The sequence below is a fragment of the Aotus nancymaae genome, unplaced genomic scaffold (genome assembly GCF_030222135.1).
Source record: "Aotus nancymaae isolate 86718 unplaced genomic scaffold, 86718_ANA_hifiasm-v0.15.2.pri h1tg000040l, whole genome shotgun sequence".
Taxonomy (NCBI): domain Eukaryota; kingdom Metazoa; phylum Chordata; class Mammalia; order Primates; family Aotidae; genus Aotus; species Aotus nancymaae.
The window spans coordinates 60414486-60536381 of record NW_026988454.1 but is presented as its reverse complement, the minus strand read 5'-3'; the positions used below and the strand labels follow the sequence as shown (position 1 = coordinate 60536381).

The following is a 121896-nucleotide window of genomic DNA, read 5'->3' as shown; positions in this document are numbered from 1 at the left end:
CATATTTTCATTTTGCATGGATATATACATAGGTATGAGATTGCCAGGTGCTATGGTGTGAATGTGTCCTCCAAAAGTTCATGTTGGAAACTTGGTCCTCAACACAGCAGTGTTGAGAGGTGAGACCTTTGGGAAATGAGTAAGTCATGAGAAGTCTGCCCTCATGAACAGATTAGCCCACTCATAGATTAGTGGATTAATGGGTTATCAAGGTAATGAGTTAGTTATCATAAAAGCCTATTTGGCCCTCTTACCATGTGATGCCCTGTCCCGCCTCAGCACTCTGTGGAGAGTCCTCACTGGCAAAAAGGCCCTCACCAGATGTGATCCCTCAGTCTTGGACTTCCCAGCCTCTAGAATTATAAGAAATACATTTCTTTGTAAATTATCCAGTGTGTGATATTCGGTTATAGCAACAGAAACAGACTGAATCATAGGTAACTGAATTTAACTTTTTGAGGAACTGCCAGACTCTTCCGAGGTGGCTGCACCGTTTTACATTCCCGCCAGCAATGCATGGGGTTTCAGTTTCTTTATGTCCTTGCCAACAATTTTTGTTGTCTCTTTTTGATTCTTGCCATCTCAGTGAGTGCGAAGTGTGTTTCACTGTGGTTTTGATTTGCATTTCTCTAATGATATTAAGTATATTTTCATGTGCTTACTAATCATTTATATATATTCTTTGGAGGAGAAATTTCTATTCAAATCCTTTGCTCATTTTAAATTGAGTTATCCATTTTTTTTACTGTTGAGTTTAAAAGGCTTTTTAAAGAAGCACATATTTAAGATACAAGTCCCTTATCAGGTATATGATTTATAATTGTTTTCTCCCATTCCATGAGTTGCCTTTTCACTTCCTTAAGGCTTTTCTTAGGAGCAGTAAAGTGTTCCTTTTTGTATTATTATGATATTTTTGCCACACACTGTCAGGCGAAAAGTTTTTCAGTTTCATGAAGTCCAATTTTTCTGTTTTTGCTTTTGTGACTTTTGCCTTTGATGTCATATATCAAATCTATCTGTAATAATTGTTAGCAAATGATATGAGGAAGGGATCTAACTTTTATTAAAAATACCACATAACCCAGTACCTGTTCACACCATTAATCTAGTCTAAATGCTTCTATGTACTCCGGTCTGATTTGGGGCCATTGTTGATGCTTTGTTGGTTTTTCTTAAGGTAACCCCAAAGTAGCCTAATAATAACATTCAAAAGAAACAGTGATACCTACAGTTTTGCTATTGCCCTACCTTTGTATAAACAAGTATCTTGTAGTCTAAAGCATGTATTCAATGTCTGCTAAATGAAATTAAATTGAAAAGCAGTTTTAGGGAGGAGAAATGTGAATAATCATATAATAGCCAACACTGTGATCCAGTCTTGTTCACAATGTTTCCATTTCTGTTGAAATCATCTCTGTTCTGAGCCAAAACTGCTCTTTCAACACATTTTCAATACAATCATGGTAATTATTAGTTTTGTTTGTCAAATATTTTCAGTTCTCTCCAGTTTCAGAGCCTCTTGTGGTTAGGTGGGATCTTGTTAAATTATTGTTCTTGTTAATTAAAGTTGCAGCCAACGCAGCATAAGTGGAAGTGTCATGTGTCTGGGCTAGAGTTTGCTAGGTTGATATCCTCTAGGGTTTTCTTCTCCCTCCAGCAATGGTGGCTGCTCTATCAGCCCAAATCCCTGAGTGACAAAGTGTCAGAGAGCTCTGTCAACCTAATGGATGGGTAGCACAAGAAACAAATAAAACTTTTTTCCCTTTTGTTGTTTTAAGCTGCTGAATTTTGGGGTGGAATGTTAGTGAAGCATAACATGGCCCATCCTGACCAATCCACCAGTCACTGTCCTTCTGACTTCTCTTAATTCACTGGTCTGCTTTTGAAACCAACCCAATAGTACCATAGTTTTTTGTTTGTTTGTTTAAATAATCATAGAAACTGACCCTTTGGGTCTTAAAGTTTGAAACTTATATTGTTTTATCTGAGTCCCTTTTTCAGGAGCCACTTTTGGGCCTCTCAAAAAACAGTATCAAAAAACTGAAACTCTCCAGATAACCATATCCAGTCAATGAGATGCCAGACCCCTCAGGACCCCTCATGCATTGTGACTGCTTCCTTGCTCCTCCCTAGTTCCTGTTTTCTTATACCTTGTTACATTTCTTCCCTGCTATGTAAACCTCTAGTTAGAGCTGGTCAGGGAGATGTATTTAGAACTAAGCTCCCATTTCCTTGGCTGCAGCACCCAATTAAAGCCTTCTTTCTTGGCAGTCTTCATTGTCTCAGTCATTGGCTTTCTGTGTGGCAAGCAGCAGGACCAACCCCCTGGTGCCTCAGTAATGCTTTCCTGAATGAGAGGTAAAGGGTTTCAGGTAGAACATGAAGACACTGGACCTGGAAATGATTTCAGAGTTGCAGCCTTAGTCACTCTTCTCATATGCATGACAACCTCAACTACATTTTGGGAACGCCCACCATCCATATATATATATAGATAGATATTGTGTGCTCCAGAAGTGCCTCAGTGTCCAAAAAAGTGAAATGCCTGGGAAAGTAACATTTCCAGAAAAGGTAAAAGAAACATATACTTAGTTAAGTTGAATAGGTAACAATTTACAGAGAAAAAGACAGTCAGTGTTATGGGGCAAAACCTTCAACACAGTCCAGAAAGATCACTATAAAGAAATGTGAGATTGGGCCGGGCGCGGTGGCTCAAGCCTGTAATCCCAGCACTTTGGGAGGCCGAGGCGGGTGAATCACGAGGTCGAGAGATCGAGACCATCCTGGTCAACATTGTGAAACCCCGTCTCTATTAATCAAAAAAAAAATTAGCTGGGCACGGTGGCGCGTGCCTGTAATCCCAGCTACTCAGGAGGCTGAGGCAGGAGAATTGCCTGAACCCAGGAGGCGGAGGTTGCGGTGAGCCGAGATCGCGCCATTGCACTCCAGCCTGGGTAACAAGAGCGAGACTCCGTCTCAAAAAAAAAAAAAAAAAAAAAAAAAGAAATGTGAGATTAAGTCACCAAATCTGAAAGCTATTTACCATTTTCAATCCATTCCTTGGTCTTTTATGGGTTTATTTCATGGACATTCACAAAACCCTTGACATTCAGGTTGTGTCCATTTTCCATATACACTGAACTTTGAGGCCTCTGCAAATTGGTATAAACTTTATAAAAAATTAATATTGTGTATGTAAAATTTGACAAGTTGCTGTCTTTAAAAAAAAAAAAAATGTCCCACTCTGTCACCCAGACTGGAGAGTGCAGTGGTACAATCTCAGCTCACTGCAACCTCTGCCTACTGGGCTCAAGTGATCCTCCCTGCTCAGCCTCCCAAATAACTGGGACTGGGTACATGCCCCTTTGCCTGGCTAATTTTTTTTTTTTTTTTCGTGGAGAGGGTGTTTGTCTTCTCAAATTCCTCAAATTTCTCAGGTGATCTGCCTGCCTCAGCCTCCCAAGTAGCTGCGATTACAGGCACATGCCAGTTGGCCTGGCTAATTTTTTTTTTTTTTTTTTTTTTTTTTTGGTGGAGATGGGTGTGTGTTTGTTTTTTCAAATTCCTGGACTCAGGTGATCTGCCTGCCTCAGCCTCCCAAGTTGCTGGGATTACAGGTGTGAGCCACGGCACCTGGTCAAGTAGAACTTTTATAATACTAAGGCTTAATAATCATGACTCAGATGTCATTACAGAAAGAGAAATAATCAGCATCCTATAACAAAGAATTGCAATGTACTTTGGGTTTGTTTTTTGTTTTTGTTTTAGCTAGATGATTAACTAAGGCTACTATAAAATTGACTTTAAAATCAGTCTACAAGCTAAATTGCACTGCAACCATTACAGACAGGTGACTTAAACATTAGTTGAAACTATTGCTTTTATTTTTATCATGTGCTATTTTTATGAAAACTCTCACAGTGGCCAAAGACAAATGTAGTTTCAAAATATCCCTGATCAGATCATTATGTTGCATAAATGTTCGATCAAATGCCTATACCATATCTAAAGAGTAAACATTTTGAATCAAAAAGAAAAATACTAAAATATTTACATATAGATCACTTGCTATCTGCTTTGTCTGAAATCCACATCTTCTCTTCCACCTTTCATCACACACACACACAAACACTTAAAGCATTCTTATGTCATTATGTCATTGCCACCCCCCAAGAAAAACCTTTGAATATCTCTATCATGGGTTTTATCATACTGTATTACACTTCTCTATGAGATAGTTTTTTTTTTTTTTTTTGAGATAGAGTTTCACTCTTGTTGCCCAGGCTGGAGTGCAATGGCGCGATCTTGGCTCACCACAACCTCCGCCTCCTGGTTCAAGTGATTCTCCTACCTCAGGCTCCTGAGTAGCTGGGATTACAGGCATGTGCCACCACACTGGCTAATTTTTTGTATTTTTGGTAGAGACTGGGTTTCTCCATGTTGGTCAGGCTGGTCTCAAACTCCCGACCTCAGGTGATCGGCCAGCCTTAGCCTCCCAAAGTGCTGGGATTACAGGCGTGAGCCACCGCGCCTGGCCTCTGTGAGATAGTTATATCCACTACATTACAAATTCTTGTGAAATATATCTTAACTATTTTGTATCTTCTAAGACCTAACATTTAGAAGACAGTAAATATTTGTTGAATGAGCTACTTGGTATCATGAAGTTGTCAACGCACCACTGCTTCCGTAAAACTAAAAGACAAACATAAATAGAACTTACATTAATTGGAAGGATACCGGTAAAATAATCACCTCTGATTATACAATTGCATACCTGGAAAACTTAAGAGAATCCAATAAAAAGATACTACAAATAATAGAAGACTTGAGTGAGGTGACTAGGTACAAAATTAGTGTTCAGAAGTCAGTAGCCTTTTCTATACAAACAGATCTGTTGGAACTGCACTGTGCAACACAGTAGCCTATAGCCTCATGTAGCAATTTAAATTAACTTAAAATTTCATTCATTAGTGACACTAGCCACATATCAAATCCTCAATAGTCACCTGAAATTTGGGGAGAAATAGACAATCTGGAACTATTTTCCATAGACCACATTGAAAAAATAAATAACAAAAGTCAGGAAAAGTTTGGAAACAGAATAATCATGGGAAACAGCCCTATCAGATTTAAAACACGTTATAAGGCCATATAACTACAATGTCTGCATTTACAAATATAAATAAACCATAGAAATTAACACATACACAAATTTTGCTTATAAAGGAGGCCTTTTAGGCCAGGCACAGTGGTTCACACCTCTAATCCCAGAACTTTGGGAGGCCAAGGTGGGTGGATCACCTGACGTCAGGAGTTCAAGACCAGCCTGGCCAACATGGTGAAATTCCATCTCTACTAAAAATACAAAAATTAGCCAGGTGTGGTGGCCCCTGCCTATAGTCCCAGCTACTCAGGAGGCTGAGGCAGGAGAATCCCTTGAACCTGGGAGGTGGAGGTTGCAGTGAGTCAAGATCAGGCCACTGTATCCAGCCTGGGTGACAGAACGAGACTCCATCTCAACAATAAATAAATAAATTTGTATCCCTATTTCACTTCTTATTCCAAAATAAATTCCAGCATAGCAAAGATTTAAACATAAGATAAAACTATATTACAGTATTGCTTCATATAGCAAAACATTAGAAGAACCTAAATGTCCTTTAATGGTTAAATACAGTATGGTACATCCATTCCATTTAAGATCATTTTGCCATTGGGAAAGAAAATTTGTGGCTTTATTATTGTAGAAGAGTATATGTAGTAAGCTGTCATGTGTGTAGAATCTACATAAAGGCTTGTCCATGTAGGGAACACAGGAAATTGGTTTCCTCTGGAGGGGAAAATTAAGTAGCTATGGGATGGGTGGAAGGAGACTTGGTTTTTACTGATGACTGTTTTGCAGCATTGAATTTGTGCTATATATACATACATGAGTTAATGTTTTAAAGTAAATCACATAATTTATTATAAAAACCAAGGCCTGACATGTATAAAACTATTGTATCTCCCTTACTTTAGTATCACCTGCCCCAAATTTATTTCAGTTCTTTACATAAGAGCTGCAAAAAGTCTATGGGCAGCAATTTCAAGCTTCAGTGCAGTAAACTCTTGTCTAGAAAGTTAGAATTTAACAATCTACTTAATAAGTGTTTAGCCAGTAATAGGGACCTAATATTAATGCACTCAGTAAGTACTTGCTCAGATGTAATTTTATATTATTTAAAGAAGACTTAACAGCAAACAAAAATGAGTACTTTGTTTTATAGTAAAAGTGGGCCGGGTGCGATGGCTTATGTATTTTTTTTTTTTTTTTTTTTGAGATGGAGTTTCGCTATTGTTACCCAGGCTGGAGTGCAATGGCGCAATCTCGGCTCACCGCAATGTCCGCCTCCTGGGTTCAGGCAATTCTCCTGCCTCAGCCTCCTGAGTAGCTGGGATTACAGGCACGCACCACCATGCCCAGCTAATTTTTTGTATTTTTAGTAGAGACGGAGTTTCACCATGTTGACCAGGATGGTCTCGATCTCTTGACCTCGTAATCCACCCGCCTCAGCCTCCCAAAGTGCTGGGATTACAGGCGTGAACCACCGCACCCGGCTGGCTTATGTCTTTAATCCCAGCACTTTGGGAGGCCAAGGCAGGCGGGTCACCTGAGATCAGGAGATGGAGACCAGCCTGGCTAAAATGTTGAAACCCTGTTTCTACTAAAGATACAAAAAAATTAGCTGGGCGTGGTAGCATGAGCCTATAATCTCAGCTACTATGGAGGCTGAGACAGGAGAATCGCTTGAACCCAGGAAGTAGAGGTTGCAGTGAGCCAAGATCGCGCCATTGCACTCCAGCTTGGGCAACAAAAGCAAAACTCCATCTCAAAAAAAAAAAAAAAAAAAGTGAAGGGCCACAGTGTTCTCTAGTCATTCTGTCATTCTATAATGTAAACATATAAATGGACTAATGGTGGAGTGCCGAATAAGCTCAGAGAATTCTAATTAGAAGAGTGCTTCATAGACTGGAGCAAAGCTCTTCTCCAGCGCCTTCCCCAGCTCTCTAGTATGTACAGCACTGTATGCAACTGCCACTGTTAAGATGCTGCTAAGCACTGTTCACAACAGCAAAGATATGGAGTCAACCTGTGTCCAGTAGTGGACGAATGGATAAAGGAAATGTATATGTACACAATGGAATATTATTCAGCCATGAAAAGTGAATAAAATCGTATTTACAGCAACATGGATGAACAGGAGGTCATTATGTTAAGTAAAATAGCCAGGCACAGAAAGGCAAATATCACATGTTCTCACTCAGATTTGGGAGCTAAAAAAGTTGATCTTACAAAGGTAGAGAGTAGTAGAATAATAGATAAAGAGACCGGGAAGGGTGTGCAGGTGGGAGGGGGATGAAGAGAAGTAGGTTAATGGGTAAAAACATACAGTTAGATAAAAGATATAAGATCTGATGTTCAACAGCTGAGTAGAGTGACTATAGTAAGTAACAATATATTGTGTATTTCAAAGTAACTAAAAGAGAGGACTTGAATGGTTCCCAACACATAGAAATGATAAATACTCAAAATGATGATACCTCAATATCCTGACTTGATCATTACATATTCTATGCCTGTAACAAACTGTCACATGTAGCCCATAAATATGTAAAATACTAGTTATCAAATTTTTAAAAAGAGCTTGCTAAGCCTTGGGAGTCTCCTCCACCTCTCCAAACATTTCTATTTTGCTTTACAGTTTCTAAACTTAAACCCAGCATAACTTAAATCTCACTTGCCAGTAGGAATGGAATTGTCTAATTCCACGATTAGCTGTTTGACAGCTCAGACAGTTGAAATCTTTTTATAAGGTACAGAGAGTTTTATTGGGCATTGATATGATGTTCTTGAAACTTGAAGAAATTATTCTAGAACAAGCTTATTGTCTGTGAAAGACTACCATAGGAAGGCCAGGTGTGGTGGCTCATGCCTGTTATCCCAGCATTTTGGGAGGCTGAGGCACGTGGATCACCTGAGGTCAGGAGTTCAAGACCAGCCTGGCCAACATGGTGAAACCCCATCTCTATAAAAAATATATATATATTAAAAAAAAAGGACTACCATAGAAAATCCTTGGGTAGAAAAAATATCTGCTATGGAACACAACTTAATATTTAAGCAATTTCTTTTTATCAGCAGTTGTTTTAAAATTCAAGACAACCAACTGAAACATAAATAATATCAGTATTATTTTATTGATAATTAAATTTGTTGTCCAGTATGTCAACAGATTTCATAATAAAACCCAGCCCCTCTGAGCCCCAGTTTCCTCATCCATCAAATAGAGATAATAACATCTGCTCCATTGACACTGGAGAATTACTGTGCAAACTGAAGACATGAAAGCAATTTGAAAGATGCCAAACAATTTTATCTTATTTTATTTTTTTGAAACAAGGTCTCACTCTATCACCTAGGCTAGAGTGCAATGGCACAATCACAGATCACTGCAGCCTCAACCTCCTGGGCTCCAGCAATCCTCCTGCCTCAACCTCCTGAGTAGCTGGGACTAGAGGCTACTACAGGCGACCACCCAGCTAATTAAAATTTTTTTTTTTTGTAAAGATGGAGTCTGGTTATGTTGCCCAAGCTGGTCCCAAACTCCTGGACTCATGTGATCTTCCCCACTTAGCCTCTCAAAGTGCTGGGATTGCAGGTGTGAGTCACTGTGACCCGCCTACAATTTTAAATAGACCATTATCATTCCTTTTTTTAAAAGGGGCAACTAGTCCCTTCCAAATACATCCAATTTGCCCAATTCATTCTGTCTTCACTGACACTAGGGTTACAGTGTTGAGCACTGAATTGGTAGTTTAATTTCCTGTCAAGGAAAATGAAAATGTAACCTCTAGATGCAAAATACCAAACCCCTTCCCTGCCTTTCCTTCCCTCCCACAGGAATTGATCCCTAGAATCCTCCCTAGTCAGCCTCCTGCCTGCCAGTCCGTCTCAGAGTCTGCATGCTGAGCAACCCAATCTGTGATTATTTGGTACCAGAAATGGTCTGAGGAAGCAATGCTAAGATGAGATTTTGGAGCTGGATCATGTGCCATCTGGCTGGCACTGAGAACCCCATTGCCAGTTGTAGGGGGAGCACAGACAGCACAAGGCAACAGTGCAATTGTTAAAACTTCAACAGGCATGGTGGCTCATGCCTGTAATCCTAGCACTTTGGGAGGCCGAGGCAGGTGGATCACCCTAGGTCAGGAGTTCGAGACCAGCCTGGCCAACATGGCAAAACCCCATCTCTACTAAAAATATAAAAATAGCAAATTAGGCAGGCAGGATGGCACATGCCTGTAATCCTAACTACTTGGGAGGCTGAGGCAGAAGAATAGCTTGAACCCTGGAGATGGAGGTTGCAGTGAGCTAAGATCATGCCACTGCACTCTAGCCTGGGCAACACAGAGAGACTCCCTCAAAAAAAAAAAAAAAAAATTTCATTGGTGATGGCAAATGTACCAGACATTTGAGCAGCATAGAGGAAACAGTCACCAAAAGGACAGTAAAGGTGGCTCTCACTATGCTCAACCAGTGCTTTGGAAAAAGAAAATGAAAGACTAAGAGTGATTAATCAACTTTCAAAAGCTAAGAGTGGCAGCCAAATGGCTTCCTTGGTAGCATATAATGAATCTCTTTTTTCCTGCCGCAGGGGTGCAGAGAAAGCTGAGGACCAGGCTCAGAACTTCTCCTGAGGGTAGCTTTAAAGAAAGTTAATCTCTCAACCTAGGCAGGTTGGCTCTGCCAAGGTCAGGGCTCTGGCTGTCACAAAATAGGAGCCTGACAGTAGGACAGGGGCATCTGGGTAAAGGTACCTACAGAACTGAGGTCCATCCCTCCCCTTCCATGGGCTACTAATCCCCTCTTCTGGAAGACAATGAAGATGCTACTTCCCTACATACAACATGTGCCCCCCCCACCCAGATCCATCCCAACCTCCTATCCTGGCCACTAGGCCAATCCCTAGGTCTAAGTCACCACATAACTCAGTTGGGGAGGAAAGGGACTAGACACAAAAGAAATGGGAGGACCTGGCAGTAAGTACTGGCAGGAGCCAGGGCGGAATATGTGGGACAGGATGTCCGAGGGTGCTGGATCAAGGCAGGCAAACGTTACTTTGAATAAGAAAGTGTTGGCCGGGCATAGTGGCTCATGCCTGTGATCCCAGCACATTGGGAGGCCAAGGCGGGTGAGTCACTTGAGGTCAAGAGTTCAAGACCAGCCTGACCAACATAGTGAAACCCTGTCTCTACTAAAAATACAAAAATTAGCCGGATGTGGGAGTACGTGCCTATAATTTTAGCTACTGGGGAGGCTGAGGCACAAGAATTGCTTGAACCCAGGAGGTGGAGGTTGTGGAGAGCCAAGATCATGACACTGGACTGCAGCCTGGGTGACAAAGCAAGACTCTGTCTCAAACAAACAAACAAACCAAATTGCTGTATTTTAGCTGGGTGCAGTGCCTATAAGCCTAGCACTTTGGGAGGCCGAGGAGGGTGGATCACAAGGTCAGGAGTTAGAGACCAGCCTGACCAATATGGGGAAACCCCATCTCTACTAAAAATACAAAAATTAGTCGAGGGTGGTGGCGGGCACCTGTAGTCTTAGCTACTTGGGAGGCTGAGGCAGGAGAATTGCTTGTTCCTGGGAGGCAGAGGTTGTAGTGAGTTGAGATCGCACCATGGCACTCCAGCCTGGGTGACAAAGCGAGACTCTATCAGAAAGAAAAGAAACAAAAGAAAAGAGAAAGGGGGAACGTAAGGTAAGGTAAGGGTTTATTGAGAGCACTATTGTGGAATACAGGATTCAACACTCTGGCAAGGCCCCAGGAGATGGTGCAAACATGCTGTTAGGATGGCTCCAGGAAGCCAGGGAAAAGCAATGGTCCATGCTAAGTGCGACTGAAATGCCATAATTGCCTTGGCAGATGGATCACAAGGCTCAGAGCGGTGGGCATGCTAGAACAGAATAGATTTGCCATGTAAGGCATGGATGACTATGCTCCTTAGGAGAGTCCAGAGTCTACACGGTTTGCCAAGGGAATAAGGAACGTGCTGGGGAGAAGGAAGAGGGCACCAACATCTCTAAGGATTGAGTGGCAGCTCTTCTCTGTAGGCCAGGGATGGAGTTCTGTTTTACAGGACTGGGCTCACTGTGTAGCAATCAGGATGACAGGACAGTTTCCACTCCCCCTGCACACACCCTCCATAGAGGTCAGGTGGATGCAATTATTGTAATGACTGGCAGGGTGGAGTGGCAGCCAAGGGGCCTGACCTGCAGCGATATGGAGATAGTTAATGAATATAATGCTCTTAGGGAAAAACACATGAGGAGACAAAGGGTACAACGCAATCTGTACAAACAAAAGAAATCAAGGATGGAGGGTCAAGACAGTCAGTCGTTCCAATGAAAAGTCAGGATGTCTTGCCCAGTTTTCAGAACTGAGCCAGTTTTGGGTCCCAGAACCCATCAATTGAAAGAGAGGCTGGGGCCAGGTGCAGTGGCTCACACCTGTAATCCCAATACTTTGGGAGGCCAAGGTGAGTGGATCATCTGAGGTCAGGAATTCGAGACCAGCCTGGCTAACCCAGTGAAACCCTGTCTCTACTAAAAATACAAAAAATTAACCGAGCATGGTGGCACACCTATAATCCCAGCTACTAGGGAGGCTGAGCCAGGAGAATTGCTTGAACCAGGGAGGCAGAGGTTGCAGTGAGCTGAGATCACACCTGCACTCCAGCCTGAGTGACAGAGTGAGACTCTGTCTCAAACAAAACAAAAGAAAGAGAGGCTGGGTTCTCAGGAAGACACAAGTATTTGCAATAATGATTTCTCGATTCTTCCTCAGAGAGGTGAATGGCCATTTAATTGGGTAACTTCACGCTGGAGAAAGGGGAATATCCAAACATTCTGAGGACTGCTGGACACAAACTACAGGTCGCCAGTAATATCCAGAGACCTGAACCACCATCATGGGACCCTGTTAGAGCAGGTGCCAGGGCCAGCTTTGTGGATGTATGACGTGTGCAGCCACACAGGACTTCACATTTAGAAGGTTCTATGTGTGGTTTAATTATTGGTTTAATGCTCTACTGTTACCCTCTTGAAATTCTTAATGATTTTTTTTAACAAAAGGGACTGTATTTTCAGTTTATGCTGGGCCCCTTGTTAAAATATATATATGCAGTTAGTCATGGTGGGAAATACAGGAGAGGCCTGGTAATAAATTGAGTTATGGCTCAGGTGCGGCTTACAGTGAATTCACTGGGTCTGCACACCATCCATAGTCATTTCCTAGTCTCTGAATGTATGCTTGGAACAGACATTCCTGGCAATTAACACAACCCCACGCTGCTTCTTTGGCCAGTGCGGTAAGAGCTGTCAGGGTGAATATGGCCAACTGGAAAGTTCTGAGACTGGCACCCTCTTACACGTACACACACACACATACAAAATAGTAAATCAAAAACAATACTGCATCACACAGTATCTGGCAGAAATCAGTGCCACCCTTAAAAACTGAAAGAATACAGGGATGGTGAACCCCATCATATCTCCATTTAATTCAGTAGTCTATCCCCTGCAAAAAAGCAAACAAAAACAATTTAAAGGGTAACTGTGGACTAAGAAGTAACCTCGATAGCAGCTGCTGTGCCAGATGTGATATCTTTGCTAGACCCCATTTAAATTTTACCAACCGTCCAAACAATGCCTCTTTTTCTTTTAAGGTCTAGGAATCCTATATGAAAACACGCATTGCATTTACGTGTCAGTCCAGAACACTTCTGCAACCTTTCACCCTCTCTCATATCTTTTTTTTTTTTTTTTTTTTTTGAGGTGGAGTTTTGCTCTTGTTGCCCAGGCTGGAGTGCAATTGTGCAATCTCGGCTCACTGCAGCCTCTGCCTCCCAGGTTCAAGCAATTCTCCTACCTCAGCCTCCTGAGTAGGTGAGATTACAGACATGTACCACCAAACCTGGCTAATTTTTTTGTATTTTTAGTAGAGACAGGGTTTCTCCATGTTGGTCAGGCTGGTCTCGAACTCCCAACCTCAGGTGATCCGTCCGCCTCAGCCTCCCAAAGGCTGGGATTACAGGCATGAGCCACCATGCCTGGCACCTCTCTCGTATTTTAAGAGTATATGTCTTTCATTTTGTAGGATGATCATCCACTTGAGTGTGTCCAATGTTTCCCCATGGCCAGACTAGAGCCACAGATTCTTGGAAGAAATACAACAGTGATGCTGTGCTCTTTCTTAGCCCACCACATCAGGAATATAAGGCCAACCCATCCCACCACTGGTGATATTTACCTTGATCACTTGTGTGTGGTGTCCGCCAGTTTTCTTGACTGTAAAGTCACCAGTCCTCCCTTTGCATTTGGTTATTTTGTACAGAAATATTCTGAGATTACACCAATACCTGTTCCTCACCAAACTTCCACCCACCAGTCTTAGCATCCATTGAGGACCTCATCTGTATCAGCTATCACAGACTGGGCTGCCAGTTGGTGATTATCTATTTCCATTATTCCTTCTACAATTATTAGCTGACATTCTACTGAAAGGAAGAAATTTCCCTTTCTCTTATTTGTTTATATCATCAGGGACTCATGGATTTCTATTGTAATCAAGGTTTACAATTCTATACTCTTATTTATTTTTACGTTCAAATTGTCCTCAGTTTGGCCAAGGGACACCCTTCAAGCTGGCTTCTACGTTCTGTGTCATGGCCTCATCATTCTTTTGCACGTTTACATTTTCTGACGCAAGAGGATACTTCTGTGCCCCCAGCCCAGGGTAGAATGGTATTTGGAAAGCAAGATCTGAAAAGGGAAGCTTCACTGAAAACGCTTTTGAACTTATCTGCTTCCCTATTTCTGTTTTCTCTAAGTTCCTTCTTGTTTCTTTTTTTCTCTTCCATGCTGGAGGCTTTCTTCAAATGTTTGGCCGCCATTCTCAGCTGTCTATTTGCATGTGAGTGAGGCATTGAAAAGCCTATAATTAGAAGATATGTGTGGAGAAGAGGGGAAGAGGTCATTGACTGGTAGATTTTATTTTAGGGTTTTAGGGTGATCTGGCCAGGCCAATTCACTAGATTTTTTTTTTTTTTTTTTTAAATGAAATTTTGCTCTTGTTGCCCAGGCTAGAGTGCAATGGCATGATCTCAGCTCACTGCAACCTCTGCCTTCCAGGTTCAAGCGATTCTCCTGCCTCAGCCTCCTGAGTAGCTGGGATTATAGGCATGTGCCACCACACCCAGGTAATTTTGTATTTTTAATAGAGATGGGGTTTCTCCCTGTTGGTTAGGCTGGTCTTGAACTCCTGACCTCAGGTGGTCTGTCCACCTTGGCCACCCAAAATGCTGGGATTATAGGCGTGAGCCACCACATTCGGGCTTTTTTTCTTTTTATGGGTTGGTCAGTTTTTATCAGAAGAATATTCTAGTCTCCTCTCTAAAAAATAGGTACCTAGATGCCAGTGTTCCTAAAGCTGAGTTAAGCAAAGAGCTAGGATCCCACACCTGTTCAGTAGATTTCTATATAATATCCACATTCAGTATGGAACTTTCACCCTCAGCTGTGCCTGATGCCTTCAACCCTGGAGTCCCCAAGATTCAGTCTCTTTAAAGAATGAATCTTTAAAGCAAAGGAGATACAGAGTGTTCAACCTACCTCTTGTACAGATTTTTAACCAGTGCTGTTTTCTGCCTGGTGCCTCTAGCTCCTGAGCTTTTTATTTTGGGAGGTCGGTGGTGGGGGGAATGGGGCATCCTTTGGTCAGAGCAAGCCTGGTTCTGGTCTTTTCCTGCAGATACATTTTGATTTTTCTTATTTCCCAAATCAGTTGTTCTCAGCCAGCAGCAATTTTACCCTCAGGAACATTTGGCAATAACTGGAGGTATTTGTGGTTGTCACAGCTAGGGAGGGGTGCTACTGGCATCTAGTGGGTAGAGACCAGGGATGCTGCTGTAGATGCCATCTAGAGTGAAACATTACATGGCCCCAAATATCAATAGTACCAAGGTTGAGAAACCTCGCCCTAAGTCATTTAGTCCAAACACTTCCAGCTTCTAGTTTTTAATGCTACCTCGTTTTTCACTTTTGTTCTCTTTGTGTATGTGACTTTTAAAATCACATTGCCTTTTTAAATTATCTGATGTCATTTAGGAGTTATTTCCAGAGGGAGTGATAGTAAACATAATTGTCTAATTGGCACATTTAACCAGAACTCACATGGTGGCATGTGAATTCATATTTGCAAAAGTATTTCAATTCCTGTCTCAAACACTGGCCTAGATAAATGTTCAGTGTTACGAAGAACATGTTAACCAAGGAGTGAAACAGAATGCATGCACAGTCCGCTAGAAATGGCTTTGTGTCTTATGTAACATTTCCTACAATTGTTCTGAAGGTAAGCAGTTAATTATTTCTAATAAAAAATGTAGAAATAAAAGCTGCAGGCAACAACAGTGGCACATTTGCAGTTAAAAATAATGTTTAATTTTCACAGGGGCAGACCAGAATTTCTGTGAAGGACCTTTGGCAATCCTCCTGCATCTCCATACATTATATTTTCTTAAAAAATGTAATTTAAATTAATTTGTTTGAGACAGAGTCTCACTCTGTCACCCACACTGGAGTGCAGTGGCACGATCTCAGCTCACTGTAGCCTCAACCTCCAGGGATCAAGTGATCCTCCCACCTCAGCCCCCCACCACCCCAAGTAGCTTGGGACTACAGGCACATACCACCACACCTGGCTAATTTTTGTATTTTTGTAGAGATGGGGTTTCATCATGCTGCCCAGGCCAGTCAGGAACCATACATTACGTTTAAACTTTCCATGCATGCCTAAGAGTCATTAGCATTTCCCACTGGTTGCTCTGGTCAGCGGAGTTGGCTTGAGCTGAGACTAGATAACATAGGACTTGCTGCATTTACACAAATCTTAAGACAGGAGCCCACCAGGTCATCAGTAAAGAGGTTTGTAAATAACTAAGTGTAAGAATACAGAATGGGAACTCTTTAGTTGGTACTTAGAGACTCCATTCCCTCCACACCATGAACCCATCATTCTCTGAAAGCTCCATGCGCCAACAGTGAGCAGGCATCGGGGATATTAAGTGTTTTGGTCTTTTATTCTAGCATCTCATTTAAAAGTGTAACACTTGCGTGAAGTCCTTGACAAATTAATAAACCCACTTATTTATTTAAATAAACTCAAAACTGTTTTTAAAAAGTCTAATTAGAAATTGCTCTGGACTAGAAAACAGCTTTAAAATGATGTCTTTTTTTTTTTTGAGACACAGTTTTGTTCTTGTTGCCCAGGCTGGAGTGCAATGGTATGATTTTAGCTCACTGCAACCTCCACCTCCCGGGTTCAAGCGATTCTCCTGCCTCAGCCTCCCAAGTAGCTGGGATTACAGGCATGCACCATCACACCCGGGTAACTTTGTATTTTTAGTAGAGACAGGGTTTCTCCATGTTGGTCAGGCTGGTCTCGAACTCCTGACCTCAGGTAATCTGCCTGCCTCCACCTCCCAAAGTACTGGGATTATAGGCGTGAGCCACCGTGCCCAGCTAAATGATGTAGTTTTATCATTGCTACTTTTCCAGTGGACTTGGGAAATTAATATATTCCCTATGAAGGAAAAGAAATCAAATTAAGTAAAAGAATCAATCACTGTGGTAACAAGAATGACTTTTGCAAACCTCTGCAAAATGAGCTCAGTGAGTTTTTGTGAAATCAAATGTATGAAATATCAGTTAAAATAAGCTTTGAGAAGCAGTTTTTAAGTTTATTCTCTAAGTTTTTTTCCTTATTTTAACTCAAACTTTTTCTTATTTTTGGTCAATAAGGGTTTTTATAGTTAAGCAAAATTATCCTTTTTAAAAGCTAAGTCTTTGGTTGAAAATCATACACATACTCTCCCAATATCTCTGGATGTGCCCTTTTCCATGAAAAATATCTATGGTTCTCAAAAACCTGTTTGCTGCAGGTCAAAAACATAATAATAATATCTATATTTTTAAAAACGATAAATTTACATATTCAATATTAAAGAATGGCTTCAATTGTGTAAATAATTCCATTTGCTATTATTTGAAGAGAGAAATATTTACATAGTCTAAAAGAGAAATGTATGCCTCCATTCATGATGGTGTTTACTATAGATAAAATCCTTCTGAAACTAAATTATTTCAGCAGTCCTTGACGTAAAAGTAAAGGCAAAAGCATACAATATCATTTCTTTCTGATGTCATTTCCCATTCTCATGAAGAAAGCAAGTAAACACAATTGCATTTCAAATAAAGTATCTTGGTTGGCTAAGGTTCAATCAGGTTTTAAACGATCAGGAACTTTCTTCCTTCTGAGAGATTAGAAGACCCACCTGTTTGCCCTGGAAGTGAAACACAGAGGTCCGTAACCCTAACCATACAGAAGGTAAGTCCCCCAGAGCTACACTAAGGTCATCACGTCCAGTCACTCTCATCTAAGACATTGGTAAATACATTTTAATCCATGGCATTGATGAACAAACTCATTGAACAAAGGTGATATTTCTATCCTGTCAAGTGCTAGTAGAGTAAATGAAAGACTAAAATAACAAATTGAAAATGCTCCTATCTTTGAAAAAAACCTTTTTATTGTTAAGAATATCAATCTCATTGTTAAAAAATTAGAAAATGCAAGTAAAAGAAGAAACCTGTAATCCCACCATCCAGAGGAAACATGGTTGATCTGCTTCTATAGTATATATTCTTCTGGACTACTGAATAATCATATGCACCTTGAAAAAAATTATCTAATATAGAAAGAAATCTTTTGAACAAATAGCATTATATCCAGTCCTTTTAAAATAATCTGGACTTTTAATTCCAGAGGTTCTGACATGATCTCTCTCGTTTGAAAAGCAAAGCCTGTCATCTGGTTCCTGCAGGTCAATAAAGGGTTTTTGCTGGAGTTTATCTTGGCAGGGGACCACGGGCTTTGGTGGCAATTCCTGACCTGGCAAGTTGGCAGCATCACATGACAACTTGCTCCAGCCTCTCCTTTGTAATGAATTTGGCTTTTACTGCTACACAAGACGCCCTTTGAGACAAAAACCTACAAATGTTATGCATTCCTAGACTTGGAGAGAAACTATAGCTACCAAGCCCATTCCTTGTCCTACATTCAAATGAAAATACTGTAATGTGACCTCCCATGGGTTTTCCTCTGACATAAACCTACAGAACTTCTGAAAAGATGACTAATAATTAATTATTTCCTTGCCCCCTCCCATCCCTTGTCAAATGACTCTGAAATCTAATTTATTTTCCTTCTGACAAACAGAAAAAGGAAGTTCAAGATCAGGAGTTCAAGACCAACTTGGACAACATAGTGAGACCCTGCCTCTATTTGTTTTTAATTTTTAAAAACAAGGTAATTAGGTTAAATGAGGTCTTTGGATGGGGCCCTAATCAAATCTGACTGATATCCTTGTAAGAAGAGGGAGAGGCACCAGGGGTGCACACCCAAAGAGAGATGACTGCATGAAGCAGCAGCAGGAAAGCAGCCACGTGCAAGCCAAGGAAAGAAACCTGAGGGGAATCTAACTCTGCTGGCACCTTAATCTTGGACAACCACCCTCCAGGACTGCAAGAAAATACATTTCTGGGCCCGGCGTGGTGGCTCACACCTGTAATCCCAGCACTTTGGGAGGCCAAGGCTGGTGGATCACTTGAGTCCAGGAGTTCAAGACCATCCTGGCCAACATGGTGAAACCCTGTCTCTACTAAAAATATAAAAATTAGCCAGGCGTGGTGGTACGCACCTGTAGTCCTAGCTACTTGGGAGGCTGAGGCAGGAGAATTGCTTAAACCTGGGAGGTGGAGGTTGCAGTGAGCCGAGATCATACCACTGAACTCCAGCCTGGTGACAGAGCAAGACTCCATTGAAAGAAAGGGAAGGGAGGGAAGGAAGGAAGGGAAAAAGAAAGAAAGAAAAAAAAAACCTTTCTATTGTTTAAGACACCCAATCTTTGGTACTTTGTTCTGGCAGCCTGAGCAGATTAATACACAAGGCAAAAAAAAAAAAAAAAAAAAAAAAAAAAAAAAAAAAAACACATAAAATGTTTCCCTGAAGAACTAACTAGACTTTCCCCTTGATAAGTCTCCTCAGTCCAGCAACCTTACAAGGTGTGTGTGTGTGCACACACACACACACACACACACACACACACACAAATGTATCTAAAGAAGTTCAGTAACTACCAAATGATTAAACTTAGAGCTTGACTATTTGCAATCAACGCTGTCTTCCAAAAGGTTACATCTTAAAGGCGCTTGTCTGGTAATGTGCATATTCTTCCTTCTGGCTCTCCAATCATGCTCTCTTGAGTCATTTCACAGCTCCCTAATTGGTTTTATACTTTTCAAGTGCCAGTTTTCTGGTAAAAGCTGTTTACAGCCTCACCACTTTTGGCAGAGGAGATGGAGGGAGGGAGGGGGACTGTTGACAGAAGCTGTTTCTAAGAAACTCATCTCTTGTTTCCCATTGATACGGTCTGTGATGGAAGAAGAGTCCTAAGGGACAAACTTAGGGAACAAAATATAAAATACCAAGCAGGGGAGTGAGTTCTTGCAGGGTGATATTCACGCATCATTCAACAGCCGTGGATGGAACTTCTACTCTTGCCAGGGCGGTAATACGACCTCCCAGTGATAAACCTATGGGATTTCTAAAAAGATTATTAATAATTTAGTAATTGTTTCTTTGTCCCCCTCCTACCCTTTGTCAAATGACTCCAAAATCTAGTTTCTTTTCCTTCTGATGAACAGAAAAAGGAAAGCTAATCTTGAAGCTCCCTGCGCCATCCTCAAGCCTGTTTACAGCTCATTCCTGTTTCCACAGTCCTAGGAACTGGCAGAAAGAGTGGGTGCAGGGGATGTAGCCATGAGGAGTTAGCCATGAATGAGTTAATAGTCTAGTTAAGTGTGATGTTTTACTTAATGAACCCTAATGCTGCTTTAAAACAAAACTGTATACATTAAAAAAAAAAACAACTCACATTCTGAAGGCACCCATAGAGATGTTTGGTGATTAGAATGAGGAAAGGAGGAGAGGGAATGGAATCTCGGGAGAGCTAAGAGGCAGGAGTGGAGGGGGGCAGTGGCTCCTTTAGAAGCAGAGTCAATGGCAGACAGGGAGGCAAGGGCTAAGGAAGAGGAAGGCGTGGCCGCCTCTCGGCTGTAACTGCAGGCCAGGTCTCAGCTCAGCACAAATGCTGGGCTCCTGGTATGTCTTCCTCTGGTAAAGACTTTTTCTGACAATGAGATGTGAGTTTTGACCATGTCTTCTTGGTTAATCAACATGTAGCTGTGATGTCGTTTCTGTGGCGGACACGCCTTGCTGGTATCAGGCTCCGCCAGCCCTCTAGGGAAGAGAGGAGACTTTTGGAGGGAGGCCTAAGCTCTCTATTTCTCGGGCAAAAAAGAGAAGCGCTCCTGCATACATCGCAAGCCCCAGATGAGCAATCACACTGAATACCACTCCCCTACCCATCACCTACCTCAGATCTTCCCCTATAGCCCCACATACACCCACACCATGGGGCAGAGAGCAGCTCCCCAAACAGTACCCTGGATCAATCAAGCCCAGAGCTGTTTCCTTGGGAAGTTTTCCAGATCTATACCTATAAAAGATAATCAGCCCATAGAAAACTAATGGTTTTACTGCTTCAGGAAACAGAGAAATGGAAAAATAGATAGGAAAAGTACTATACTAGACAGTAAAAGAAAAAAAAATGACCACGGGAATGAACTTCCTGTTAGAGGCCTGGCCCAGAGTCTTTGTAACTGTCGGTATCTGCTGCTGAGCCTTCCAATTAAAAAAACCTGGGAAAACTCCCAATTTAAATTCATCTCTTGGTCAACAGATGAATTTAACCTAGAATTGAAGGAAGACATTATTCAAATTCCCAAAAAACAATGGCTTCCAGGGACACTTTGGGGGGATTCTGTTACTCCCTAGTTTGAACCTTTGAATCTTACAGTCTAGGGGATATGATAGAACTGTCTTAGATTCAAATAAACCCTCATATTCTGTTTCTGCCCCTCAAAACAACAGCCAGGCCAGTCTCTTCTCACAGTTCTCACACTCATCTTGGTTGATCCTGGTGTGTTTGCTTTGATTTTCACATGTACCATCTCCTGCAGCTAAGCTTCTGTGTTAAACCCCTGTCATCGTCTCTTTCATGGGGGGCCGAGTTGAGCCACACCTCCTGAGACTCATGCTCTTGGACAGTCTTCTCCTCTTGAAGCTGGGCTGGCCCTGTGACTGTTTTGAGCAATGCATATAATGTGGTGAAAATGATTTCTGGGACTTCTGAGTCCAGGCACCAAGATTTGGAAGCTTCTACTCTTGTATTTTGGGGAAGCTGGCCACATTGTAAGAAGTCTGACTATCCGGAGACTGTCGTGATGATAGAAAGCCCAAGCTAGCCAGGTGGAGAGATCACTCAGAAAGAGAGAAGCCTGGCCAGCTGTTAACCGGATATGCCATCATGTAAGTAAAAAGGCCATCTTGGATGGTCCAGCCAGTAGATGCCATGTACAGCAGAGATGAGGCATTCCTGCCAAGTCCCGCCCAATTGCAGAATTGTGAGTAAATAAATAATTGCTATTGTTTGAAGCCACTATGTTTTGGGATGGGTTGTTACATAGCCATTGAAAACCAAAACGTCTCTCTCTACCAAGTCATTTTCATCACTTCCTTCAAGACAGAGGCCAAGTCACCTACGTTGGAAATGTACCTGACAAATTCAATACAGCTCATCTGATTTTCGAATTTGATAGAGTTTGGATTATGCAGTTCTATGCCTGCTTTTGGTCAGTTTCATACATTTACCTATCCCTAAAATTAATAATGACAATGGCTAATGCTGAGCATCAGGGATCAGGCACTATGGTTGGGAATAATATTATTCCTACTTTACAGATGAGGAAACTGAGGCACTGAGCAGTTAAGCAGCTTATCCAAAGGTGGTCTGTATAAGTACCCTTCCACATGTGCTTGTCCCTCTATTGCTTCAGTGATATGCACTCTGAACTTGAAGTGCTAAAAAGGAAGCTGATGTGGAGACAGCAGCATGGCATCTGCTTTGCAGGCAAGAAGATAAAGGAAGAAGGAAAGAGATTAAGAGATGCAGAAATTGTAGTCTGGCCAGGTGCAGTGGCTCACGTCTGTAATCTCAGCACTTTGGGAGCCCGAAGTGGGTGGATCACAAAGTCAGGAGTTAGAGACCAGCCTGACCAACATGGTGAAACCCTATCTCTACTAAAAATACACATATTAGCCGGGTGTGTTGGCATGCGCCTTTAATCCCAGCTACTCAGAAGGCCGAGTTAGGTATGGATCTGGGCTAGGTGCAATGCTGGGCTCCTGACATGGCTTCCTCTGGTAAAGACGTTTTGTGACAATGAGATGTGAGGTTGGACCATGTCCTCTTGGTTAATTAACATGTAGCTGTGATGCCTTTTCTGTGGCAGGCACTGCCCTCTAGGGAAGAGAGGTGACTTTCAGAGGCAGGCCTAAGCTCTCTATTTCTTGGGCAGGTGAATCGCTTGAATCCGGGAGGCAGAGGTTATAGTGAGCTGAGATTACGCCACTGCACTCCAGCCTGTGTGACAGAGCGAAACTCCATCAGAAAGAAAAGAAGAAAGAAAGAGAGAGAGAAAGAAGCAAAGGCAGGAAGGCAGGAAGGCAGAAAGGCAAGAAAGAAAGAAAGGAAAGAAAGAAGGAAAGAAAGAAAAATTGTAGTGCATCAGTGATGAGTACTGGAGCAGTAAGGTTATATAGGCTTGGGGGAATCGACTGGGCTGATTTTGTCATTTGTGGGTTTGGGATGAGATTTACATGAAGAGTGGCTCTACTTTGATGGTGATGCATGTGAGATGACCTGCTGCTTTTTATTTAGTTTTGTAACAAGTTTCATTTGTACTAACTTGGACGGGTTTCTCTCCATTGTCATGAAAAGATCACCTCGGAAAGATCCTATCTAGATGACCAGAGGAGATGGTCATAAAATAAGGCATTATAAAATACGTTTACTAGATATGCAGCTTTCTACTCAGTGAAACATAGATTTCCTGACAGATTTTATGTTAGGAGAGAAATGAAAGACTATGCCAGGAAACATGAGGTTCTTAGGAAGTAATTTGGTTATAAACATATTTCCTTAATAGGATACAATTTGATTGTAACTCTCATTACCTTTTAACAAGAACAGTAAGACACTGGTTGTTTAGTCAATGATTCGTGAAGCTTTCGCAAATGTTCACAGCCCATTGGGGTGCACAGAGCAGATGCCATTATCCATCCTCATTTTACTGATGGGACTGAACTAAAGGGCTTGGAGACTGCCGAGGTCACACGCGCAGTAAGTCAGAAGCCAGTGGATCTTTGAGTTCCTGGATCAGTGCTCTCTCTACCACTGAGCGTTATTCCATGCTGTCTTTTTCACTCATGTGGATGTCAAGGAGATTTCTTTCTGACCTACAGATCTTCAGGTTCCATTAAAGCCTCTCTCTAGGGCTAAGTGTTTTGAAGATAGATGTCGTTATTATATCATGGTCAGTTGGGGAGCTCTTTAAAATATAATGCTGACCATGAAAATATAATGCTCATCATAAAGTCATTTGATTGCAAATGTTTCCCTCTATGACCAAAAGTTTCAGTGCTCTGAGGGGCATTCTAACTTTGAAACATTTTATGGGACCCACTTCTACCAACTTTATGAAGATTACTGGAACCTCCATTCTTACAACAAAGGTGCCATATAATCAAACTTTTTGACCTTCCTAACTGTGGCATAGCATTCAAATGCGAAAACAGGGGAATCTTTATTCACTTCCTGCGGATATTATGAAACATTATTTTGTAAGCCACAGCTACCTTCTGCTCATAAAGTGGCAGTGTCAGTGTGTATTTTGTATACTGCCACCATCCCCGCCCCAAACCAAGAAGGCTGTTTAATTTTTGTATTATTTTGAAATGTTTCAACTTCATAAGCCTAATCCTGTGGTCTTTCATTAGTCCTACAAAGTTGGTTGCAGCCCCAAAAGAAAGAAGGCATCAGTTTAAGGGAAAAACTAGTATCATCCTTGCTTCCAAGTTAAACTATAAGCTAAATTCCTCCCATGGTTAGCCTGGCCTGTGCCCACGAAAGAGCAAGGATAGTGAGCCTGTGAAGCTACAAAATGCACCTGGCCGGGCGCTGTGGCTCACGCCCGTAATCCCAGCACTTTGGGAGGCTAAGGCAGGTGGATCACGAGGTCAGGAGATCGAGACCATCCTGGCCAACATGGTGAAACCCCGTCTCTACTAAAAATACAAAAAATTAGCTGTGCGTGGTGGCGCACGCCTGTAGTCCCGGCTACTCGAGAGGCTGAAGCAGAAGAATTGCTTGAACCAGGGAGGCAGAGATTGCAGTGAGTCGAGATCGCACCACTGCACTCCAGCCTGGATTACAGAGCGAGACTCCGTCTCAAAAAAAAAAAAAAAAAAAAAAGATGGAGCCATGCTAGATTTTGCTTATGGTCATAATCTTTGCAAAGGCGGTTCAACTCCATTTACGACTGTTTTTTGGTTTTTGGTTTTTGGTTTTTTTCCATAAAGGAAAGTATTACTCCTGGACCTAAGAGGCTAAAGGGACTGTACTAGGCAGTTGCTTCTTTTTTTTTTTTTTTTTTGAGACGGAGTTTCACTCTTGTTACCCAGGCTGGAGTGCAGTGGTGCAATCATGGTTCACTGCAACCTCCGCCTCCTGGGTTCAAGCAATTCTCCTGCCTCAGCCTCCCAAGTAGCTGGGATTACAGGCGCGCACCAGCATGCCCAGCTAATTTTTGTATTTTTAGTAGAGACGGGGTTTCACCATGTTGATCAGGATGGTCTTGATCTCTTGACCTCGTCAAGAGGCCGCCTCGGCCTCCCAAAGTGCTGGGATTATAGACGTGAGCCACCGCTCCCGGCCAGGCAGTTGTTTTTAACCTCTGCACGGTTGGCATTTGGGGCCAGATAACTGTGTTGCAGGGACTGTCCTGTGTGGTGTGTGGGATGTTAAGCATCTCTGGTCCTACCCACTAGATGCCAGTAGCACTCCCCACGCCTACCACATACACACACACACACACACACACACACACACACATACACACACGTATGAAAATGTCCCCTGGGGAGCAAATCACTCCAGGTTGAAATCTGCTGTGTTTGCTACATGGAGCAAAAGGCCTGCAGGGAACTTTCCTGTGCAATCTCCGTCTCTTGCAGGCCTTTCATGGAACTCTCTGCCAATGACCGATTCTTGGTTTACTTGCAGTAATTCTATTCATGTGGAGTTCCAAAATAAAATGTATTGAGCACTCACCTCATGACAGACTTTTTAGTGAGGGCTTTCCACACATTATTTCATTTAATCCTGACAAGATCCTGAGTACTATTGTGAATGATCCCCCATTTTACTTTTTATTTATTTATTTTTGAGACAGACTCTCACTCTGTTGCCCAGGCTGGAGTGCAATGGCACAATCTCAGCTCACTGCAGCCTCCGCTTCCTAGGTCCAAGTGATTCTCTTGCCTCAGCCTCCCGAGTAGCTGGGATTACAGGTGTGTGCCACCACGCCCGGCTAATTTTTGTATTTTTAGTGGAGATGGGGTTTCACCATATTGGCCAGGCTGGTCTTGAACTCCTGACCTCAAGTGATCCACCTGCCTCAGCCTCCCAAAATGCTGGGATTACAAGCGTGAGCCACCACGCTTGTCCAGCCTCCCATTTTAAAAGGTGGAAACTGGGGTTTGGCAAGGTGAGGTGACTTGCCCTTGATCACCTAGAGAGTTGTTGGCAGAGCTAAGAATGCAGATGTGGTGTCCAGAGCCATCCCTTTGACCACAGAACTCTACTGTCCCTTTTCTGCAGACAGTGAAATGGTTAAGTTAGGATCCACAACATGTGGCAAAACCAAAACAGACTTAGTAGGTTTAATGGTTTCTAAAAACTCTTTTTAAGTCTGTGTTAAGTCTGTCTCCTTTCATTGCAATGTTTTTATAAACAACAGGGGAGCAATAATCATTTGAGCAGTTAAATGGATTTAGGATGGGGAAATCTATATTTTTTTAGACTTGAAATTACATAGAATCATTTGCCATTCTCACTGGACTGTGGTCCTCTAGCCCCTGCAGCCACCCACCCCTCTTCTCTCCCACTGTTCCTCAAGCCCCATTACCTGCACTTACAGTTTTCTTTTAATTTTTCAAACAAGATTGCATTTTACATTTCAGATATTACTCCAAAGAACAATATTGAGGAATTTCACAGACAAAATACTAAGAAAGAAATCGAGTGAATCAAGCAGAGAAGAAAGAGAGTGGAAAAATATTTTCTAGACCCCTTGAAATAAAGTTTGAAAAACCACAGTGCTTTGCAAAATATCACATTCAATTGCTAGCTTAAAAAAAATATATCACTGGAAGTGCCATTGGGACAGCAGAGGGTGAGGAGGAAAATCTGGCTGGTCTTGTAAACCACACCCCAGGGTTTGGGCCAGGGTTGTTAGGCCCAGGCCTCTCTGTTATGGTAGGAAGGTATGAAGAGAATCTTTTCTTCTTCTTCTTTTAACCATTAATCTTTCTCAATGCAGCAGAAGACCATGGGGGGGCCTGCATCTGGGGGTCTGCTTTTCTTCCAAAGCTGAGCCAGGGTCAGTATCAAGGAGCTGACATTAAGATACTAATTGTGAAGCAAAGTAAAGAGCATTTTTAGGTAAGCCTACCTGCTCTGTGATTGCCTGTGATGGGGTTCAGGACACACTGGCTCCCAAATATGGCACCTTGGCATAGGACCCAATGTCCAATGCCATTGGGTCTCTCTCACCTTCTCCTCACCCTTCTTCCTTGAATGTTGATGAAGATATGAAATAAGGTTTGCCAAATTCCCTACTCTATTTATGACCTCCCTTGAAGCAGCTCATAAAACCTTCATTCTGGAGATGCCCTCCCCACCCCAGACAAAACAAGCATCCTTATTTCTGAAGACACAGGGACACAAAGAAGAATCTGATCAAATAGTCCTTACTAAGTTTTCCCCACTTTATTACCATTAGATCATGCCCTCTGTCCATTCAGACTTCTCCACGACCATCACTTCAATGACTTACACACAAAAAATACACAGGTTTAGCTCTTTGAGTCTTCATTTCTAAGGGCTATTGTGCCACAGAAAATTTTAATGCTTTTCTCTTGTTAATCTGTCTTTTGTTATAAATGCCTCAGCCATTAACCTAAGATGGAAAAGAAAAATATTTCTTTTTTCCTACTCCTAAGAGCCACCCAATGTGTTGCAGACCAGAGCCAAAGCAATCCTGTTATCTGGGGGTTCATCTGTGATCTTGATTAGAACTAACATAGGGAATAGATAGATGTGAACTGCTTACAGAATAAGGTTAGAATAGGAAATCACATTTAAAATTTGAAAGCAAGATGATAACAATGGCTCTAACCACAGTTCTCCCTATTCTTTTGCAAAACCAGGGTTCTAGTCCAGATCTTGTATTGCTTGAAGAAGGTCCTAGGTATTACCTCTCCTGAAATAAAGACATGGTCCCAAGGCTCCTCCATTCCACCTTTGTTCTCTTACCTCATAAAATAGAGAGCATGGAATGATTTGAGGAAAAGCATTTAAGAATTTTTTTTTTTTTTGAGACAAGGTCTTGCTCTGTTGCCCAGATTGGAGTGCAGTGGTGTGTTTTCAGCTCACGTCAGCCTGAAGCTCCTGGGCTCAAGCAGTCCTCCCACCTCCGCCTCTCGAGTAGCTGGGACTGCAGGCATGTACCACCATGCCTGGCCAATTTTTAAAATTTTTTGTAGAGACAAAGTCTCCCTATGTTTCCCAGGCTGGTTTCGAACTTCTAGGCTCAAGTAATCCTCCCACCTCAGCCTCCCGAAGTGCTAGGATTACAGGCATGAGTCACCGTGCCTGGCTGGGCATAAGAATGTCAATATGCTTAGGTTTAGATAGAGTTTAGTGTTTTTCAAACCACAGATTCCAATCCTTTAAAGATTAATAAAATCAGTTTGGTAGGTTGCAAACAGCACTTTCAAAACAAAACAAATAAACACACACACACACTAGAATCTGATGGTAGGTCTTGTCTTGTCTAAAGCTTCGTAGCGTGAGGCATATCCAGAAAAGGTCAACCCTGAGTCCTATCTGGAGGGGCATCCTCTCCAGGTCACCGTTTGTCACAGTCAGTTTTAGGGGCTTGAGGAAATTTAATTTCCATTTCAGAAACTCACTACTGTAGTTGTGATCAAAGCTTTTCCTACCAAAAGCTTATCCTAACAAAATCTGCTTGTAAACAATCACACTTAGACCGCAGCCTTCTTTCCCAACACAAGTGCAGATGAAATAAAGTTTAGAGTAGAGCAATTTTTTTCTAATGTGCATTCTCTGATAAAAGCCTGATACAGTCAAAAGACCGATTTAACTTGGTTTAACCTGTTATGTCCTAAACATATTTGACCTTGGAGCTCTTTATTAATGAACTTCTCTTAATTCCACTCCCCTACCCTGAGCCCTTAGTCTGGTATCTACTCCCTTTTGGGCTGACTGCAGGTGCCTGCCTCTTAGCTTTGTGACTATTGTCACACAACATACAGTCTTCACTCAGCAGCCCACAGTAGGTCGTCACTGATTTCTTGATGGAGTAGAAAGTAAGGTTTGCCAAATTATCTACTCTAAAATTGAGGACTTCAACCACTGGAGGCCCGATCACCGCTATCACTCTTTAGCTTTTATTTTAAGAGTTAAGTTTCCACTCTAAGTTGATTTCTACAACTGCTGTTTATGGAATTAAGTTGAATTGAATCTAGTGGTGGTCAGCTGCTCACTGTGGGTGAAGTCTGTTGGTTGCTTTTTACAGCATTTTATATTTCTTCTCCTCTTGCTTCCTGTGGGTGCTGTGCTGCGAAGCGTGACAGAGCACCTGCCTGTGTGTGCACAGCGCCGTGAATTCAACTTTTCAGCCGCTTGGTTTTTTTTTTCTTGTTTAAATAAGAGATAAGCCACGTTGGCCAAGCCATGTGGACTCTCCATGGAGTTCACTAACGAACCGAATTTATATGTCATTGTAAAATCGTCAACACTCCAGTCTGTTAGAAACAGGTGCCAAGAGAGGAAATGTTTAATATTTTCCATGTGGCACGGGCTCTGTCAGACGGTGTTTCCAACCAGAGTCTGTTTACACAGTTAAATCATGGGGTCAGATTCTTCCTTTTGCCTCAGGAGCCTGGTGGCTGGCTCGCAGCCAGCTTCTACACAATCCCCTCTCTGACCCTGCATCTTCAATGCCGCCATGCTGCTGAGCCAGCTGCTACTTCTGGGTGAACACCTAGTTCTAGCTCCTTCCAGAATAGGCTGGTTTGGCTACTTGGAAGCTACTTTTTCAATGAGGCCTTCTTTGTCATTTCAGAAATGAACCCTGCTCTCCAGCACCTGGGCTGGACAGGCTTCTCCAGGTTGCTAACTGCAGCGGCTGTTTTCTGTCCCCAGTACGAGCCAGGGTGACATACTTACCCAGAGCCACCCTCGGCAGGACACTCAGGGAGAAGTGCCCCCAGGGCTAAAGTAAGTGGTGCCATGGCCCAGACTTCCTCTCAGCCCATCCTGCTCTTTCTTTATCCCCTACTTCTCATCCTCTGTTTTAATTTCTACTTATTAATATTTTCTTCCCACATATTTAAACAGCTCCTACCAAGGAAATCATGCCATATTTGTTTCTTTTTTCACTGATGATTTCTAATCATCATGTTACCAAATTCTGCATATCCCTGCCAAGTAAGGCTTGGCTCTCTAAAGGTTTAGTTTGTTCATTCTACCAATAAGTATTGCCTCTAACTGCGTACTCAATAGTTCTAGATTCTAGGTACCAGACACAATCCTTACCCTTGTGCTTATGTGCTAATGAGGAAGAGGGATAATAAACAAGCAAACATGTAGAACGTTAGTGATAAATGCTCAGGAGAGAGAATAAGGCAGTGAAGGTGGGTTGGGGACAGGAGTGGGGCTGAGATTCTAGATGGGGCGGCCAGGGAAGGGGAAGAACTCTCTGACAAAATGGTATCTGCAAGACCCTTAAAGGATAGTAGGAGAGAGATATATAGGGGAAGCATGTTCCAGGTGATGGATTTCAGGACATATTTTCCCAAAGGCTGAACCTTGGAATTAAAGAAAACAGAAGCAGAAAGGTCACTCTCACCTTCCCCCTTCTCACCTGAAGCAGGTCAAATTAAACCTAGGAAGGATTTTTCTGACTTTCCCCTGAAGCAGGTCATAAGACCCTCATTCAAGAGGTACTCTTTCTATACCCAGAGGAAAGGCACATCCTTATCTCTGAAGACCCAGGGATACAGAGAAAACTTTGAGCAAAGAACCCGTGCTAAGTTTCCCCATTTATTCTTTTCCCTGTCCCAGGATGATATTATCTTGCTGTGTTCTGTGAATCAAACAGAGCATGATGCTCCAGGAACCAGGGCTACCTCCAGTAACCTTTCCAGCACTGAGAGGCCAAGTGGCCTAACTTTTCCATAGGAAATGGTACAGTTGACTTACAAAACAATCCTACTGGTGGTTCATTGGAATGACTCGAGGAAGGGTGGGCTGGGGACAGAATGGGAAGGAGGGGTCTCTGGAAATCTAATTTTATTGTTCCTTAATTCAGACCCTTCTGGTAACTACTGTTAGCCTAAGCTGGAGTTCTCAAAATTACCCCAATATGAAATTACCTTGGGTTCTGTTTAAAATGTAGATTTTTAGGACTCTAAAGCAAGTGTTTCTAATGCAAGTGGTCCTTCACATTTTCGGAAATTTAGGAAAGATATGACCTAAATTTTTTAACTTCACAGAAAAAGGTTCTTCATCATGCAGGGGCTGCTATCTCTGTAGAACAATCTGTTACCAGTCTCCTTTTGCCATTTAGAATAATATTTGTTCTTATATTTTTGGTGGTCTTATATATATATTATTTTATTTTACTTTAACTTCTGGCATATATGTGCAGAATGTGCAAATTTGTTACACAGATATACACATGCATGGTGGTTTGCTGCACCTATCAACCCCTCATCTAGGTTTTAAGCCCCACATGCATTAGGCATTTGTCCTAATGCTCTCCCTCATCTTGCTCCCCAACCGCCAACAGGCCCCAGTGTGTGTGGTTCCCCTCTCTGTGTCCATGTGTTCTCTTTGCTCAACTCCCACTTATGAGTGAACACATGGAATGTTTGGCTTTCTGCTCCTGTGTTAGTTTGCTGAGGATGATGGCTTCCAGCTTCATCCATGTCCCTGCAAAGGACATGATCTTATTCTTTTTTATGGCTGCTTAGTATTCCATGTTGTATATGTGCCATATTTTCTTTATCCAGTCTATTATTGATGGGCATTTGTGTTGGTTCCATTTCTTTGCTATTATAAATAGTGCTGCAGTAAACATGCATGTGCATGTGTCTTTATAGTAGAATGATTATATTCCTTTGGATATATACCCAGTAATAGGATTGCTGGGTCAAATGGTATTTCTGGTTCTAAATCCTTGAGGAATCGCCAACTGTCTTCCACAATGGTTGAATTAATTTACATTCCCACAAACAGTGTACAAGTGTTCCTATTTCTTCACAGCCTTGCCAGCATCTGTTGTTCCCTGACTTTTTAATAATCACCATTCTGACTGGCGTGAGATGGTACCTCATTTAGTTTTGATTTGCATTTCTCTAATGACCAGTGATGATGGCTTTTTTTCATGTTTCTTGGCCACACAAGTGTCTTCTTCTGAGAAGTGTCTGCTCATATCCTTTGCCCACTTTTTGATGGGGTTGTCTTTTTTCTTGTAAATTTGTTAAGTTCTTGTAGATTATGGATATTAGACCTTTGTCAGATGAGTAGATTGCAAAAATTTTCTCCCATTCTGTAAGTTGCCTGTTCACTCTGTTTGCAGATGACATGATTCCATATTTAGAAAACCCCATTGTCTCAGCCCAAATACTCCTTAAGCTGATAAGCAACTTCAGCAAAGTTGGAGGATACCAAATCAGTGTGCAAAAATCACAAGCATTCCTATACACAAACAAGAGACAAGCAGAGAGCCAAATCATGAATGAACTACCATTTGCAATTGCTACAAAGAGAATAAAATACCTAGGAATACAGTTTACAATGGACGTGAAGGACCTCTTCGAGGAGAACTACAAACCACTGCTCAAGGAAATAAGAGAGGACACAGATGGAAAAACATTCCATACTCATGGATAGGAAGAATCTATCATGAAAATGGCCATGGTGCCCAAAGTAATTTATAGATTCAATGCTATTCCCATCAAACTAATATTGACTTTCTTCACAGAATTAGAAAAAACTACTTTAAATTTCATAGGGAACCAAAAAACACTCCATATAGCCAAGACAGTCCTGAGCCAAAAAAACAAAGCTAGAAGCATCACGCTACCTGACTTCAAACTATACTACAAGGGTATAGTACCAAAGCGTGGTACTGGTACCGAAACAGACATATATACCAATGGAACAGAATAGAGACCTCAGAAATAACACCACACATCTACTACCATCTGATCTTCGACAAACCTGACATATATATACACACACACACACACACACACAATTAGAGACTATAGCCATTAATAGTGGTGCTATTATATATGTATTTATATAGGTATTATTTATATATAGTCATTAATAGTGGTATTATTTTATATATATAGTCTCTAAGAAATTTTATTAGTAAAGTCTGCTAAACTTCATTTAAGATGACTGGGCATGATGGCTCACACCTGTAATCCCAGCACTTTGGGAGGCCAAAGCAGTGGATCACAAGGTCAGGAGTTCAAGACCAGCCTGGCCAAGACAGTGAAACCCCATCTCTATTGAAAATACAAAAATTAGCCAGGCACAGTGGCAGGCACGTGTAATCCCAGCTACTCAGGAGGCTGAGGCAGGAGAATCACTTGAACCTGGAGGGCAGAGGTTGCAGTGAGCCAAGATCATGCCACTCTCTAGCCTGGGCAACAGAATGAGACTACATCTCAAAAAAATATTTAAAATGTTTTCAGCATCAATTTGATCATTTCTTACAATTTATTTATTTAGAGACAGGGTCTCACTCTGTCCTCAGGCTGGAGTGCAGTGGTGCGATCATAGCTCACTGCAGCCTCAAACTCCTGGGCTCAAGCAATTCCTTTGCCTTAGTCTTCCGAGTAGTTGAGATTACAGGCATGAGCCACTGATGTGTGTGTGTGTGTGTGTGTGTTTATAGATAGATAGATAGATGATTTATACAGAGAAACATTACCATTCTCATTCCTCATCCTCTGTGTTGGCTTGATCTTTCACTGTTTTATCAGTGATCTACAATTTCACAATGATGTGCTTTAGTGTTAGATATTTTTTGTCCTTGGTGCTTGGCTCTGGGTAGACTCTCACTCTGTTCTGGGAAATTTCCTTGAAAATTTTATTTCCTCTGTTCTCCCTTTCTGGAACTCCTTGTCATTCAAATATTGGACTTCCTCAACTGATTTGATTTTTGGATTTTATCTTTTCTATTTCTCTTCTCTCTGTTTTGGAGACTTCATCTTCCAACTAGGGTTACCAGATAAAACACAGGATACCCAGGCAAATTTGAATTCAGATGAACTAAGTCATGCACGGGACACACTTATACAAAAAAGTTATTTATATAAAATTCAAATTAAATAGGGAGTCCTAACTTTTATTTGCTAAATTTGACATCTTTTTTTTTTCTTTGAGATGGAGTCTCGCTCTGTCACCTAGGCTGGAGTGCAGTGGTGAGATCTCGGCTTGAACCCTCTGCCTCCTGGGTTCAAGGGATTTTACCGCCTCAGTCTCCCGAGTAGCTGGGATTATAGGTGTCTGGCACTACACCCAGCTAATTTTTGTATTTTTAATAGAGACGGGGTTTCACCATGTTGGCTAGGCTGGTCTCAATCTCCTGACCTCAAGTGATCCGCCCTTCTAGGCCTCCCAGTGCTGGATTTACAGGCATGAACCACCAATTTGACAACACTTCTAACTTTACTATTGAATTGTTCCTTTCTGTGCTCCCTTTTTAAATCTCCAAGATCTCTCAATTATTCTCTAAGTGTTCCTTTATAATAGCCTCTTTTGTTTCTTGAATACAATACCTTCACCTTTCTCTCTAGAGAGATTGAGGGCTTTTAAGAAGCTTCCTTCTGTCTGGGAGTGGTGGCTTATGTCTTTAATACCAGTACTTTGGAGACCAAGGCAGGTGAATAGCTTGAGCCCAGGAGTTTGAGGATCAGCCTGAGCAACACAGCATAATAAATAAATAAAAGCGTCCTTCTGCTGCCACTTTTGCTTTTTTCCTTTTTTTCCATCTCTGCCTTTCATGTTAGATTTCCTCACATGCCTGGTGGTCCTTAGTTGTCTTAAGAGTGATGCACTAAATGACTATTTGGGAGTTGTTGAGAGATGTAGGTGGAAACTGTTGATTGATGGGGCTCTCTGTACCACTCTCTGTTTCACCAGGGGCTTCTGTCAATATCTTTAGGTCTTCTCTCCTTGGCTGGTCAGGTTCCCAAAGAGAAAACCTTTAATTTCCCTACTGGAAGGGATAAACATGACTGTTAGCATTCTGGGAGGTAAAGTCTGGAGGAAGACTAGGGCCAAGGGGTCTCACTTTTCTGTAACTAATCTCCTAATCTCCATTTTCAGCATGGTATCCCTGCCTCAGTGTGTCTGGTGTCCCCGAGTTCAGAATCCCTCTGGCTCAACCTCTTCAGAGAGTCTTGCATCAAGAGGTAGTAGAGGGCCCCTCATCCTGTGGAAGGTGAGGGAGGTGACCTGGGAGACTACTCCTTATGTAGGTTTTACATTAATTTCCCTGTTTTTTCCACTCCTATTTGTAAGGTTTGAATGAAGCAACTAAGGTTCGAATGAGGCAACTGAAGCCAGTTATTGAGATAAAGAAATTTAATTGGCTCCTGGGTGAGGTTCTGCGGTCCAACACAAGGGGCCGGAGAAGTCGCACCGACTTCCCGGAGTGTGGGGTTTTTATGGCATAGGGGTTGAGCAACGGCAAGGCACTCTGATTGGCCGTAAGAGGACTGGAAGGGAACGGGGCAGGCCGTCGTTGGCTATTGGGTGGCTGGGTGAGTCCTCCCAAGTAGCTGGGACTACAGGTGTGTGCCCCCACACCCGGCTAACTTTTTGTATTTTTAGTAGAGACAGAGTTTCACTATGTTAGCCAGGATGGTCTCGATCTCCTGACTTCGTGTAGCTCTCCCGTTTTAAAAATATATTTCTTGGCTGGGCACAGTGGCTCACACCTGTAATCCTAGCACTTTGGGAGGCCGAGCTGGGCGGATCATGAGGTAATTGATCGAGACCATCCTGGTCAACATAGTGAAACCTTGTCTCTACTGAAAATACAAAAATTAGCAGGGTGGGGTGGCACGCTCCTGTAGTCCCAACTACTTGGGAGGCTACGGCAGGATAATTGCTTGAACTCGGGAGGTGGAGGTTACAGTGAGCCGAGATTGCCCCACTGCACTCCAGCCTGGGCAACAAAAAGGAAACTCAATCTAAAAAAAAAAAAAAAAAAAAAAAAACAAAAAAAAAACAGAATTGATTTTTTCTTTCTTTTGAAGCGGAGTTTTGCTCTGTCACCCAGGCTGGAGGGCAATGGTGCGATCTCAGCTCGCCGCAACCTTCCCCTCCCGGGTTCAGGCGATTCTCCTGCCTCAGCCTCCCGAGTAGCTGAGATTACGGGCGCCTGCCACCATGCCCAGCTAATTTTTGTATATTTAATAGAGACCGAGTTTCACCATGTTGACCAAGCTGGTCTTAAACTTCTGACCTCAGGTGATCCACCCACCTCAGCCTCCCAAAGGGTTGGTATTACAGGCGTGAGCCACTGTGCCCGGCCAGATTTTTTTTATTTGTTTCATGAACACGACAAAAATGATATTCTCTATTTGAGGGTTATTATGTCTACATATAGCCATTAAATCAATATTATTGGTCACATTAATCAATTCCTTTCTGTCCTCAATTATTGTTTATCTATTAGACCTGTTCACTCACGGGAGGATATCTGCAGTTTCTCACCATCATTGTGCAGTTTTGTTGGGTTGTTGTGCATTTCCGATTGTTTTTGCTTTAGGTTTGGCTTCAATATTGTTTGGCACCTAAAGGTTTTGACTGTTATATTTAATGATAATGTTTCTTATATTATCATTACATCATAACCCCTTGTAGTGCTTTTCCTCTGAAATTCCACTATGCATCACATTACTACTTCTTTTTGTTTGCATCTGCCCGTTCTTTGATTTTCAGCCTTTTTTATTACTATATTTTAGTTGTGTTTCTTACATAAATAGGTTTTGCTTTTTTAATCCAATGGAAGAATTTGTCTTTTAAAGAAAGAATTTAGTCTTCACATTTGGTGTGTGACTGATAATAGTACTTGATTTTATTTCTTCCAACTTCCTTTTTTTTTTTTTTTCCTCTGTCACCCAGGCTGGAGTGCAGTAGCATGATCTCGGCTTGACTACAACCTCTGTTTCCTGGGTTCAAACAATTCTCCTGCCTCAGCCTCCCGAGTAGCTGGGATTACAGGCACCTGCCACCATGCCCTGCTAAGTTTTGTATTTTTAGTAGAGATGGGGTTTCACCACATTGGCCAAGCTGGTCCTGAACTCCCTATCTAAAGTGATCCACCTGCCTTGGCCTCCCCTGGGATTACAGGCATGAGCCACCGCACCCAGCCCAAATTACTTTTTCTGTTATTTATTTTTAGTGTTTTTTTTCTTTTTTCTTTCCCTTGTATTTGCTTGCTTGAACAAATCATTCCTTCCTGGTTGTATTCCGACACATACTTCTCTACCAGCATTTGAAAATAAGACACTATTATCCTCACCAATACTCATCTTTTGCCCCACTGAGATGCTTCCGCTTCCTATGGATCCCTTCACTCCAACAAGATCAGAGGTTTAGAATCATTTTACTTTCTCTCTCCTCGCCTCCTTAGCCCCTTAGAATCTTATTTTTCCCTCTCCTTGCACCCAGCGACAGTTGCTATTTTCTCATTTAAGCTCCTATCCCCACCCCTCCCCCACCAGATACTCCTCTCCAAGCTTTAATTTGCTGAGAGTGTGTTCTGCTTCTCTGATTCTCCTCTCTCTGGCTGCTGGCCCTTTCTTAATGGGTTATTATTGTCTGTGGGCTCATAAGTCTCAGGGTGTGGTGGTTTATGTGTTCTAAGTGACAGGAGCCCCACAGGTGGCAGAAGGTCCCTACAGACTGAATTGTAGAAGCTGCCAGCACCGTGCTAGTCACCTGCAGGAAACCCCCCAATCTCCTCACAATGCCCCAGCTTCCAGGTAAAGGACTCAGTCTCCCACTCAGCTCCTCCACGGCCCCTTCAGCTAGGAAAACCCAGCACAGTCACACTAAGCTTGTGTTGACATTAGCCCTGACAGCCCCACTGCACTCAGGATGGGGTGCCTTTCCTTCTTCACCTTTGACATTATTCTCTAGGTACTTGCTCAGCCCACTGGAAGAAGGAAGCTTACAATTCTCTCTGCTTGGAACCCACCAAAGCCTGAGGCCTCACTGGCACCCAGTCACCCACAGGAGTTAGCAGCTGTTTGAGTCCAGAGAGGAAGAACTTTTGGAGTGGGGATGGGAAAGACAGAAATTGCATCCAAATGATCACATTTCCAGAATCGTCTTTTGGCCTCGTAAATTATTTCCATAGCCATTGATCAAGCAAGAGCCTGAATTAAAAGAGTAGGGCTGGAGTGAGTAGCTACAGTCCTGATGCAACACCAGCTTGAACATAAGCTCATTCCACTCCCAAGTTTCAGGATGGCCTATCTGGGAGACAAATGCCAACGACTGTGGTCCTACACATTTTTAGCATCACTGCATGCAGAGATAAGAGAGAGTTACTGCACTTTCACTATGAAAAAAAGCAATCAAAATGGCCTGGAGTAAAAATGTCAGTCCTTCCTAACCCTGCTTTATCTGATGAGATATCCACCTGCAGTGAGGAATCACTGCCAGTTTCCTCCCAGAAGGTGTAAAGATCAGGCTGGTTCTGGGAAGGAAGATTGAGTGGGCATATTATTAACCTAAATGGAATTAGGTTTCTGTTTCAATAAAGATTCCCATTAAGACTGAAAGCAATACAGCTACAGCAGTGCGGCAATAACCCCTCATGGCCTGTAGGAAGATGTGCTTGAATTACACCTAGCTGTGCACCCCATTATCACTTTGCAAAAGGTAGTAACTTGGGGTGGACCTCTGTGATCACTGTGTCCTTCAGCTGATGCCACAAAGGAATCTTAGCTTGGACGCAATCAATACTCCGAACATACATTACTCATGTATCAGCACACGACAAGAGCGTGACAGTGATTCATCAACTAATTATGACATGCTCTTTTCATCCCGTAGTATGTGACTTATTGAATGTTCTTGTATTTTTATGTTTAGTTGCAATGGAAAGGGTATGACAACTAGATTTTATTCAAACTCTATCCATCAAGAAGGGCAAATCCGTGTTTTTTTTGAGACGGATTTTTGCTCTTCTGGCCCAGGCTGGAGTACAGTGATGCGATCTCAGCTCACTGTAACCTCTGCCTCCCAGGTACAAGCGATTCTCCTGCCTAGCCTCCTGAGTAGCTGGGATCACAGGCACCTGCCACCACGCCCGACTAATTTTGTTTGTATTTTTAGTAGAGATGGGGTTTCACCATGTTGGGCAGGCTGGTCTCAAACTCCTGACTTCAGGTGATCCGCCCGCCTCGGCCTCCCAAAGTGCTGGGATTACAGGTATTAGCCACCACGCCCGGCCAAATTAGTGTTTTTATATCCCTTGAGGAGGCGTTGCCAGGGCCTGCCACACGGGCAAGCAGGTATTTTAGAGTCTTTTTCCTGTTTACCTATTTCAAGTCTAATGAAAATGTCAATTCTCCTCTTTTAAAAGACTTAGAAAAGAGGTCACATGCTGGCAGCCTGTGAGCTGCTGTGCCCTCAGTTGTTTTGTATGAGCAGCAGGTTTTTTTCATTGTGTGTTTGTTTTTTTAAAATGAATTCATGATCAGTCTTTAAAACTCAGAAAATCTAACAGAAAAGTCTGGACTTCTAGTTTTTCTTGGAAAAAAAGATTGTCTGGCTAACCTGGGTCCAAATTCCCTTATGCTGACACGTGGCAGGACTGAGCAGCCACTGTTCTGGTCTCCTGCTGGCCCCAGGCCTGGCACTTTTTTACTTTACACCCAGCAGCTTCTTTCCCTTTTATCACCTGGCTAGCTGCTGACTTGAGAGTACAATCGGGTAGATATAGTCACCAGAAGTCCACAGTTTCAGTCCCCACTGCACTGGGAAACGCTGGGCATCTACCATCACAATTTTAAGCCCTTCTTGCGCATCAGGGAATTGGGACCAGGGTGGTGAAGTGACTTGCCCGAGGGCATCAGCCCAGTGTTCTTTCCAATGCACCTGTGATGAGTAACCTAAATCCAGACAAAAGTGGTTCTGTTGCTCAGAGGAAAGGTAGGGCATCGGGAGCTGAAGGGGCAGGAAGGAGGGTGTGGTGCAGGGTGGCTGTCTCACTTACCAGATGTGTCTAAAAAGACAATCTCCATTCTCTTCCTGTTTCCTCTATAAATGAAGACTGTTCACCACTCCTCTTCCTAGTTCCTCCACACCTGCTACTTTGGATTCAGATGAGAAGTTCCAAGAATCCCTCAGAGTGCACAGCCTCACTCTGGTTTGCAGAAACTGTCAAGTTCAGCCAGATCAGAATACAAAAGGAAGTGACGAATCCTGGATCCCAACCCACTTTGTTGGGAAGTCTTCCTGCTAAATTTAGAGAAAACCGAAAGCCCTGGGGGCTTCCTCTTGATTTGAATCTGCTCAACATGGGAGCCCCGTGCCCTGCCCCTGCCCGAGGCAGATAGAAACAGCAACTCTGCAGAATTAATGGATGTGGGAATCACCTGGGAACCTCTTGTTAAACTGTAAATTATGATTCAGAGGGTCTGGGGAGGGACCTGAGACTCTGCATTCCTTTTCTTTTTTTCTTCTGAGCCAGAGTCTCAGTCTGTCGCCCAGGCTAGAGTGCAGTGGCACACTCTTGACTCACTGTGACTCTGCCTCCCAGGTTCAAGCAATTCTCCTGCCTCAGCCTTCTGAGTAGCTGGGATTACAGATGCATGCTACCATGCCCAGCTAATTTTTTGTATTTAGTAGAGAGAGGATTTCACCATGTTGGCCATGCTGGTCTCAAACTCCTGATTTCAGGTGATCCACCTGCCTCGGCCTCCCAAAGTGCTAGATTACAGGCGTGAGCCACCGTGCCCGGCCCAGACTCTGCATTTCTAACAAGCTCTCCAGTGATGCCCACACTGCTGGTCTAACATCTCACTACACTCTAGTCGTGAGGGGCTGGAGAATATCCCATAACTCCACCATCTCTGCCATTTCTTGCTCTTTTTTCTGGGGCCCTTGCCCATTTTCTCCACTGTATCTTTCTTTTTTCCTATTCTTTTTCTCTTTTCATCCTTTTCTTCTTTCCAGCCAATTCATTATTCCTACCAGATATCCCTGCTAATCCCCAACCCTCCTTCACTCAAAGATAAAGAAACTCCTGCCCTTTCTTCCTCCAGACACTCATCTCCCTCCCTCCTCTCCTCAGCTTTGTAGTGCCAGGAAAACAAAGATCACCATTTACTGACAATTTTGTGTGAAGCACCATCCCAAGTGCATTACCCACATTACTTAATTCTCACAACAACCCTGCAAAGTACATATATTTCTGCCATTTTAGACATGAGAAAATTAAGACTTGGGGTAAAGACATCTTGTCTTCAACTAGGAAGTAGTATTCTGAGATTAGAATTTAGATCTGTCAGAGGCCAAGTCTACATCCTTTATACAGGTTCATGCTCATATAAGGCGAACGATCTAGAAGGCAGCTGGTAGGAGTGGCTTCAGCAAAAAGAAATGGAATACCACAAGCTTCACCCCATTTAGGCATTCTGAACACTTCACTCCACTTTTGCTAAGTAGATGCCTTATGAGACCGCTTGACATACCAATAATGACAGCTGTTTCAGGAATGCCCAGATTAGCTAGGATAGTTGGGACCTAAATAGCACAGTAGTAATATTAAAGCCCAAAGTTGCTAATATGCCCAATTTTCAATGTAACCTTTTGTTATAATTAAGACCCATAACTGTACACACAGAGTCTGATACTAAAAAAGAAATTCCTTCCATTGACCAATCATCCAAGCACATGAAGTCTGCTAAAGGATGACACCAAGTCTCCCATCGGTCCACACAGGATCCATCTTGGATGGAAAGCCAGTTCCTTTCTCTCTCTCTAGTTTCTCTTCCTTGATTTCACTTCTAGGATCCCCTCAGTCTCTTACTATCTTTTGCTTGGTCCTCAAGTCCTACCAAGAATCCTGGCTTCCCACCTGGGAGCATGTACCTGTTCTTCAAACCTTTGTGTGTTTCTGATTCCTCAGACCACAATCATCTACAAGATAGACAAACTGTTCTCTTGCTTACTCTGGCCCTTTCCCTCCCTTGAGTTTTATTAGATGCACCAAAACAAAACAAAACAAAAAACTCCTTTTAAATTCTCTTAAAGATACTGCAAGATGTGAAGGGAGGAGAAAAGGCAGGGGGTGGGTATGAGGAAAATTCCATCTTGATGTACAAAAATTTTAAAAGTCTATATATACTCAAAGGAGAAGTGAAAAGTCAGACTTTTACATGTGGAAGAGACAGGAAAACTGGGGACAATATGGTGTGGGGGAAGGAGCTCTGGTCCTGGAGTCATCAGATGTGGGTTCTAAATTCATCTCTGCTACCAACCAGCAGTGTAACCTTGGAGAAGCTGTATATTTTTCTCAGTACCAGTTTCTTCATCTTTAAAATGAGGAGATTGGATTGAACAATTACTAAGATTCCTTTGATCTCTACTCTGCAATGTCTTCCCTAGCACCTAAAATAAAATAAACCAGAAATTAATGAAATCGTGAAAATAATATTGCATCCAACCAGAAACTAGATACTTGGTTGAGTCAATGCATGAAAACAAGAAGGTAAAGAAACCACGATTAATAATGATAAATGAATAATAATGATAAGAATAAAAATTTAAAAATTAAAGACAAAAAAGAATAAGCCTATAGTTTTACTTTTTAAGAAGATGTTAAATTCTCCACCAAAGTGGCCACTCATTATCCATAGTTATCAGTTACTTGTAAAATAGGTTGTTGGGACAATGCATATTCTATTCAGAAGTATATTGTCACTTAAAAACATTGTTTCCAGTAAAAGCATTGAATTACAAAATTATCCTGGCTGGACGCAGTGTCTCAGGGCTGTAATCCTAGCACTTTGGGAGGCTGAGGCAGGTAGATCACAAGGTCAGGAATTCGAGACCAGCCTGGCCAACATGGTGAAACCCCCATCTCTACTAAAGATACGAAAAATTAGCCAGGCATGGTGGCACACTCCTGTAATCCAGTAACTCGGGAGGCTGAGGCAGAATTGCTTGAACTCGGGAGGTGGAGGTTACGATAAGCCGAGACTGCACCATTGCACTCCAACCTGGGTGTCAGGGCAAGATTCCATCTCAAAAAAATCAACATTTTTGTTCTAAACTATGGCAGGTAGATCAGATATAAAATTAGTTCAACATGAATAATTTCCTTCATGGCAGGTTATGGAATTTAACGTACGTGATATTTTCCTTCTTTGAAGTTAACATGTAATTACGTTTGCTTTATGCCGATTTATCTGCTCCTTAATGTTTCAAACTGAAAAAAGGAAAACAAAGCCTGCCTGTAGCTGCCTCTTCCTTCATACTCATACCAGGCCAAAAGACAGAATGGCTAGAGGCATGGCCTCCAAGTGTGTGCTTGGGGGAGGCCTACCAACCCTAAAAGCGTAAGGGCAAAAATGTATCTGTGTTTTGGAGCTCTCTGGCTCAGTAAAACTTTATAGGTCAGTCTGCATGTACACTACCTCCTCAGTCTTATAAGTGAAGATGCCCTCCTGCATCTGACCCTTAGAAACCTGACCTCTCCTGATTGGTCATCATTTATTTTCCAGGAATCACCCTTCATCAGCCCAAATCTTTCCTGCAGAAGGATGCCCCAGCCTTTCTATTCAGGGGGCACCTTGGCCAGGAGAAACATTTTTTGTAATGATGCTCTTCTCATTCTCTTCTTTCTGTAACCCCATCCTGGCTTCAGGTACCGATGGCCGCTATGCCAAAATCACAGGTGAAAATCATATTTTAATTATTTGGCCTAGATTCTCTCCAGGCCTGATTGCATCTACCATTGAGAGGATTCTCCTTTATTAAATAAGATTACCTTAGAAAATCCAAGTTCCACCATTTGGGTCCATCGTATTCCCAGATGAGGGAAGCCACAGGCATCAAGAATTCGAGAATGTTAGAATCCTTAAGTAGATCTAAAGACAAATTTGAAGGAAAATCTGATGTCTTGCCACCCTCCACTAACCACTAGGGCTTATTTGTTTTTTACTCTTCATCGAGAACAATAAAAATAAAATATAGGGCCGGGCGCGATGGCTCATGCCTGTAATCCCAGCACTTGGGAATCCAAGGTGGGTGGATCACTGGAGGACAGGAGTTCAAGTCCAGCTTGCCCAACATGGTGAAACCCCATCTCTACTAAAAATACAAAAATTAGCTGGGTGTGGTGGCATGCACCTGTAGTTCCAGCTACTTGGGAGGCTGAGGTACAAGAATTGCTTGAACCCGGGAAGCAGAGGTTGCAGTGAGCAGAGATTGCATCACTGCACTCCAGCCTGGGTGACAGAGCAAGACTCTGTCTCAAAACAGAAAATTTTTAAAAAATATATATACACATATATATGTGTATATATATGTACATGTACATATGTATAAATTTTTACCTATTATTTTGGCATAGAGGCCATCGGTACCTGATGTGTGTATGTGTGTGTCTGTGTGTGTATAGCTGAAGATATGGGTTTGCTGAGAAATACTAAGTGTATGATAAAATATATCATTTACTGAGAACAATGGCAAGGAAAACCTAGCCGCCCCCCCCCCCCCGCCACACACACACAAGTGGAAAACTACTTGGGGCATTCTAAAGTAGCAAGACAGTATATGTATATCACACGCCGGTGAAAACAATTCTTTAAGCAGGGGCTATGTGACCCTGCCTCCGTGGCTTCCTCGTGGAGAACACTTTCTGGTTTGTCTTTGATTGGTGGTAAGCAAGCACCAGCTGCCTGCCTAGTTTATCTTGGTTCTATGAGAAAACACAGGACACCTGCTGTTAATAATAATCACCTGTTCAGAGAGACTACGTGGGTCAGCATCTGCTCGAGGCCCTCAGTCCAGAATGCTGTCAGCCCCTGAGGCTCTCAGCTCGGAAGGCTGCTGGCCCCCAATAGTCCCACTTTGCTGGGTGTCTGCTTCTTAATGCCTTCATCGCCGCCTGGGTGGGGGTCTCTACAGCTGAGCTGGTCTCGGTACGGGTTGCAAATTGACCTGAGCCAATTTATTGCTTGAACCTGGGAGGTGAAAGTAGCAATGAGCCGAGATCTCGCCATTGTACTCCAGCCTGGGTGATAGAGCAAAGCTCTGTCTAAAATACATAAATATAAATATGTGTGTGTGTGTGTGTGTGTGTGTGTGTGTGTGTATCTCCCTACTCTCAGGTGGTTCATTAGGATGACAGCTAGTCTTGAGCTATTTCCTGACAAACTTACAAAGCTTTATTAGCAAGCAGGCCCCCAAATCATCATAAAATCCTTCTTGTAATCTTGGATAAGTCCCCACACTTGGATACTAACAAGCTCCTTGAACGAGAAGGAAACAGACAGCTTGCTATTCTGACAGCAGCTCAGTCAGGCTTCTGGGAGAATCAGGCAGCAGAGCCCCTCATCTGTGAGAAGGAGACAAGGCCAGATGGACCTCTGGACCTGAGGCAAATACTGCAAGTGTGAGGCTCATGGACCTGCTGCAAAGGCATACTGTTCCTGGGCAAGGATGGCAGGACCTAGTATAATCTATTCAACCTCATAGCTAGAAGACTATTAGTTCAGCCAATTAAAACTGGTGAAACACACCCTCTGGTGTAACTATCTGTAACAATATTTCTAAAGCTTACATAACCACTTCTAGATCATGGTTTCCTGATTATGTTCTTTCAAATGCTATCCATGCCACCAAGAATAATATTAAAGTTAATTTACACATAGGTATATCACAGTGTTTATACAGAATTATTTTTATTTTTATGTTTTGAGATGGAGTCTCACTCTGTTGCCCAGATTGGAGTTCAGTGGTGCCATCTCAGCTCACTACAGCCTCCACTTCCCAGATTCAAGTGATTCTCCTGCCTCAGCCTCCCAAGTAACTGGGATCATAGGCACCTGCAACCATGCCTGGCTAATTTTTTGTATTTTTAGTAGAGATGGGGTTTTACCATGTTGGCTGGGCTGGTCTCGAGCTCCTGACCTCAGGTGATCCACCTGCCTCGGCCTCCCAAAGTGCTGGGATTACAGGCATGAGGCAGTGCTCCCAATCCAGAATTATTTTAAATTAGCAGAGATAATTTTCTGACATGTCCTGCCTATAAATTTGACATTTTTTTATAACATGGTAACTATAGTTAATAACAAAGTATTGTATTCTTACAAACCACTAAGAGTAGATTTTAAGTATTCTCACCACAAAAAAAAGTATGTGAGGTAATGCATATGCTAATTAGCTTAATTTAGCCATTGTACAACGTATACATATTTCAAAACATGTTATATATGATAAATATATACAGTTTTGTCAATTAAATATTAATTTTTTAAAACTGACATTGTAAACCCCTCTATTACTCCAATCTATCATATTGCTGGAGAAATTGGGAAATATGCAAATAAAATAATACATTTTTTTTTTTTAGTTTTCCTCCCATGTCAATGTCCAGCCATTACAGAAAATGTATCTGAATAGAGTGCAGAGAAAGGAAAGCACATGAAAACAAGGTGGCAAAAGAAATGACCTGGGGCTGGGCGTGGTGGCTCACGCCTGTAATCCCAGCACTTTGGGAGGCCAACTTGAGCAGATCACTTGAGGCCAGGAGTTCGAGACCAGCCTGGCCAATATAGTGAAACCCCATTTCTACTAAAAAATACAAAAATGAGCCAGCATGGTGGCACATGCCTGTAGTTTCAGCTACTAGGGAGGCTGAGGTGGGAGGATCACTTAAGCCTGGGAGATGGAGGTTGCTGTGAGCTAAGATGGCACTACTGCACTCCAGCCTGGGTGACAGAGCAAGACTCCATCTCAAAAAAGGAAAAAAAAAATGACCTGGGAACCTAGGAAGTTGTTTTAGCTTACTTAAATTATTTTAGCAGAGCAGAATATACTAAAAAGCACAGCGAGGGATGGGACAAGGAAAGGGATGGAAGAAGATGTGGGTGGAGAACATTCTTCTCTACATGCATTCTCTCTGCAAAAGTCGCCTAAGCGCCTTCACAGAGGAGAGATTTACTTTCTGGGCTTTGTAGGTTAGACACTGGCTTCATTAAGAGTGGCTCTTGGAGCCACTGCTCAGGTAAAGAACACAATGAAAGGGGCCATTGAGCAGAGCTAGATCCATCCCTCCCCCTGTTCATCAAAGGAACAAACTGAGTTATTTACCAGAGTCATTTACTTTGCAGACAACTTAGACCATTGTTCCCTGGGGCAGGATGATGACTCACTTGATTAATTACCGTCCAGTCCGCCACTGCCCCACTCCTACTTTATCAGTTAAAATAACTCATGTCTTGCCACCTTCTACTCACTGTTGACATTTGCTTTGGATGATATATTAATAGATTAAAAGAGCAGCATCATTTTATTTAGTAAAACGTTCAGGAACACATTCAGTCCTATTTCCTATTATTTCTTTATTTTTTTAAAAGATGGGGTTTCACCATGATGGCCAGGCTGGTCTTGAACTCCTGACCTCAGGTGATCCACCCACCTCGGCCTCCCAAAGTGCTAGGATTACAGGCGTGAGCCACCGTGATTTCCTATTCTTTTACTTAATTCTCAGTTGATGGTGCTGAGCTTTCACCTATGCATAGAACGTAGAAGATTGGGAAGAGCATTGGGCAAGAAAAAAGGATACCTAGATTTTTGTCCCAGTTCTACCACTCACTAAATGTGTGATGACAGCCTGGTCCTTTCCTGGAAGTGAGACCAGACCAGGTGGCCTCTAAGGTCTCTTCTGGGATGCAGCATCCATCCATTCCTTCAACAGTTACTCATTTAGCATCCCCTGCATCTAAAGTATTGCTCTAGACTGTATCTGGAAAATGCAGTCGTGAATAAAGGAGATGAAGTCCTTAACCTCAGGGAACCCACATTCTAGGAAAGGAAGAAAAACAATAAATCAGAAAATAAATACAGGCCAGGCATGGTGGCTCACACCTGTAATCCCAGCACTTCAGGAGGCCGAGGCGAGAGGCCAAAGTTTGAGACCAGACTGGGCAACATAGCAAGACCCCATCTCTACAAAAAAGAAAAAGAAAATAAATACATAATATGTCACATTATGTGATAACTGCTATGGAGGAAGATAAAGTGAAGTAAGGGGAATAGGATCTGGTGCTGTGTCGGACGGGAAGGGAAGACGTTGCCAATAAGGGGGCATTCAATCAGAGACCAGGAGGAGCTGAAGGAGCGAACCATGTGTTCATGGGGTGAGGAGTATTCTAGCAGAGGGAACGGCAAGTGCAGAGCCCCTGAGGTGGGAATGCGCTCTGCATGGTCGAGGAACAGCAAGGCAGTGGTTGTGGCTGGAGCTGAGTGAAGAGGGGAGAAGGGCCGGGACCGGCTAGAGGGCTTGGGGCTGGGCACATGTGAGGCTTGCAGGTGTGGAAGATCTTTGGCTTGAATGCTGAAGAACTTAGGAAACCACTGGAGGATTTTTGACCTGAGAACTGCCACGTTCTGACTTTTATTGAAACAGAATCTCTCTGGCTACTGACTATAGGGATTAAAGTATAGAAACAGGCCAGAGACAAAGGTGATTCAGAACAGGATGGCAGTTTATAGAGCGGGTAAAAAGTGATCAGTTTCTATTTCTGGACCTATCTTGAAAACAGAACCAACAGAGTTATGAGACAAAAAGGGGAGTCAAAGCCAACTCCAGGATTTTTACAACTGGAAGAGTGATGGATTTTTCTATTTGTTACTGAGGTGGGAAGAGTGGATTAAGTCTAGCTTGGGACGTGCCAAAAACAAGATGCTTACTAGCTATCCAAGAGGAGGTGTTTCATAGCCCATTGCATATATGAGTCTGAAATTCAAGAGGGGTTTGGAATACAGACATACAGCAGGCCCTGACGGTGTCTTGCCAGTCTCTATTTGGCACACCTGGCAGTCGCCTTCCGCTTGACAGATTGCTTCCATACCTGCTGTTGCAGACAGATGGTTAAGGAAGCCTCCATGATTCCTGCCTCTGGGTGTTCTCATTTTTGAGTGATGCTTTCCTCATAAGTGTGGGACCTGTGATGCAAATGGAAGAAAGGTGGTAAGACATATGTGATTATGTATACATGATTACATGATGACATTCCATAGGAGTGTAGCGCCCATCATGCTAGCCTTTCTTTCTGTTGCTGACTATGCAGAAGCAAGTGGCCATGTTGCGCGGTCCTAAATGGCAAAGAACTGTGGGTGTCCTCTGGGAGCTCAGGGCGATCTCTGGCCACCAACCAACCAACAAATGAAGCTCTCGTCCCATAACTACAAGGAACTGGATGCTGCCAACAATTGTGTGAGTGGAGAAGCAGATCCTGGAGACTTTCCCTGGTCATAGGACAACTCCTGGCTTGTACCCGGAGCACGGCAGAAGTGCGAGGGAGTTCATGTCCCCAGAAGCAACTTTTTACCAATGAGTAATAGGAGTTGGTGGACATATAACCCAGTTTCTTCTATTCTTATTGGGACAAATCTGAGGTGTGCAGTAAAGGCCCAGGACAAATAGCTCAAAGAAACAGAAAGGAGAGAGTCAGAAATAGATGCATACTTGATTATGACAAAGGTGGCACTGAAGCATAGTAGGAAAACAGTGATCACTTCAACCAATGATGTTAATAAGATAGTCACACGGGAAAAAGCAAAACTTGACCTGTACCTCACTGCATATACAAAAATCAATTGCAGGTGGAGTGTAGATCTAAATTTGAAAGGTAAAATAATAAAGATTCTAGACAATTACATAAGAGAATAATGTATTATTTTAAAAAATTTATAAATTGATATATATATCTTATATTGATATATATATCTTATATATCAATATAAGATATATATGATATATATTATGTATATATAAGATATATGATATATACATATATATATATATATGGAATATATACTACCCTGTCACCCAGGCTGGAATACATGATCAGAGCTTACTGCAGCTTTGAATTCCTGGGCTCAAGTGATCCTTCTGCCTTACCCTCCTGAGTAGTTAGGACTACAGGCACATACCACTAAGCTCAGCTAATTAAACAATTTTTTTTTTTTTTTTGTAGAAATTAGCATCTCAGTATGTTGCCCAGGCTGGTCTTGAACTCCAGGCCTTAAGCAATCCTCCCACCTTGGCCTCCCAAAATACTGGGATTACAGGCATGAGCCACTAAGCCAGGCCATAAGAGAATACGTTTATGTCCCTGGGGGCAGGCAAAGATTTCTTAATCAGGAATTGTAAAGCACTAACTATAAAGCATACACTATGATACAGCAGTTTCACTCTGAGATATATGCCTAAGAGAAATGAGTCCATTTGATCAAAAGACACGTACAAAAATGTTTTAGCAGGTTAATTTGTAATAGTTAAAAAATAGAGGCTGGGCGTGGTGGCTCACACCCGTAATCCTAGCACTTTGGGAGGCCGAGGTGGATCTCCTGAGGTCAGGAGTTCAGTTCCAGCCTGGTTAACATGGTGAAACACTGTCTCTACAAAAAAAATTAGCCAGGCACAATGGTGGGTACCTGTAATCCCAACTAATCAGGAGACTGGGGCAAAAGAATCACTTGAACCCAAGAGGCAGAGGTTGCGGTGAGCCGAGATTGTGCCATTGCACTCCAGCCTGGGCAACAAAGCGAGACTCAGTCTCACAAATAACCAAATAAGAAATAAGAAATAAAAAATAGGCTGGGCTCACTCCTGTAATCCCAGCACTTTGGGAGGCCGAGGCGGGAGAATCATTTGAACTTGGGAGGCAGAGGTTGCAGTGAGCCAAGATAGCGCCATTGCACTCCAGCCTGGGTAACAAGAGCAAAATTCCATCTCCCCACAAAAAAAAAAAAATAGAAACAGCTCACATACCCATCAGTAGTAGAATGGATAGGCAAAGCGTGTCCAGTCACACAACGGAACATTATTTGGCCCAGAAAATGAACAAACAGCTGCCTTACACAATACTGATGACTCTCACCAGTCCCATGTTGAGCAAAAGAAGCCCTTGGGGGAAGGGATGCAGAATGGAACATGGAGAACTTCAGCTTTATCTAAGGTGGTGCCCTCATTTTGTAGAAAACTTATGAAACAAAAATGAAAATGGCTAACATTTATTAAGCCTGGGTAATGAGAACACAGGGGCTTGTAGCATTCGTCTTTGCACTTTTGGAGGTATTTGAAAAATATGCAGCCTCCTCCAAAGGCAGAAACAAGCTAAAGCATGATACATGAGCAGAAGTAACATGGATGTCCTCAAGAAAGCCCAATTATTTTCTCTACTTAAGCCCCTACATTTTTGTTTGTTTATTTGAGACAGAGTCTCACTCTGCTGCCCAGGCTGAAGTGTAGTGGCACAATCTCGGCTCACTGCAACCTCTGCTTCCTGGGTTCAAGAGATTCTCCTGCCTCAGCTTCCTGAGTAGCTGGGATTACAGGCACGCACCACCATGCCCAGCTGATTTTTGTATTTTTAGTAGAGGCAGGGTTTCACCTTGTTGGTCAGAGTGGTCTCGAACTCCTGACCTCATGATCCACCTGCCTCAGCCTACCAAAGTGCTGGGATTACAGGTGTGAGTCACCGCGCCTGGCTAAAGCTCCTAAGTTTTATACCACACAGTTAAATATCCAATTACTATTTTGCTCCATTGATATCTTAATTCTGACTGCCATAACAAAATAGTATAGATTGGGTGGCTTGAACAACGTAAACTTCTTTCTCACAGTTTTGGAGGCTGGGAAGTTCAAGGCCAAAGTGCCAGTAAGGCAGGTTTTATTCTGAGGCCTCTTTTCTTGGCTTGTTGGCAGCCGCCTTCTCACTGTGTGTTCACGTGACCTCTTCTTTGTGTGCTTACACGTGGAGAGAGCAAGACTTGCTCTGATTTCTCTTCCTTTTTTTGTTTTTTTTTTTTTCTTTTGAGATGGAGTTTTGCTCTTGTTGCCCAGGCTGGGGTGCAATGGCGTGATCTCAGCTCACTGCAACCTCGGCCTCCCAGGTTCAAGAGATTCTCCTGCCTCAGCATCCCAAGTAGCTGGGATTATAGGCATCCTCCACCTTGTCCAGCTAATTTTTTCGTATTTTTAGTAGAGATGGGGTTTCGCCATGTTGGCCAGGCTGGTCTTGAACTCCTGACCTCAGGTGATCCACCTGTCTCGGCCTCCCAAAGTGCTGAGATTACAGGCATGAGCCACTGTACCTGGCCTGATTTCTCTTCTTACAAGGGCCCTAATCCCCTGTGAGGACCCATTCTCATGACCTCATCAAAGGCCCCATCTCCAAATACTATCACACTTAATATTATCACACATGACCTTACCTCCCAAAGGCCCCATCTCCAAATACTATCACACTGGGGGTCAAGGCTTTAATATGTGAATTTGCTAGGGGGACACAGTCGATCCATAACAATTGGCTAATTGCTTCATGCATATTATTCTTGCTACCTAAACTACACTGTAAATTCAGATCACAGACTGAGTAACATGACTCCAGCATTTCCCCTGGTGCTTGAGTAATTTATAGATTAATTGTCAGAAGTAAATTTGGTAATCTCAGACAAGACATGTAACACTCCCTGCCACATTTTGCCCATTTGTGTAAATTCTTTCCTGTGTACTTTTATATGCATTCCTTATTTCCCTAAGGTTTTGCTATAATAGGCCTCAATAAATATTTATTGAGCAAATAAATGAATTTTAGGGGAGATCCATATACAGAATCACATATTTTCCCCATCTGGCAGATGCAAGAAATTTTAAGCTGCATCTTTTCTCTTGGCTGGTCAACCTGGCAAAATGCCAATATCTCCACAGATGTAACACTTTAAAGTGTTATTGGCCATACACACTTTAGTGTGAATAAAGAAACTGAAGCCAATACCTGATAGAAGCAGTTCTGAGCTCTAGAAGTCTAAGGGAGGACAATTGTGAGGGACCAGAGGGTAGGCTTGAAGGCACCAAAGAATAATAATAGCTCCTTTGCAATTTTGCCTAAAGCTCCAGAATATTAGTAAGCAAAATAATAAGAGTCAGATTTACTCTTGCTGTTTGTATTATTTCATGGTACTGATCTGAAAAACAGTCCGTTATCACTAAAGCTCTTTTTACCTCCTTACTCTTAGTTCCCTCATAACATTTATCCTGTGCCTATGTGATGTACTGTAAAAGTGCCTGGCCCCATTCCCCTCTGTATTCAGCCTTTTGAGGGCCAGGGCCAGGAGCCTCCAGGCAGAAAGGAGGTAGAGCCAGAGAGCCCCTGAGGTTGCAAGATGAACCTCTGCTGAATCCCTAGAGAAGCTTGCACTGGAGGTGGTGGTAATAACACAGGCATCTGTCAGGCCCTTGCCATCTCCACCGGCAGCAATCCCTGGCAGCAGCACAGGCCTAACCGTGGGGCCCTGGGTTGCGCACTATCTGGATAATGCAGGACTGCCAAGGGCCTGGAGAAGTAAGGGCCTCTCTTAATGCAAGTGGCTTCAGTAATGTGGACAAGAAGCATGAAATCACAGGATCCCCATGACTGGTATATAGTTGAGAAACTCACTTATAAAAAAGATGCCCCCCAAAGGACATGAACAGACACATTAGTTACTAAAGAAGGCATACATGCTGCCATCAAGCATATGAAAAAATGCTCAACATCACTGTCATTAGAGAAAAACAAATCAACACCACAATGAGATACCATCTCACCCCTGTTGGAATGTCAGGTTTTTATTAAAAAGTCAAAGAATAACAGATGCTGGCAAGGTTGAGGAGAAAAGCAAACGTTTATACACTGTTGGTGGAAGTGCAAATTAGTTCAGCCATTGTGGAAAGCAGTGTGGTGATTCCTCAAAGAGCTAAAAACAAAACTACCATTCAATCTAGCAATCCCATTCATTACTGGGTATATACCCAAAGGAATAGAAATCATTCTGCCATAAAGACATATGCACACAAATGTTTGCTGTAGCACTATTTATAATAGCTAAGACATAGAATCAACCTAAATGCCTATCAATGACAGATTGGATAAAGAAAATGTGGTACGTATGCACACACCATGGAATACTATGCAGCTATAAAGAAGGAGATCAGGTCTTTTGCAGGAACATGGATGGAGCTGGAGGCCATTATCCTTAGTAAACTGATGTAGAAACAGAAAACCAAATACCACATGTTCTCACTTACACGTGGGAGCTAAATGATGAGAACACATGGACACATAGAGAGGAACAACACACACTGGGGCATATTTGAGGGTGGAGCCTGGAGGGAGGGAGAGGATCAGAAAAAGTAACTTTGATACTAAGCTCAATACCTGGGTGATGAACCAACCAGTACAGCAAACCCTCGTGACACAAGTTTACCTACGAAACAAGCCTGCACGTGTATCCTCAAACCTAAAATAAAAAAGTTTAAGAAATTAAAAACAAACAAGATGCCCCCAAGGACGTGGATTCTGTGGCTCCCCCTCACACTTTAAAGGATTCAGGAATTATAAATATCAGTTACCTTCTCTGTTAATCAAGAGATTATTCATATTCTGATCTTAAATTATTTAACCTGAATCTAATCGTGAGGAATGAGGAAACAATCAGGCAAATCAAAATTGAAGGATGTTCTACAAACCAACCAGCCTGGCCACCCCAGCTAGTCACGGTCAGGGGATGGGACCATGATAATTCTCTTAGAAGATGGAAATTATCTTGAGCTGTGGTCAGGTCACCTTCCCCTTAGCTGGGGAAAGCTGGGCCCCTAAATAAAATTGAGGCCCTGTTTGGCAGGGAGAAGGGGCTGCCACCAGTACAGTCAGCAACAGAAGGGCTGGGTCTAAGTCTGAATGGTGACATATTTGGGCAGGTGGAAAAGGAGGGAGGAAGTTAGGGGAAGCTTTGTAAACAAGAATCCAAGGTGGCACGCAAGAATAGAAATTTATTCTACTGGGTTTGCATTCTTTACGTCATGAAGGACAAGGTCTAACAGAGTGTAAAAATAGAAACAAGTACACGTAGAGCTTGCAGGCTTGGTGGCTCATGCCTGCAATCCCAGCACTTTGGGAAGCCAAGGTAGGAGGATTGCTTGAAAGTTCAAGACCAGCCTGGGCAACAAAGTGAGAGTCCATCTCTACACAAAATCAAAAAGTTAGCTGGATGTGGTGGTCTATGCCAATGGACCTGTAGTCCCAGCTACACAAAAGGCTGAGGCAGAAGGATCACTTGAGTCCAGGAGTTCGAGACCAGCCTGTGCAACACAGTGAGGCCCCATCTCAGAAAAATGAAGGAAGGAAGGGAGGAAGGAAGGAAGGAAGGAAGGAAAAGGCAGGAAGGAAAAAAAAGTATAGTGCTTGGTGTCCAGTGAAACTAGTGAGATGATGGGCTGGACTAGAACTTATGACAGAAGTCACAGGCATGGAGGATAAATGGAAGAGACAGCTTGGAAAGCCTTGATGAGCAAGGAGAGTTCTTCTAACCAAATCCAAGGATATAGGACAGCCACCGTGGGTCCCTTGGCAGTAGCGCAGTGAGTAGAGACCATTATTTTAAGAAATGCCAGTCTGAATTGAGCCAGCAATTTAAATATTTTTAAAAGTTCAAATACTGTTTTAATTTAATTCCTTTTCTCTGCCAGCCCAGGGCACAGAACCCGGAGATGTAGCCATTTCTCTTTAAAAGTATTACTGCCAAGTGAAGCAGGCCTGCCAGAGACTGCGACCTGTAATGTAGAAGAAACTAGCACATGCATTCTAGATTGTTCCAGTGGAATGTAGCGTCTACTTGAATTTTGCTAGAGCAACGCCAAGTTTTTTCTCTTTCAGTGAGTTTGAGTTCCTATGGGCTAGAGAAATCGTTTTTCAACTCCTAAGCATAATACCATCACCATGGAACCAGCGGGAGTTAAGCTTCACCTCTCCCGTTCCTCTCTTTTAAAACTGTTTTGCCACAATTTACCTCCCACGGGACACTTTGCCCTGTGAGCCACCCAGAGATGCTAAGCCCAAGTCCAAGTAGCGCTGCCCTGTGCCCTTTCTCAGGACTGCAGGCCATGAGCCACCCACCTCTCAGCCTTGCCCATGACTCATTAGCCACCAGGACTTAGTTTAGGGCTAAATTCAGCTCCTATTGCAACCCTCGGGCTGCCAGGGCAGAAACAAAGTTTGAAGGATGTTGTGTCCAAACAATTTGCTCCGCAGAGCAGATTAATTTCATCCTGGCAAAATCCATGCACTTAATAATTATCTAGACTGGGGGAAAAGTACCAGTAAATCAATTGCCACACAAAATACAATTTAAAGAATAGAGCACAAAGAGAAGAAATCTGGGAGTGTTCTCCCAGCTATTCCAAACCAGATTCACTTACAAAGACCTTCCATTCTGTGTCTTCGCCCTAACTTGGCTTGTAGGCTCCAGAACCCTATTTGCACCTTCACCTTCAAAGCCTCTTTTTTTGCCCATCAGCACGGGGGTACCAACCCCTTGTGAGTCAGCCCCCTGCTGACACTCCCCTACCCACACCTACCCCATACAGCAAACACACACAGGAAATCTCTTGCAAGTCCCCAAAGGCCCCATGCTCTCCTGGGCCTCTGTGCCTTTGTACATGCTGCTGCTCCCTCTGCCTGGTGCCTTCCTGCCTGGCTCACTGAATCATCCTTCAGAACGCAGTTCAGGGAGCATGTCTGTATGACATCCCTGACCATCATGCTGGCTGAACTGCTTGTCTATGCCTTGCCATAGTCCACCCCCTCCACCCCGCTGCCAAACCGTGGCTCTGTCTGATGAGTGTGTTGATCTGCTCTAGCTTCACACTAGATTTAGTGGGGCTCTGTCTGGGTCTTTTCATCCTTGTACCCCTAGCTCAGGCCTTTGTTGTCTATTCCAGGACTTCTTCCCTTACTTTATAGGGAAGCCCAGTGTTTCCAGCTTTCACTGCCCCTCATTAGCAATAGTTTGGAGACCCCCCTCCCAGAAAACTAGTGGGGGCAGGTGAACTCAGCACACGACCTGGGGGCACATCCTGAACCCTCAGCCCATAGCTTGGAGCAAGTCCCAGCACATCCAGAAGATTCTGTGGAGCTTCTTTTTTCAAACACTCTTCTTAGTAGATAGGCATGTCTAAAAATAAGTAAACAAACTGGGAAGTATTGCAAAATATTCTATCTCAACAAGCATAACTGAATGATCTTGCCTTGGCAGAGGCGTGAGGACCTCCTAACCCCATCTCTGTGGGTCTGTTGGCATGTTTACACCCAGCAGCCCTTAGCCTTAGTGCTGGGAGATTATTTGAGCCAGTTTGGGGATCCGGGTACCCACATGCCAAGCAATTCTCCAGCAGACACCAGCTGGGTGTCCTCTAATTCAGTTGAATTCTGACGTTGTCTACCTGGTGATAGCACAGATCCCACTGATTAAGGGCTCGGTCCCACAAGTTTGCCCCTACCCCCAACTTCAGATGCCCATCACAAGCCCCAGGTTGTGACTTGTGCTCCTGACCACCAGCTATAAATTGGGGTTCCCACAATGCCCTTCTTGGGTTTGATTTATTTGCCAGAGTGGTAAACAGAATTCAGGGAAATACTTATGTTTATACATTTTTTATAAAGGATATCACGAAGGATACAGACGAACAGCCAGACGGAGGAGACGAACAGGGTGAGGTATATGGGAAGGGGCACACAGTTCCCATGCCCTTTCCGAGCATGCCCTCCAGGTACCGTCAGACATGTTTTGTGGTCCAAAAGCTCATCCAAGCCCTGTCCTTTTTTTTTTCCCCCATGGGGGAGTCATTATATAGACATAACTGATTAAATTATTGGCCATCAGTGATCACCTGAACCTTCAGTCGCTCTCTCCAAACTGGACATAGGGGGCTGGAGCTGAAAATCCCAATCCCCTAATCATGCCTTGGCCTTTTGGTGACCAGCTTCCATCCCAAAGCTATCTAGGAGCTCCCAGTCACCAGTCATCTTATTTGCATACAAAAAGACATTTATCTCTTTGGAGATTCTAAAGGTTTTAGGAGCCAGGTGTCAGGAACCAGTGGCAGAGACCAAATATATATTATTTATTATATGACAATATCACAATAGGGTTCCCCAAATTACATAAACTTCAAGCCCCACAAATCCTGGATTGACCCCTGCTTCTACATACCCCTTTAATGGACCTGTGTGAGAATGTCTAATGGACCTATGCCCCTGAGTAGACACTTAATTTGATTACCTAGTGTCCCAACCTGTGCCCTCACCAGCAGCAGGAAAATCTTATTCCCATACCTCTGCTAGCATTGGCATTCTCCAGATTTCTAAACACAGTCTTAAGTGAGGGTAAATTGTCTGAGTATGTCACCCATTTTTCTTTTGGGATACTATCAGGAGTTCTTCGTATATTCTAGATATGCATCCTTTGTCATTTTTAGACCTCATAATCTCTTCCCAATCTGTCATCATCTCCTCAGTTCACCTGTGACGTCACTTGTTCACAGAAATCCTTAATTTTGACGTAATCCAATCTATCGATTTGCCTTGTGGCTTGTACTTTAAAGTCTTGTTTAAGGAGTTCTTTACCCCTTCCAGGTTGTAATCCTTTTCTCCTGTTAACTTTATGATCTTATCTTTCATATTTAGGTCTCTCATCTGTTAGAAATCTCCTTTGTATGTGGGGTTAGAATGAGGATCCAACTTTAATTTTCTCTATCCTTTATTTCTCTGCCTATTTTTCCATCACCGTCTACTAAACAATCCATCCACCCCCTAATTAAACTGTGGAGCCAACTCGACATTGTATGAAATTCACAGGTAAACGCAGAGCTACCTGTGAACTATCTATTCTGCTCCACTTCCATGTTCAAAACAACTTTGTAGGATGTCTTGCTATCTGGTGGCCAATTTTCCCTCTTTATTATACCATTTGATTTAGCTCCCTGTGTAACTTATTTTTTCCTATACATTTATTTATTTTTAAAATATGAAATGCTTCACAAAATTTGCATGTCATTTTTGCACAGAGGCCATGCTAATCTTCTCCATATTTTTCCAATTTTAGTATAGGTGTACCACAGTGAGAACCCCTATGCATTTTAGATTAAGTACATCAAGTATCTATAAAAAAAATTACAGCTAGGATTTTAACTGTGATTGCACTGGATTTGTAAGTTAATTTGGGGATATTTGACATCTTTATAATTTAAGTCATGTAATCTAAGACCTGGCATGTCTGAGGAGAGAGAATTGCAAGACAAGATTAAAACAGGTATTAATGAATGTCTTGGAGAGGGTCCCAAATCCTGTCCTCATCATTGGCCTTGCTTGAGTTTGGGAGGGTGGGCAATAAAAACCCATTTTAGTCAAAGACGAACTGAGTGCAGAGGGAACTATGGTTTGCTTCCCTGGGTGTGAGCCAGAGGCTCTGAAAGTATGTAAGAGAAGCCCCCACCTGGCAAGGACCGAGTGAGAGACCAAGGAAGTCAGTGTCTCAGAAGCCCCCCCAATACCCAGCAGGAGGAAAAGAAAGTACCCAAGCATGCCCAAGCGTGCCCAAGCGTGCCCAAGCAGCCAAGCACCACAGGCTTGCAGAGCCAAAGGAACCTGAGAATGTGTGGGCCTGGTGACGTGAGGCCATGGTGAATTTGGACACAAGTGGTAGATGCCAGGGCATGACTAAGAGGACAAGGCGTGCCAAGTTTCGGCTGAGTCAATGCCAATGGAAGGCAGAGAATAGTGTGAGCCAGAAACTCCCTCTCACCAGCACCTGGGTGCTGCAGTGCCCTCTCTCTCTGCATAGGAACTGCGACAGCCTTCAGGGAGAAGATGTCCTGGGAGGAGGGGAAAGATCCAGAAATTGACTATTGAGTCACAGAGTCTGAGTTTTAAAGCAAAAGTTATCTCGAATTGATAGGTTCAGTTTTAAGGAAATAAAGTCCCATTTTATTTTTACCCCTGAGATACTGAACTATGGTGGTTATATAAATTTCATATCCACTATACAACTTTTAGTTGCTGCAGACTGGATTTCAGTAGTAGAATAAAATCTATTGAGGAGGCACTTAGAGAATTAAATAAATATGACATAACTACAATGAGGCAGGAAGAAATTGAGGTATAGGCCGGGCGCAGTGACTCACACCTGTAATCCCAGAACTTTGGGAGGCCGAGGCAGGTGGATCACTTGAGGTCAGGAGTTCAAGACCAGCCTGGCCAACATGGTGGAACCCCATCTCGACTAAAAATACAAACATTAGCAGGGCATGGTGGCAGGCGCCTGTAATCCCAGCTACTAGGGAGGCTAAGGCAGGAGAATGGCTTGAACCCGGGAGGTAGAGGTTGCGGTGAGCTGAGATTGTGCCACTGCACTCCAGCCAAGGCAACAGAGTGGGACTCTGTCTCAAAAAATAAATAAATTAAAAAAAGAAAAAGAAATTGAGGCCTAAAGAAACCAAAAGTTTTGCTTTTCGTGAAAGTGAATTAATGGCAGACAAATGTAGATGATTTTATTATTTCCAGGCCTCACTGGTTCTAAACTTGAACAAATACTTTGAGGGGATTGTGAAATAATCCTCCTGAGGCCACAGCCCTACTCACAGAGCTCTTCTAGGTCACAGAAGCTGACCTGAAGAAAGGGGAGTACTTCAGTGCGGCTACCTCTCTCCAAAGTAACGTCATCGCCATGTAAGAAGTGTCCAGTGCACAGCGGCTGGTTGGGTTTCCTGCTGTTGCCTGGTGACACCCTGTTTCATACAGAATGTGCAGTCCCTTGGGAGGTCAGTCATCCTGCAGCTGATCTGAGAAGGCCCCTGGTCCAGTGGGAAGAGATGGATGTAGCTTTTATTTTAAGAGAGAGGGTCTTGCTATGTTGCCCAGGCTGGTTTTATACTCCTGGACCTCCCAAAGCCTTGGGATTACAGGCGTGAGCCACAATACCTAGCCTTCTGTGGCTTTTAAATATCCCTTATTTGTGGATTAAAATGTTCTCTAAAGAAAGGTGGATTCTGCTTCTAAGATGCACTCCATTTTAGTTCTGGCATTGGAGAGTTCAGAGTTTTTATGTATACAACCCTCCCCATACCTCTAGCATGAATAGACAGTAAGTACCCTCTCTCCTACCCCTCACCAGTTCTAGGGAGCCCAGCGGAGTGGAGGCAGGCCACTTCTCCTCTGAGGACAGCCTCCTCCACACCGTGCAGTCTTTGGGCATCAGCTGCTGCCCCTGCTGTACCAGCTAAGGGGACCCTGTCTTGCCATGGTCTCTGGTTACAGAGTCCAGGCAGATCTCTCCTTCCAACTCATCCTTCTCTGAATCTGCTGGCCAGCCATCAGCCGCTTCTCTCCTTTGAAATGGAGGCTCAGGAACTTTGACTCTTTGTCCTTATCATCTGTAGGGGCCTGTCACAGAGCTGGCTCCAGGGCCTTCTGTCCAGGCCCCTCAGCCACCGGCCACCGTTGCTCTGCTGCTTTGGTACCCTGGGGCACATGAAGCTTCACTAGGGCTCACAGTCACTCCAGCACTCACCGTGGGAAGGGAGTCCCCCCATGTTGATCTGAGGCATCTATTCTACAGCCAGTTCCCCCAGCACTCAGCTAGGGTAGGAAGCAGGGACCCCAAACCTGCATCCATGTTCCCATCCTCTGATTTGATACAGCTCACAAGGCAAGAATGGTTTTTACATTTTTAAATGGCAGAAAAGAAGAACAATAGTTTGGGACACATGAAAATTATATAAAATTCAAATTTCTGCATCCGTAGAATTATTGGAACATAATCATATTCATTCCTTCACATACTGTCTATGGCTGTTTTTGTGCGACCATAGTACAATGGAATATTTGCAATGGAGACTGTGAGGCCCACAAAACCTGAAATATTTACCATCCGGCCCTTTGCAGTGAAGGTTTGGTGACCAACCCCTGGCCTAGGCTGACCTCTCTCTCTCCTGATAGCTGTGTGTAGTCAAAGCTACTAGTGCTCCCAGAAGGGTGGGGGAAAAGCAGATGAGGCAGCTTCTGCCACCAGCCCAGCAGCTGCCAGAGCTGGGGCCGTGGTTTTTATCATTGTTCTTAGGACCAGTACGTAGTCCTCCAATGGTAAATAATTTTCAGTAACTCCAAGTTCAAAAGTTCTCTTCATAACCAAATTGATTTTTAATATATCTTTGGAAGAAAAGGTGACTACTTCCTTGTAATAAATTAACTTTTTAAACAATGTTTTAAAAGAATGAATTGATAAATAACCTCCAAGCAGGAAGATGATCTCAAACCAGTTCTGGTTAATTTTTAGATCAATCAGACAATTAGAACCACAAACTCAGGTATTAAAAACACTGAGGACAATTCATATAGGAAAATAATTTTGAGCGTGTATGTGTGTGTTGATCAGTTCAACAAACTAGATTGAGAATAGGAGCAGAGAGTTTATCCTCTTGAGGGAGATTTTGAATCTGATGATAGGTTTGTATTGTTTAAAATTAGCAGTCCATCTCTAAACTCATGGAGTAGGAAAAGGCTTGGGGGGATGCTAGGAATGTAGCCATCTTTTTTTCAACTTTGAGAAAGCCAAACCGAAGACATTGCAACATAACAGAAAGTGTATGAACTTGTCTGTTCCTTTGGGCTTTCAAAAATTCATTTCTTCAACATTCATTTACTGAGAACTCATCACTTACTTTTATGATGTATTATATTAGGGGCAAAAAGCTACAAAGATATATGTCACCATCTCTGCACACAGAGAGAATCCAGTAAAGTGGGAGGGTTTTCTCGGAGCAGAAGGAGCAGACTCAGCTAGGTTAGCTCAGGAGGGAGATGTTTTGTAAGAATAAATGTGGAACAGTAATGGAGTTGGTCTTCCACAGAAGGCAGAAAGAAGCATTGGAAGGCACAGGCCTCACAGCCCTGGGACTGGGGAGCTGCTCTGGCTTCAGGAGACTCCAGGGCTCTGTGGCAGGAGTTGGGGGGCTGTGCCCACTGGCCTTGCTCAGTCTCCTCTGAGCTGCTTCCTTCCCTTGGCCTGAAACTCTTCTCTCCACCCTCACTACGCTTGCCCATAGTTTCAATATTTTGTAACCAGGGCTTCTTACAACCTCTTGTAGCTCCAATTCTCATATTTTTGTTTCAAAGCATCCTACCAAGTCTTTTTTTTTTTCTTGACCTTTCTTTGTTTAAATTTCCAAGGAAGAAATGATGTTTACCAAGCTTTTATGTGTGCGTCAGGTCATGAGAAAAGTTGCGGGCCAACTTACTGATTGGCTGTCTTTTTGTTAGGTGTCAACCCTGAACCAATCTGCTCTAGGGACAGGGTCATACAGGGCAAAGTAGACTCACTTAGAGCTGCTCCTTTGGGTTGTTTCTAGCAGGGTTAGTGGGAATGACAAATAATGTGAATAATTTGTTTACCATGGAAAGAAATACATATAAAATTAGCTTTATGCTATGATAATACTATGAGCCAAATTCACTGGGCCAGCATGGCTGCACAGATGGTAGGGAAAGAAGAGAAACCATAACCAGGTATGATTAGGGCTGGGGGAATCTCTTGTCAACAGGGCTTGCTCTTCTTCCATGGGTAGCCAGGAGGGCAACACCCAGGAGAGTTAGTAGCTTCAGGCTGAGTATTGTATCCAAGGGGTTTCCTGGCAGTCAGCCATCAGGAAGGCATTTTAAGAATTAAAGAAAGAGGAGAGAAACACGAAGGGTGGCTCGACAGTTAACAGATTTATTTTGAACCTAGGAGAGACTTCTGACCAAGTTAGGTCAGAGCCATACTCTTTAATAGACTAAGAGTGTTTAAGGATTCAGGGTGGGAGAGTTGATCAGAGGCTTGGACTGCTTCTATGTCTCTTTGTTGTGCTTATCTGGGAGGGAGAGTGGTGTGTCTGTTCCCATACATCTTCCTGCAGCTGCAGGCATGTCTCCCGAGTCTGCTTTGAGCTCCCCTGTTTTAGTGCACCTGAAGGGAAAGGAATGTGCTTATTAAGGCCCACTGTTTTACTGGGGTGAAGTTTGGCAGCTACCCAAGAGACTTTCCCCCCACCTCCCTCTGTGCCCAAGCTGTCTTATCTGTGTTTTACTGTCTGCTCTTTCTGGCTGCTTGTAGTTAGAAGAGAAGTGATTTCCTTGAAATGCATAAGGCTAGAAAGGGAGCTGGAACTTAAAGTGGCTGTGTTTTTCCGAGATGACAGTGCTCCTGTCACGCATAGTTCAGGGTGGTAGTTTCTCCAAGAGCCAGTGATTGATTGTACTGAGGGCAGGTTCCAGTCTGACAAGGAAGAGCAACCAAAGTTAGGCAGGATCTTCAAGTTGTCTGAAGTTTGGAGAAAACCACTAATCCCAGTGCGAAACTGGAGGGCTAAGCAGACACCAGAAATAGAGGCTCAGTCTTATAGAACGTGTGTGGTGTGTGGGTGTGTGTATGTGGGGGGATGTGTGTGCATGTGTGAATAGGGGAAAACGCTGACACAACTCTGAGGACACATATCAGTCACAACAACACAAAAGATTCCTAGTGGAATAACCAGAGACCTCACCTGCAACATGGCTAAGAGGCTAGAGAAGACAGAAACTCAGAGGAGAGAGTAAGGATTCAGGGCGGTCATCACAGATGACTCTTCAGCTGACCTTGACATATGTATTTATCAGAAACAAAGGGAGGGAGGTGAGGAACCTCAGTCAGTGGAACCAAAATGTTCTGGGCTCATCTGATATCTTCTCCCTTGGGCCTGAAATCACCTACATAGCCAAGGAGGTTGTAAGAGAACCCAGATGGTAAATTACTCCCAGTTACAGCCCACAGACTGAGGTCCACATGCAGAAGCCAGCTAGTAGACTGAATCTCCCTGAGTGTTGGTAAGAACATGTGAAGAAAAGAACCCTGCAGGGTTAAGTCACCCTCTTCTCCATTTTCAAGGAGCAGGGTGTCATGGGCCTTTTTAATCACTCTTCAAAGGTCTGAGCTGCTTCTGTTGCTTCCTTTAGTTCACCATGAAAAAATGTATTTAGGTGGTCACCCCAAGTACTTTAACTGTCTTTATCTGGAGTCAACCGCAGAATATTGGCTAACAAAATAAGTGATAAAAATGGCTTCTCATTGGTAAAATTAGCGGTCAGTTAATTAACATGAAGGAAGTGAGAAATGGGCTTTTACTACTGAACCTAACGGTCTTCAAGACAAGTGAACTGGGGAAAGCGTTAGGGACAATCTCTACTCTTACATAAGCTGGGTGTAAGATTTTGGCCAGCCCTTCACTCGTCATCTTTCTAAATGGCATTAGAAATGTGATTCTGACCTTGTCCTGTGTTCAGCTATGAATTCAGACAATTCGGTTACCTGGTGCAATTAAAATCTGGTCTTTAGAATACTGTCCTGTCACTCTTAAGAGACCCTTTCATATAGAGTATGGACAGAGCACCGAAAAGGTCAGAGGGCTGGAAATTTGCCAAGCTTACAAAACCAGCTGCATGAACTATTTAGGATCTTCTTACTAATAAATATGTATGTGCGCCAGCATTTGGGCTGAGATCCGCTTTTATTATAACATGATAGGAAGTAGGGTTATGAGGAGATGAGGCTAATCAGATCTCACTACTTCTTGGCCAGGCATAGGCAACCTTAATGATGCAGAAAAGGGATTTCTATAGAGGCCAGGCAGCATGATTCATTTGTCCACTTGGCAAGTGTTTCTCCCATAACTTCTGTGTGCCAGGCTTGTGCTGCTATGCACCACACTGAGGGCACGGTGTTGCATAGGGCAGACATGCGCCCCTCCCTCAAGCAGCTTACAGACCAGGAGACAAGTGATCAAGCAAGTAATAACAACCAGTGGTGAGTAATATGGTTGGGAAAGGCAGAGAAGCAGGGACACAGAGCAGACAGAATATCTGTGGGTGGGAGGCTGACACAGTGCCTCTTTTCTGCTAAAAAAATTCAAGTGCTAGAACCTATCTCATACACCACTGGACAAATGCCTAAAGGCCACTGGTGGGCCTGACCCTATTACAGAATTTATAGCTCAAGGACATTTTGTGGTCCTATGGTCATCCTCTTCCCATCAGCTTGGAGTCACGTGGACACCTGGTCCCCTCCTATTTTTATCCCAGAGGGCACTGAGTTTCAAATACACACATTGCAGTTGGCAGATTTTATCCCCAGAGGCCAAAGCACGAAGAGGCTCCGTGACTTGCCCAAGGGCATTTATTGAGTCAACAGTAGAAATGCGAAGAAAACTCAGTCACCTGACACTGGGGCCAGCTCCCCTTCCCTTGACACATCACCTAAGGGGGAAAATAATCTTCTGAAGTATCAAATAACTCTGGTCTTTTGATGAGTGAGCAGGCTGGTGAGCAAATAATGAGAAAAGTGAGTGTTGAATTTCCCTTGACATAACCCCTTTGGAAAATGCAGCAGCAGATGCAAGAAGAACGTGACTTATGTTGTAATGAAAGCAAAAATATTTTCAAATAGCTTCAGAGGGCTAATAAACAGAAGGGCTGGCTATGTGTGTCAGCCTAAAGGAGAGCAGAGAAAAAGAGTCAAACGTATAAGATCCTAGGATTCTCAGCCAGGCAAGACGACTGCTCACAATACACAGCTTTTATATAGGGAATGAGTGTCTTTTTTCATCCTCTTAGTTATGGAAGCAAAAGAGAAAGGCACTTTTTAAACACAGATCACTTAAGAGTAGTCTCACTTGAGACCATGGAAAGCTAGTGATGCGTGCTGATAAAATCACTGGTGCTGGATTCTTGTTGAGATGAGAAGACAATGCCTTTGGGGGTAGAGAGTTGTGAGTCACTCCCTCTGTGCTGAAGAAAGGGACTCAGGAGAGGCCTGGCCTGAGTGCTGTGAATCCACGGACCCCTCAGTCACACTAAATATCTATGAGAACCATCAAGGAATGGGCTTCTACATTTCAGATTGTGTATTTGGAAAGGAATGAAATTTCTTACAGAAGTTTATCTTTATTTTCTATGAGGTAGAATTTCTAGAGGTTTCTTTAAAAATTGTGGCTTCCTTGGCCTTAAAGAGTGACAATACCTTTTCCCTCAGCATAATTCTGCCCCGCCCTAAAACAGCACTGTGTCTGGTTCCCAGCCCTTCTTGGCCCGAATGGCAGCACCAACAATTATGTTTCTCCAGTCTTCCTTTAATAAAACAAAAAAACATTGAAATGGGTTTCTGTGATGGTTAATTTTATGTGTCGATTCGATTGGGCCAAGGGTTTGCCCCAGACAGCTGGTAAAACATTATTTCTGGGTGTGTCATGAGGCTGTTGAATTGGTAGCTGCATAAAGAACACCTGCCTCACCAATGTGGGTGAGCACCATCCAATCCATGGAGAACCCAAGTAGCGTCAAAAGGCAGAGGAAGGGTGAATGTGCTCTCTTCTTGAGCTGGGGCATCTATCTTCTGGCCTCAGACATCAGGCTTATGTATATCTATCAGGCCTATATATTATATCTCTCTATATATCCTATATATATTTATATACACACTATATATATACAGAGAGATACAGGCTATATATAGAGATATATATACACACATATACAGATATAGATATATAGAGAGATAGGGTATATGTGTATATATATAGGATATATACATCCATATAGATCTATAGATCAATAGGATATATAGATACATATATACCTGATATCTATATATGGGATATATACACCTATATATCCTATATTTATATATAGGATCCAATATATAAATCTATATATCCTATTGCTTCTATTTCTCTTGAAAGCCCTAATACAGCTTCTTTAGTATCTTTCTGTTTAAAAACGAAAAAGAGGATGGCAAGGAAAAGATTTTCCTTCAACATTTAGTTCATTTGTAGGATTCTGTTTACTGAAACGTTTCTACGGGCTTCATTTTATAAATACAACCATATACAATCTACCCGTGTTATTAGACACATAACATCCACACTGCCTGGCAATTTAAGATTAGAAAGCTCAGATCTGGTTGGCCTCGGTGTGCCCATTTGACTCCGTTTTTCTTTCCTCATCTGCAAGGTATTCAAGATTATTATATCAATAGATTGATTGTACTGGGAAAGAAGAGGGGACGTCACTAAAGTTGGACATCAATACATTTTCCTAGCTCTTCAAAGGTTTGTAACATGGAAACAAATCTCTCTAGACCGAACTACACAAGAAGCCAATTCCCTTCATATGAAAAGGGTTCCACTTGACAGGACAAATCCTTTGATTTTTCTGCAAGGAAATTCTAAGAAAGAACCTGGAAGCTTGTTTACAGAGACTAGAGAAGAATAAGCTCCGTGGAGAGCTCTTTCCTGAGACCTGAACACCCAACTGTCTGCTGGACATCATCTTCTTAGACACCCCCAAATTCAACATGTCTAAAACAGAACCTATCGTCTCTTCTCCCCACCCCTCCAATCCTGCTCCACTGAAGTTGCTGTCTCACTGATGCCACCATCTTCCACCCAGGCGTCCAAGCTAGAAACCAAGGACCCCTCTGTGAGGCCTTTCTCTCGCATCCTCTCCACTATCCAGTGAGTTACTAAGTCCTGTTACTACTGCCTCCTACATCTCTCCCATATTTACCCACTTCTCTTCATTCTCACTGCCTGCCACTCCCCTGGCGGCGGTTCCGAGCATCTCTCACCTGGATCACTGCACCAGCCTCTTAATGGGGGCCCTACCTCCTGCCTTGCCCTCCATCTGTTCCCTACATGCAGGGAGAGTGATGCTTCTAAGTGCAAATCTGATCCTGTCACTTTTCTGCTGAAGATCCTTCCATAGCTCCCCACTGGGAAAGGTCAAACAATGCTTAGAAAAAAACTTCTTTGTTTGAACTGGTTTATCTCTTTAAAGTCTTGACTAGCCACTCCTACCCCCTCCTACTCCATCCTTGAGCTGTGAAAACTTGGAGGTCCCAGATAAATCTGCCTTGCAGTCTGTCTCCTCTTGGCCTTTGCATATAGAAGCCCCACAGCATGGAACGCTCTCTACTCTCACTCTTCACCTAAAAAACTGCTACTGGCCCTTCAGATCTCACCTTAGAAGCCTCTTCTCAGGTTACATGCTCCCATCGCACAGCCTGTATGTCTCGTTTCAAAGCTCTTGCCTCACTTGGGAAGGCAAATGTCTATTTACTCATTTGGCTGTATTCACTGCTAAAATACATGCTTCTTATATGACATGTTGGAAAAGGCATAACTGTAGTGACAGAAAGCAGATCAGTGATTGCCAATGGCTGGGGGAGGGTAGGAGACTGACAGCAAGCAGCCCAGGCAGACTTTGGGGTGATGTAAACGTTCTCTATCTTGATCGTAGTGGTGGTTATACTACCCTGCGCATTTGCCAAAAATGCATCAAAATTCACACTTAAAATGAGTAAATTTTATTTTATAGAAAGTATACCTCAATAAAGCTGCTTTTAAGAAAAATTAATATATCATCCTCGAGGGCAGGTTTATACTTAGAACCATCCCTGGCTCATAATAAGTGCCTACAATAGGTATTTGTTATACCAATGAATGGATAAACAAATGAATATTATTTCCTTTCACCTACTGTTTTGTACAATTGGCATAAAATTATTTTTTTAAAGATGTGTTTTTAAAGTGTTCATTTATGGCTGGGCGCAGGGGCTTAGGCTTGTAATTCCAACACTTTGGGAGGCCAAGGCAGGTAGATCATGAGGTTAGGAGTTTTAGACCAGCCTGGCCAACACAGTGAAACCCAATCTCTACTAAAAATACCAAAAAAATTGCTGGGCATGGTGGCAGGTGCCTGTAATCTCAGCCACTTGGGAGGCTAAGGCAGGAAAATCACTTGAACCCAGGAAGCGGAGGTTGCAGTGAGCCGAGATCACGCCACTGCACTCCAGCCTGGGCTACAGAGCTAGACTCTGTCTCATTTATGACCTACCTTGGTGTCCCATCAGTGGAATTCAAATTTCTTTCAGTGAAACATGTAAACATAAGACCTGTGCATGTCTTATGGGAGAAAATGGTTCCAGGATGAACTCAGAGGAGGAAACAGCATTACAGTGGCACCAGACAGCCACAGTTTTACTTGCTCTAGTCATGGAGAGGGTGAGAAATAAATGCTTCAGGAGATTAGCTAGCAGCAGTTCTGATGCCTGCTGTAGCAAAGCTTCTTTTCTGGAGCCCTTGGCTGATCCGGGTTCTGGATGCCCCATGTCTTGAAGGCACTGACAATACCCACTTTCTATTTCTTAGCTGCATGTGTCTTCCTTCCCATGGACCAGGCAGCTCAGCAAAAACAGGGTGGGAGCTCCTGCCGAGACCACCACATGAATGCCTGGGTGCTGATGCAGACAGACTAACTAGAGACAAGTACCTGCTTTGGCCTGAGACATCTTTGACCAGAGGCACAGGATGTACTTGCTTAATGGTAACCTATACCAGCGTTAACCCTTGCTCAGCTGTGCCAGGTTAGGAGCCCTTTCTGCACTGACAGATTCCTTCATGAACAAAAGAATATTTTGAATTGGAAAAGAGTGGCTTGCTCCTTCCTTCATTTTCAGTTGAGGAAACTGAGGTCAGAGAGGGTGAGAGACTTGGCTGGACTATCACAAGCTCGCTGGAGCTGGAACCTTGGTTCCGCACTCGAGGGCCAGCTGCCAGCAGCCTCTTCCCTGCACCACTCCTGGGTGGTTTGCTCATCTCAATGCACTGCAGTGCGGGATTGTGCTCCCCTTCATAACCCGGCAGGGACTAACGCAGGTGACTTGGCTGATTTCAGAAAGTACTTGGTGAATCATTATAATGAATCTCAGAGTTCAAATTTTCTCTCAGATTTTACTACTGAACAAATGAAAAGAACAAAAAGTAAAAACAAATGGACCAGTTTTTTAAAGATCACACAACTCATCACCATCCCCATGGAATTGATGGACCCCCTTGGAAGGTGACGGCTTCTCTCCCACCTGTCTAAGCACACATAAAACACATCAAGTCCACTGTGTGGGTGAGCACCACCTCTTTTCCTCTAGCACACCTGGTGGAGACTGTTGAATGAATAAACACACAACCTCATTTGTAAGTAGGTGGCTTGGAATCCAGAATGCATTTTCCAAAGGAAATGATGTCATCGGAGGGCTTGGGTTTCCTGGGCCTGCCCACAAAGCCTAATTAATCTATCACATTACTGAAAGGCTATATATTTTCAGTAGGAAATAAGGGGAGAAAGAAGTACACTTACCACACTCGTCATAAAAGAAACACAAAAACCTGAACAAGAAATGCTTGCCTAGGGCAGACCTTATCCCCACTACCCAGCTCCACTCAGAGGATGGAGAGGAGCCTGTCTCTCTCTCTTAAATGAGGGATCATGCCTCAAAATTAGTGACTTCATTTACTAACAGCCGAATCTCTCTCTGACAGCTGCTCAGATTAACCAGGCATACATTACTTTCATCTTTAATAAACAGGCACTCTGAAGTCAGTGGCTGGTCTCCATGGCAACCAGATGAAGATTTTCCACTGATGTTGGGGGCACAAAGGAAGAAGGAATAGACCCTGAGACGGCAGGGGAAGGGACGCATGGGTTATAACTTACCGTCCCCCATGTCTTTATTGGTCCCAGGCTACCTCCCAGCAAGAATGGAGAGTGGCGGTTTCTACCCTTTACTGCACACGGAGGAAGAGGGGTCCTCATCAGTGCTATCAGTACTATGGGAGAGGGCTGGATTACAGAGCTTAGCACACATCAAGGCCTGCACTGCCAAGGACCTACATGCAATCACATCCAACTGAATTCTCATTTCCTGCGTGTGCCTGGCCCTGTGCTTCATGCTGCGGGGGTGGTTTGCAGTAGGAGCACATGGACTAAGTGAGGAGAGGTGCCAACACATATCACGGGGAGGGCAGGAGGAGGTCCAGGCCCTGCCTCCCCAACTGGAAGCAGTTGCAGCTCACTGCACCATTTGCCCTCAAGCTAAGCCACACCTAGTTCTTGAGCACTGGCCAGAATAACTTTAGCCTTGCCAATCTAGCAGCTGGTCAGACTGAATCAAGCATCTTTTGATAATTCACGGATGCAGCATCATCTACTGGGCCTCTAACACCTGGAGACCCACAGAATTCCTGCCTGCCCTGAGCCATGACTGGTGGATTGACTTGGCCAGCATGACTCACATTCCTAACCCAGGCTGGGGCCCAGACACCTGCCTTTCTCTTGCCTGTATCTTACCTCAGGCACCTGAACCTAGTTTCATATCCCCAGGCAGGTTCCTGCTGTAAAGGAATGGTCACCCAGAACCACCCTGACAAGAGTCGTCATTCAATTTCAGCTACTGTTTGCTGCTGGAACTACCTGCCTCTATGCCCCAGCAGGGGGACAGATTGCTGTGTGTCCTGAAGACTGGACCTTGGACCACTTGCACCCCCTCATGCCAAGGCCTGTCAACTTCTAGTACCAAATTCTTCTTCATCCCTACAAACCAGAGATGCTGCCAAAATACCAGAAAGCCTTATTCCTGAGCCTAAGGTGATATTTGAAATGGGCCTTGAGGGGTGGCCAGGATTTGGACAATAAAAGAGAGGACTTTCTCTGTCAGATGCAAGGGCCTTGATGAGAGTCATTGGGTGATGGTGTCATTCATTCAAATCTCTATTAGGTAACCCCAACCTCCTGCCTCACTCAGTGGGTAACAATATAGGCCTGGTGGGTGGAATCAGCTCCCGCCAGGGCACCTGCTGCACAGACAGGTGTTCAGTCACAGCGTCCTCCTGGAGTTGGGTTGTGCAAATACGACCAATATCCTCCTAGGGTTCTTAAAGTGGAACTTGACAGCCAAATTCTGTAAAGAGAATTTATAACTAAAATTTACTAAACATATCCACTCATTATTCACAAAATCAATAAGGCTAGAGAAGCAGGGACCTGTCATAAAAGACTGTTGTAGGACACATTAAGGAGAGCGGATTTTTTTAAGGAGGCAATGTTGAGTTCTCAATTTTAATCTAGGGAATAATGTGATCAGATGAGGCCTTAAGAAAATGCCTATGTTGTTGTAGGCATAGAGGTGGGAGTGAGGGTTTGGAGACTTAAAAGAAGAAACCAAGAGGCCACTTCTGCTCAGTTGCTCCATGAGGGGCAAGGAAACAAGGAGAGTCACAGGCTGCAGCCTCCTCCACTTGCCCCGTCTGTTTTCATGGTGCTTTCTGCTGGACTCCCCAGCCCTCTGCTGTGTTGTCTGCCTGCTCCTCCTTGGGTGTTTGCCCGTATTCCTTTTCTCCTGTATTTTTCCACTTTCATCCTACGACAGTGTTTCCTGAGCTCACCTCTCCTTTTCCTACTCTCTGTTATGGTATTCAACGTGGGGGGAAGGCTGCTTGCTTTGCCCCAGGTAACTCTCTCATCCTCACTGCCAGCTTTAAGGGAAAAGACTGGCCCCAGAAGACAAACCCTTCCTCCTGTCTGTTGAAAACAAGTAGGCTGATTTTTCCATCACAGGAGTGAAACAGCAAAGGCTGTTGGTTGCACCAATGGATCCTGTGTCTACTAGGAGATTACTACTCATTTCTATGCATTTAGTGTGGTATACTCCAGAAGATTCTCTTGCCGCTCCCTTGACCCAAAATATCTCCTCTACTGGAGCTTAAAAGCCTACCATTAACCTAGTCATTCCTTTGTGTTAATCATTACTTTCTCCCAATGGTCTTCCTTTGAACATAAAAGCACTCCCAGAGGGGAAAAGATTTGCTTCCTAATGCCTGGATGCAAACAAAGAATGGAGAGGAAAGGGCAGAAGGTTTCAAACCTTCCCAGTGGGGTTTGGGCATAAATCTAATTTGATTGGGTGTAGAATTAACAAAATACATTGACATTATAGAACTGCTGATGTCCATATAGTCATTTTCCCATTTTTAAATCTTCTTCATTTAACTATAACATACATACATACAATAAAGTCTACAAATCTTAAATGTACAATTTAATACATTTTAGATACATATATACTCATGTAACTACCACCTAGATTAAATGTATTTCCAGTGCCCCTAGAAGGCTCCTGTGTCTTTTTCTAGTCAATATTCCTCCAAAAATAACCTCTCTTCTGACTTCTGTAACCCTAGAATAGTTTTACCTATCCTTGAGTTTCATATAAATGGAGCCATAAGGAGCCCTGGCTTTTTGACTCAATATAATATTTTTGAGATTCATGCATGTTGTTGCATAGATCAGTCATCTGTCCTTTTCTATTATTGCCTAGTATTCCATGGTACATATTTACTACAACATCTTAACCCATTCTTCTGTTGATAAACACTTGGGCTATTTCCAGTTTGGCATAAAGCTGTTTCCTATTTTGAATAAAGCTCCCAGAACATTCTTGTACAAGGTTTTGTGAGCATATGCACTATTTTTTCTTGGACATATACCTAGCAGTGGGGTTGTTGGTTCATAGTGTAGACATGTATGTAACTTTATTAAAAACCATCAAATAGATTTTCAAAGTGATTATACCCTTTTGCATTCCCACCAGCAAATGTGTGAGAGTTGCAATAACTCCACATTGGGACAGTCTTTTCAATTTTAGCTATTCTGGTAGAGAAAATTTTGCAATACATTTGCTACGAGAGGCAGATTCCTGAGCTGGGGGTCCTCTGCAGGAGAATAGAGGCCTTCTATCAGCGACAGATGTGGAAGTGGAGTTCTGATGAGTTTTCATTTTTTTTTCATCTTAATAACAAGAAACTGTGGGGCTAGAAAGCTAGAGAAATATTATTTATCTTGTATCAGTACCAACTAAAAGAAAGCCAATTCTGGGGGTAGTGGAAGGGTGTCACCAGTGGAGAAAATGGCTAATTTATGCTAATTCTAGGATAACACTCCAGATGGGGTGTTAAGACAATACTGCAGACCCATGTCTGATGATACAGTCAGAAAGTGAGCTCAGACCAGGATACTTGGTTGCCAGCAACAGAGACCAGCCTGAGCTATTAGGCTGGTGCAAAAGTAATTGTGGCTTTTGCCATTAAAAGTAATTCCATTAATTTTAATGACAACCTAATATTATCAAGTGGGAATGTACGGAAGGATATTTGTGTACCCACAGAATAGACAGTGTTGACAGCCAGGCCTAGAGATGAGCAGGAACCGGAAGGATCCAGAAGGCCAGGAGCAGGCAGCTCAGTGGATCACTGTGCTTCCCTGTTAACTGTTTCTGTCATCCTTGTGTCACTTGTTCGAGGTTCAGAGATCCAGAAGCGTTCATCAGATTTGGTTGAGCTTAGGCCACATGCCTGCCCTCAGGGCTGGAGGAAGCAGAATCTGGCCACTTCACAATCTTCCATGGTGGGGAGCTGCTGGGACATTCTTGTACAATGTTTTGTGAACATATGCACTCATTTTTTTTTTTGGACATATACCTAGCAGTGGGATTTTTGGTTCATAGAGTAGACATGTATGTAACTTTATTAAAAACCATCAAAAACCACCTGGATTTATACCCCAGTAAGGCTGCATCCATGAGAATAAGTAATTCCCTAAAAAAAATCAGATGCCATCAGGAAGGAGGAATGGATGTTGAGTAGCCAAAAAATGCCATATGTTCACTACAGGCCTTCCTTCAACAGCATTAAATTCACACTATCGCGTTAATAGCTATGGAGGATGAAAGGAAACTGGCCTGGTCCTATAGGGTGAGCAGGGAAAGGGAATTTGAAATCAACAATAAGGGCCTAGCTGATTTGCTCACCGCTTCTCAAATGGACTTGAATAAGATGGTACTGTGCGTTACACAAAATTTCTTAATTTGTCATTTTTGGCATGTCTGAGTCACTCCATGATTCACTTGCAGCGTGGTACAACCTGTGTGAGGGGATCCTGGGTGGAGGTGGTGGGAGGTGGAGACTGTGGAAACGTAGCAGGGAAGATCACAGCCCAGGTATGGGATTCCTTTCCAGGTATGAGCTTCTAAAGGCCTACGCAAATGTCTGAGACTTGAGGACAAAAAGTATGGGATTCAAAATACATAAAGAAAATAGCAAGCTGAGTGCAGTGGCTCACACCTATGATCCCAGCACTTTAGGAGACTGCGGCAGGAGGATCAGTTGGGGCCAAGAATTCAAGACCAGCCCAGGCAACATAGTGAGACCTCATCTCTACAGAAAATTTTTAAAATAGCAAAGGGTGGTGGTGCATACCTGTATTCCCAGCTACTCGGGAGGCTGAAGTAGGAGAATCGCTTGAGCCCAGGAGGTCAAGGCTGCAATGAGCCGTGATGGTGCCACTGCACTGCAGCCTGGGCAACAAAGCAAGACTTCATTGCTCTCAAAAAAAAAAAAAAAAGATAAGAGAAAGGAAAATAGCAAATTCTAACTTTTAAAGTGCTCCATTCGGCATTTAGGCACCCTTTCCCACTCTTAAGTGGCACTCCTACCTCAACTCAGAGTTCCTCAGCCTCCAGCCCATTAGGTATTGTTCCAAATGACAAAGCCACCAAAAAAAGAGACAGCACAGGGGCAAGGGACAAGGTTCTCCACAACAGGTTGCTACATCTTGATCTGCATCAGAAACAAAGACTCAAAGTCTTCTCTAGAAATAAATTTTTAAAAAAATGACAAAAGCCTTAACCGCTTGGTTCAGAGACCTAGTTTTCAGATCCATTTTTTACTTGGAAGAGTATTTCCATTGTTCAATGGAAATAACTCAACATAGCTTTATATCTAGAAAAATTATGAAAATGTCCGAGTTACCCAATATTGGGTCAGCCTGGACTTTTGGAGCATGAATTTTTCTACAAAAGAAAGAAAACTGGTCTGGGTGTCAGAAGACCCAAGTATAATCCAGGGTTTGCCTTGAACTCACTACATGACCTTAGGAAAAGCACAACCTTTCGTCTTCTATTTCCTCTTCTATTAAATGAAGGGAATTGACTAAATGGGCACTGAAGTTTGTTCCAGTATCATGATCACTTAAATGCTTACATATAGGAAGTAAAGAAAGAAATCATATTAGCCTCTTTGACACATCTCCCCTAAGGTACTGCAGAAGACCAAACACATATAATAAAAAGTATTTCAATCCAAAAAACCATGCTCAATCTCCAAGTCTCTGCAGCCTGTGATTAGTAGAATCTGTCTTGCCATAATTGAGCGAAGTAGTTCTAGGAAAAAATTATACCGAGTTTTACTAAATGCGCTTTCCTTTGAAACCGGAGCTTTCCTTGGTCAGCCAGACCACTAGGACTGACATACTGTACCGATTACATAATGTGAGTCATCAATATCCTTCCATTTTAGGAGAATTGGCCTTTTAGACACCAGTCTAGAGCCTCCTATAATTTATTTTCTTTGTGGTAAGTGGATAACATGTCTAAATTAGTTAAATTACTTTAATATGTGGTTGCTTTAGGCTCAAAAATTCTGACCACTCTTTTCAAGGAAACATCAAACCATGACATGTGGACTAAATCTCCATTTTTATTTCTTTGTTCCTTTTTGGTTTTTCCAAATGACTTCATTTTTGTTGTGAATGCTAACTTAAATTTTGGCTCTTACTAAACACTCTGATGTTTGTGCTTGTCTTTTAACCAAATATGTTGCATCATTTTGCACCCCACCATTAGGCAACACAACCGTGATCAACTATAAATTGCTGGATGGTGAGTTCTTCATTCGTCCACAGCAAGATAAATGAATCCCTTGCCTAACCAACTTCTCAGGCAATGATAATCTGAACTCTTCTCACTCTCTGTCCTACTCAGAGGAAGCCAGTACAAGTCATGCTGCTGATCCACGTGAATGTAATTTGAGCAGTTTAAAAATGTGCAAACATATTATTAGCAATGTGTTTAAACAGCACCTTTCCCTTTGGTGTTCATAATCCTTTAAAGTTATAATATAATTACTCTTTCAGGCATCACTTGAAAATATATACAGCACAGCAAAGAATTATATTTTTCAAGAAATGTGATGGCTATGAATAAATAAAAATTATTTCTCATGTCTCATAAGCATATTTACTTATTTATAGGATCTACGTAGCCCTTGCTTCTTTCAAAAAGAATTCGAGGCGATTTACATACTAATATGTATATCCCAACTCTAATAAAATAAGGATAAAACCAGGATGGAAAGTAAAAAAGCTCTTTCCAAACATGACAGGAAGACTTAAAGGAAAATGTGACAGATGTGATTACACAGAAATCTAAAAGTTTTGTGTTGCAAAGATCAAGCAGTAGAACAACAGATAAAGGGTAATACCCACAACTGTGTAAAACTACCTGTAAAATGGTTATGGTTAGCTATAAAAGGCCAACCACTAAAATGTTTTGTGCAGAGAACATGATGACTAGGTCCAGAAGAAGAAATACAAATAATAAAGAATCCTGTAGAAAAGAAGAGGTGTAATTCTAGCTCCTACAGAAGGAATTTCTTTCTTTCTTTTCTTTTCTTTTCTTTTTTTTTTTTTTTTTTGAGACGAGTCTCGCTCTGTCACCTAGGCTGGATGGAGTACAATGGCGTGATCTCGGCTCAGTGCAGCCTCTGCCTCCCAGTTTCAAGCAATTCTCCCACCTTAGCCTCCCAAGTAGCTGGGATTACAGGCATGTACCCCATGCCCAGCTAATTTTTGTATTTACATGGTGAGACATGTATTTCACCATGTTGGCCAGGCTGGCCTCGAACTCCTGACCTCATTTGAGACCAGTGTAGGTAATATAGTAAAACCTTGTCTCTATAAAAACTAAAAAATTAGCCGGGCATGGTCAGCTACTCAGGAGGCTGAGGTGGGAGGATCCCTTGAGCCCAGAGTTTGAGGCTACCATGAGCTATGATCATACCAACGCACTTCAGCCTCAGTGACACAGAAAGACCCTGTTTCAAAAAAAAAAAAATCGATGGCAGGAGATTACATGGGGGGGTTTCACTGAACCCCTTGTTAGATGAATTCCAGCTAAGACTATCATCTGATCTCTGTAGCCCTACTCTGAAAGTGGACTCAGACAGCATTTCTGATCTCTAGCAATTATTATAACAAGCTCAGTATCAAGTTATCCCAAAACAGCTGGATATTTTTCTTTCACCAGCACCCAGCCACCCTGACAAATAGTCACTGGTCCCTCCAGGCTTGGGGGAATTTACAGGGTCCTTTCCTCAAAGGGTTCTGGGTCTGTGAACTGGCTTAGGTCTGGGAAATGGATAAGTTGTCATGTATTCCCACAATGAAGATGCAAGTTTGATCAGTCCAGCAGAGAGAGACTTTTTCTCCCTGGATACATACAAAAGCAACATAGTAAGCTGCCCATTCAGTTCATTACTAGCAATCTGGTGCTCAATTAGTCATTGCCGCAGATCCCTGCGTGTAAAACACCGATTCTCTCTCTAGCCTCATGACTTATTAAGAAAGCTGCATTAACTTTGTGTCTAGTGGCTCCACAATCTTTAAGACCATGGAAACCAACTCTATGGCAGCATCACCACTGCTATCTGTGGCCTTCAGAGGGGAGTCACCTCAAAGCCCTTCGAAGCTTCTGATGCTGTCCTTACCAGTGCATTTTTTCTTGCCTTGGTGAAGTGCTCTTCTGGTCTTCCCAGGGCAGATGGTTAGGTAATGGTTGAACAGGCTGCAAGTCATAGGTCCAGTCTTCACATTTCCCTGAGCCTCCAGACTCCTTTCTCTCCTATAGTTTGCTACTTCACAGACTAGCAGCATCTTTGCATCACCTGAGAGCTCATTAGAATCTCAGGCCCCACCCTAGATCTGCCAAATCAGAACCTGCATTTTAACAAGATCCCCAGATGATTCGTTGTCACGTTAATATTTGCTTTACCGAAGCAGTTCCCAAACTTTAATAGGCATTAGATTCATTTTGAAAGCACATTCCCAGGCCTGCCCCCGTCAGAGTTGGAGGGAAGTAAAGGGGTGAGGTTTGAGAATTTCCATTTCTAACGGTTTCCAAGGTGATACTGTTCACTCAAGAACCACCCTATGGGAACCACTGTTTCACTCCATGCCAGAGAAGTTATACAATTTCAACACAAATAACCATAGGCCATCATTGACTCCAGGGTTTGATTAGTCAATCTAGTAGACTAAAAACACAACTCCCTGGTGCTTGAGTGACTTGTGAATCCTAGATGATGTCCCATGTCCGTAAACTAGCCTAATAGACCCTTACATAGCTCCCCCCTTGTTCTAACACCCTCAGAATCTCCCCCTGACACATACTCCTCCGGCTCCCATTTGTCAAGATCTCGTAACTCTTTCAGTGGATAGGCTATATCATCCCGGAGCAGGTCTTAACCTCTCTCTTTCTGGGCTATGTTGGAATCTAATTCTTGTTATAGAACTGGAGGCAAAAAGAAGAGAGGGAGTGGGTCTGAGACTAGGCATCAGCTCCTGAGGCAACGGCTCCAGGGGTAGTCACTGAAACACATTTCTTTGCAGAAAGAGGTCTTCGGGAAATTTAGGATTCAAAGTTCTCAGCCTTATCTATGTCCCACGAGTACGAGTGCCTTTCATTAGTATCAGAGACCTGGCAAAGTTGAACCTTTAATTGCCACAGAAATTCTGCAACCCTTGCAGTGAGGCCCAGGGCTTGACTGTGAACTACAACAACTGTAGATTATTGAGATCCCCTCAAGGTTTCCGTAGAGGCTTGACTCTACACACAAATATTATTCAATGTATAGCTATAGCTCTTTTTTTTTTTTTTTTTTTTTGAGACAGAGTTTCACTCTTGTTGCCCAGGCTGGAGTGCAATGGTGCCATCTCAGCTCACTGCAACCTCCGTCTCCTGGGTTCAAGCAATTCTCCTATCTTAGCCTCCCCAGTAGCTGGGATTACAGGCATGCCCTACCACGCCTGGCTAATTGTTTTGTATTTTTAGTAGAGATGGGGTTTCACCATGTGGGCCAGGTTGGTCTTGAACTCCTGACCTCAGGTGATCCACCCACCTTGGCCTCCCGAAGTGCTGGGATTACAGGCATGGACCACCACGCCCGGCCAGCTATAGCTCTTAATTTATCTTTTTGCCTGTATATGTTCTCTGTAACTGTAAGGCATAGCCAGGTGGCTCCATAATCTTTAAAATCACTACCTTTGACAGAACAATGAAGTGTCACTGCTACGGTTTGAATATGTCCCCTCCAAAACTCATGTTGCAATTTAATTGCCATTGTGACAGTGTTAAGAGGTGGAACTTTTAAGAGGTAATTAGGTCATGAGGGCTCCAACCTAATGAATGGATTAATGCAGTTATCACAGGAATGGGTTAGTTATCTTAAGAATTTGGTTTCTTCTCCTGCCCTCTATTGTGTGCCCTCTAATGCCTTCCAATATGTTATGATGCAGCAAGAAGGCCCTCATCAGATGCAGCCCTTCAATCTTGGACTTCCCAGCCTCCAGAACCATGAGCCAAATAAACTTCTATTCCTTTTAAATTACGTAGTTTGTGGTGTTCTGTTACGGCAGCAAAAAATGGACAGAAACAGCCACAGTCACTTGATCTCCCGGTCTTATTATGGTATTATGATACATATATTGGTTTGCATCCATAGTTCCTGGCTCCTAACTCCCATAGTCCTTGTTACAGTGTTGGGGCACTTTAGACCTCAGGAAACAGAATCTCTTTCTCTGACCTTCTCCTCTCCTTCTTTCATATGCCCAAGGCAGGACTCTAATCTGACTGTGGGTCAAAAAAACCTCCATTCCAGAGAGAGTCCTGCCCCATAGCCTAGAGGAAGGAGTGGTGCACAGAGAGGCCAAACAGACAGGCTTTGCTGGGTTTAGATCATGCACCTTTTGTCCAATCACATTTCTACACAGTTGTCAATCATGCCTATGTATGTAATGAAGCCTCCAAAAAACCCAAGAGAACAGAGTTTGGAGAGCTTCCAGATAGCTGACCACACGAAGGTTCCTGGAGGGTGGTGTGCCCAGGGAGGGCATAGAAGCGCCACGTCCCTTCCCTCATACCTTGCCCTACACATCTCCTCATCTGTAACCTTTATAATATTCTTTGTAATAAACTGGTAAGTGTGTTTCCCTGAGTTCTGTGAGCCATTCCAGCAAATTAATGGAACCCAAAGTGAGGTTCTTAAGAACCTCAACTTGAAGCTGGTCGTTCAGAAGTTCTGGAGGCCAGGACTTGTGGCTGGTATGTGGGGAGATTGGGGGGAAGTTGCAGTCTTGAGGACTGAGCTCTCAACCTGTGGGATCTGATACTATTTCCAGGTAGTGTCAGATTTAACTGGAAGACACCCAGCTGATGTCCACTGCTTGATATGTGAGGAACTGAATCCCCCCGACATTTGGTCACAGAAGTCTTCTTCTATACTCACTGTTGTGTTGTAGTGAGAGAGCAGAGGAAAAACCCAGCTTGATGGTTTTTCTGAAATACTTATCCTCTGCTACTGCATGCAGATTACTAGTATCCATGTTCATCCTTCAAACCTCCCCACTTCCCACAAGGTTATCCTTCAGCTCCTCAAACATGATCAAACCAATCCCAAATCTCATTTTGAGGGTCTATTTCCTAGTGAAACTTCCAGTATCAGTTACTGTATCAGTCACATTACCAGCAAGAAACAGGTGGTATATCCAAACTAGGATAACTGAAAGAGAGAGGTGTTTACAGTGGTGCAGATAGGGCACAGGGAAATCCCAAGAGAGGGTGATAACCAAGACCCAGCATGGAGTGAGCATCAAGAGAAAAGAGGCAGTGACTTTCAGCGCAGAGACTCAGACAGCCCATGGCAACCTCACAGAAAGGGAGCTGAGGGAAAAATCACTTTGACCTCACACTCTCCTTAATTTCCAGTCTCCCACCCGGGATCCCCAGAGGCCAAACCCAGGGCAAAGCTAGAGGCAAGGGAGCCAGTGGATGTAGTCAACCAAGTGAGCCTTGGAGAGTGGATCTGGAGGGGAAAATGCAAAAATCATGAGCACATTAGGAAAGGCAGTGTCGTTCTGAACAACCTTAGTAGGAGGTGCTTGTGCAAAGCACGTACTTGCATGGCTCGGGAGATGGAAGAAAAGTCTGGGCTGTTGTATAAATCTGAAGGCTCTCAGCATAGAGGCGAGGCCATGCAAGTGGTTGAGGCAATTTAAGCAGCTAGGGTGAGAGAAGAAGAGGTCCTAAGGTTGAACCTGGGGAGTTCCAACGTGTAAAGGTCAGATGGAAGAGGAAAAGCTGGCAAAGGGACAGAGAAATAGAGCCAGAGAGGGAGACAACACAGGAGAGTGTGGTAGCTTGGATACCAAGAAAATAGCTTCTCCCAAAAGAAGGGAGGGTCGACTCGCTGAAGTCTGCTTCAGGGTCAAATAATACAAAGACTGAGGAGTACCCATGGGACTTAGGTCCATGGAGGTCGCTGAGTCCTTCTGCAAAAAAAGCTCCAATAGAGGAGTAAGGAAGGAAGCCAGTTGGAGGAGGCCGATAAGCAAACAGGCAATGAATAAGGGCAAACGGTGACCGTGCACAACTCTTCCAATCAGTGTAGGAGTGAAAGGGGGGAGAAAAAGAGTAGAACTGAACAGAAAATTTGGGGTCCAGGAATAGAATTTTTTAAGAATGGGCATGACTGGAACATGTCTAGATGCTGATGGAAAAGAACCATTAGAGAGGAACAGCTCAAAGATAGAAAAAGGGGAGGGTGTATCATGTACCTTTCCTGAGAAGGCCAGAATCCATGGCATGAGAAGAGACTTGATCTTTGCAGGAGGAGAGACATCACTTCCATTTTGCCAGATGGGAAGAGCAAAGGTTGGGCGCAGGTGCAGGTTGGTTTATAGGAGCCGGTGGCAGGAAGTGAGGTAATTGCCACCAGAGGGCATCTGTTTCCTCTGTGAAGTAAGAACAAAACCATCTGCTGAAGTGAGGGATGAGATGGGGGCTCAAAGCTTTGAGAAATGGAAAAAAATGGTAGTTTCAGAGACAGAAGGGTGAGGGACAAGAGGAGGACAGTGAGATTCCCTAGGGGTGAAGGAGGTTTGAGAAGGTGGTGACTGGGTGCAGGCTAAGGCTGGGATATTTCTCTCTAGTCATGCTTTACTGGCTAGCGAGAGACATAAAGAAGAAAGTATGCAGTTGAATTATTCTAGGACTCCCCCCTCACCCGAAGGTGGATGTGATGAAAGAAAAAAATAGGCCAGTAAGTTTAGGGTATTGGCAAGATAGTGACTGAGATAGTGGACTATGGAATCTAATGTGGCTTCAAAGGGAAACGAAGGCAGAGTGAGTTAATGGAGAAGGAAAAGTAGAGTGGCCGGGGACTAAGGCCCTTGTGTGGTGAGGTGCAGAGCAGGTTAGCAAGTGGACTGAAATGAGGGAGCAGTGGTCAGAGCAGGAGACTGAAGAGCTGACCAGGTCCAGGTGCCACTGACAGGTGGGTGCTGGAGGTGGGGAAGTACATTAAGGCATTGAGAGGCCAGAGTGTTGACTACATCATCCATGGGTACAGTAACACTTCTCTGGAGGATGATGGGGTTGAAGTGTGGGAATACTCGGAGCTAGAAGGGAAAGCCTTGGAGAACAAGAGGGAGTTTCCAGAGACCAGTGGACAAGAACAACACTACCTGAACTGCAGAGGAATAGCCATTTTTACAGGAGTGCTTGGAGGCTGCATTAGGGAACGAGGAGGCAGCCACACACACATCCTAATCTTGGGTATGTAGGGTATGGAAAAGGACTTAAGAGGGCTGCAAGAAAAGCAATGCTTTCTGGGTAAAGAAGAGTTTTAATTCAGGCAAGGAGATGGAGGAGAAAATATCAGGGTTGAGATACCAAGGTCTCCTGCCATAAGCTGAGGCAGTAGAAATAACCAGGGAAAAAGAGGTGAGTCTTCAGCTTGAGCATGCTTGGGTCACAGATTGTGAAAATAATTGCCACTAAAATGATTTCAAAATCAATGTGTCCAGAAAGCACTATTCCTTCTTCAAAGACGCACAGATACTCTCAACTCTAATTGTCCTTCACTTTCAATGGTGACCCTCTGTGTGTGTGCTCTGGCTGTAGAGAACAATGCCTACCCAGCACTATTTTCTCCACGCTCAGGGCTGTCCTTGGGCTTCTTTGGTTCCAGCTGTTGTCTGCTGAGTCTGGCATTATATTCACCTTCATCTCTTTATTTCCTAGTTTGCCAAACGTCATGGTTTTAAAAGAACCCCCCTCCTACCCCCATTACAACCACCAAGGATTACTTTAAGCCAGTGTTCTCTGGATGGTTTTCTCTCTGTCTCTGTCTCATCCCATCTTTGACCTTGACTTTGTATTGTCCTGCAGTGATTTTCTCTGTGCCATTTTACCTCTGCTTCACTTCTGCTTGGGTATCCACCCTCTGCTTTCACCCATTCTCAGCACCTCTAGAGCAATGGGGGGTTAGTGGGCAGTGAGGGTGCCTCCAAGGTTACCAGGTGCATGGCAGTGTAACTAACATCTGTTATTAACAAAAGAGATGACATAGAACTAAACTCTCAGGACTTTTATTTGCACCTTGGATGGTGAAAAAAATTCTGCAGTTAACATTAAGAAAAACAAGTCAATATGTAAACAGTATTTACTGAATTTGCCAATTTTTCCTTTTGCTTTCCCAGAAAGTCTTTTTTTCTTTCATTGTGACTTGATTACTAATTCTAATCTAGAAATTAATTCTGGCAAATAATGGCAAACATTTGTGGCAAACATTTGTGACTAGAAACTAATTCTAGATTAGAAGTAGAAATCATCTTGACAAATACATAATCACAAGTGTTTGCTATTATTTTTCTCATTACCCAGGAAGTATACTCATTCCACATAGTAGATAGGCCAACTAGAACACAAATCCAGTCAGATATAAAAAACATACTTAGGGCTGGGTGCGGTGGCTTACGCCTGTAATCCCAGCACTTTGGGAGGCTAAGGTGGGAGGATTGCTTGAGCACAGGAGTCCAAAATTAGCCTAGGCAATATGGTGAGACTTCATCTCCACCAAAAAATTTTTTTAATTTCCTGGGTATGTGACATGCACCTGTGGTCCCAGGTACTCAGGAGGCTAAGGCAGGAGGATTACTTGAGCCCGAGACATTGAGGCTGCAGTGAACCATGGTGGCACCACTGCACTCCAGTCTGGGTGACAGAGTAAGACATTGCCTCAAACAAAACAGAACAAAAGGCGCTTAGCAAACTGGTTTCACTACGCAACAGGATGGCTTAATCACATAAGTTACTGCCATCTGAATATTTGCAACCGAAAATCTTCCATAATTTTTAATTCATCAAATTCAGTGCTCTCTGTTTCCTTTGGTTTTGTTGTTATTGTTTTGGATTATGTTGCCCCTGTTGTTAGAATCCTCAATGTTTTCTGGTAGGGGGGTGTGCTGTGACTAGACTGACTTTATCACTGGCGCTTTGTGTATTACTGTCTAGCACCTAAAATACTTACAGTCTCAAACACACAAGTTGCTGCCTCATTTGAGGGGCTGGAAGATTGTCTAATACTAGAGAAAGTGGTAGTATTACATGATACAGGCAATCAGGAATTACCAAGTTCAAATCAAAGCTTCAATAGCAACTCAATACATTCATCCATTTGCTCTTTAGCAACACGAAATAAATTAAACTGTAATTAACTGTTGCTAAGGGAGATTTACTCCTAAATTATCAAGATACGTAACTCCAGAATCTCCCTAATATTAGAGGCCCATGCTAGGAAACTGTGTAGAAACAGACTTGAAGGTACCTTCCCAGTATCAGTTCTAAAATCTCACTGCTAATATCGGAGACAAATTACCTTTTTAATTATAGGTACAACTTAATTTGGTTAAATCAGGCTAAAGCTAAGGACTTAACACTTCCTGACTGAGGGAAGAGTTTTCTTGCTTTCTCTTTTTCCTGCTAGAGATAAACAGTTATGCACATGTATACTTGACACTTGGAGGGAACCAACCTTAAGGTGAAAGCTTTGACAAGCAGAGCAGAAGAGGGAAGGAAAGAGCATGGGTCTGCGTTGGCATCACTGAGCTTCTGAATCAACCAGCTCCAGATTTGTTCAGCCATCCAAGTCTGCAACTCAATACTGTTTCACCATTCAACGTTCAACTTAAAAGTCCTAAAACTGAGTTTATTCCTAAAATTTCATTTTTGTGAAATAACAGATTTCCTTATAAGTCAGTTTGATAAGTTGTTATGATTGTGATGATTGTTGTTATTTGCCACAGAAAGCATCAAAAGTGCCACAGGGACTTATTAGTTCCTGAGCCATGTAACTAAGGGCCCCCACCAAGAATGTGTGCCTCACTGTGGGGCAAATCCTGCCAACTCTTTCTTCATTCCACTCAACCTGATTCTTGATAAGGGGCTATCTATGCTTTGGGTGAGCTTTACTCTAGCTCTTTCTTCCCTCATTTTCTCTAGCTCCCAGAAATCTATTCTCTATCTAAATACAACTTTTCCTTCAAGTAGAATTGAAGCTAAAGTCAAATCAACCTAATACTTTCAAAATGTTGTGGGGCCTGTCTCAGGGCGGTCTGAAGGAGGGCTGTCAGATCCTTCAGGAGGAAAAGTATACTCTAGACTTGTTTTCTGGAGCCAGCAAGATCTTAGAAGAAACCTCTGGAATTCTTTCAGTGTCAGCACTGCCTCTGAATATCTGTAACCTCATCCCAGACCCTATTATCCTTGCAGAAGTTCTTAGTGCACATATTACCCTGTATCTTGTCAGTGAGTGGGTGGATCAGAGACATCTAAATGGCTGAAATAATCCTGTTTGGAGTTTGCTGAGATTACTGTTTTTGATCAAATTGGAAGATTTTCCAGCCAATATTTCTTTCTTTTTTTCTTTTTTTTGAGATGGCGTCTCACTCTGTCACTCAGGCTGGAGTGCAGTGGTACAATCACGGCTCACTGCAGCCTTGACCGCCTGGACTCAGGTGATCCTCCTGCCTCAGTCTCCTGAGTAGTAGGAACACAAGTATGCACCACCATGCCTGGCTAATTTTTAAATTTTTTTTTGTAGAGACTGGGTCTCACTATGTTGCCCAGGCTGGTCTCGAACTCCTGGGCTCAAGCAATCCTTCCATATTGGCTTTCCAAACTGCTAAAATTACAGGTGTGAGCCACTATGCCTTGCTTTCCGGTCAATAATTCTTCAGATACTTTTTCTACTTAATTCTCTTTCTTCTTTCTTTCTGGAACTCTAAATACATATATGTTAGACTGCTTGATACTATCCCACAGGATTTTTAGGCCCTGTTCTCTTTATTCTAATCTTTTTTTTCCCTCTCTGGTTAAATAGTATCTATTGACCTGTCTTCAAGTTCTCTGATGATTTCTTATTTCTTCTTATTATTATTATTATTTAGAGAAAGAGACTTGCCCTATCACCCAGGCTGGAGTGCAGTGGCATGGTCTCGGCTCACTGTAATCTTCGCCTCCCTGGCTCAAGCAATTCTCTTGCCTCAGCCTCCAGAGTAACTGGGATTACCGGCGTCTGCCACCATGCCTGGCTAATTTTTGTATTTTTAGTAGAGACATGGTTTCTCTATGTTGGCCAGGCTGGTCTCAAACTCCTGACCTCAAGTGATCTGCCTACCTCAGCCTTTCAAAGTGCTGGGATTACAGGCTTAAGCCACCATATCTGGCCTCTCTGGTGCTTTCTTATATTATGTTCATTATGCTGTTAATTCCAATCTAATGAGTTTTCAATGTCAGATATTGTATCTTTCAGCTTCAGGATTTCCATTTGGTTCTTTTTATAAAGTTTCCACATTTCTCTTGAAATTTTCCATCTCTTCACCTACTACAGATATATTTTCCTATAGACTCTTTAACTTATTTTTCATAGTTGTTAAGTATTTTAAAATTCTAACATCTGGGTCACTTGTGAGTCTATGTTTATTGACTATTGTTTCTCTTCAATGTAGGTTACATTTTCCTGATTCTTTAAACAATTAGTGCTTTTTAAAATTGTACGATGAGCATTTTGAATGATATTAAAAAGACTTTGGAGTCTGTTCTCTTCCTTAGAAGAAATCTGACATTTGTTCTAACAAGTAGTTAAATTACTAGTATAGTTTCTTAATCCTATGGAGCAATGCCATTCAATAGAACTTCCATGATGATAAAAATATTCTATAATCTGTGCAGTCCAATATAACAGCCATTAACCACATATGTCTATGAACATTTGAAATGTGGCTGGTGTGACTAAGGAACTACATTTTAAATTTTACTTAGTTTTAATTAAATTTGAAATGTCATGTGTGCCCAGATGTTACAATATTGCATAATCTGGCTATGAAGAGTTGGTTTTAGGCTTTGTCAGAGTGGGCCTATTTTGGTTTTGCCTTTATTCTTAGGGCATAGACTTTAGTCCTGAGGCATAATCATTACACCTTCTGTGGTCTCAGTGGAAAGCCTTAGGTGTTCTCCAGACCCCTCTAACCTGGTGAGAACTAAACCCTTAGCACCATCTTCTCAACACAAGACAACCTCTCTTTTTAGCCTTCTAGCTGTTATTTGTCCCTCGGCTCCTTGAACCTCATCCTGATGCACAGTTTAGGAGTCAGAGAAGTTTGTATACAGATTTGGGAACTCCCCATCTAAGACTCCCACCTTTCTGAGAATCCCTCTTTCCCAATCTCCTGCTACTGTGGAAGCCCCAAATTCTAACCTCTGATGTTTTGAGACTTTTTTTCATTCCTTTGAGACAGAGTTTTGCTCTGGTCTCCCAGGCTACAGTACAATGGGGCAATCTTGGCTTACTACAACCTCCACCTCCCAGGTTCAAGCAATTCTCCTTCCTCAGCCTCTCAAGTAGCTGGGATTACAGGTGCCTGCCACCACGCCCAGCTAATTTTTGTATTTTCAGTAGAGACAGGGTTTCGCCATGTTGGCCAAGCTGGTCTCAAACTCCTGACCTCAGATGATCTGCCTGCCTCAGCCTCTCAAAGTGCTGGGATTATAGGCGTGAGCCACTGCGCCCAGCCGTTTAACCTCTGACTTTTTAGCTCAGTAGGACTGTCACTTTCTGCTGAGCTTTGCCTCTGTCCACTGCAGAAAATGGACAGTGCTGTCAAAGGAAAACCTGATAAATGTGTTTCTCACCCCATATGATTTCCTTTTTTCAAGGGTCATGTCTTCATCAGTTTTTGTCTGCAGAACCAAACCCACATTGGCCGGTTTCAAGGACCTTCAAACAGGTTTTGTTGTTATTATTGTGTTTGGGTCCAGAATTTACCATTGTCTTTAGCAGAAGGGTTAGTTAGATATAATTTACTCTGCCATTCTTAGAAGTTGGAACTTATCTGAATGGCCAAAATTAGGCACTGAAATACTGAGTTTGATGGGAAAGCTTGGCTACACTCTCCTCCTAGCATACACTGCCATGTCTATTTGCATCAAAAGGGGCTCAATATTTGCTGGTCAAATCCTGAACACTGAAAACTGTCTTGAAGGAGTCATACTTTGAAGCATTATCATTATTCATAATTTAGAATGGGCAATCCTTTCCTGAAAATGGGTTTTAATATGGGTTAATGAAAAAGAACAGGAGCTTCTTGGGTGTATCTGTCTTCTCCCTGCAAGTGGCAGAAAATCTGCCACAACTTTGCCTTAAGCAAAAAGGTAATTTATCGACCAGCTTAGGTTAAAATTCCATGGTAAGACTGGCTCCCGACATAGCTGGATTTAGGGTTCATTTATAGTGTTATTGGAACACAGATTTTTTGCTTTTTTGTTCTCAGCTTTCAGATCTGCCAATTGCATCGTTAGAATTAATCCCAGCTTCCTGTGGCCACAAGGGGATGGTAGCAGCTTCAGCCACACACCTTCTCAGGTGTACAATACAGAGGGGAAAGCAAGACCCTCTTTCCTGGGAGCACCTGGAAAGATCTCACTGCCTCTCATAGGTTCCACCTGGTCATGTTCCCATCCCTGAATTGGTCATGTGGTCATAAAATACAATAAAATGATTGGCCCAGGTGTGACTCACATGCTCCACCCCATAGTCCAAGATGTGTCATTTCATCAGATCCCCAAGGACTGACAGGCAAGGGGCAGAAGTTCTCCTGATAAATATCTTGGTTCTTTGTTAGAGATATTCTGGGGCAGAAACAACAGAAGCTCACTAAAATGGGCACCGGAGGCGAATGGAATGAAGGTGCATAGTGGGGGTTAAAAGCTTACACATCAGAGAGGCAGAGAACCTAAAAGAGAAATGCTGACTCTTTCCATTTTGCCCCTTGGCTCGGGGCTGCTGGAAGCAGGTGCTGTGCTGTACCACTGCTTTTCATGGTTAGCGTGCTTGGGGACCCGCAATGAGTGAAATCCATGAAATTTACATACCGCAGCGGTAGCTTTAAAAGGTATCAGGTGGAGAATAGCTTTTAATATGGAATCCAGGCCTCCAATTAGAGGCTTATTCCACTTGCTAACTTTGGTTTGGGTTCAACGCCCACTGACCTCTTGTCCCCAGAGCATTTCAACACCGTAATGAATACGCAGGAACAAATCCTCCTTTCCCCTGCCCTTTCTAATGGTACATAATCTCTATACCATTAGAAATCTGAATTATTTTTCCAGATAAAATTGCCAGGCCCTCCTCTCAATCCCTTCTATTAGTGAGGAAGCAATCCAAGGAAAAAAGCAGCCAGTGCCAAGTGCAGCCATGCCCTGAATGTTTGCTTGGCATAGGCAGCATCTGACCAGCATCCCCCATGGCTCCAAACCAACTAACAGATTTTAGGGCAGGGAGAATTGCCTTTTCTCTCTCCTTCCAGAACACCAGAGAAAACATAGTGGTCCCCAGAGACCACCAGAAAATACCTTGGGAATCCCGAATTCACTCAATCCTCGTTGGTTGCTCCTAAGCACCTTCTAATTTGAAGTTTTAAGTAGCCTAGAGAAGGACTTTCCTTCATAATCAGGAGGACTCTGATTTTTAAACAGTGTATGCACTTTTTAGTGACTTACATTTTTCTACAATAAACAGGCTTCACTTTTGCCACAAAAAATAAGCATGGGTAGCCAACATTTAAGGATTCCCATCAAGCTTTTCTACCTTAGATGGTCTCTAGCTGACCAGTGACTAACCGGGAGGGTGCTGCTCACAGGATCTCAGACTTTTTCTGTCCCTGTGAGTAAATAATAATAAAATAGAAATACATTTTTAACCAATTTCAAAATGCAACAAGGCAGGTGCCTACCGGAAAGAAGAATTCCTGCAGCTCCCTTCCTGCGGGTATTCCCCACGTAATAAACCCCTAGTCCTTTCCGGAAATTATTCCAATCCTTGCTTGTTTCATGAAAGGACCAGCTCCCTTCCCTGAGTTTCATCTTCCTGAGGAGCTGGTCTCTGGAAGTGCCAACTGTTCTGCGTCTTGTGCTGGGGGCATTCGGGTAGGTTCCCACTCCCACTGCCCACCTGGTTTCTTCACTTTCTCTGCCCTCCTACTGCCCTGAGGACACCTGCTGCTCACTGCATTCCCAGGTTTGTTTCCCCTGTAAGATTACTGGCCAGGTGCTGTAATCTTTGGTTTGCTGGGCAATCGGCAACTGCCTCAGTGCAGTTGCTGTGACCTGCTCTCTTGAAGAAGCAGACTTCATTATTCACGATGGCCTGGAGGTCCAGTTACCAGCCGTGTCCACCGCAGAGGCCAGACTGAAACTTGTTTAGCCAGTTTCCTTCTTTCCCTGGGCTGTTTCAAAACTGACACATGCAGACTAACAAAATCTCCAAGAGTTTCTGTATTCCCAGGAATGAATCCCACCAGAACAAGCCTCGGTCTGTTGCTAAACTCTGATTCTCATTTCCTCCCCACTCACCTCCCTTTGCTACAAAGCTATGGACCATCAAGTTTTAATGCAGTGTTGAGCTGTTGATTAAAACAGCATGTTATCTTCCGAATGTCGGACAACATATGACAGTAAAGTAGGCATAAAATATCAGAAAAACAAATGTGCCCCTGCGTCTGCGCTGGATGCAAATGCACAAATGGCTGAACTTTAAAAGCTTTCATGTTCCTAAGAGGTCTTAGAGCATTAGAATTGATGGTGGTGATTAGGTTGCTTTTCAGAGCAGCAAAATCTGTATAACTGAATCCTCATGGGTTTATCCATTCTCAGCCCAGGCACATTAACTTGGCTCACTGTGAGTCTGCTTGTGTATACACACACGCAGTATTTAACCATGAGCACAGTGGGCCCCAAATTAAAACCATATTTTGTTAGCATCACATGTTCCAGCCTTGACAGTATTTATCAAAGGGGAAGCTGCTGGATTTATTGAAAGAAATGAACTTCGCCAGGGTCTGGCAGACTCAACCCCAGTAGGGAGTTGTTATTTTTACCCTACGTGCCCAGCAGCGCTGTTGCTGTTGGCTCAAGGCTGTTTGCTTGCTTTAGGCACAGTTTGCTACGGCTCCTTCTCTGCTGGTCCAGTGTGCCTGCCTCCTAGCAGCCTGCACCTCATGGGATCATCAGCTCCACCTCCATGTATTCTTCAAAACCTTGCTTATGTTCCCTTCTTTACTGTGAAGTCTTTGCTACCTGAACCCAAGATGATTTCTTCTTCCTCTGATCTTGCCAGCCTGGGTCTGAGAACAGCTGGTAGAAATGCAGATTCTCAGGCTCCACCCCAGACATCCTGAATCTGCATTTTAGCAAGATCCGTGGAGGGACTCAAGGGCACATGGAAGTGTGAGAGGCACTGCTCTGCCTCCACTTACCATCTCTACTAGGGTCTCTGAGTGGGAGTCCTGCTACTCCGACAGGGGCTTTGGAAATATAGAGGGGATGTTTTTGGATGTCACAATGTTGAGTGCTGCACAGGAGCACTACTGGCATCCATGAGTGGGGTCGATGCTGGACAGCCTGCGATGTACAGTACACTTTCATGTAGGGAAGAATTGGTTCATATGTCACACAACTTTCTAAAGAGCTGCCAGGCAGTCTGGTGGGGGGTAAACCTATTTTTAATTATTTGAGCCTGGAAACTAATTGCTGTTTTTTGTTGTTTATTTGTTTTGAGATGGAGTTTGCTCTGTCACCCAGGCTGGAATGCAGTGGCATGATCTCAACTCACTGCAACCTCCACCTTCCCAGTTCAAGTGATTCACCTGCCTCAACCTTCCTAGTAGCTGGGATCACAGGCGCCTGCCACCACACCTGGCTAATTTTTGTATTTTTAGTAGAGATGGAGTTTCACCATGTTGGCCAGGCTGGTCTCAAACTCCTGACCTCAAGTGATCTGCCCATCTCGGCCTCCCAAAGGGCTGGGATTACAGGCATGAGCCACTGCACTTGGCCCTTTTTACACCCAAAGTATTGTTTGCACAGTTTTAATACACACCGCATTTTCTAGGAACTCAACTTCTGTGAAAATTCAGGGAAACCCATTCTTTGTTTTGTTCAGAACTTTACCTTTAGTCACTGCTTTGGAAACATACATTATCCACAGTCATGCTGCTCCCAGGGCAATCTCCGGGACAATATCTATATTAGTTTGCATTTGTAGCTGTCCCAATAACAGCAGTTTTATATCTAACTACTTCATTATGGCTTTTGGTATGAGTATGCCTGAGCATTTATATATGAAAACACATTGTTTTGTTATAAATTGCTTTTATTTTATTCTTTATATCAGTTAAGGAATTTATTATACTGATTTTGAGTGAGTTCTATTGTTCATGTGTAAGTTAGCTATATTATTCATGAATTCCAGTTCAGAAAAATTAAGAGACCATTTGAAATTATTTGTTATAAGAAGGGTTTTATAGGTTGGGAAACTTGCTTGGGTCTATATCCTTCAAATGGCTCTTGTTACATATTGTCTTGTAATCTTGAATATATTTTTAAGAGACCATGAATCATCTGCCTACTAGATTATAAGTATTCTTAGGGGCTGGGAGCAGTGGCTCACGCCTGTAATCTCAGCACTTTGGGAGACTGAGACAGGTGGATCATTTGAGCCCAGGAATTTGAGACAAGTCTGGGCAACAGAGCAAGACCCCATCTCTTAAAAAAAAAAAATAGTATCCTTAGGGTGGGACTGAGTTTTATAAACTCGGAATTCTACTCACCACTTAGTTCAGTGTAATGCATATTATCTTAGTCTGTTTGGACTGCTATAACAAAATACTACTGACTGGGTAGCTTAAACAACAAACATTTATTTCTCACTATTCTGGAGGGTGAGAAGTGTAAGAGCAAGGTGCCAGTAGATTCATTGTCTGGTGAGGACCCTCTTGCTGGTTTGCAGATAGCTGCCTTCTTACAGGGCCCTCACGTGGCAGAGAGATGGGGCTCTGGTCTCTTCTTCTTATAAGGGCACAAATTCCATCCTATGGGTCCCACCTCTCGTGACCTAATCTAAACCTAAGTGCCTCCCAAAGGCCCCAACAGCAAATATTATCACATTGGGGATTAAGACTTCAACATATAAATCCTGCGGGAGGGGTGCAAATATTTAGTCCGTAGCACACATATTGAGCAATAAGTAATTGATCACATGACTATGTGAATACCACTCCATCCTCTCTCTGGGATTCCATTCCTCAAATGCTCTTGACAAGTTCCTGCTATATGCAAAGCACTGACAGGCTTTAAGAAAGAGTTTGGTACTCTGTTGCTCAGGGGCCAGGCACAAAGCTCAACACATAAAGAATTTTGATAGGGAGGCTGGAAGTAGTCCACAGAGGAAACAGAAACAAAATTCTGTGGGATTGTGGAGAAGAAAACTTCCAACACAGACGAGTGTGGAGTGTCAAATGCATTCATGAGTTCCTCTCCTTATATTTGTTTTTATTTATTGGGTTGCCCAGCATCTTCTTTGCCCCATTGAATGTAAGCTTCTTGAGAACTAGTCTCAAGTCCTCACATTTCTTCATATTGCTGCCAAGCTTCATTTTTGTGTCAACCAAAATTCCTTCTGTTTCTTGGAACAAATTCCATAAGCACAGTCTTTTCAATTGTATATAATAAGATAATTGTGGGTGTGTGTGTAGGGTAATTGGTCTAGTAGTCAGGGGATCTGTATTTTATAATATTTTATTATTATTATTTAAGATGGTCTTGCTCTGTCGCCCAGGCTAGAGTGCAGTGACACGAACATGGCTCAGTGCAGCCTCAACATCCTAGGCTCAAAGCAATCTTCCCACCTCAGCCTCCCAAGTAGCTAGGACTACAGGTGTGCACCAACATGACTGGCTTTTTTTTTTTTTTTTTTAAATAGAGACAGGAGTCTTGCCATGTTGCTCAGGCTGGTCTCAAACTCCTAGGTTCCAGTGGTCCTCCACCGTGCCGGGCCCGGATTTTAATCTGCTGTTAATTTGATGAGATCATTTCACCACTCTGTGCCTCATTGTCTTCATCAGCAGAATAGAGCAGATGGACTAGAGTGATGGTTCCCAAACTTGACCGTTTTGGGGGGTATTTTAAAAAAATATAAAGTTCACTGGGCTCTGCTCCAAACTTGTTGAAACAGACTTTGGGAATGTTGCCCAGGTAACTAGATTTTAAAGTATATCAGGTCATTCTGATAGGTGGCCAATTTGCTTTTCAAACTTCAATGTGCATACTGATCACCTGGGGAATTTGGCTAGGATGCAGAGTTTGATTCGTCAGGTCTGAGTAGGAACTGAGAGTCTGCACTTTAACAAGCTCTCAGATGATGCCAGTGTTGTTGATCCATGAACCACACTTTGAGTAGCCAGGAATAAGTCACTTTCAAGTCTTTCAGCTAAATATTCTCCATCTGCATCAACTGCTAGTGAGTAATGTTATACAAGATAACTCTTAAAATAGTCCATGTTTAGTGTAAGATGACCTAGCTAAGTTAAATTGTCATGATAGAGTAAGGAATCTTTTATTTATTTATTTATTTATTTATTCATGTTAGAGATGGGATCTCACTATGTTGCCCAGAGTGGTCTAAAACATTTGGGCTGAAGCTTTCCTCCTGCCTCAGGCTTCCGAAGTGTTGGGATTGCAGGTGTGAGCCACTGCACCGAGCCCATTTCTTTCATTTATAAATTTTAAGTGATATTTTCACAACCATAAAAAATAATGACATTATGTTCCTTACAGCAACATGGATGCAGCTGGAGTCAGTTATCCTAAGCAAATGAATGCAGGAATAGAAAACCAAATACCGACATCCTCACTTATAAGTGGGAAGTAAACGTTGGGTACTCATGGACACAAAGATGGCAACAATAGACACTGAGGACTACTAGTGGGAAAAGGGAGGGAGGCCGCAAGGGTTGAAAAACTAACTATTGGGTACTATGCTCACTACCTGGGTGTTGGGATCAATCATACCCTAAACCTGAGCATCACATAATATACCCATGTAACTGTTACCAAAATGCCAGAGGTTCAGTCTAAGTCTTGCTGCTTGCCACACAGAAAGCCAATCACTGAGACAATGAGTATTGCCATGGAAGAAGGCTTTAATTGAGTGCTACATCCCAGGATATGGGAGATCAGTCTCAAATCCATTTCCCTGATGGACTAAAATTAAGAGTTTCTATAGCAGGGAAGAAAAGAAGCCATGTGTGGGAAAATAGGAATTCAAGAGGTGCAAGGAAGAGGAGTTGGTCAACAGGAAGCAAGTGGCCAGTTAGGCAGTCATGATGGATGAGGGGGATCTGGTGCCTCACTGTCCAGATGCCATGATCTGGTATGTTTTAGTTCTTTGCTACTATCTGGGAGGTCTGATGGTTGGTTTCTTGAGAAAGGAACTCAGATAAGACAAATGTAACTTTATCAAGTTTTAAGACTGGGAGAATCAATTTCTATGTTTATTCAAAGAAACCAGAAACATCAGTTTTATGTGACAATTGGGCTGGTTTTAGTCCTCCACCACCCCCCCTCCATTTCTATTTATCAGTCCTTGATATGGTTTGGCTGTGTCTCCACCTCTCATCTTGAATTCCCACATGTTGTGGGAGGGACCCAGTGAGAGATAATTGAATCACAGGGGCAAGTCTTTCCTGTGTTGTTCTTGTGATAGTGAATAAGTCTCACAAGATCTTATGGTTTTATAAAGAGGAGTTCCCCTGCACAAGTTCTCTCTCTTTGCCTGCTGCCATCCATGTAAGACATGACTTGCCCCTCCTTGCCTTCTACCATGATTGTGAGGCCTCCCCAGCCATATGGAAGTATAAGTCCATTAAGCCTCTTTTGTAAATTTCCTGGTCTCAGGTATATCTTTATCTGCAGCATGACAATGCACTAATACAGTAAATTGGTACCAATAGAGTGGGGAGCTGCTGAAAAAGTACCCAAAAATGTGGAAGTGACTTTGGAACTGAGTAACAGGCAGAGGTTGGCACAGTTTGGAGAAGAAGACAGGAAAGTATGGGAAAATGACACCAGTTTTGTTGCTAAAACATAACAAAAGTCACCTTTGCTCCAATTCCCAACAAGTTCCTCATCTCCATCTGAGACCACCTCAGCCTGGATTTCATTGTCCATATCATCAGCATTTTTGTCAAAGCCATTCAACAAGTCTCTAGGGAGTTTCAAACTTTCCCATATTTAGGACATCCACAAGGCTGAGGAATTTTATCTTTCTTCCTGCAATTTAGGCACTCAGTCTCCCCCACAAACTTGTGCAACTCGTAACAGCCATACTTAAGGACAGCAGCAGGTAACTGGAGGATCATTCCCTCTGGCTGCTGCCCCAGCTGTATTTACCTCTGGGCATAGCGACTATCTAAGATCTGAAACAACCTCTAAGAGCAGGGGACAGCCTGGACATCTGAGAGAACATTACGACTGGGAAAAGCTTGCTCCAGCAACTTCCCTCTCACTGTGTTTTCTTTGACCTCTTAATCACTTTTCCTGAAGAGGGAGGGAGCTGAGGAAAGGCATACAAGTCATTTGGGCTACTGAGGCCAGAGGAAAAGAGTTCCAGATTTAATGATATCAATCCAGCTATAAACCACGCGATCCTACTGAGTATCAACTGACACACAAACACAAAAGTGAATGCTCGCTTAAACTAATGTGAAGCACTGCCTGGCTGAGCAGGTGGTCTGGGCCAGCCACACAGAGATTCATAGAAAGACTCATGTCCCTGTCACCTCACAGCAAATGGACTTGGCTCCTTTCTTAGGGCCCTCCAGGATACAGGCTTCCCGTTGTACCTTGAGAATGAAGTCCGTTTGTGCTGAAGGGGAAAGAGGGAATTTTACATTTGCTTACATTAGAAGGCACTGTTGCCAATGAGAGCCACATAACCCAAGAATTTTGGCACTAGAAGGGACTTTGGCCATTTAATTCATACTCATCATTTTAGACAGAGAAACAGAGAAAGAAGAAAGAGATTTGTCCAAATTAACTGGTAAAGTCTCTGCAAAGTTGAGCCAGAAACTCAGACCCATCCTCCTCCCATTCCCTGCTGCCTCTATGGAAAACATGGTGGTTATCCTGACTTGCTGCAGTTTTCTGAAAGCCCTTGGATTATCAGAGCTCACATTCACCTAGGCTTATTTCCTCAACTCACCAGCTGGGGCTGAATGAGGCTCAAAAACCAGTGGGAAGAGAGTGCTTGCTGAAGGGTGTGTGGTGGACCGAGAGAGAGGGTCCATGAATCAGATTCATGACTTTTTACCACCCACTTGAGAACTCCATTTTCAAATTTGTAAGGAGAAACAGATGCTTTTACTAGACCCAACTGATCATTCAGCATATGCAAGGTCCAGTGTGGAGGTGAACAGGCGCGAACAGAATTCTTGGGCTGTGCTTGCTTCTGCATCACTAAGTCATGATCTCACCATAGAAAATATCGTCACCTTCTGTGGTTGGACACAGGTGGAGACTGTAGGTCCCCACCCCAATAAGCTTGCTACCAAGTGGAGCTGTTGCCATAAATGCAAGTCTCAGACCACATTTCATCAAATGTGGGGATCTTTGTTAGATACCAGATTACATTAATCTTTAAAACCTCTCTAAGAAGCAACATTTCTCTCTCTCTCTCTTTCTCAATCTCTCTTTCTCTCCTTGTAAACTCCTGCTCCCCCAAACAAAAAACAGCAGAAATACCCAGGCAAGAGCGGGGATTGCCGTCGTAGGCTCTATCCTTTAAAGGGTCTCTTTCTGGCCCTTCTAGGCACCCTCTTTCCATGGGTGATGAGTCACAGGGCCCAGGGAATGTGTCAGGGCCTGTGACTCATCAGCCGTGGAAAGCCCGTACCCCACCTTCTAGACCAAATCTTTGGTACCCAGGATTCCCAAGGGCCTGAACCCACTTGAGGCCTCCTCAGGGTGTCTGAGTCCTAAGGATCCTCTGTCTCATGGCTGTGCTTATCCCTAGGCCACCAGGCAGCCATTTATAAAGAATGGGCTATGCAGACTGGGGTGGCTTTTATATGGGATGCAGGATGGAACTGGGAGCAGACAGAGAACAGAGACACTGGGCAAGCAGATGGAATTCTGAGTCCAAGAATTCTATATCCAAACTTGATATTCTAGGTCCCCCTGAATATATATTTTTTAAGGCAAGAGGATAGAGTATGTTCTATATTATGGTTTCTTGGCTGGATTTGTAGCTTTTAGACGTTTAAACATATGCTATGTGGGTCTTCATTTGCACTCTTACACCAGCCTGAAAATATTGGAGACAGGTTTTTGACGCAAACACAAACACTGGATTCCTACGTTAGATGGTGGGGGGCAAGGGGAGAGTGGTCTTATCCTTGGAGATGTCACACCAGTGGACTCTAGACTCCTAGCCCTACACAGATGGCATAATTATTGGGCTTGATCATTTTTATCCTTTATTCATACAAGGCAATTAGTCTTATTAGATTACTCCTAGCCAAACAAAAAAAAACTGCCAGTTTGCCAAAACAAAAATTACTTTTAACACTTTTGTGTGCAAATAAAGAAGGCTCAGTTGTTGGCACAGACTAGAGTTAACTTGTTTGTGTTATCTGCTAATTAATCGACCCTAAGGAAAGCAGATTAGGATTAATTGGTTTACACACATATTCCATCACTTATGCTACAGTATTTAAAAATAATGACCACAATGCCAGGCAAGGTGGCTCACGCCTGTAATTCCAGCACTCAGGGAGGCCAAGACGGGCAGATCACCTGAGGTCAAGAGTTTGAGACCAGCCTGACCAACGTGGAGAAACCCTGTCTCTACTAAAAATACAAAATTAGCTGGGTTTGGTGGTGGGTGCCTGTAATCCCAGCTACTCAGGAGGCTGAGTCAGGAGAATCACTTGAACCCAGGAGGCAGAGGTTGCAGTGAGCAGAGATCATGCCATCGCAGTCCAGCGTGGGCAACAAGAGGGTAACTCTATCTCAAAAAGACAAACGAAAATAATGACCACAAATACAGTATAGCAGCCAGCCTGCCAGAGTCCCCCTTTTGTTCCCAAACTGGACACACCTCTGGTGGTGGCTACAGACAATAGCTCTCATGATGAGAATCTAACAGGCTCCAGAAGCCCAGAACAAAGGCTCCTCTCCCCTCCAGAAAGGGCGTGCCAGCCCCCAAGATGATGTATGTCACCGTTTCAGACAATCCTTCTCTCTTTTTTTTTTTTGAGACAAAGTCTCATCCTATCATCCAGGCTGGAGTGCAATGGCATGATCTTGGCTCACTGCAACGTCCACCTTCCAGATTCAAATGATTCTCCTGCCTCAGCCTCCCGAGTAGCTGGGATTACAGATGATCACCACCATGCCCAGCTAATTTTTCTTTTTTTTTTTTGAATTCTAGTAGAGATGCGGTTTCACCATGTTGGCCAGGCTGGTCTCAAACTCCTGACCTCGTGATTCACCTGCCTCAGCCTCCCAAAGTGCTGAGATTACAAGCGTGAGCGACTGTGCCCAGCTTTTTTCTTTTCTTTTCTTTTCTTTTTTTTTTGAGACGCAGTCTTGCTCTGTTGCCCAGGCTGGAGTACAGTGGTGCAATCTCAGCTCACTGCAACCTCCACCTTCTGGGTTCAAGCGATTCTCTTGTCTCAGCCTCCTGAGTTGCTGGGACTACAGGTACATGCCACCATGCCTGGCTAATTTTTGTATTTTTTTTTTTTAGCAGAGACAGGGTTTCACTGTGTTGGCCAGGACGGTCTCGATCTCCTAACCTCGTGATCTGCCCACCTCGGCCTCTCAAAGTGCTGGGATTATAGGAGTGAGCCACTGCGCCTGGCCCAGACAATTCTTCTTTAACCCAATAAGCCACGTCCCCCAGGCCTATGCCCAGGTTTGGGGTTCTAAGATACTTACTGCACAACATTTATGTAATCACTCTATTTTTCTGTTCCAGTGCTCCATATTTAGCAACTTCCCTTTATCTGCACTTATGTTTCAGGACCTAAGAATTTTCTACTTACATCCACTTAGGGGCTTTCCATGGGCAGATCTGGTCATGACCCACCACATGCTGATTTTCCAACTCTTTGCTGTCTTTACTCTTCGTGTAAACTTGGGTTATTCCAATAATTGTCTTTCAGTAATTTGGAGAGTTACGGGAATGCAACATTGAGCCCAAAAGGCAAGATCAGAACTAAAACTTGTGGCATTAAATATCCAAGAGTTCTACCTAAAATCTTCTAGGAAGTTAATGAGAACCCCAGGCAAATCCACTGGAAGAAAATATTTATCATTTAGCACTAGACAGTTGCAGGTACCAATCTTAATCTACAGAAATGTAGACAAGCTAATCAGTGGGTTCCATTCCCGTTCATCCAGGACACACAATACCAATACCTCATTCAAGAATTCCCTAATTACTCTACAGTTCTTACTTTCTCTGTGACCCCCCTCCCTCCCTCCAAGTCCCCAGAGACTGGGGACAGGGAACTTCAAGTGGAGCACCACATATTCCCCTCAATCTCTTGTATAAGTCAGAGTCCTTCCTTCACACACAAGGGCTTTAAAAACTCAAAAGCCAGGAAAATGGGCCTCTGTATCTCTGTCCCATGTTGACTGTCCCTTCACTAAGACAATGAGGACAGACCAACCTTGCTCAAAAAAGCAAGAAGCACTTTGGGAGGCCGAGGTGGGTGGATCACCTGAGGTCAGGGATTCGAAACCAGCCTGGCCAACATGGCGAAACCCCATCTCTATTAAAAAAATCAAACATTAGCTGGGTGTGGTGGCACATGCCTGTAATCCCAGCTACTTGGGAGGCTGAGGCAAGAGGGTCGCTTTAACCTGGGAGACAGAAGTTGCAGTGAGCCAAGATTGCACCACTGCATTCCAGCCTGGGTGACAGAGTGAGACTCTGTCTCAAAAAAAAAAAAAAGGCAAGAAGAGAAGTGTGTGAGAGGGTTAAGAAAGAAATACAGGAGAAAACTAAATAATACTTCAAAATTAATATCCAACCATAATACTAACAGTTTTAAATACATTTTCATATAGCTTGTTGATTTTAAAAATCTTTCTTTAAAATATAGATGTGATTACAAGCCTCCAGAAGTTTCACATTGCCCACAGTGGAAGTATTAGAAAGATCCTCCTACATTGGGAGAATGAAGTGCTGGCACCACTGAGATATTTGTCTGGGAGACCTACTATTTGCACGGGCAGCGAAAACATTCACATGGAATATTCAACCACAAAAGCATCAGATCCTGGGAGCAAAACTAACAATTTCCCAAACATTTCCAAAACAAAATATATAGCTCTGACCTCTACTCCATCAAAAATTAGGATCTAATTTTAGAATATTCTGTTCCATTTCTTAAATCAAATGTCCTTATCTTTCTTGCACCATGAATGCTCTGAATTGACCCACTAAGACAAGAACAGCATTAAAACCAACAATGAGGCTGGGCATGGTGGCTCACGCCTGTGATTCCAGCCCATTGGGAGGGTGAGGTGGAGGATCACAAGGTCAGGAGTTCAAGATCATCCTGGCCAACAAGACGAAACCCCGTCTCTACTAAAAAAAATACAAAAATTAGCCAGGCATGGTGGTGTGCGCCTGTAATCCCAGCTGCTCGGGAGGCTGAGGCAGGAAAATTGCTTGAACCCAGGAGACGGAGGTTGCAGTAAGCTGAAATTGCACCACTGCACTCCAGTCTGGGCAACAGAACGAGACTCCATCTCAAAAAAAAAAACCAAAAAAACAACAACTGTGAGGGCAGTTTCAATACCATCCCGCTCTCCTCCAAGACTTCCCCTGCTTCTCTTGCTCCTTTCTTCCTGCCAGACCTTGAGTTCTCTTTTCCAAAACATAGCTTGAGCAATTCCTTCAAGAAGTCTTCCTCTGGTCTCTTACCCTGTTCGAATCCTCCTGTGGCTAGTGTGAGGAGCACAGATCCCGTCTGCATTCCAGTGATACGTGTTCCTGTTGCTTCTTCCTGTCTTATCATTAGCCTGTAAGTTCTATTGTACAGGGTCTACACACTCACATCCATTGTAGTACCCATGACCACTTCGCGCAACATTCTGCATACAGAGGAAACTTAATAATTTTTGCAGTTTGACTTCTGGATCTCTATTCTGGCTCCTGGGTAATCACTTACCAGCAAACAAATTAGTTATCAGTGAAACAGCCACGATTTCCAGAGCGAATCATTTGTATTTCCACTGCTGGAAAAAACAACACACACTACTTTCCTTGCAGAGAGGAATTTCAACAGAGGCATGTGGTCAGAATGTCACTGGCTGGTAACTCTGGCCTGGAAAGGTGAATCAATTTTATTTTGATTCATGTGTTTTTCCAGGTTCCTCTAGCCTAAATGCATAAACGTCAGAGAATGTGATCACCATAATACTGGCAACAACAATGACAAAGATATACACATAGTCACTGGTTGAGCATCCACCAGCATGACTGCTGCAAACCAAGCCGCACTGCACCTGCCGGAGCATCCAGGACCACCTGCTTAGAGCAGGCTCAGCAGCCATGCCTACCTTCGTCCATCTCAGGTATGACTCCTCCAGGTGCCAGGGCTGTTTGTCTCTCTTCTAGAGGCTGCTGTTCCTGCTGGCACCCAGCACCTGCCTTCCAGCCCTAAGCCTGTGGGGCAGCCAGGAGGGTCCTGCCTCTGGCCTCCCTTGGTCCCATACTTCCAAGTGAGTGGCTTTGCATGGCAGCCCAGCCCTGGGGAACTTTTCAAGGAAGGGGGCTTCTTTCCCTCCTTCCCTCCCTTACCCTCACCCAACCCTACCCCATACTGACTCTTTACCATCGCCAGCTGTTGCCTTGCCAGGCACTGGTGGAACACCTACATCTCTCCCTGTCACAGGGCTGGGACACACAGGCGTTGGAGTCAGATAGGCTGTGTTTCAATTTTGAACCCACTACACCAGTTGCTTCTCTTTTCTGAACTTCAATTTTGTCGTGCGCAAAATGGAGAGAGTATAATAATATCTGCCTTATGGTGGTGTGGTGAGAATTAAGCAGAAATATCAATCATCATAACAGCTGTACTGATCAAGGGACTTCGAGGTGCTGGGTGCCACGCAGTGTTTTGTACCTCTTCTTGAAGCCCAGTGTGGCGCCTAGCCCGGAGCAAGTAGTCAACAGATTCCTTTCCCCTCTTCTTTCTTTTCTTCTCCCTCCTTCAGTCCCTAAATCAAACAGGACCTGGGAGTGTAGCATCTGGTCTTTTGTGGGGGCTTTGTCCTCTCTGCAGCATCTTCCCTTCTTCTACAAGCATCTGAGAGAACCCAGACCCCTGCTCCAGACTCCCCACCCACCAGAAACGGGAGTCTTTTCACTCTCCTGTCGACGTCCCCACCCAACATGGTAGCTCCATTTCTGTTTCCAGCCAGGTTTCCAAGCTCCAACCCCATGCTGGGGCTCTGCACCTGGTGTTCTGTTGCTCCAGGGAACACAGATGGCCAATAGCTAGAGACGAGGCCAGCTCTGTGTCCTCCTGGACCATAGAATGTGCCCCTGACAGCCCTTTCCTTCCACTTCACCACACAGGCTGGCCATTTATGCCAAGAACGCTGCAAAACACTGACTGGACACAGATAATCAATGCTTAAGCATGATGGTCTCCAAAGGAGCAGGAGAAGGTCAGGAGCCAGCTGGGCATAGCTATCCCCCCAACCTGGGGGAGGCAGTCAAGAGGAAGGGGCCCTGGGGAAAGAGGGAGCTGCACCCCACATCAGGGGAGGGGGTGAGTGTAACACCAAGATGTGCTGGACTTCAGGGGCCATCCTACTGTGGGCTAACCTCTGAAGAACCTTCAGTAGATTTTCCTGCCCTTGATTGTGGCTCTGGTGCACATACCCATTGTCTCAGCAAGGCTGCTGAGCTCTACCTCTCCCTCTGTTCCATTTCTGCTTACATAAAGCCCTGAACAGCATCTCTGTGTATTTATTCATATGCACCAAATCTCATCCCCAACACACTTCAATAGTCATAGACACCTTACATCCTACTGTTAAAATCCATTTCCTTGCTTCTATGCCATTCCGTTCCTTCCCACGCCCAGTTGTTCTCAAAGGAAACCATGCATCAAACATTTGAGCTGCCCTCATCAGTTCTTACTCCAGGTCTCCAGGGCCATGTGACTGCCTATGATCTGATTTCCTTTGGGGCCAATATACAATGCAAACACTTGATCAACAGACCGCAGCAACTGTGGCCTCTGCTTTCTACCTGCTTGTCCTGGGCAGGGCTAGGTCTGGTCACTTTCAGGGCACCGAGACTCTTTCCTGGCCATCTACAGTGAAAAAAAGGGACCACTGAAGTAGAGGCAAAGTTTTCAAGAATGTGCCCTGATGGACAGTCCTCACCTCCCTCTGGCCAGGAGGAGCAGCAGGAACTCTCACCACCTGGCAAGAGGAGAAACAAGGTTGAATGTCTCCAGAAGTTATGAAGTCAGAGAAATCTTACAAATAAACAGACGCTGAGTTTGGGTGCCATCTAAGTGATTTTTGTTCACTGTATCTTTACAATAATCCTGGGGGTTAAGTGCTGTTACTACCCACTCCTAAAGTAGGCAAGTATATAGTAGACAAGTAAATGGAGGCGCACAATGGCTCTGGAACTGTCCCGTAGCCACACAGGCCAAAGCACAGAGGAAAATGATGGATGCATCCCTCCCCTTTTGCTTTAGGAAGGGGGTCCCCAGGGCCTGGTCTGGAAGACAGAAAAAAGATTTAAAAAAGAGCTGGACTGCTCAGCATATTAAAATGATTGGGGGGTGCCAAATTGGCCCTAGCATTTGAAGAAAGAGAATAGTGATTGAAGATTGCAGGGATGTTTGCAGCGAACAGGGAAGGAGGTTTTGGTACTTAAAACAACCTGTTAGAAACTTGTAAGAGCTTGTTCAAAGTGTGGCTTGGATGTTTTTGTGCTGCCTTAGGTAGAACTGTGATTTCCGTCTGCTACTCCAAATCTTCAGCAAAAGTCAGCCAGATGTGCCAACACCACCCACCAGAACATTCGTGAACAGATGTAGGTGTTGCTTGAAGGACAAAAGAAGGGAGCAAAGTCTGGCACAGAGGAAACAGCGTGGAGAGAGGACAGTGGCTTTGATGGGCAAGGTGTCCCTGGGCAAACACTGGGCCCAAGGCCACACTGGGCAACCGAGAATTGGGTCTGAGCAGGAACGGGAGGGAAGGCGGGCCCTGCAAATGCAAAGGCCCTGGGGAATCTTTGAAAATGCAGAGAGGAAGCGCGATTTCCCCATGTAATTTCGGATGGAGCCTTGAGCCATTTGATGTGGATACTAAAGAAAGCGTGACTTCCAGTAGGCTGAAGACTTGGAACCTTTTGCTAACACCGCTTACAATTCTAACAACCACCCATGAGATAAAACTTATTTTCCCCATTGCACAGATGAGAAAGCCCAAGTCATTTAAGAGGTGGATGCTGTCTGGAACCAAAAGACAGGGCCGTGACAGATGGTGTCTGTCCAGTCTGCTCTGAGAGCTGCTCTCCTGTGGAGCACGTCACCTTGCTGGGGAGCTCCGCCCACTCCTGCACAGCCCCGTCAGAAGTCCTTCTTGGTGCTGAATCTTGTATTCTACCCTATTCCCCATGTCACTGCAATCTGAACCTTTTCCTTGAGGACTTCAATGTTAGAAGTCCTGGCTCTGACGTCAGACAGCCTAGTTGAGTGACCTTCACATCACTGGGACTCGGTTTCCTTTTCTATAAAAATGAGTAATACCAACATCTATTTCATAAAGGTGTTGTAAGGATTAAACAAACAAACAAAAGTGAAGCACCTAGCTTATTGTTAGCTTTCAATAAATATTAATTCTATCACTGTAATTGACTGTTTCTCCTTGACTTAATGTTCTGTGTACTTTTAGTTTCCCTCAATGCTAACATCTGGTACAAAATCAGAGCATTGATACGGATAAAGGTATCAATGATAAACAGACTGTGCAACCCACAGATTTCATCGGCTTTACATGCTCTTGTGTGTGTGTGTGTGTGTCTGTGTGTGCCTGTATCATTTTATCGCCTGTGTAGATATGTGTGACCACCACCACAATCACAATACAGAACTGTTCCATCAGCACAGAGGTCCTTGTACTTCCTCACCTTCCTCCTTGCCCCTCCTTAATCCCTGCCCTCCCCCGCCCCCCGCCCCGTTATTTCTGAGTCCCCAGGAGGAGTCTCAGAGAAATCTCAGACACGTTTTCCCCTCCAGCCTGCCTGACACTGTTGCTTCCTGCAAGCCACCAGGGAGGCCTGCGGCTGCCCCTTTAACATCACGCTCCTCAAGGCCTATGACCTCCTGCCGGGAAGCTACCTCTACGTTCCCCGGAAGCCAAGACACCTCAGGTATGCCAAACGGAGCTACACCGTGCGTGGTTTACATGGGATGTTCTGTAAGAAATGGGGAGACTGTCCATTCTCCAGTTCTGTGTCGCACTTGGCCACATGGGTCCCAAAGCAGATTGCATCTGCCCAAATCCTATACCCGCTACTGGTTCTGACTGCAGTTTCCTTGTCTTTGAAGGTTAGATCTAAACCCTGGGACTGGGCTGGGCAGACATCGTCTTTCCTCCTAATCTCTAAACCTGTGTCCCCCTGAGGCCTCTGTTCAAAGCTATTTTTTTTTTTGAGATGGAGTCTCGCTCTGTCACCCAGGCTGGAGTGCAGTGGTGCAATCTTGTTCAAAGCTTCTTCAGCACAATTTTGGTTTTCCTGGATAAACAGATGCACAGGGGGTTCGCCACACCTAAGTTCATCAGATAGACCAAGCTACCTTGCAGGATCACAGTTTAGGCTTGGCTTGGCTACCTGACTCCTCTCAGGATAAATCTGACAGCAATAAAAACAGATGAAATAAGGCTGGGCGCTATGGCTCACGCCTGTAATCCCAGCACTTTGGGAGGCTGAGGCAGGCGGATCACAAGGTCAGGAGTTTGAGACTAGCCTGACCAATATGGTGAAACCTCGTCTCTACTAAAACAAAAAAATTAGCTGGACATGGTAGCAGGTGTCTATAGTCCCAGCTACTCAGGAGGCTGAGGCAGGAGAATCACTTGAACCCGGGAGGTGGAGGTTGCAGTGAGCCGAGATTGGGCCACTGCACTGCAGCCTGGGCAAAAAGAGCAAAACTCTGTCTCAAAAAAGAAAAAAGCAACAACAACAACAACAAAACAGATGAAATAGCTAACCTAGGCTCAGGAAAGAAGTCCTCAGGTTTGTATGTTCATAATCTAATTCAAAATAAAAGTTTTACTGAGTCTAGCTTTGGTCAAAAATATTTGGTTGTCTACAGAACCCTCTCTTACTCACCTACCATCTAACATAAGATGTGTTCATGGTAATTAACATATATCTCAGTATTTAAGTTATAGAACAGCAAAGGGGAAATGTAACTTGGCTAGAAGAGAATTAATATCACCCAAAGATAGATAAAGAGACTCAAAACCTCTTTGCAGGAGAGAATAGCATGTCTTAGGCAGTACAAGAAGCGTTGCGTCATGTTAGGCAGAAGCATACTGTTGCTATTATCTTTACTGGGAAGTCAAACATGGTTAAAAGAAGGGTGTGTGAATGCCAAGTTTACAAGGAATAGACTGTGGTGGCTTTGTACCATGACAACTGAGCTTAACAGGAACTATGCCTCCAAGAATGCCCTTCCCTTGTGGTTCTAGGTTATAGTTGGCTACTAGAGACTTTTGCATCAGACTTGGAAGGTGGGCATGGAGCAGTGGCCATATTTCCTATGCCCTGAATGTAGCGGCAGGTGCTGTGGCAGCTGGCAAACATTGTCGCTGATGTGAGCGTGCCTAGACCCACCTCCAGCTCCTGCCAGATCTCCTCCATCTGTTTCTCTGAGTCCTGGGCCAGATGCAAGTGCAGCTCCATGGCAAAGGGCTCCAGCTTCTCCAGTGGGTCATGCAGAATTGAGGCTGGAGTGGATGGGAGTGAGATACATGGGTTCCAGTTAGTCTATCTTCACGGGTTCCAGTTCTTTGTGGGTTCTAGTTCATCTCTGTGGTGTCGTGTTTGTCCTTGTTGTTATCCACACCCAGCTCCATCCCAAATGCCTGTCTGGCTGACCCACAGGACTTCAAGTCAACAGTAGACACCATAGAGGCAATGATGGCATAGAGCGCCTCCCCAACTCCCTCATGGCAAAGCTAGGACTCTGTCACCCATTATTCTATATCACTTACATTGGTTCTGCATGTTTGATCAAACCCTGACTGATACAGAATTATGTATTGATTACTTCTCAGAGACGCTGTAACCAACTGAATTTGGAATTTGTTGACTGAACAGAAGATCAAGTTTAACTGCATATTAATTGAATGATGAGAAAGAAATTAAAATACTTGGGCCAGGCACAGTGGCTCACGCCTATAATCCCAGCACTTTGGGAAGCCGAGGTGAGTGGATCATGAGGTCAAGAGATCGAGACCATCCTGGTCAACATGGTGAAACCCCATCTCTACTAAAAATACAAAAAATTAGCTGGGCATGGTGGCGCATGCCTGTAATCCCAGCTACTTGGGAGGCTGAGGCAGGAGAACTGCTTGAACCCAGGAGGCAGAGGTTGCGGTGAGCTGAGATCGCGCCATTGCACTCCAGCCTGGGTAACAAGAGTGAAACTCCGTCTCAAAAAAAAAAAAAAAGAAATTAAAATACCCTTTGGAGGTGCAAAGAAATATATATTCTCTGCCCTGAAAAATCCTAGGTGACTTTGAACTTCAATTCTTACACTCAAATATCCTGCCTATTCTTCAAATGGTAAGCATCTTTGTAAATGTCTCAGCATTTATTTATTCAACCAACTATGCACTGTTTACCTCTCTGAGTCTGTCCTATGCATGACCCTACAACTAGCCCCAAACACAAAGTATTGTTCAAGAAAATTGCTCCCTCCACAGCCTTGATCCCAATCTCCTTTCACTTTTATTTTATCTCCCAAACTCCAGACTCTAAGTTCTGAAGACCTGACACAAATCCCTGCCTTTAGGCCCGCTGGATTTCGCATCTACCCATATACACCCTGGTATGTGATCCTCTGTCCTCCTTGTGGACTCTGGCTTCGCTTGAACCTTCAGGCCCTGTCACCTTCCCTGATCTTGGCTGGGGCTTGCAGCCCCAGCTTTTACCAAAGTCACCGTCTGTGTTTGACTATCTGGATGGTGCTTCCCAATGAGGAGGAGAATAGGTGTCATCCAGACATCACACCCTAGAGCCTGCAACATGGTGGGGGAAGTGAGTCATACGCAGAAGACAAAATAAGCATCGAAGAAGTTTGGAGAAAAGTATCATCCCTTTAACCCAACCCAAGGTCATCAGGGGAGGCTTCCTGGATTAGGCAACCTTTGGAGGGACTGGTAAAAATTTAACATAACCCCAGCTATCTACAACCCCAGGAGATGAGTTGGGAAGGTAGGAGGGGGAGAATACTAGGGATAATGGAGAAAGCCAAGGAATTGAACCGTGAGGACTTACACAGACAAAATTCAGTTATGATTAAAAGAGTGCAGAGAAAATATTAGGAAATACTGACAAGTTTGTATTTCCTGTCCAAAAAGAAGTAGGGAAACTATACCTACCACAAATAAGCCTCCAGTTTATTCATGACTTAAGACTCATCATTCACAAACTGCTTGCTGGGGTGACAAACATCTGAACAGTGAATAAGAGGACAAAAGAAAAAACTTGATGATCATGAAGTAAGTTGCCCCAAATTAAAAGCAAACCATTTCCGCAAGGCTGGGAGAGAAGTCCCAGCTCTGAGGCTTTGGCAGCTCAGGGAAGCAGAACACCTCTCCGGGACTCCATGAGTGCTCTTGACGGCTGAGCTGGTGAACATGGCCCAAGAATGCATTTTTGAAAGTCGGAAATAATACAACTTGTCAAGTTAAACACACAGGGAAAAAATGACTGAAGATATGTCTGCTATAGATAAACATGCTGCCACATCTTTTTCACAGCTTATGGCATTGGAGATTGCTCTAATACAAAATACAACTTGAGAGCCAGGCGCAGTGGCTCACACCTGTAATCCCAGCACTTTGGGAGGCCAAGGCAAGTGGATCACCTGAGGTCAGGAGTTTGAGACCAGCCTGGCCAACAGAGTGAAACCCTGACTCTACTAAAAATACAGAAAAAAAAATTAGCTGGATGTGGTGGTGGGCGCTTGTAATCCCAGCTACTCAAGAGGCTGAGGCAGGAGAATGGCTTGGACCCGAGAGGTGGAGGTTGCAGTGAGCCAAGATTGCACCATTGCATTCCAGCCTGGGCAACAAGAGCAAAACTCTGTCTCAAAAAAAAAAAAAAACACCAATTTGAAAGGCCACCAGCAAAATCACTGTTCCCTCTAAAAGACAATTCTAACTACATTTCTACAAGACAAGTGTAGACTTCTTAGGATTCTCTGGACAGGAGGATGGAACAAACCTGAAATATTTTGGTTTGTTTGTTTGTTTTTTAGATAGAGGCTTGCTCTGTCGCCCAGGCTGGAGTGCAGTGGCGTGATCTCAGCTCACTGTAACCTCTTATTCCACGATTCAAGCGATTCTCCTGCCTCAGCCTCCCGAGTAGCTGGGATTACAGGTATGTGCCACCACATCTGGCTAATTTTTGTATTTTTAGTAGGGACGGGGTTTTGCCATGTTGGCCAGGCTGGTCTCAAACTCCTGACCTCAGGTGATCTGCCTGCCTCAGCCTCCCAAAGTGCTGGGATTACAGGCGTGAGCCACCGTGCCCAGCCCCCAAATCTGAAATATTTTGAAGCTTATCTAACAGATATTAGCTAGTCACTACAATTAGAATATATTCCACATGTCCTCACTATTTAAACTAACTCCAGTTGGAAAATTTCTCATTCATGGTAATAAAACAGTTCCTCTTGGATTCATCAGGTTAATTAAGTGACCTCTGAGGTGAACTGTGTCTAGACTTAAAGGAGACCCATCCAAATTACTGTGATCTACCGCAGGATAGCCAAATCCTGATGCCATGAAACATAATATGGTACCTCTGAATGGAGCAAAGTAGAAAGCCTCAGAAAAGGTGGGGACACAGGAATATTTCTGGGGTATAACCAGGCAGGATCCAAATAGTTCAGTCTCAAGGTGGTAGTCAGGGAATACAGCCCAACACAAGAAGGAATTTCAAAGACTCAAATTCTTTGAGATTCTTGGAAACCACAAAGAGAAGGCAAACATAGGGCATGCAGCAACACTTATGAATTTCCCTTTCTTCTGCACCCATTGCGCTCATATCTGCTGCGTCTGTTCTGAGGTGTCCCTCGCCACAATTCCCGAGGGCTTTCTCTAGGCTGAGCTCCGCGCTTGTGTTTTCCTCTCTTTACTTCCTCTCTTATTTCTATCCCTTGATTATGGTCATTGGTATCACCTCTCTCCCAGTGATTAAAAAGGGAATAAAAACACTTCCTGTTTGGGAGAGGAAAGAAGGGAGGAAATTGGGCAGACTATTATAGCATGAGTTTTTGGTTATCTGGGAAAGGGAGGGAGCCAGCAGACATTCCCATCTTTATTCCATTTAGCTCCCTCTCTGCCAGACAGTGATAAGAGAACTTAATTTATACCAAAACCAGGGATAGGGAACCCATTTCAGAGGCTCAAAAAAACAAAAAAACCACCTCACTTTTCAATCATCTTTTGTTGGTTGACATATTATTTCCTTATCATAAGAGAATAAGTATGAGATATTGAACAGGTTTTTTTTTGTTGTTTTGCTTTGGTTTTTGTTTTTTGAGACAGAGTTTCACTCTTGTTGCCCAGGTGGAGTGCAAAGGCATGATCTCCGCTCCCTGCATCCTCCGCCTCCCAGCTTCAAGAAATTCTCCTGCCTCAGCCTCCCGAGTAGCTAGGATTACAGGCACCTGCCACCAAGCCCAGCTAATTTTTTTTGTATTTTTAATAGAGATGACGTTTCACCATGTTGGCCAGACTGGTCTCGACTCCTGACCTCAGGTGGTCCACCCGCCTCAGCCTCCCAAAGTGCTGGGATTACAGGCGTGAGCCACCACACTCAGCAACATCACATGTGTTAAAGTGAACATGAGGCAACATAAAACCTGAATAAATGTGACAAATAAAAATAACAATAAATAATAAATTATAAATCCCAACATGAATACAATTTTCTTTCTTAATTTTGACAATGTGAACAATAGAGACTTAGTGTTAGATCAATTGCAGGAGGGTCAGATAAAAGAATTTTTTCCCTCATATAAAGATTACACCCCAACTCAGGCATGGGCAAATATATCATATAACCCTCATAAACCCCAAGTATGGTGCCAGCTCTTAGGGCCACACCAGTGTTCCAACATCTGTAAAGCCAGTTTTCATCTAAGTTTAATTTCAAAAAGCCAAAGTGTTAAGTAAAATCTTGTTCTTGTACATCCACTCTGGGGTGGTTTTTTTAGGGTCCTGACCCAGGATGTAGCTGGGATGGAGCAGGACTGCTTGAGGAAGGGTTGCTGGGCTCACCTTCTCAGCTTGGCAGAAGCACTGAAACTGGTAGAGGAAAGAGGCCTGGTAAGGAACTGGGGATTGGAGCCCCTTCAAATTCCTCAAAGCCAAAAAGGCACACAGAGAGAGAACAGCAAGAACCTAACAGCCTGAAGGGGATTTCTGGTGTGCGTTCAGTCAGATTTTTTCATCTGTGTTTCCATAAAGACCTCTCTTGCATAATCTCATCCAGGCCTCTGTGAACTGGTTGAGTCAGGGCAAGATGCAAAGTCTCTGGGACTGTGAGTAAACAAGATTCTCCCCTTACCCCACAAGCCTACCCTTTCCCCAAAGCAATTCAGCACAGTGGTATGTTTTAAAGGCCCACAGCTCTCCCCAGCAAACAGACAAAGCTCTGCAGCCTTCAGATAGAGACTTCATCCTCAAGCCAGACAAGGACTTCATCCTGGTAGGAAAGTGATGAGAAGGAGATGAGGCAATAGCAATGTGTGTACATACATACACATAGTTTACAGGTACAGGACTCTAAAATTGCAGTATGAAGTCTCTTGACACAAGCCACATTCTCTGTGGCTCTGTTTATCCAAACAGAGTTCTATACTAGGGTCAAGAGAGTCTTTAAAATTATAAGGTACTGTGCTTTGCTAAATGGCAGCATGGAATGGAGACAGCACTGGTGATGCTACTAATTATGCAGCTTGAGAAAGCCACTCACCTGCACAGAGCTTCAGTTTCCTCATCTGAAAACTGGAGATGATAAAACATATCTTGTAGGATTTTTATGAATATTAAATAAAATAACATGTAAAAACAACTGGCCAGAAATGGTAACAAGCAAGAGTAGAATTTGGAAAAAGGCTTTGCTTGATTCTAACAGATGTTCTCCAAAGGTGCAAAACGAGGTTGTTGAGAAAGGTGGTGTGTGGCTGGTTGACGTGAGGCTTTGAGACCACCTGCCTGCAAAGTTTGATTTTGAAATCTCAGGCTCTTAGAAGCCTCTGTAAAGGGATGGGTAGTCACAAAGCCACATCTTATAGTGTGGTCTGCTAGGATGCCTAGAAAACACTCAAAGCTTATTGGAAATTCCCCTGCAGATCTCTTCTTTTGGATTCCTCCCCACCCCACACCAATGAGCCACTCTACATCCAAGGAAAACAAAGAGACAACTCTAAAGCCCTAAGGAGCTGCCCAGCTAGGCCAGTAGTTTTCCCCAGTGGGAAAATGTGCTTCCAGACACACTGGACTGGAACCGACTAGAAACTGGACTGTGTTGACTGAACAAGTTGAGAAAAATTTCCCCCTGGCTTTAATAAATTACATCAGCTTTTGGCATTTAAAATATCCAGTTGTTTACCTTAAAAAGTCTCTTGCCATTAATTTCTTTCCTGGGCTGAATAAAATAGCCTTTTTCCAAGTTGTATGAATTTACAGTAAAAGAGTCCTGGCCTCCATGTATTTTTCTCGTCTGTAAAATGGACGGAGAAGCTGTTAAGGTTCCTTTGAGCTCTGAGAACGATAAGACTTGGGGACAAACAAACCAGGTGGCTGATTCTACTAAGGGCTTGACTGTCAACTGTGGTTTCCGCTCCTTCCAAGGAGTGAGGATTAACTGCTATTTAGACACAGGAATGCAAGTCTTTGATTATTTGGGTGTCTGTTTTCACAAGTATTGGACCTGAGCCTGCAACGGGGGAGCCCTGACTGGACCACTCCTCTCATCTGAAAGTAGGCAGGCCTGGCTGACACCAGACACCGCAGAGGTGCAGCCCCCACCAGACGTGGCCACCGTTAAACCCCATCTTGTTGCTCTCTGGGTGTGTGGCCTTGGTTAACCGCAAACCCGCCTCACTAGCAGGCCAGCTGCAAGCCATCATTTCTTATCCAGCCCCTAAGGGATAGGATTAGAAGAGATGCTTAAAACGTAAGATGTTGCATTCCTAAAGCCCTGGCTGTCACCCAGGGGGACTCCAGGCAAGACGGCTGGTCCCAGCAACTTCACTCCTAAATGAAACCAAAGTCTCTTAGTATCCTTGGAGTGGCATGACATGGAGAATGGCAAGTGAAACCAGAGCTTTCTTGGCAGTTAACTGAGGTGCTCTGAGCAGGTGGCAAAGGAAGAAAGCCTTGTCTTTATTTAAAGGGGCAATTAAAGTTCAGGAAGGAAAGGAAGTGTTCTTATTCTTAATTTTTCACACTCTCCCTGACCCCAGCCTCCGTTCCACAAATAGCCCAGGATTGCATTTGCTGCCAGCAGAAGTATATAGATACCTCTGGAAAGCTATGAATGATTTACAAGCTGGGTCAATAATTAAGTTACCCAGGAATGTGTAGACATAACCAGTCTTAACTCTTTAAAGCTCAGAAGACGTGCTCTCCAGCCTGGCAAGAGAACAATGGCTGGAAACCAAACAAATCTCCATACAGATTTGAAATGCTTTGAGGTAGTAAAATCCGTTATTTGGGAAAGGCTGACAAGTAGATTGTGTTTCTCATCTTGGTCTGTGATTATTTCTAGGACAAAAGAAACATATTAAGTTGGTGCAGAAGTAATTGCTGTTTTTTTGCCATTGCTCTTAATGCAAACGCCACAATTACTTTTGTACCAACCTAATAGTTTATGGATTCAAGTACCCAAACTCTCAGTTTCGATTCTAGCTCTATTCTGGAGGGCTGGGTGATTTTGAGGGGGGCCTCTCCCTGGAACTGGCTGTCCTCCCTCAAGGACCTCCTCAATGAAGATTTTAATTGCCAGTCCCGTTGGCTCTTGCCTATAATCCCAGCACTTTGGGAGGCTGAGGCAGGTGGATCATCTGAGATCAGGAGTTCAAGACCAGCCTGACCAACATGGCAAACCCCATCTCTACTAAAAACACAAAATTAGCCAGGCATGGTGGCACGTGCCTCTAATCCCAGTTACTGAGGAGGCTGAGGCAGGAGAATCACTTGTACCTGGAAGGCGGAGTTGCAGTGAGCCAAGATTATGCCATTGCACTCCAGCCTGGGCAACAGAGCGAGACTCCATCTCAAAAAAAATAAAGATTTTAATCAACGATGGATCCAAATTGTTCCTAAGGGGAAAAGCGCCATTCGGGGAGGGGAGGGGAGTTTGTTTGAAAGCAGCCCCTTTGTTGGCTGATCTGTGGGAGGGACAGCCCTGTGGTCTATGCTAGTTAAGGGGTCAAAGCTAAAATCCCTGAAAGACTTAGCAGGATGAGACTGTGCCTATGTGCAGACTCGAGAAATTCTGAGGGCTTAAGAAAGTCTTTCATGTGGGGCGGGGCTGGACCTGAGCCTGGAATGACTGGCGGGTGAGGAACAGGACACCTCAGAGAGAGACTTCAGCCACAAACCTGAGCTGACTCCTACCCTCCATGTGCAGACATGGGCTAGCTGCAGCAGGTCCATGAGTCAGAGAGGATGGAACCTCTTATGGGCCGAATTATGTGTCCTCAAAATTCATATGTTGAAGCCTGAATCACGCAGTACCTCAGAATGTGATGCATTTGTAGACAGGGCCTTTACAGAGGTGATGAAGTTAAAATGAGGCCTTTCGGGTCAGCCCTACCCCGATCTGACTGGTGTGGTCATAGAGCAGTTTGGGGGACACAAAGACACACCAGAGAAGAGGCCACCTGCAAGCCAAAGAGAGAGGCCTCAGGAGAAGCCAGACCTGCTTCTTGAGCCTTTGATCTGAGACTAACCACCTCCAGAACTGGAAGTAAATTAACATCTGCTGTTAAAGCCCCGTGGTGGGTGGAATTTGTTACGGCGGTCTTAGCAGATTCTTACAGGGTCCCTGCCCTCCGAGGGCGCCAGTGTGTTGAGGAGGCCAGACAACAAACTAAATCCTATGAAATCCATACATTCATGACAGCTGTGCAGGGCACTAGGAAGGACAAGGACAAGGTGCTTTAGAGTATCTCGGTGGGGTGCGATGGCTCACATCTGTAATCCCAGCACTTTGGGAGGCTGAGACAGGCAGATCACGAGGTCAGAAGATCTCGTCTCTACTAAAAATACAAAAAATTAGCTGGACATGGTGGCAAGGGCCTGTAGTCCCAGCTACTCAGGAGGCTGACGCAGGAGAATCGCTTAAGCCCAGAAGGCAGAGGTTGCAGTGAGCCAAGATTGTGCCACTGTACTCTAGTCTGGGCAACAGAGCGAGACCTTGTCTCAAAAAAAAAAAAAAAATGGAGAGTATCTGAAGAATGGCACCGGGGTGAGGAAACCCCCCTAGGCCCCCAATTCCCACCTCAGAGGAGAGGAGAGCTGGGAAGGCAGGCTGTCCCGAGCCACCACTGAAGAGGCAGGAAGTGAATGACAAGGGGAACGCCAGATTGCAGAGCGCCTGGAAACAGGCAGGAGTATTCTTGCTGGATCTCCAAGGCAATGTGAAGCTATTTTAGGTTTCCAAGTGGAGGAACGGCCCAAGGAGAGCAATGCTTTAGGGAGCTCTTTCTTGCAAGCATATGCAGAAGGAGTGCAGGCCTGAAGGCACAGGGAGGGGGGTGCAAGCAGGAAGGCTGGATGGAGATACCAGCAGGCTGGCAAAGGAGGGGAGGGGCTGCACGCAAAAAGCATTTTGAAGAAGAAAATGACAGGTCTTGGTGATTGACCAGAAACTCTTTTTAAAATTGTCTTGTCCCTGCAGCAGCCCTTTAGGGCTGCTGCTGACCTACAGGAAGGCCCCTGGTAGACCCGTCTCCAGAGTCAGGTGGTTGCCATGGCACCCAGATGTGTGCAAGGGGCCTAAAGAGCAAATGGTACATTTATTTCATAGCCTTTCTTTGCCATCCCTTTGTGGGATACCAGTGAGACCCACAAAGCTTCTCAAATCTGCACAATGAATATCATCAGAAGGCATTTGATTATAGCTCTGAGACTCAGTAAGAAAGTTAACACCGGTCAGGTGCAGTAGCTCACGCTTATAATCCTAGCACTTTGGGATGCTGAGGCAGGCAGATTATAAGATCAGGTGTTCGAGACCAGCCTGACCAACACAGTGAAACCCTGTCTCTACTAACAAATACAAAAATTAGCTCGGCATGGTGGTGTGCGCCTGTAATCCCAGCTACTCGGGGGATTGAGGCAAGAAAATTGCTTGAACCTGGGAGGCGGAGGTTGCAGTGAGCCTAGATTGTGTCACTGCACTCCAGCCTGGGCGACAGAGCAAGACTCTGTCTCAAAAAGTAAATAAGGCCGGGCGCGGTGGCTCAAGCCTGTAATCCCAGCACTTTGGGAGGCCGAGGCGGGTGGATCACGAGGTCAAGAGATCGAGACCATCCTGGTCAACATGGTGAAACCCCGTCTCTACTAATACAAAAAATTAGCTGGGCATGGTGGCGCGTGCCTGTAATCCCAGCTACTCAGGAGGCTGAGGCAGGAGAATTGCCTGAACCCAGGAGGCGGAGATTGCGGTGAGCCGAGATCGCGCCATTGCGCTCCAGCCTGGGTAACAAGAGCGAAACTCCGTCTCAAAAAAAAAAAAAAAAAAAAAAAAAAAAAAAGTAAATAAATAAAAGTAACACCTGGGTGATGTTTATAAGGCCATCTTGCAGATTTCTCTGTGAGGGTCTTCTAACTTCTGCCTGCCTTTCAGCTGCTCACAGCAGGCGCAGGGTGGGCAGGGGCGGGACGTGGGTAAAAGAACTTCCTATACTTCCCTGTGAAGGGATGTTAATGTGACTGACAGGAGTAGGACAGTGGTTGCTTGATCCAGCCCTCCTGCCTTCTGCTGGGAAGGAAACAAAAATATGGAAAACATGGGGGGTGCTACTGTTCCAGAGTGCCTGCTGTCAGCCAAAGCCCATGGCCTCACAGAAGCAACAGGTAGGGGAAGCTGTGAATAGATCCTGCCCCATCAGGTGCTGGATGAAGCTTGTTTCCAGTGTGAGGGAGAGGGGACCTGGTCAGAAAACCATGGTTTCATGAGCCAGACTTTACAACTGCAGCTAGCTGCCAAGGCTAGTGCTCATGGTGAGTCACAGACAGAATACCAGCCCTTCATCTCATGGTGCACCACCAGGCTCATGTTCCATCCATCAGCAGCCAAGGGTTAACGTGGAGATCAGATTAGAGGCACTGCTCTCTAAGAGACCTACATTTGAAACACTAGGCAAAAGCTGATATAAGCACATGCAGAAATAAAACACAGGGTGAAAGAGTCCAGCAAAAAATCCTGGCATGGTGGCTGACTCTGAATGCATTATCAGGATACTGACACTCTTGGAGGGGAAGAGTATCTTTAACGAGTAGACCATTTTAGTAAATTATTTAGCATGGCTGGTAGAATTCATTATTTTATTATCATTATTTTTTAAGACAGGGTCTTGCTCTGTTGCCCAGGCTGGAGTGCAGTGGAGCGATCACGGCTCACTGCAGCCTTGACTTCCCAGGCTCAAGTGATCCTCCCACCTTAGCCTCCCGAGAGGCTGGGACAACAAGCGTGCACCACCACACCCTCTTAATTTTTGTTATTTTTTCTAGAGACAGGGTTTCACCATGTTGCCCACTTGAGCTCAGCTCAAACTCCTGGGCTCAAGGGATCCACCCGCCTTAGCCTCTCAAAGTGCTGGGATTATAGGTACGAGCCACCACACCTGGTGCCATTATATTATTATTTGTTTAAAGTCTCTTTTAGAACTGTAAGACTTCAAGATGCTCCATTTGCTCTGGATTGAAAAGCTGGTGAATATTATTTTGTAATCAGAATGTGGTCTGAGGACCAGCTGCATTGGCACCTCCCAGGAGCCTGACAGAATTTCAGAATTTCAGACCCAAACCCAGACCTGCTCAGCCAGAATCTGCACTTGAACAAGATCCCTGGAAGCTTTGCATGCACATTGAAGTCTTAAAAGTACTGCCTGGGAGCAGGATAGGCAAAAAGAGGAGCTGAGAAGGGTTGGGTAGCTAAGATCGAGTTTAGTAATGTTACAGCCAGCTCAGTGCCCACTTCTACTCACTAGGCCCCGTGGCTGCAGTGAGATGGTTTAGATAGTAATGCAGGGTGCAGAGGAAGAGGGCCAGGCTTCTGCTGCATGACTGAAAGAACACAGTGCCCTCCCTCTTAAGTGCTGTCATACATTCTCAGCCTCTATCCATACAAGGCCAAGGCCCATATGGGTCTAGATTATGCAAAAGAAGTCTAAGCAATGTAAAAGGAAAAAAATGATTTCTTTTTCCAATTAGTAAAGGGTAATGAGCACTTTCCAAAAATTGTGCTTGGTAGTATATGCCACATAAGTAAATTTTCCTTTGCTTATTTTTCCAAAGAGGCTGCACCAAGGCTATCCAAGATAATTACTTGCTTTTCAGTCTGCTTGAGCAGCAGCTGTTTATGGTAACATTGACTTCCTCTGTAAGATCCGTGAGATGTAATACATCAAGAAAGGGATTTTGAGTAGACAAACCTGTGCTTCAATCCTAGCTTGGACCCTGGCTTGG

The 121896-nt window shown here is 43.7% G+C and overlaps 1 long non-coding RNA gene and 1 other non-coding gene across 2 annotated transcripts; both read right to left on the bottom strand.

The window, feature by feature from the left end:
* Nucleotides 1–269: 269 nt before the first annotated feature.
* LOC135268343 (uncharacterized) lies at nt 270–83436 on the bottom strand. The gene is made up of 3 exons (XR_010336656.1): nt 83280–83436; nt 48630–48723; nt 270–353 (listed from the first exon to the last, which is right to left on the bottom strand). It is a non-coding gene; the product is annotated as an uncharacterized LOC135268343 (long non-coding RNA).
* On the bottom strand, nt 58624–58730 carry LOC135268525 (U6 spliceosomal RNA). Its single transcript, XR_010336838.1, has one exon. It is a non-coding gene; the product is annotated as a U6 spliceosomal RNA (small nuclear RNA).
* Nucleotides 83437–121896: the final 38460 nt, after the last annotated feature.